Consider the following 139691-nt stretch of genomic DNA (forward strand, 5'->3'; position numbering starts at 1 on the left):
TTTATGTGTGTAAACTTACACTAATTCTCCATAATTTTCAGTCAATTCCATCGTAATTAAAATAAATATTGAGTATATACACACTTATAACCACACCAAATTCAGTTTTCCATACGAAAGCACATACGTTAAATCAATGTTCCTACTGTATTCATTTAATCAAATGATGCATCAAATATAATAATTAAATTATACCTCTAATTTATAACCTTTTGATTTCGTTTCATCTGCAGCTAAAACCGAAATTTAGACAGCCCCCAACATAATTCTATCAAATACCAAATAGCAACACCATGTAAAAGTCATATTGGTTTTATGTAGCAGTTCAGGGTATTCATCCACTTCTCTTACAGATCACTAATTGCGAATTGGTTTTGTAGTTTTTATGCGGAATATTTTTTGTTGTTGCTTAGTTGTTCTTTTGTTTGAGTAATATATGTGTATGTAAACATGCAGGTATCGTCTATTGCAACTTACTCATTTCATGTATACGATGGATCTCGTGTTGAAGTTGTGAATTTAGAGGAAAAGAGTTGCATATGCCGACAATTTGATCTTGACCAACTCCCTTGCTCACATGCTCGTGCTGCATGTAGACACCGACAACTTTCATGTTATCTTATGTGTTCTCATTATTATACTACAAACTCCTTGGTCATTGCCTATGTAGACATCGAAATTTCAGTAAAACAAATGTTCACCAATGCATTAAAGTTTTGACGTGTCAAGGCATACATGGCATACGCCACGTGTTGTACAAATTGTACACATGGCGTGTGACTCAACAAAATAGGAAGAAATACCATTGAAGGATTAAACAAGTTTTTCTTCTCATTTTGGGCAATGACAAGGCAAGTACATTTCAATCCATTGAGGATCAAAACAAGTTTTTCTTCTCATGTTGGGCAATGACAAGGCAAGCACACTTCAATCCATTACGGATCAAAGCAAGTTTTTCTCATTTGGGCAATGACAAAGCATACACATTTCAAGTTTAAAATGGTATTAAGTGGGAAATTAGGCCATAAGTTACACCACTTCAATTTCAATATTGCATTAAGTGGGAAAATTAGGCAATGGTGCTTGGAAAGGAAAAAAAATATTTTGTGGTGGTGATTCATTCTCAAAGCCTATAAATAGGCTTCTCCATCAAGGTATCAAGCATCAACCAATTCACAAATACATTTCTCTACTCCCAAATTGGAAGAGAATTCCCCAAATCCTTGAAGCTTTGAAACTCCAAAGCTTCCAACCATCCAAATTCCCAAGAAAAGCCAACACACACCAAAACCAATTCACAAATACATTTCTCTACACACCAAAACCTTGAAGCCTTAAAGTTCTAAAGCTCTCAAGAAAATCCCGAAGGATCAAGAAAGCACTCTTCGTTTCTTCGTCAAATCTTCCTTCAAGATCAAGCCCCAACGGCCCTTGAAGAACTTCCACCATTATTCAAGATCAAGCCCCGACGGCCCTTGAAGAAAGTGCTCATCGTTCATCCTAAGATCAAGCCCCAACGGCCCCTTGGATCAACAGCACAAACAAATCCACACATCCAATCGTTCTTCAAGATTAAGCCCAAAAAGCCCTTGAAGATCCGCTCATCCATCAACCTTCAAGATCAAGCCCAAAAGCCCTTGAAGAAATCCACACAATCATTATTCAAGATCAAGCCCCGACGGCCCTTGAAGAAAGTGTTCATCTTTCATCCTAAGATCAAGCCCCAACGGCCCCTTGGATCAACAGCACAAACAAATCCACACATCCAATCGTTCTTCAAGACTAAGCCCAAAAGCCCTTGAAGATCTGCTCATCCATCAACCTTCAAGATCAAGCCCAAAAGCCCCTTGAAGAAATCCATACATCAACCTTCAAGATCAAGCCCAAAAGCCCTTGAAGAAATCCATACACGCATTCTTCAAGATCAAGCCCAAAAGCCCCTTGAAGAAATCCATACACCCATTCTTCAAGATCAAGCCCAACGCCCCTTGAAGATCCGTTCATCAACTGTTCATCCTTAGATCAAGCCCCGACGGCCCTTTGGATCAACAACTCATCCACAAACCTACACCCTACGAAGATAGAATCAGAGGACCAAATTTGAGAGAGATCGTAACCCCAAAATCATAAACACAAAAATATTATTTTGTACACGTTATTCTGGTTTCTTGTTTCAAAGGAATCTTTCGTGTTCACAAATTTGGCACGCCCGGTGGGATATCTCTACCTCTCATCTTTATCCTCAAATCATCGAAAAACGCAAATGACATCAAGAAAGGATCAAGCTGTTCCTGCAATCAAAGCAAATAACAAGAACATCATCGCCGCAAGTGGTGATATTTCGGGCACCATAACCCGAAGTAAGGCAAGAGCTCTTTTTGCCGCGGCTTCTGCCCCTGCATTAACTCTGTCAAAGGAACAAGAGCACCTGAGGCACGAGCCTGTGATCACCCTAGCCTCGCTAAGGGCATCAAGAGGGGAAAGCCTGAGGAAATACTCAGAGTCCCTACTCTCCGACGCTGATTCGAGCGGCAGTACAACCATGCAAGTCATGACCACTGGAGTAACTTCAATCGAGGAGCAGCTAGCTCAGATGAATGAAGCAATCGCAAAGCTCACACGGACTGCAGAGGAGAAAAACTTGCAAACCGCCGGACTCATCAATCGTCTGGAGGCACAGCATGGCGTCAAAATGAAACCAAGCTCTCTTCCAACTAAGAAGACCGAAGAAGGCTTTAACCCAAATGCCTACGAACTCATGTCAAAGGCTAGGCATGACTTTGCTTCCTCTTCAAATCTTGGAAAGAAGGTTTCAAACACCGTCAACGACAAAGATCGTGACCTCACCGAGACTCAAAAGAAGTTGAAGGAGCATGATTACGGAGTTGACAACAACAAAGCTGGACTTGGCTTCACACCAAATGCACTCGTGAAGATTTCAAGCAAAACGAAAAACGCTAGCACTCAACACATCAGCGTGAGCATTGAACAAAATCAAGAGGAGCCTAAACCTCCTATTCGAGTGTCAGTCTTTGATAGGCTGAATCATTCAAAACCCAAAATTTCGGCACTTGATTGTATTGGTGGGCAAGACCGAACTTCCGTCTTCAAGAGGCTTAACGCGCCAACATCCCAAAGCTCTGTTTTTGAAAGGTTGTTAAAGCCTAAGAAACAAAGCAACACAGCTATCTCTCCTCTGCGACGATCAGCTTCAGAAAGATTTGAAGATAATGAGAAGCCTTTTGGAAAGAGGAAGACAACACCAAAGGAAGAAAAGCTCGATGGGTTAGCAGAAAAAGGCGACGTTCGAAGCTTGATTCCTTCAAGGATGAAGCGCCAAGCAATCCTAGAGGTCGACACAAAAGGACCATTGAAGGTAAAGAGGCGCATCATCGTCCACACTGGCAAATCTTCATGCCAACAAACCCAAGAGAACGGCACTGAAGATGAAATCCCTAAGAAATATGTCACTTCTGGCTCTTTCGACTCAAAGTCTTCACCTCGACCGTTGGGGGCATGCTCTAAGTCAAGTGAAATTGGAGGATGGACTCATGTCACTCCGAAGAAACTGCACGAGAAACATACGTCTTCTCCACAAGTGCACCAATCAGAAAGGGGGCAAAGCAGGTTTCGCCAACCTCCAAAGCAATGTGAAAATGTTGAAGATAAGAAAATTTCAACACAAAGATCGTTCATGCGCGATCTCTTCTTCCTCGAAGACTTATTCAATTCTTCGATCAAGGCTCCTTGCTATGAAGATTGTGAGGAATGCATTTCGAAGATCGCTTCGAAGAAATTGGACAAGCAGCAACCATCTTGTCCACAAGTTTATCAGTCGAAAAGGGGGCAAAACAGCTCTTGTCAACCTCTAGAACAATGTGAAAGTGTTGGAGATAATGAAATTTCGACACAAAGATCGTCCATCCCCATCACAATGTGCGACCTCTTCCTAGAAGACTTCTTCAATTACTCAGTCAAGGCTCCTTCCTATGAAGATTGCGAGGAACGCCTCTCCCAGATCACTTGACAAATCAACAACAACAACCAAAAGCTCCTCGTTCGCACGAGCCTAAAAGGCGATAACCAAAAGCTCCTCGTTCGCACGAGCCTAAAAGGTGACAACAAACGCTCCTTGCCTGCACGAGCTGAAACTGCAAACGGCATCAAACGTTCCTTGCCTGCACGAGCTGAAACTGCAAACGGCACCAAAACGCTCATTGCCTGCACGAGCTGAAACTGCAAACGGCACCAAACGCTCCTTGCCTGCACGAGCTGAAACTGCAAACGGCACCAAAACGCTCCTTGCCTGCACGAGCTGAAACTGCAAACGGCACCAAACGCTCCTTGCCTGCACGAAACTGCAAACGGCACCAAACGCTCATTGCCTGCACGAGCTAAAACTGCAAACGGCACCAAAACGCTCATTGCCTGCACGAGCTGAAACTGCAAACGGCACCAAACGCTCCTTGCCTGCACGAGCTGAAACTCCAAACGGCACCAAAACGCTCCTTGCCTGCACGAGCTGAAACTGCAAACGGCACCAAACGCTCCTTGCCTGCACGAGCTGAAACTGCAAACGGCACCAAAACGCTCATTGCCTGCACGAGCTGAAACTACAAACGGCACCAAAACGCTCATTGCCTGCACGAGCTGAAACTGCAAACGGCACCAAACGCTCCTTGCCTACACGAGCTGAAACTGCAAACGGCACCAAAACGTTCCTTGCCTGCACGAGCTGAAACTGCAAACGGCACCAAACGCTCATTGCCTGCACGAGCTAAAACTGCAAACGGCACCAAAACGCTCATTGCCTGCACGAGCTGAAACTGCAAACGGCACCAAACGCTCCTTGCCTGCACGAGCTGAAACTGCAAACGGCACCAAAACGCTCCTTACCTGCACGAGCTGAAACTGCGAACGGCACCAAACGCTCCTTGCCTGCACGAGCTGAAACTGCAAACAGCACCAAACACTACTTGCCTGACAAGGAGGTGTTCTACATCGACAACTTCCCAACATGGACGATGTTCTTCGACGGATTCACACGAGCAGACGGAGCGGGGGCAGAAGTAGTATTCATGTCGCCACAAAGGCAAATACTACCTTACTCCTTCCAACTGAATGAGCTATGCTCCAACAATGTTGCTGAGTACCAAGCATTGATCATCGGGCTCCAAATGGCGATCAACATGGAAATCACAGCTCTTGAGGTATATGGCGATTCCAAGCTCATAATCAATCAACTCTTAACTGAATATGAGGTGAGGAAAGATGATCTCGTCCCATACTTCCGGCTAGCGACCCAACTGCTACAAAAGTTCGAAGCTGTGACACTAGAACATGTGCCAAGAAAGGAAAATCAAATGGCAGACGCTCTCGCCAATCTAGCCTCGAGTATGACACTAGGAAAAGATGAAGTTGCAGACGTGCCAGTTTGCCAAAGATGGGTGATTCCGCTCGTTAATGAAATGTCACTAGATGATACAAATGTCATCTCAGTACTTCCAGTCGATGCTGAAGAGTGGAAATAGCCGCTGATCGACTACTTAGAGCACGGAAAGCTTCCAGATGATCTCAGACACCGTTCCGAAATACGTCGACGAGCACCTCGCTTCCTTTACTACAAAGGAACACTCTATCGACGCTCTCTTGAAGGAGTGCTCCTGAGATGCCTAGGTGAGGAAGAAATTAATCTAGCCATGGAAGAAGCACATTCAGGTGTGTGTGGGGCACATGAGTCTGGACCAAAGCTACATTTCCGGCTTAAAAGAATGGGTTACTACTGGCCGAGCATGGTGAAGGACTGCCTGGAACACGCCAAAAGGTGCCAAGCCTGCCAATTCCACGCCAACTTCATACATCAACCGCCTGAACCATTACACCCTACAGTTGCTTCATGGCCGTTCGACGCATGGGGATTGGACGTTGTAGGACCAATTACGCCAAAGTCATCTGCAGGGGAAGCTTACATCCTAGCTGCAACAGATTACTTCTCCAAGTGGGCTGAAGCCATCCCTTTAAGAAAAATTAAAAAAAAGGAAACTGTTGTTCGTTTCATCAAGGAGCATATCATCCACCGATATGGGGTGCCTCGCTACATTATCACTGACAACGGAAAGCAGTTCTCCAACCGACTCGTGGATGAGCTTTGCGACAAATACAAATTCAAGCAGCACAAGTCTTCCATGTATCATGCTCCGGCCAACGGCCTCGCGGAAGCATTCAACAAGACGTTGTGCAACCTCCTGAAAAAGGTAATCGGCCGAACAAAGAGAGATTGGCATGAAAGAATAAGTGAAGCACTTTGGGCATATAGGACTACACATAGGACTCCTACCCAAGCTACACCTTATTCTCTCGTATATGGCGTAGAAGCTATTCTACCGCTCGAAAGTCAAATTCCCTCACTAAGGATGGCTATACAAGAAGGCTTGACTGATGAAGAAAATGCAAAGTTGCGCCTTCAGGAGTTGGAAGCGCTGGATGAGAGAAGGCTCGAAGCTCAACAACACTTGGAATGCTACCAAGCACGGTTATCCAAGGCATTCAACAAGAAAGTCCGCCCAAGGTCTTTCCAAGCCGGAGATCTCGTGCTAGCATTGCGTAGGCCTATCATTACAACTCATAAGACAAAAAGCAAGTTCACATCAAAGTGGGATGGACCCTACGTAATACAAGAGATCTACACCAATGGCGCCTACTTAATCATGGCAGAAGACGGGTTGAAGATCGGCCCCATCAACGGCAGATTTTTGAAGCGCTACTACCCCTAAAGCAAACGCACCATGCTCCAGGCCCGCAAGAGCATAAACTGTGTATGGCAAAATCATCATCAAAACCATCACTCATTTGAAATACGTTATGACTTGATCCCTTCTTTGGAAGAGTACGTAGGCAACTTGAAACTTCAAAACTTCAAGTACAGTCACATCAAAATAAATAAATAAATGTTTCATTAAAGAAAGTCAATTTTATTACATCATCAAAAAAAAAAAAAAAAAAAAAAAAAAAAGGGTGGAGCTTTCACAATGGTTGTTCACGTGAAGCCCCACTACGTGGCAAAACTCTTGGAGCGGGAGGCATCAGAGCGGGAGGCATCGAAGTAGGAGGCATCGAAGATAGATCATTCGAGGCCTCAATACTTGGTGGAACGCTGGATGACCCAGGAAAAAGGTGCCTCTCGAGATAAGCCGCAAGCCTTTGACGGTCACTTTGAATCCGACCTTCAGATTCTTGCAGCTCATCAAGCTTCCTCTTCATGCCCGTCGAATAGTTATTTGCAAGCACGTGCAAACTTCTCTTCTCGTGCTTAAGCTGTTTGATTTCTTGCTTGAGATTTTCCACCTCTGCCATTAACGATTCAACTTGACGGGAGCGAGCAAGTAGGCGTTGGCCCATGTTGGACACAGAGCCCGCACACTGAACGCTGAGAGCTAGGGACTCTTGAACGGCCAACTCATCGGACAGTCCTGAAAGCAGCCTACTATCTTTAGGAGTAAGGAGGTTCCTAGCTACTATCGTAGCTGTTGTTGCATCCGTCATCATGGAGTCTTCACCTGTAAGAGGACCATTAGAAGATAAGAAAGACGGGCACCATACCTTACCCTGACGCGGCGCACTGCTGAGACTCAAATCTAAGCAAATGTTAGATGGGTTGGCCATTTTTCAAAGGTGTTAAAAGAGAAGGGTCGGATGAAAAAAAATCTCAAGGGGCTGTTAAAACAAAATACACCGGAGATGATTTTCAGGAATGAGCAACCTTCAAGATGTGGATGTTGGAGGTAATCGATACCTCTATAAAGAGGAGAGGCGACACGACCACCGATTCAAAAATGGAAGAGACACCACTCTTCAAAATCTCAAAAGCCAGATAAAAGGCGTAAGTTAGGCGACGCTTTCTCGGCTTTTCAGAAAACGCGTTCAATTTTGTCAAAAGATCTCTGACAAAGCCGCATCCGCACTACTGTTTGCCATTCAGAAATCAAAGAGGCGCTTGCTCAAAAATCGAATAAGCATTTGTTCAGAAATCGAAGAGACGCTTACTCAAAAATCGAAGAAGCGTTTGTTCAGAAATCAAAAAGGTAACACCCTCCGAACCTCAAAAGCTGGGCCGCTTATTCAAGGATCGAAGAGTCATCACTCTCTGAATTTCAAAAGCTGGGCTCTTCCAGATTTGTCATCACCCTTCATATGCAACCCCAGCTTTGCAGAAATCACGGGCAACTTTGTCAAAGATTTCTGACAAAGTTGAGAATGCGTGAATCTTACTGTTCAATTACCCAACAGTTGTCGACAATGGTAAAGGAACAGTACCACCACTTGCTATTGGGAAATCCCTATATATGTCAACCTTCATCTTTTATGGCAAGGCAGACCTGCAAAAAAAAAAAATGCCCAACTCTTCCTCACCTCTGAGGGCGCACTCCCAGCAAAGCCTCTCGAAATACTCAATTTTTTCTTCTTCCCCAAAGAAAATACCAGATGCCTGGAGTACAGATGAGGCAGGAGGAAACGGTAAATCGAAGCATGTGGAGACAAGCACAACAAATATATGTGCTGATTCATTCGCTGCTTCTTCAAAAGCAAAAGTATCTCATATCATGAAGGGCGAAAGCAAAGGTATCTCATATCATGCTTTTTCCCTGTCTTTTCCTTTGCCCTTGTTCTCACCTGCCAAGATAAGGACAGAGAAAGCAATATGTCGGAACCTCCACTCAAACTTGCGCTGCCACCAAGAAGTGAGGGTCCATTCAAATGCAAGGTTTGCATTCAACTCCTGCATCAGAGGACAAATACTACAAGAGAAGATGCTAAACCTGCATAAGGAAATACCACTTCTGCAAAGGGGAGCAAGTAAGGCAAGTGAAAATGATACATTAAAGCCTGTGGAAAATCAACGATTGGAGGAAACCAGAAAATCTTCCAGTCAAACTCAAGATCAAGCCTCAATGGCCCTTGAAGAAATTTCCAACCCAGTTCAAGACTAAGCCTGTGGAAAATCAACGATTGGAGGAAACCAGAAAATCTTCCAGTCGAACTCAAGATCAAGCCTCAATGGCCCTTGAAGAAATTTCCAGCCCAATTCAAGATCAAGCCTCGACGGCCCTTGGGTTGACATCTACATTAAGGGACTTCAAAACGCATCTTCTACACATGACAAGCACATGTCTATGACGCGCCTTGAAGTGGGGGCATTTGTAGACATCGAAATTTCAGTAAAACAAATGTTCACCAATGCATTAAAGTTTTGACGTGTCAAGGCATACATGGCATACGCCACGTGTTGTACAAATTGTACACATGGCGTGTGACTCAACAAAATAGGAAGAAATACCCTTGAAGGATTAAACAAGTTTTTCTTCTCATTTTGGGCAATGACAAGGTAAGTACATTTCAATCCATTGAGGATCAAAACAAGTTTTTCTTCTCATGTTGGGCAATGACAAGGCAAGCACACTTCAATCCATTACGGATCAAAGCAAGTTTTTCTCATTTGGGCAATGACAAAGCATACACATTTCAAGTTTAAAATGGTATTAAGTGGGAAATTAGGCCATAAGTTACACCACTTCAATTTCAATATTGCATTAAGTGGGAAAATTAGGCAATGGTGCTTGGAAAGGAAAAAAAATATTTTGTGGTGGTGATTCATTCTCAAAGCCTATAAATAGGCTTCTCCATCAAGGTATCAAGCATCAACCAATTCACAAATACATTTCTCTACTCCCAAATTGGAAGAGAATTCCCCAAATCCTTGAAGCTTTGAAACTCCAAAGCTTCCAACCATCCAAATTCCCAAGAAAAGCCAACACACACCAAAACCAATTCACAAATACATTTCTCTACACACCAAAACCTTGAAGCCTTAAAGTTCTAAAGCTCTCAAGAAAATCCCGAAGGATCAAGAAAGCACTCTTCGTTTCTTCGTCAAATCTTCCTTCAAGATCAAGCCCCAACGGCCCTTGAAGAACTTCCACCATTATTCAAGATCAAGCCCCGACGGCCCTTGAAGAAAGTGCTCATCGTTCATCCTAAGATCAAGCCCCAACGGCCCCTTGGATCAACAGCACAAACAAATCCACACATCCAATCGTTCTTCAAGATTAAGCCCAAAAAGCCCTTGAAGATCCGCTCATCCATCAACCTTCAAGATCAAGCCCAAAAGTCCTTGAAGAAATCCACACAACCATTATTCAAGATCAAGCCCCGACGGCCCTTGAAGAAAGTGTTCATCGTTCATCCTAAGATCAAGCCCCAACGGCCCCTTGGATCAACAGCACAAACAAATCCACACATCCAATCGTTCTTCAAGACTAAGCCCAAAAGCCCTTGAAGATCTGCTCATCCATCAACCTTCAAGATCAAGCCCAAAAGCCCCTTGAAGAAATCCATACATCAACCTTCAAGATCAAGCCCAAAAGCCCTTGAAGAAATCCATACACGCATTCTTCAAGATCAAGCCCAAAAGCCCCTTGAAGAAATCCATACACCCATTCTTCAAGATCAAGCCCAACGCCCCTTGAAGATCCGTTCATCAACTGTTCATCCTTAGATCAAGCCCCGACGGCCCTTTGGATCAACAACTCATCCACAAACCTACACCCTACGAAGATAGAATCAGAGGACCAAATTTGAGAGAGATCGTAACCCCAAAATCATAAACACAAAAATATTATTTTGTACACGTTATTCTGGTTTCTTGTTTCAAAGGAATCTTTCGTGTTCACAGCCTATGCAAAAGCTATATGGTCAGTTGGTGATCAAACCGATTGGATAGTAACTGATGATGTGCGTGAAAGAATTGTCTTACCATCAATTACATGAAGAAGATATGGTAGGCGCAAAGAAAAGAGGATCCCATCACGTGGAGAAGAAAAATCAACTCGAAAGTGTTCAAAATGTGGTTCAAATGGCCATTATAAACAAGCTTGTAGGAATCCAGTTCAACTTCATCCTACTTTGTAGAACCCTTTTAAATTGGAGTTTTATGAATAAAATTTTATTTCCATCATTTTACTGTTTGGGCCAAGAAATTGGTGTGTAACGAATAAATATTTTCTTCTGATCATTTTATTGTTTATTTCTCAACAATTAAAAGATAATTACTTTTATTTATTTACTCTGATAGTTCACTTTTATAACATACTAAAGTGTTTTCTGTGAACCATGTGAGAAATAAAGGTTTCCTTGATTATTTATTAAAATAAAATTGAGAGAAAACTTTTGCTCTTCGTTTGGAAAAGAAAAGAAAAAAAACAAGGAGAAAGTTTTAGTTAGAGATTATAGCACAACAAGTTTTAAGTTTAACAATTAGTTATTCATATAAATTGAGGGTAGTTATATTTATTGAAGTGAGATTTTAAATATATATGAAAGTTTTTATAAAAACTGACAGTTTTGAAATTAAGGATTCATTTTTTGCTATATTTGATAAATTCCCACTATGTAATGAGAATTCAAAGATCATTTTACAAAAATAATCCCATCTTCTTCCTCTCGCCACTTTCTGCTACTCTTGCAGCAAGTTAAGGTTGAACTAGTGGCCTGAATTGGTATCTAACATTGAGCAAAACCCCTAATTTAACAAATTGAGCAAACCAAAATCCCAAAATTGATCCGCCATAAAATTGAGCAAACCAAACCCTAATTCATAAATTATCAATCCAACAATCAAGATTACCAATGATCAAGTCACAACCGTTACATTAAATTACCAATGGGCCGTTTTGGGGCCCCTGATTATATATTTATGGACCCGTCACGTCCTGTTTCAACTCTACCAAATTTGGACCCACCTTGAACCACCATTACCCTCTCCTTCCCGCTGGTTTAGGTTCCGTTTTGCCCACTCCTAATTTGAATTAGAAACTTAGTTGGTTAAAAGAGAATGCTGTAATGAGGCAAACAATCGAAGAATTGAACCTAACCAAATTTTAGATTGTGTTGAGTTGGGTTGAGTATTACCCCTCCTTCATCAATTCATCAACAAGATTTATAACTCATGTCCTAACATATTAAATTTACAGAAGATGTTAGGGAAATCTTGGTTTTAGATCATATTTTGTAGGCCACGAATGTGGCAGTTGATGGTTGGATACTATTTTTTAATAATTTAAACAAGGAATCGAATCATTAATCGTCACATCATGTGATTTACAAAATACGATTCAAGTGTACGATCTCTCTAGCATCACCCTAAATTTACGTACATGCATATTGTGCACATGTCCAATTCATCATCTCCATAGAGAAAAGGGAAATGATAATTATGGGACATTTATTTTTAGGATGTTTGCAACATGGCCTACAAGTTGCGAGATACGTATCCAGATCCAGGTCCATATTACTCTCTAGTTTTCAGATTTTGAGAAACCTACAGGTAAGGAGATATCTTCTTAAATTTGGAGTTACATTAACTCCTACAACCCTTTGCCTTACAAGGTAGGCTACCGCTTAGGCGACAAGTCTACTGTTTTATGTTTATCACCGAATTACTAAGGACTTGATTGTCGAAAATTTCTTGGCAGATCCACACCGTTGCATCCACTGGCAAAGCTACAGAGGAGCATGGAGGGTCCGCTCATCAGAAATCATGTTGGACTTCAATTACCAACGAAAAGAAACTTCATAAATAAAATCCCTAAGAAGCAGGTTTTGAAATTTCTTCGATAAGATTGATATTTCAGTGAATATCAAAAAAATCAAAGAAAGATACGAAAAAAAAAGGGGCCCCCCGCGCAAGCGGCCGGGGGTGGGGGGATGGTGAGGAATCTAAACTTCACCCTATAATTTTGTCGATATTTTCTTCATATCGATTAATATCACCATTTGACATTTGCTAAAGTTTCATTTTAAATTTTCACGTTTTTTAACAAATTTTCATCAAATACCACTGATATCGATACATCCATCGTTATTTCCACAAATTGCACATCGATATTTCCATTGTTGCCGATATTATAAACAATGATAGTTACAAGTATTGCGTTCCCCAACTCCCCAAGGAGAAATTCAGAATTCGTTAAACAATGCAAGAGAAATTGTCAAATGAACCCTTCATACAAGAAGCAAAGGACACGGTGAAACACTAATCGTGGAGGAATAACACACTGTTTCTTTTTCTTCTATATGGAGGCTCATCAATATGATTAAATTATGAATTCTTACAACCCAAACTTTGGGAAAATTGGTGGAAACTCTACACATTAAATTTCTTTCACCTACACAGATTACTACACCCTTGTATGCTCCAATCTTATTGTCTTCGACAGTAACGCCCCAAAAAAACGAAGAAATCGGCTTTTCGTTCAGGCTATCTGTCACGTACGAGCAAAGTAACACAGCTCGCTCTAAGCCAAATAAATTTCTCTGGATAGGAAAACCGGCTTTTGCTTTCCTCTAATGCGACTTCTAAGATATATTACAAAGGGTAGGTCTGGAAAAATAAACCATCTTACACTGTACAAAGGGTTAGATGCAGATGCAGCATGGTCAGCTCATTGTTTTTATTGAATGAAGCTCCCATTACCCTTGCGGATCAATGATTTGTGATTCTGGCATGTCGACTCATTGCTTTATAGAACGCAGTTCCCAGTTACCCTCACCATCAATTAACCGTAATTCCAGGGAATGGAACGGTATTAGAGCAGGCCGCTGAGGACACGTGAAGGCAAAAAACAATTAGTTTTGTAACTCAAGACTTACCTATGGAATCAAACTTTGAACTAACTCGCACTAATATTCGGCATAGGGGATTTCCAACAATAAAACTCGATAATATAAATATGTTAGACAAGGGGTTCTCATTTTAACCAGATGGAAGTCCTAGAAAGTTCATCTCATGTACACCAAAATGCAGAACAGTATACATCTACATGTTATAGCAGTCCTTACTTGTGATGAGGTAACAACTGTGATATTCATGTCTTTTGCAAGCCGGTAAAGTTGTTCTTCAACATCAACGCTCGTAGCACTGCCATTAGTTAAAGAAAAAGAAAAAGGGAAATAAAGAGAAAATATTAGATAACTGACAGACGTGTCTTTAGAGTGAAAACAAGAGGATGGGGAGCTAAGTCACATACTTGGTGCATTCATCAAGGATGGCAAATTTAGGCTTGTGGAAAAATAAGCGTGCCTTGAAAACATAAAGTATCGGGTCAGACATCAAAGAAATTCTTGATAGAAAATAAAAAGATTGCTGCTCAAGGAGTTGAGTTTTTATATTGTCATACCATGCCCAATCTCTGCTGTTCGCCAAGAGAGAGAGTGTCCTCCCAATTCAGATTCGCATCCCAACCACCTTCCTCCCTTTCCAAAAGATAACTCAATCGAACATTCTCCAGAATAGTTCTCAAACGCATGTCTAGAATATTGGTGTTGTCAGAGATTTCTTCACCTGAATTAGAACAATTAAAATCTTCAAAACCTGATTGTGGTGATATAATTTTTCCTAGGTAAATGTTAGAGCACTTCAATCTCATAAACTTCAATCTTATAATCCTAAATGAAATATATGATCAATATTAAACCACATTTATATAAGAGAGAACGGAAATTAATAGGCATGACAAATGCTACTAATACAAAAGAATTTACCTTCTCGATACAACTTCAATGCCCTTAACTCAGCCTCATCACAAGAAAGAGGATATATAATTTGATCCCTCAGTGTTCCCAAACATGTATATGGTCGCTGAGGAACATAAAACACTCCACAACCAGAGCCAATGTCTTCCGTAACATGTTGTGACGGTTGAGTGATTCTTCCACTCGTGATGGGCCAAAGACCTCTAAGGACTCTAAAGACAGAACTTTTTCCACTCCCATTTGGACCTTTTAAGAATTGCGTGCTTCTCAGTCACAGATTTCCACAGCAAATTTAAGAAATAGTAATATGTGAGAAAAGAAGACAGCATTAAACACTAACCAGTAACAAGCAAGCTTTTCCCAGGTACTATATCACATGTTAACTTCCTGGCCAATATTTTCTGTGATGGGGTGATAATATTGACTTCAGAAAAGGTAATGGCATCTTCAGAATGAAAATCTCTCCCCTTGGATGGTGACAGAGTAACAGTTTTGGAAGCCCCAGAATAGCCAACAACTATGTTTGCATGAATGAAGAAATGTCAGAAAATTCAATATAAAAATAGCTAAATCAGGTTTATTCTAATATATTTATACAATAATACAAGAATACAAGAATATTCATTCTGCAATTTAAATACACAAAAAGCATATATTAACTAATAGACAAAAGGCTTGACATGTTACAAATTGCAACCGGGAAAAAACAAATTAAACAAAGGTACTGATGCACAATTCATCTATGCCAATGTATGATCTTTATACTTTCTTAAAAAATATCATTTCGGTCATTTGTCCATATGTTTCAGTCACGGAAGCCACCATCACCCAAGGCACTAAGTTGTAAGTAGCATATCTTGCTTGATCAGTATACTTTTCTAGTAATTGAAAGTTTTTTCTCAGCTCTAATGCACCAATAAGATAAGTTCTCTCTATCCCTACAAAATGCTGACTATATGTCAATGCCCTGATACAGTTGTTTTATCTGCAAGACTGTCATTTTACAATATGCTTTGTCCCATAGAAGCCAGCCAGCATCACATAACAGGTAACTAATTGGAATGTCAAAATTGAAAGAAAAAAAAGTATACACTGAGGCACAATGGGAGGGGTGGGGGTAGCAGTAGCACTGCGCCCTCTTTTTTGTTGGCACACAGATTAAACCAATGCATCTGCCATATCTGTCGAATTACATTGTGGGTCAAACTATGTAGGTCTAATTATCATTAGGATCCATAATTCCATGGGGCTTGCAGGCTTAGGAGTTTCTCCATTACGATCTGGATCATAGGTTCTAAATGGAAACAAACCTCTCACTAAGCAGGATTAAGGATGCCCACATATGAACCTTCCCAGACCCCAAAATGTTGGGAGACACAAGCAGCAGATCACCTTTTTTTTATCCATGGTATTCAAATCTACAGAGAGACGCATGAAATGGATCTTAACTGCTACCCTCAACAAACGGTTACCATCTGACTAAGTAACAAAGCCTTAAGATAACCTCTCTCAATGACAGAAAAAAAAAAAAAAAAAAAAAAAAAAGGCTATACCATTGGTAATTTGAATTCATAAATGTGGTTGTCAATGAGTGAGGAAGATGAAAATCAATAGGGAAATTATGCAACTGTGACATGATTGTCCAGGAACGTAGAAAATGTACCAGATTGTGCAACATCTAGGAGCTCTTCAAGCTCAAAAATTCTGTTGATGCCGCCAGACAGTTCAACGAACTTTCTATGCAATTCCAGAATGTCACCAAAAGCTAAAAAGCTTTGAGATACAACAGATGCTAAGAAACGCAATGCATGTGCCAGTTCACCTGAAAGTGTTATAACATGTGAGAGAGAGAGAGAGAGAGAGAGAGAGAGAGAAATTATAGTAATTGCATCTCTCCAATAATCATAAATAAACCCACCTTGAGTGGATATTAATGCTCGATCTCCCTTGTGTTCCATGGCATATAACAAGCTCAACCCCCATGTCACATTATGTGGGAGCTGTTTTGTGGTAAAATCATCAAGAACACCAAACAACCACTTCTTCTTCAAAAGAGAGGAGGAGTGATCAAGAAGCTCCTTGAACTTAGATTCAACCATCTGTTGAGTAATATAAATGCGAATCCATTAGATTAAATTAATATACATAAAACATAAGTGAGCACTCAAAACACAGACGTTGCACTATTATGTTCAAATTTATTTCTGAACTTGCATTAATTTCAGATTTTGGTAATCAATATAATTGAAGCAGAGATGAAACAATTCCTACATATTGTCATTTGAAAGAAAATAGGCATTTGATTCATTTTTCTTTCCTTCATTTTTTTTCCTTTCGACTCAGATAAAGGAAAAGTATATACAATAATGAAGGATACCAAAGCACACATTATGAAGATAGTATGGCTTGCACCATTTCACTTTAAATATGATTTGGACCAAGAAAGAGGATTTCAGAAGGCTTACAGCTTTTTCTCTAGAACCACCTCCAAAGAAAGCAACAGACTCGGCATGAGCACGCAATCTTTCATGCATAAACCTAATTCATGAAAGATATCATATTTGAGATTTGTATTTACAACAATGACTCAGCATCAGCAATACGGGAATCACTCAGAAACTAAAGTTACCTAAATGTTCCTTCAAGCTGTTGTTCTTGACTCACCAAATCACCAAATTCAGGGGTAACAGCCCTCAAAAAACCTAGACCTAGTAACATATAAGCATATAATATAGCTACTCCCCTCCGCCCCGTCAAAAGCTTCATTCTCCAGGTGAACCTTATAATACCAGCAGCACACAAGGGTAAGAACCAATGATAGAAGAAGCTAATCCAACTTTCAGAAACTTCAATAAAGGATAATATAAGAAACTGAGCCTTGTACAATTTTTAACATGGCTTAAAGAGCTCAGAGCTCACCAGAGAATGTCCACAGATGGCTTTACCATTCCTGTAACCAGTCCCGACAAGTCAGAGGTTAACTTTTCTAGGTCCTGAGTAATTCTCTGATCTGCATCTATCTTCTTGCTTGACATGTGGAAGACCTACAGTACATGTATTGACAGGAATTGAATACCATTCTCATATTGTTGGCTAAACAGCTTTAAAATACATAAAAATTACTGCCAACTGAACAAAATAATATGACCATGTTAAAAAATTTAAGGCTGCTAGACAACTTCAACCAACAGTTTGACAAAATTCCCAAACAATAAAACAAAAGAAAACAATAGAAGAACTAAATGAACATAAAAAATAAAAAAAATAGAAAAAAGACCTCCAAGAAAATTAAAAACCTGATCAAATACTTTTGGTAAGGCTACCTTGTAAAATGCATTATTTCTCAAGTAGTTCTTGAGTAAATGTTGAGTTAAACGGATCCTCCACCCAAGAGCCAGCCTGGCTGTCAAGTGCCTATGCAACAAAAACACAATTCGCAGTACCATAAGACCATTGTCATTTAGTTCCTTCATTAAAAAAGATTTAAACATGCACATACAAAAAACATCTGCTAAGAGAACCCTCAGGTTGTGGCATACATGAAGTCTTGTAATTAGACCCCCTTCAAGGATCATCCCTACAAATGATAAGCCAGATCGGATTGGTGAGTCCAATATGGCTGACCATGTGAAGGGGTGCTAATAACCTAGATGACTACATACAAAATGGGCCCAACAATGTTTTCCTTCCTTTCCTAGATGGAGGTTCCCTCTCTAGAAATTTTTTCTACAGAAATATGAACACAAAAGAAAAAAATATTGTTCGGCTTCAACATCTACACTAAAGTAATACAAAAAGTGAAGAACTTAATCCAATAAGCTCAAAAACTATAAATAACTTAACACAAATTTATGTTCAGATAAGCTGAAAACATCAGAACACAAGAAACAAAAATTCAGACAAATCTATGTGGTTAAGAAAGTTTTACATTCTATTGAGTACTAAAATTACCTTAAAGAAGGTGCAATGAAGGACGACGCAGCACTCTGAAGCACACTAACGCCAATTAGACGAATAAAGGCTGCCTTATCCTGCTCTAAAACAAATTTCACAGTGGTTCCTGCATAGAATAGCCACACACATTGGCCATGGAACAGAGAAGTTACAGGATAGAGTTCGGGTTTGGTGCTCACTTGGGGCTTCTGTTTTGTTTTGTTTTAGCATTATCTAGCATTTGTATAACTGCTCTGATATTAATTACTATGTGGTAGCCATGCTTGCAATTTGTGTTTCAGCAGTAGTAAATTAAGCAGATAAATATCATGTTTACTCAAATAAATAACTTAAAATTAAATTAGCCACAAGTTACTCAAATATTTGTGTTCTTACTGAGGGAAGAAAAATACCATTTAATGAAGCAATACGATCTGAAATCCATGTTCTCGATACCACGAGAAGAGCAACTGCAAGCAGTTGTGCTCCTTGTTTATCAAGGACTGTGGGGATCTGGACAACAAATGGTGCAGAGTTCAATAAATAAATAGAGCTTCAGGATCTTAAAGCATGGTCAGGAAATAGCATCATATAAGTAAGATATGATGGACAAAGGAAAAAGCAGTGTCCGCATCAAGAATGTATCGGTAAAAAGTGATACCTAACAAACAACCATCAAAGATACAATAAAACAGGACAAAATACTTTTAAAAGTTATGATTCCAGATCTGATGTCCCCTCAGTGTCCCCTATTTTGATTTCATGCCACATGTCCACCTATTTAACTATAACTTGTTAACCTTCCATAAATTTAGAAAAATAAAAACTACAAAAGAGAGAAAATAACCTAGCAGCTACCACCACAATCGCCCACCAACCCCCCAACATCCACCCGCTGCAATCACCCACACCACCGGAGGCAACTCCCTCCTCTACCTGCTGCCAGCCAATGTGAGGGCCCCAACAGGGGGAACCAAAAAGGGAGGGTACAAAGGATACTTGCATATAGTTAAAGAAGTACAAGAGACAGAAACTATGTAAAGTCCTATACCCTAAGAGAACAAATTGACAATTTTCATTTCACAATCCTTATATGAAGATATATAGAATTTTAATATGATTGAGAGGATTTAAAGGTCACTTTATTGGCCAACAGAAGAACTTTCACATAACAGCCATCTGTAACATGATTAAAAGTAACAGGTATAAAAACTCACCAGTACTTTGAACATGGCTGCTACTCTCACCGGCAAAGCTCGAGGTGCCCCTTGGAGCTGTGGAACAAATGGAAGTATACCAAACTGATCCTCAGGAGGAGACACTGCTATCACCTCACCAATATAAGAATTTGAGATTGTGGAATCCTGGAATTGAATTAAGAAACAGAATTGTTAAACAGCTGGGTAAATAAAAGGCACTATATCTAAAACTAACATAAAATTAATAAAAGTCAAATAATAAAAAAGAAAAATAAATAAATATATAAAAAACTCAGACCTTTTTAGGTGTGGTGAATGCACGTTGAACTGTCATTGCATCACTCTGCCTGTTTGACTCAGACAACATCATATTTCTCCCACCTTCATTAAGGAGAGGAGAATCCTCCCTGAAATAGTACGGGGAAATTTTAGTAAACAATTATCTAATATTTTCAAAATTAGCAGACAAAAATAATGCAAAATAACAAAACTTGCAGTCCAACCTTTTGACCTGAACACTCCAACCACCTTCACCATCCAAGGACAACACCACATCATGAAATGCAACAAGTGCTGGACGGTGGGAGATAGTAATGCATGATGTTCCCATTGCTCGAACTTTAGCACAAAAACGTTCCTCCATGTCAGTTGTGACAGCACTAGTGCACTCATCAAGAATTGCAAATTTAGGCTTGTGATAGAAAAGTCTAGCCATCCCCAATCTTTGTTGCTCCCCAAGAGATAATTCATCACCCCAATTTATCTCTTTCTCAGGTGGATACCGGTCTAATAAATACTCAAGGTCAACCTTCAAAACAGAACACACAAATTCCTTCCAATAATTATGACAACGTATAAAGTTTCAATAAAACCACCAGCATATATAATGAAATGACGAGGAAAAATAAAACCATCAGCATATTAACAGCACACAGATATACATAATGAAATGATGAGGAAAAGGATAAAACGGGAAAATCACATTTCTCAATAACTCCACCATTCCACTGCGTGTGAGTGGTTCAACCTCTTGATCCGAAGTAAGAGGATAAATCAACTGATCCCGTAGTGTTCCAACAGCTGTGTATGGTCTTTGTGGTACATAGAAAATTTCTTTATTGAGATCAGTTCCAACACCAGGTTTCACAATATGGCCAGATACCAAAGGCCACAGCCCTCCTAGAACTCGGAAAAGTGAGCTCTTCCCACTACCGTTTGGACCTTCAAGAAGATTTCGATATAAGTTCAACGTATTTCCAACACACACAAAATAATAAGTTCAACATGCCAAAATCAGCAGATACTTTGATGGGCACACACACACTCACCCATCCATCTTAAGTAGAGCATGTAAGAATCAGCAGATACTATTTTTTTAGTCGAAGAATCAGCAAATACTTTGACACACGTGCACAATAGGTCTTGAAGTACTATTTCTGCACTCCCCCTTGACCAAAATCCACACAAATTAGGATTACTCGTTAATGGTTGATCTAATTTACTCGTTAATGGTTGATCACGATGCATGTTTGACATATTCACTTTCTACAAAAAGAAGATATGGTCCTAGAGAGGAACTTCAAGAGGGGATATGCACTTTATGCATACCTAATCGAGTAACTGTAGAAGGATGTGAACAAGCTCAAAATGAGGGACATGGAAAATGGTGCCTTAACTAGCGCCTACTTGTGGAAGGAGACCAAATTTGAACTCAAACCAATTTTCTAATCCAGTAATCTGTAATTACTTACTGTTAGCTCTCTTAATTGAAGGGAGACACTTATATCCCCACAAACAGAGACATTAGCATTGGACTCAAAGACTCCTAATTATATTTTTCATAACTATAGAACCAAACATACTGATATATTGGCAGCAATTTGAGTACTGAAGTTCCACCTGAGGTCCGTTATCCCAATCGTAGTTTTATTACAAGCCCCACCCCACACTCAGTTAAACAATACAATTTAGCTCAAAGATACTCTTCAAAACAACCTACTAGACAAGACCCATCATACCTATTATAGTAAAAATCAATGTTTCAAAGTGGAGAGGCTGCCAAACTCTATACAAAAACAATATCATGTAAAACTGATATTTTATTTTCCACTTAATGATGGTAGCAAGAAACACAAAAGATACAAATGAAATGACAGCAAAGAGACACAGGAGACAAGTACAAATAGAACGAAGTTGCACCACATGAAAATAACTTTGAGGGACAGTGCTTACCTGTAATCAAAAGATTAGATCCTGATTCGACCCTAAGTGACAAATTATCCACCAAAACATTACCCGTGGGTGTAACAACCTGGACAACACATTCAATATCAAACCATATAATGCCCAAAAATGGTACAACCAATGTAGAAAACTCAGGAAGTTGTACACACCTTGACACCAGAAAATTCAATGTAATCAGCTTCACTAAAGCAATTTCTGGTCCCGGAAGATTTACTATTAGCCACACTGAGCTCTTTTGATATGGCCAATAATTCATGAATGCGATCGGCGTAACCACTGTACAACAAGGAAAAAGGAGTCAAATTTGAAACAGTTGGGCACAGGACATGCTTTGTGACCATATATACCATAGAAGACCCCGTTGAGTGAAATCTCAGATTTATAAGAAAATAAAATGCAATATATCCTATAAATAGAAAGAGTTCCATTATGGATTTCCAATAGTTACCAGAGACAATTTCCTATTTCCAATATACCCAATTACCTGAGCCGATTTAGCTTCCTTGAACTTATCGAAAGAGTTCCCAGAGACTGAAATAGTGAAATTATGACACTAGTATGGTATCTTAAATTGCTTAACATCTCTGCGCGACCTAAAGTTGAAGTGTCAGGCCTCAGATGTCCCGAAAAGAAAGGCTCAATAATCAGTATAACAGCAACTGTAGCACCAAGATACTTCAATAGAAAGTCTTGAATCATGCCAAACCACCAATGGTCATGAAGGACAACACGCATATGCCTAATCAGTGTCTCAAACTTCTTCTTAATATGAGATTCTTCTCTATTCTCCCCACCATAAAATGCCACGCTTTCTGCATGGGTCCTTAATCGAGAATGAAGCTGCCGGTACTCCCCTTCCAATTGTTGTTCTTTGGACATTAGTTTCCCAAAAGCAGGAGAAAAATTTCTTATCATGGCCCCTGCCCCTAATACATATGCCTGAAAGGTAGCACAACAGGTTCAGCTGGCAAACTATAAAAGTACTATTTACTATATTAAATTGCAAGTTATGAGAAGGTGATCAGATTGTATCAAGATTCAAGACATCTAATATAAATACCCCTTGAATCAGTGCAATAGATAATTACCAATATCCAGAATACATATTTAGGACTGGCATAAGAGCACAACCGCCAAGTATAAAGTACACCATCAGTAACAGCTGTCAAATCATCCTGGACGATTTCACTCAACTCTGAACAGAACTTTGGCACATCACTTGCAATTCGCTGTTCAGGATTTGTTATTCGACCATCGACATGAGACATTTTGTAGTATGCGATATTCTGTGATTCAAACAAAAATTAAAACACAACAAAAGAAATCACAATACAAGGAGAACGCCAAAAAAAATATAATGCATATAAAGAAAGGTTGATATTCTTGGTCAGCTTAGGGTGAGCGACATACAAATTAAAGCAAATTTGCATATTTTTTTATGAAACATGAATGCCATATCTGTTTTGGCTACAACTAAAGATTGTTGACCATTTTATTCCAAATGAAGATCAAAAGTAACAGCAAACAAACTCGCATGAAAAATTAATATAAGACCATTACAAAAAAAAAATGGCACCAGTAAAATAAAATATACCAACGTTAAAAGAAACTATATTCACTAATAAGATTCACGTTGCTTGGGTGCCTCAATCTTGATAACTTCTTTACATTTCTTCTGTTTCTCAATGTATCCACACCAGTATAACAAAATACAACCAATGTTACTCATAATCTTATTCAATCAGACATGAAAATGATATGGTTACCATATTCATCGAGTATAAGGATGTGAAGCTATTTGAAAGGAAATATAGAGAAGCAGCTCAAGGTGAAAGGAAGATTAACCCGCAATATATTATCAAGTAATAAAAATTATATTAACAAGAAAAAACATATTCCAATATCATTCAATAGTAAAAATAAATACCTCAAAATAATGGGAATGGATAAGGTTTGTCAATATTTTTCTGAATCGCAGACTTAAGGTTCCAGTGATGTACTTTGAAGTAGAATGCATCGTTGATACAAGGAAACATAATAAAATATTTTCAGAAATCAACCGGAAAAATAATGGCGTGCGTCGAAGGAAAGCTGCACGGAATAGAAATCCTTGGACTTTTGCTAGTCTGTTGCTCAAAGCAGTTCGCAACACCTGCAAGCAATACGAGTGGTGAGATAATCACAGAAAATCCAAATTGATAAGACTGACCCAATCCATGCTCCAAACTGAAGGTATTTCATAAAAGGAAATCGAAATTTAGCTTACACTGCATTAAAGATCTCATTTATTGACATCTCGTCTAAGATTCACAAATATATTAAACCTTTCTTTTAAATTTCTAATGATCGTCCTCCAACTACACTTGCTTTTAATGGTGATAACACAGTAAAATTCTTCAAGGTGAGACTCCTAGAAGCCTTAGTGTGATTCTAAAGATTCTTTATATTCTTCAACATTTTTCTACTGCGACAACACCCAACCCAACTACAAAGCCAATTCAACATAACTATCCTATTTTACAAATATTAACACAACCACCATTAATTTTCTTTTCATAGATCACAACAACTTTATTTAAGAAAGAAAAAGTTACAAAAAACTGGGAAGGAGAAGTACATAAAAAGAAGCAGAACAATCAAGGTAAATAAAATTACAAACTAGAAAAGATTCCCTTAATAACTTTTATACCCTATTCTCATTGATTCTTATATTACTTTCAAACTAAGCCATCCCAAAGGATTCCAAAACGGTGCAACACCACACCGCAACAGCGTTGTTCTCCATGCCAAACAAAAAAGCTTTCATTGAGTGGAGACTAGAGTTAGCATCTTATAAGAGTCACCCAATCCAAACCAACAATTACAATTAACCAATTCCAAATTTAAGGCACGGAAGAGCAATCCAAGAAAAGAGGTCAGAATATTTGCCCACGGCAGTTTACAAAAAAGGTTGCTCGGCAACCCCAACTTGAACTTTCAGGAGCCTCAGGTAAGACACTTTGGGCTGTCACCAACAAGGATATCAAAAGGGTCGTACAAGAAAGCACCTCAGATCCCTGAACACCCAAACTCTCATGTCCCCATGAGAGGGAAGCAAAGAGATATTACTAATAGTCTAATACAAACAATAGGTAAAAAAAATTCATCCAACTCCCTAGCATTAAGATTTCTCCTAAATATTAGATTTCAAGAAACAAAAGCTTGAAGGGAGAATCAACGAAGAAATGTGGCATTATAGTTCAAACAGGATCTGTTGATGTTTAGATACAGTTGATTAGATGATTCACCTAACCAACTGTTCTCTCGAAAGCAAAACTTAGTTTAGTTACTCCTCATCCCTTGCTCCTCAAAAATTTATTATACCCGTCTCAACCCATGCCACCCAAAGATTGCTAACACATCATATCTCCCTACATACCCCCTTTTTTTCACCAAATAACTTATCGTTTAGAAGCATTGTCTTTATTTTATACCCACACAAAGAAGGCAGTCTCCTATGAACCATATAAGTATTCACCCTCCCGTGAGATATAGTCCAGAGCTCAAGTGTAAGATGGCCTTGATGCACACTGGCATCAAATGCTCAAGAGGAGTGTGGCATCAAATACTCAGGTGTTTACCCGTAATTGGTGCTATTCAGAGGCCATCTAAGTGAGGGTGCATCAAATACTCAAGTGTTTACCCGAAACAGCACCAATTTGATAACTAACAATGTAATCTATCAAAGGTTCAAATGCCAATAGTAAGTTAAAAACTTAAAAGTTTGTTGGAGCCACAGTACAAATAAAAACTGTCGACTAGGTAACACACTCGTTAATAGAATAAGTGAAGTAAAAATGTGGAAATGGGGTTGACTTATGAACTTTTTATGAACAGAAACTCAATCGGTGCTTTTCTTCTGTCCACACAGAATTTCCTTCCCGGAGGGGGGTATATGAAGCTCGTCGAAGGTTTTTGTATAGTCATAATTTAGACTAATGGACATTAACTCACAACCAAAAACAGAAAACAGTAACAGTAAATCAAAAGTATACGACAAAGTAAATCAAGCTTTTTACATATGACGTGTACAGACCAAACGCTTACCACTATGGAGAGTAAAGATAAAAGATCCCTCACACCCATTTGACCCATATCGGATAAGAGAATTGCAGCAAGGACTTGAAGCGACTTCAATCCCCCTTTCTTACATGGAGGTTTCTTTAACTTGTGATCACTCAACATGGCCCTCTCCGTTGTCTCTTCACTATCATCAAGCCCATTGTATTGACCATGAAAACCATGCTTGTTATGGTTTAATCGCGATTGAACATATGCAGCCGTTCCACCAGCAACTACGATACCAGTGGCAAGTAGTAAAGTTTTCCTGCGCACAATAGCATTGGCACAATGCCATATCACCTTTAGCATATTTTTCTCTAATTATCTAACATTAATGCTAAAATATATTTATGCCAATAGGAACCAGAAAACGAAGAACAATAACAAGAGTTGCAAGAATAAATGAGAATATTCAAAACTTCTAATCCGGTACTGAATTCGAGCAAGAAATCAACGTCTAAAACATCAAATTAAGACAGAAATCTCCCAACAAATCCGATCTATCAACACCCAGATACCAATTAATCAAAGGATCAAAAACCAATTAAAATTAACGCAGAAATGAACACTGCCCAAATCATTAAATAGTAACAAGCTGATGAAATTGTGAAAATCCAGTGAGAATGTTAACCAAGACTCGGTTAACACTGAAAAGCTTCAACACAGATTGATTGATTGATTGATTAAATAATACCTCCTCGACGCCATGAAATTGCGGCCATGCTCAGTCAATTGCAGCAGCTGAAGCGACGGCATAGCTGAACCAGTGAAGAATTATTGAATTGGAAGCAATAGCAACAACTGGGCCGGCGGGCGGGCGGGCGGGCGGGCGTTCAGCTTCTTCTTCCTGTTATTCTGCTCTGCTTCGACCTCTTCGACTCCCAAGCTCCATCCAAATCCAAATGGACCGACACGTGAAAATCGAACAATTGGTAAAAATTGGGAAATTGACCCGCACCGTGTGATGTCAGAAACTCTTTTCAACCGTATTGTTAAGTGAGAAATGCTGAGAAAAAATGGCTCTGGAAACTCTCTATAAATTCTACGATATTTAATGTTTTTAGCACAATTTTCTGTGTCTGAGACATAAATTATTGTAAAAAATAATAATAATAAGACGTTTATAAAGGATCTTACTTTAAAAAAACTTCCTTGTTATTTTTCTCGTAACCATGACTTATGATGATGATGGATGATTCATGAACCCTAGGAAAAGGATATAGGGAGATGAGTAAAATGTACCGTGAACTGTGCAAGTGGCACCTTCCGTGGCTAATTGGCTATTACCTTTCTTTGCGTGACAGTTTTGAGTTTTGACAACACATTTTCCAAGTATTGATGGAAACATGAGACCCACTTTATGTGCATTATTGTGAATTTTACAATAGCAAACTACCAAAATTCTCTCTATTCACATTGTACTTAATGGTTAGGTTACCTTAATCTGTTGCCATTTTTGTGTGTGCTGCTTAGACATTTTCATAAAAGATGTTAAAAATGTTCAAAAGACAAATTTTGTTATTGTTTTTTGTTTTAAAGAAGAATTATGAGGTGAAGCTAGTGAATAATCTCGGATTCACGAAGTAAGAGGAAGTGGGTTTTGTGGGCCATGATTTCTAAGGTCGGAATACAAATACCTCAAAAGCCCGGTTATGGACTCATCAGCTTTTATCCCGGAGCTGCACAGACGAATCAATAATGTCACCATCATCCTATTTCGGAACAGTAGCGCGAAGTTTGTCAACTTCGTTAAGATTGACCATACTTGCTCCGTAGTATATGGAAACTTGATTCACTAAGATTGATCATGCTTGTGTGTGTCTTTGAGTCAAGCCCAAACAATTATTAATTAGGCACGAGACTTAAATTAATAAAATATCAACGTAGACGAGCTTACTTGGCTCACTTGCTTAACGAGTCCAATTAATAGGCCATCAATATGAAATTCTACAATCTGCAACACTAACAACCCATTGTTGTCTTGATAAACAAGTAATGGGTTCCCAAGAGTGCAAAATTTACCATTTTGCGTCTCATTGTACTTCTGATTTACTTCTCGTAAATTTTTCATTCTACGTTTGATTTACATCTCGTTTACGCTCACGTGTTCATAAGGACACATACTGCCTGAAAGATGTGCAAAGGGACAAAGAGTGACAAGGACTCGAATGTCCACGAAGGATTTTCACTTAGGCCGTTAGGAGAATTTTCGAAATTTCTCAATGTTAGGGAATAAAATACAATCAAATTCAGGACGGATGTCACATTTTTATTCGTCATCTTCATTGGAAATGCTCTTAGTAATTAGTAATATTCACTCTCTGAACCTGTAAACTATTGTCAACTTTAAACCTCAACTTATATTTCAACTAATTACTCATATTTTAGACTGCATAAAAAATGTAAAGTAATGCACATAATGTAAGTACACAACTAAATAGGACAACCCTCCTACCAAACAACTAGCTTAGAGCAAGATAAAGCAAACATGGTAAGACCATACCCCATAATCTTGAACTAATTAAACGTCTATTCATGCAATTTGTGAATATATCACAGTATGCTTTGAGGATCGTTGTTTCCTTTTTAGGTTGGTTGGGTAGCTACATCACGATCCAAAACCAACTTTCAAATATCCAAAAGTCCTTCTACCCTTCACGGCCACCACATTTGATTCTAACCTCTCAAATATTGTCATTATCTCGCTCAATCAAAACCAAACTGATCCACAAAATAGGATAAAAGTGGGTAAAGTTATTTTTTTTCCATTCATTTTTAAATGACGGTGTGACATTATTTTATTATACAATCGTTAGAATAAAAAATAAAAAAAATAAAAAGTCTGTTATTGTTACCATCACCATTTTAAAGTCATTTTTAATAAATAATTCATTCCAGTTGAAATTCATTTATTCAAATTGGCTCTAAATTACTGCAGCCATTCACCCCACAGGTTTATCTCATACAAGATGATATTCATGATGTTTTGTGAATCATGTAGAATAGATATGTTACAAACTTAATTGGGGAAAATTCGTTTGAGCTCGTGCTAAGATGCTAATATTTTACACTCATTTTTCTGTTTTGTTCCTTGATTGTTTGTTAATTTATTAAGTTAAACGGTTAAACAGAAAAAAAAGAAAAGAAAGTACGAAATATCTAACTTTCTATAATTATTTGAAACTGATCTGAAAAATAAATAATGAAAATTGACCGTACAACAAATTAAAATTGTTTAAATAGTTGGACCAAATCATTTCTCTTATTTTTATTTATTTTTTGTATAAACAATACCAAACAAATAAAGGAGGAAATACAATCGTTAAGAAAAGCAACAGGAACATAAATAAAAGGCTGAAAAAAAAAATCGTAAAAAGGTTGAAAAAACACAGACCTCAATAAAAAATAAGAATAAAATTGAAGCAGATGAGGACAACGTAAAGAAAAGAGAAGACGAGAGGAAAAGCAAACGTACATGTGATTTCCTGCTATGATACGTTTCATGTTCCGTCGTCAAGATTAACAGATACATCAGCTGCCATTTCCAAACACCGCAGAGAAAACCCACTTCCTCAAACTCTCGGATTTTGCTTTCTGGGGGAAAGTTTGGTAAGCAATTCAATTTCATTGTGCTTTGTTCTTAATTTTTCTTGCATTTTTTGAACATTTAATTTCTGGGTTTTCGTTTTTACTTCCAAGGATTATGCTTTTTTTCTTGAAGGTTTCTGTTTGCCTGAAAACTTTAATTGCAATTATGTTTTGTTTAATTTTGAGTATTTCTGTTATTGTTACTTTTTGAATTATGATTAACTTTTGATGTTGATGTGAATTGCAGATTTCTTGTTAATTTCTGTATGCTTAATTCTGAGAGTTGAAGAGTTTGAAAAGGTAGGAAAAATGAAATCCTTTTATTTTTTTTTAACCTTTCTACTGTTATTATTTTCACAATGCCAGAATCCAGAATCCGCTTCCATTTTCCTTCTATTTGTTTTTACTTTTTATGTTTTATTTTTGTCTGGCATGGATGATCACTTTATTTAAACAAATTTGATTTCTCCGTTTCAGATTCCGGTGTATTACATTCGCGGTTTTCTGTTGAAGTGGAGGTCTTGAATTCACTTTGGTTGGGATTATCAGTTTCATACAGGTTTTTGGATTTACTAAGATTAAGCTGATGGGAACTTTCGAGGCAGTTGTTCAAGTTTTTTGCGGTGCTGTACCGCGCTTTTGTAGTACCGATTCATGTTTTAGCAAATGCAGTCCTGCCATTTCTTCCAAGTACCACGGAAAATGTACAAAGAGAAGAGTCTCAAGAGATATGCAAATGCAACTACTCAGTTCCGGTATGCAACAAATTCGTACAGGAAATTATCGACTTAATGGGATAAGGAGTGGTTTGTTTGGAAAGATGACAGTAGGTGATTCTTGGATTCTGAGTTGCAAGTGCGAAAAAGCTGAAAGTATAAGCGGGGCAACTACAAAAGATGAGAACGGAACATGGTTTGTGGATAGTACAAAGAAATTTAACACAATCAACAATGTGGTGAATTCGCCAAATGGTTTGGGGTTTCAAGATATTCAAGAGTTGAAACAGGAAAAGGAGGGCTTGCCACCTAATGGAACAAACGGAACAGTTAGAGATGCCTTTCACAAGACTAGCATTGATTCCCTTGAGGATGAAGCGTGGGATTTACTACGTGAATCTATGGTTTATTATTGTGGCAGTCCTGTTGGAACCATCGCTGCAAAGGATCCTACCAGTTCCAACACGTTAAATTACGATCAAGTCTTTATTCGTGATTTCATACCTTCTGGCATAGCTTTCCTATTGAAGGGGGAGTATGATATTGTTCGGAACTTTATCCTTCATACACTTCAGTTGCAGGTAATATAGTAGTCTGGTAATAAAGACCATTCTGTTGTGACTAGAAACACTATGTGGTTGAACTTTTGTGGTAGTAGTAATTACCAGTTCTAATCCCCAGTTGTATTTGGTGCAAGTATGTATATGAAGTTTGTTTTAGTTTCTGGAGTCAAGTTTATGGGAAACTATGTTAGAGCTCACCCTGCAATGTTGTCTAGTGGGTGGAATCGTCTATTGTTTTGTACCCCTTAAGGTTCCTCCTTGTTAAAAGTTAGCCATGTTTGAAGACATAGCCATTTGCCTATCATTGCAATTATTTTAGTGTTTACTGGAAACACTATTCCCAATTAGATTTGTGAGTGGTTTCTATCTGGCTTTTTCTTTCTAGGACGATCCTTTAAGGAACATAAAACATAGACGGTCCGGACTACTGAATGGCTTTGCGGGATGGGGCTCACGTTGTGTGTCAGTGTGAACAGCATTCCTGTATGAGGATGTTTAATTAGACATCTTATCAAATCTTGTACTTTTTCATTCTTTCTTCCACTTGTTTGTTACCACCATAAGTCATGTGTAAGTTTGTTGTCTGTACTTGTTATCGTAAAAGCAAGTGTGACTTCTTACATTTCAGAGCTGGGAGAAAACAATGGATTGTCATAGTCCTGGTCAGGGTTTGATGCCTGCTAGTTTTAAAGTTCGTACTGTTCCTTTGGATGGTGATGAATCTACAACTGAAGAGGTGCTGGATCCAGACTTTGGAGAGGCAGCAATTGGTCGTGTTGCCCCAGTAGATTCTGGTAATTTATTTACGAGGTCAAATGATTAAAGCTAAAAAGTTATGTTTGCTTTACCACTTCTTACATTGGTGAAGTCTTCTTCGTACTTTATGTAATTTTCAGGGTTATGGTGGATTATCTTGTTACGTGCTTATGGAAAATGCTCGGGTGATCTCTCAGTTCAGGAGAGAGTTGATGTGCAGACCGGGATTAAGATGATTCTAAGGTTATGTCTAGCTGATGGTTTTGATATGTTCCCTACATTATTGGTGACCGATGGTTCTTGTATGATAGATCGACGTATGGGAATTCATGGTCACCCTCTTGAAATTCAGGTATCATATTCTTTTATAGTTATTTATTGCAGTATCATTGAAATATGAAAATGAAGGGGGAAAAAACTAGTCAATCAGTCTTGTTGACAGTTGATCTCTTTGAGGCACTCTTTTTCTGAGTCAGTTTGTTCTAACTTCTATATTGGAGGTTGAAAATGACTATTGTCATATTGGGAATTTGATTGGGATTAGATAATTTTGCTGTGTCTAAAAAGCAAAGTAGAGTTTGTAGTAATGGGAAATGATGGGCGAGAATTGAAAAAAACAATCAAGATTGCAGAAAAAGATAATTAATCTTCTGGATATAGTGATTTTCATAATTCAGCGACTCACATAATCGAAATAACAAATAATAACTTTCCACATACCCCAGGGAGAACAACCTGGACCGATGTGTGTTTTCTTCTCAGGAAGGCATTGAATTCTACAAATCAAAGCTATTCAAATAGTGCATATTTATGGAGAAATGGAATAGTTACAGAAGGACAAATATGAAAATGACCAACTGATCAGAAGGCAAAAAGTAAGACCAAATGTTACTAATATTCTTGGTTTAAACTGGGTGTTGAAGTTAAGGAAACTAGAGAAAAGAAAAGTTACAGCACTGTGTAGCTTCGGGGAAAAAAGAAAAGGAAGCAGTAGAAATAAACCTCTCGTATCTGTCATATCATATCAGAGAGAAATGTTCTTGCTATTGACATATCTCCGCAATGAGGGAAAATGTATAGTCAGAGACACGGGAGGATGGCATTAACATCCAATAATACTATGTTGGAAGTGTGTAATAATCTTGTGGAGGTTTATTCATTAAAGAAGTTGTTGCGGTGTCAGGTCTTGCAAACATTTGTAGCATGTCATTCTTTTCCCACTTAGTCCTCTCTCCTCCTTGCGTGATCACAGGGATGAATCTGAGTTTATTTGTTGGTCCATGCAGGCGCTTTTCTACTCAGCATTACTTTGTGCACGAGAGATGCTTGCTCCAGAGGATGGATCAGCCGATCTTATTCGAGCACTCAACAATCGTCTGGTAGCTCTGTCATTTCATATCAGAGAGTATTATTGGGTTGATTTGAGAAAATTGAATGAAATCTACCGATACAAGACTGAAGAGTACTCATATGATGCAGTGAATAAGTTCAACATTTACCCAGATCAAATTTCTTCTTGGCTGGTGGAATGGATGCCCAATAAAGGAGGCTATCTAATCGGAAATTTGCAACCAGCTCATATGGATTTTCGATTCTTTTCTTTGGGGAACTTGTGGTCTGTAGTGAGCAGTGTTGCGACAACAGATCAGTCACATGCTATATTGGATTTGATTGAAGCCAAATGGGGAGATTTGGTGGCAGACATGCCATTTAAGATTTGTTATCCTGCTCTTGATAGTCAGGAATGGCAGATTATCACAGGGAGTGATCCTAAGAACACGTAATATGGTCTGACTTGGTAACAACAAACTTTTATTCGACTTTTGGTTTTTTCTCTCACATTTTTTTTGCATATGCAGGCCGTGGTCCTACCATAATGGAGGTTCCTGGCCGACTTTGTTATGGCAGGTTAGTTATTGTTGTGTTGGGTATTTCAAACAGATAGATGAACCAAGAGCCAATATATCGACTATTGAGTTGAAATACCCATTCGTGGGGCTATATAGTATATAAGGCTGTTGCTTTGACCTGATCGGACCATAACCTCCTCAGTTGCACATTGAACTTTTGCTATATCACTTCAATTGTTTATCAAATTCCCATTGAATCTGAATTTCATCCAATTATTGTTACATAGATATATATACTTACAATGACGTGACATTATAAATGCATTTCACAGCTCACTGTCGCTTGCATAAAGATGGATAGACCTGAGATTGCTGCAAAAGCTGTTGAGATTGCTGAGAAACGGATCTCGCGAGACAAGTGGCCAGAATATTATGATACGAAAAAAGGTAGGTTCGTTGGAAAACAAGCACGCCTGTTCCAGACCTGGTCAATTGCAGGATACCTTGTGGCAAAGCTCTTGCTCGCTGATCCTAGCAAAGCCAAGATTTTGATAACTGAAGAGGATTCTGAACTCGTGAATGCCTTCTCCTGCATGATTAGTGCTAACCCAAGAAGAAAGCGTGATCGAAAGAATTTGAAGCAGACCTACATTGTATGACTTTTGGTACAACAATTTGTTACGATTCAGCACCAAGCCGATACTTCCAGTTGTCTGCATATCGGCAAACTATTATTCTGATTTCACCAAATTATGTCGGTGATTATTTGGGAATTGGCAAAGTGGTAAGATAGCGCTTTTGCTTGTTCCATTTATATTTCAGTTTGGGTAAGCTGATATATTTTCATAAGCTTATTCATCTGCTACTAATATTTTGTTGTAAAAATTATTTACTCCCAAGTCTCGGACTCATATTTACAGTTACTCACTTGAACCATCTTGTTACGTTGTGGAATCCACCGATGGTTATTTGTAAGTATTTGTATACATCGATGTAACAAAACGGAATGATGTTCAAGAGAGTTCATTGTTTTTAGCAGATCGTTGGAAATGGCCGGAGTGGATGCTCTGGTATTCGTCCGTCGTCTTTTCTATTTCTGAACCTCTTCCAGTCTTGTTTTTAGGTTGCCGGTACGCAACGTTCTCTCCGAGTAGTCTTCTTCTCTGTATTTTCTGGGCTTGCCCGTTTGTCTTCTCTGCCAATTACTTGTACATTTCTGCAATTTCTGCAGTTTTTCATGCTAGAAGGTAGAAAGCAAAGCATATATTGACTATTTGAGGTAGATTATCACTATACTAGAGAGCTAATCGCTCACTAGGCTTGATATTCATACCAAATCTCTTCTTATTTCTTTAAGTACAAGCTATCAATTAGGTCCCTCCTTTCAACTTCCAAGCTTGCTATTTTTGATCAAATTGAAAAATAAAAAATACTTTTGGGGTCTTCGAACCCCCTCGACTCCCTAATCTAACATCTAGTCTAACAAATCTATCGTTTGACAAAAAAAAAAAAAAAAAAAAATTACATGCAAAATGGTTTAGTTAAAAGCAATTTGAGAGTTCATTTCTTATTTTCAAGATTATTATATTGACACTATGACCTGTTCTAATAAAAAAACCAAATTGAATCACGTCTATAGATTATTTAGTCAAATTTTACAATAGACGTCAATATTGTCCTAATTTGACACATTTTTAAAAGTTTAGGAGCCGAGTCTAATTTTAGATACGGACAGCGGTGACACGTAAAACTAAGCACCAGCTTGATCGAATTCCGCCATGACATGACTCTTGGTTGAGGGGATGACCATTATATCCATCCCATAACAAACAAAAAATATGCTACCGTTGCAACATGCAACATTTTTGTAACAGTGGCTGCGCTTTGCCTGGATTGCTACGACGGTGCATCAGCGACGGTGGTGGTGGTTCCTCATCACTCAAGTAACGGCCATGAATCCGAAACCGCAGCATCACGGCAGAGTAGGATCAGTGTCATTGCATCAAAGGCATGTTTGCTCATCATTCTCGGCGCACCTAAAACTTATCAGTCCCAGCGTCACGACGGATGAACATTCAAAACCGGAGCAGTAAAAGGAACGAAAAGAAGGCTTCAACAAACTGACTCTCTTCCATTTATTTATACAGGAAATCATACAACAAGTTCAAAGAGAAACATTGTGTGTTTACGAACACGTAAAAGTTTAACGAGGACTTAATCGTCTATCACGTTGAAGTTCACCGACGAAACACATATTAAACGACATTGAATAGGCAAAACACTAAGCTAAGCAGCAGCCACAGTTTCTGCGGGCTTTGCTTCGGGTTCTGCTGATGCTTCTGCTTCCCAATAAGCAGTCTTCTTGCCAGTTTTGGAAACAGTTTGCAGCACTGTCTCGGGTGGTAAATTGCTTTTCACTGTCACCTTCTGAGCGTCGAAATCAATGTCATATGATTCTACACCTGAGGATGACAAGAATTAACTTCTCCCATCATTACCAAAATAAACAAAATCCACAAAGCATGGACTCTAAAATTTTGTTAAAAGTTAGAACAATGATTACTAGCACGATTCATGATCAAACATACTCACTCCAAATCCACCTCTATACCTTGATTTTTAAATGGATTAACACGTGGGAATCGGGATAATACGCAACGCAAAAGACCACCTAGGGAAACAGGGACGATTTTCATGGCCTCTAAACCAAAGGTGAAGAAGTATACACCCAGCCCTAAGACATAAGAACCACAACCTATTTCTTCCTTTTTCTTTTGAAGGACACCGAAGTACCAGTGTACAGAGCTTCAGTGTCAACGTACACGACACAGATATATCGGACCTTAACAAGATATAAGCATCCCAACACTTAACTCCACATTCGTGCGCATACTCACATGATTACATAGTTTGCCTATTGTTATAACTTATATACTCAATTGAAATATAATAGGTATTAAAGAAGATTCAAATGATATTCTTATGGTAGATTAAAAACGACGTGAGCACGGTACTGAAGAGTAGGCAGATGAACACAATTGAACCAGATAAACACAGGAGCTATAAACAAACCTTCAAGTTTGCCAAGAACCCGTTTGACGGCCCCAACACAGCCTTGGCACGACATACCAACCTTGAGGACTGTAGTGGTCTGCATCGAAAAACAACCAAAGATTGAATTAACAATACTGAAAAAACCAAAGAACAAACATATACCGAAATTCACAGGACCAATAATACGCTAACATATCGGCATTTTAACAATAATTTCAAATTCTCCATCAATCTTCAAGATATTCTCTTCACCTCAAAGACATAATCAGTTTCTTTTGTTCCTCCCTATTTATGTAATTCATTTGAAAACCACATACCAAATCACAACAAAACGAATTGAGTAGCAAGAGACTACTCAATCAATTGAATTTCTTTTCCTTAATTGCTTTTGATCAGAATAAATTCTTAGCTCTCAGAAGCAATAAGCAAAGCTGAATAACTTGAAAAACTGTTTTTATCTGGATAACAAGTTTAAGTAAATCAAAATTTCCCCTACCAACTAACCTAATCAAAAATTAAAATTTCTGAAAAAAAAAGAACAAGTAAAAGCATAATTTGCTACATAAGATATTATTGTAAAACAAAACGTAAAATTTAAATCAAACCCAACATTGGTTCAACAAATTTATGTGCAATCGCACCCAAATTTGACTTAGAAGGACCTTAACTTAACATCCAGCACCAAAACCACAATCCAATCCATTAAATTTGAATCAAAATCCCAGATACAAAATTGAAATGAAAGGAAGAGGAGGAGAGGTAACCTGAGACGCCATATTAGGGTATTTGGGATTTCTAGAAAGCTGAGGAAGAATTGAGAAATTTTGTTATGAATTTGATTGGATGCTGTTGTGCATCTGGTCAAACCCAAATGGTCCTTTTATAACAGAGAATAAAAAATAAAAAGCAGAAAAGGAGAAGAAGACGATATGTTTCTGGCGGTGGAATCAACCTCGCACCGGAAAAGCTTGACCCGGAAAACGTAGTAACGTAACGTGAAAGCAACACCTATTCAATGAATATAAAGAAGGAAAAAAAAAAAAAAACTTTTATATTCCATTTTTCTCTTAAATGAAAATAAAAAAGTTGTTTAATATTCCGATTTAGTGGTGGATAATAATATTCACACATTTACTTTCATCTCTCACATATATTTGTTAATTTTTGCAAATAATATTCTTCAATTCATTTAATCTGATAGCTGAAAATTAAGATGAGTGTGTGGTAAGTAAAATTAGGTATAGATAACACTACCTGTAATGATAATCTTCTCCATTTGTAAATGTTGTATTTGCAATTTCCTTTTTGGTTCAGAATAATATGAATGCATCCATTTGAGAAGAGTTATTCTGATTCATGAGGAGGAAGTTTAAAATCGAAACGCAATGTATTGAAAACAAAAGCCATACTTGTCGAGACATTTCACCGCTTGCAAATGAATTTTTATACTGAATTAAAGTAAATATATGGCATTCTGTATTTAGTTAATAAGCTATTATTCAATTACATTATGCGGGATTATCGATCTCAGAGAAAGTATATGGTTGTTGAAGCTACTGAACAACTTCTCTAGAAGCAGCTGGTGTTTCAAATGTAGTGAGTGCCGTCGGTTTAGGTTTAGACATGTCAACTAACTGACGCCACAAACAGTAGAAGCTTGCATGGATAATGGATGTGGCGATGGTACTTCAAGACGTTGCAGTACACAGTACAAAGCATCCTAACTAGCTTTCCACAAAATTGTACTACCTAGCTTTTACCTTTCAACCCTAACAAAAATCGTTTTGTTTATGGTCCAATAAAATTTGTCGTATTTTTTCAAACACTTCGATATTTATACTACGTGATGAGGAAATTGAGCTGAGCCACACAACGAACCAGTTGTAATACATCGGAGGCTTGGAATTGTAGGTTTGTAGCAGTGTTTTTTGTCTTCAGCTTAGGCTTTATTCTATACAAGAAGATGATGTTGGTCCATGGTCTTTGTTTTTGGCTTTATCAGAGTTATTTTATTCATGCATGTTAACAAACATGCACCACCTCAAACCTTCACGGTGCACCATTAAACACCAATACATGTATTTTTAGGCTTTAATAATGCATGGTTGTTGACATTAAACATCGTTAAATTGAAACTTTTTTTATAATCTCTCATACCACCCTAAAAGCATTACTTACTACTTGATAGTGTTTTTTTTTATTTTTTTTATTTTTAAAAAAGGCGTCACGCGCTTAGGCGGCTTTGGAGTAGGTGAAAACTCCCTAGAAGTGGTCGAGGCGCGCCTTAGGGCGTTCTAGGCATTTTGGGTGTTTTTTTTTATTCTTATAAAACTTCTCCTCAATCTTCTTCATTCTACACGAGTCCTTAATAGTCTTGCGCTCTTCTTCTTCTTCTATGTGAAACACTGAAACCCTCCCTTCTCTTTTTTGCGTGACACCGCCAACAGAGCAGCACCACCACCACCACCCAGCGAAGAGGGAAAGTGAGAGTGAGGGAGAGTGTCTTGAGGGAAAGAGAGTGAGCAGGGAGTGTATGTGGACCATATTAGTGTTGTAAGATGAGTGGATATTAACGAGAGAGAGAGAGAGAGAGAGAGAGAGAGAGAGAGAGAGAGAGAGAGAGAGAGAGAGAGAGAGAGAGAGAGAGAGTGTGTGTGTGTGTGTGTGCGCGCGCGCGCGCCGAGGGAAAGAAAGTAGGTGGGGATGTATGTAGATTATATTAATGTTGTAAAATGAGTCGATATTAACGAGAAGATGAAAAGTGAGAGTGAGGGAGAGTGTACCAAGGAAAAGAGAGTGGGTCGTATTAATGTTGTAAAATGAGTGGGTTGTTTTTTAATATATCATACTAGTAACCAGACAGAGAAAACGGCAAATTCATCCAAATAAAATTGGTTGCCAAATGCCTCAAGAAAAATTTTCCAAAGAAGAATATACAATTAGAGGATTTTTTTTTTTTTTTTTTAACAAACAATCAGAGGATCTTAGTCATTCGCAATTTGAGTAATTAAAATGAAGGGTTTTTATCACAAATGGTCATTCAAATTGACCATCACCATCAAGATGGTCTCTGAAATTAAAAATCAATTAATGTAGTTCCAGAAAATAGGTGTCGCAAATTAATGTGGTTTTTCCGTCAAAATTTTGTTAAAAATTCCGTTAAGTACTAATGTGGCACATAAATGAGCCCCACAAGATTTACGGATCTTTACCACAAATGGTCTCTGAAATTGACTCACACCATCAAGATGGTCTCTGAAATTGACTCACACCATCAAAATGGTCATTGAAATTGAAAATCAATCGATGTAGTCCTTGAAAATAGGTGTCGCAAATCAATATGATTTTTCTGCCATAATTCTGTAAAAAAAATTTGTTATGTGCTAATACGGGTTTAATAATTAATTAAAAAAAATGTCTAAATACCTTTTTCCACAATGGAAGATATTTTTTTTTTATAGTAGGGCATACTCCGAAGAGAGCTACCTTTCATAAATTCTCAAAGGCACAAGGCTTAACCAAGGCATAAGAGGGGGTGTGGAAATTTCAACCAACAATGGATAAACCTCGGTTATGACCTCATTATCTCAAGGTAGACCTAGTTGTTCTTTGCATCACCAGACCACCAAGGAAGCGATCGAACAAGCTTTCCAAGATTAAGGTTGTGAGGATGTTGATCGCCTAAATGTTAATGGTATGTCCCAGAAGTCGTTGCCAATGAGCCAATCCGTTACCAAAGGTTATTTCGATCCAGGTTCAATTCGGTGAAGTGTGTAAAGATGGGTGTACTGAGATTTTTTTTTTAGAGAATAGAGAGCGAAAGGGGTATAGAAATGTGGACTGGGATCAGAGGTGATTGGAGGACTGGGTTTTTGGGTTGACAATTATTTTATTAACTATTAAATTATTAAGCCTATTTGTAATTTTTTTTTAAAATTTAATTAGACTTGTGTGACCCATTTATGTGTCACATTAGCGCATAGCAAAATTTTTGACAAAATTGTGACGGAATAACTACATTGATTTGAGACACTTACTTGAGGGACTACATTGATCAATTTTCAATTTTAGTCACTATTTGATGTTGCATGTCAATTTTAGCGACTATTTTGATGTCATTGGTCAATTTCAAGGATCATTTGTGAGAAGAAAAAAAAAGACTTATGGGGCCCATTTATGTGTCACATCATCACTTAACAGATTTTTTAACAAAATTATGACGGAATGACCACATTGATTTGCGACACCTATTTTCAGGGACTATATTGATTGATTTTCAATTTCAGGAATCATCTTGATGGTAAAAGTCAATTTCAAGATCATTCGTGATAAAAACCTTAAAATGAATGGAATTGCTAAATGCGTCCATGTGTAACAAAAGACAAAGTTTCCAAAACCATATAACTGCTGATGCACCATGGAAAGTTGTTTTTCATCCTAATCTACTTATGTCTTGATGCCAAAACTTAATTAGATAAATCCAGTCCAAATATTAGATTTAAAAAAAAAAAAAATGGGAACAACTTATGGCAAGTCACGGTTATCGACTCCTAGAGAGGTTATAGAGAATTTCACCTTGCTCGTGGCCACATTCAAGCATACTAGTCAACTCAGAACATCGAATCCGAAATCTCTCATATGTTTTTATTTATTGGAGAGCCGTAATTCACGCCTTTACCACTAGATCACTTGTTGTGATTCAATTCAAGTATTAACTTGAACTGACCAATTTTCTATCTGCTTTAGAAATGTGGTCAAAATCCGGAGCCTGTGGAATTATAGGGCTTATCATCGATGTAAACGATATGAGCACATATTTTTTTACTGTTGATGGGCCAAAAACTTTGACATTATCACTAGGTAGTGAATACCAAGGTCAAATTTACCACAAGGCCGAATGGCCCAAGGCTCAATATTATTCTAGGTGAGCTTCTACTTTACACAAAAAGATCAAAAATAAAATAATAATAACGTTATTGACGTATTGGTGACATATAACGTCCATTAAATATGGACATTTCTCCCAACTTCGTTGGCGCTTTTGTGACTTCTGGCCCCTTTGGCACTTTCTAGTAAAAGCAGAAGCAGTGATCAAGTTGTTGTACTGCTCCAACTGTGCTAGAGTGCTAGATGTACAAAGTCTCATCCTTCGGTGGGCTCTCTCCTCCTCTCTCTCTCTCTCTCTCTCTCTCTCTCTCTCTCTCTCTCTCTCTAAGTTCTTCTAATGAGTAATGTCAACCCGATTAAGAGTGAAAATATTCGGTATACAGAAATTTAGCGCTGTAATAGTAATCAACTTAATCATACTAAAAGTTTTAACACTATAATTTTTTGTATATGAATTTTGGTATGGTAAGTTCTCGTAAAATGGACAAATTATCTTTTTTCTTGCGAAACTTTGTATGTTGTTGTGGTCGAACTAAGTCGCTACTTCACTTATTTATTAAGTTTTTTAATTAAAAAGTAAGTAACAAGAGAATTTGACCAAAAAACCCTTCTTTTTTATTCCACATGAATGCAACATAAGCTGTTTTTATGCCACGTTACTAAATTTGACATCTATTTAACATATTAGACAAAATCCTTTCAGAGTGAAGCGAATATTGAGTTTCAAAGTATAAAATAATGAATTTTGAGTTATAGGAACAAAAGGAGATAAAAATGAATTTATGAGAAAGTGGCTAAAAAGAAGCCTAAAAAAATCAATAAAAAGTAGAAAGAACATATTCAATTCCTTGTCATCCATCTAACAAGTGGCATATAAACAAACTATTACTTTAATGAGAATATTGTTCTCCTATGGATTCTTACAAAGTGCTTGTATCACGAATAATGATTATGGTTGTCAGTTGATCAACGAGAATATCGTAATCGGATTGAAATGGCATAACTGTGCACATCCAATAGCTGGTAGTTTAATTTCATTGGCCAATTTGTGTTACGTATTAGTAATGCATGGCATCAGGACCTTCCAATTTGACCAGCAAGTTGAGTCACCATACATGATTTGGTATTTTGGAAAGATAATTACTCCTGAAGAACCCCTTCAAAGTTGGCTAATTTAACACTTAGGTATGATTCACTTGTGCCGAAAGCTATTTGTTCCCTTCAAAATAATCCGTATATAGATATGCGTAAATCCACTTTGGCATTTCCTTTGAAAATAATATACACATATATAAAACCAAGCATACAGATTTGATTTCCTTGATGATAAAGCAAAGATATATATATATATATATATATATATATATATATATGAATGTATGTATTTGAAAAAAGAAAAGAAAAAAGAATAACTGCAGAATATATGACGCATGACGCATAGATCCAATTGAAGTTGTGGATGCTTTCTTTTCATATAAAACGGTCTGCATGTTCTGCTTATTCACCAAGAGTTGATCAAAGAAAACATCAAGCAAGCTAGCTAGTGAAGTTATTTAGAGGAAGAGACATGTCAAGGTCATCAAGTGTCATAACTCTGCAAGAAGCCGCACCACCGCGCCTTGTGCGCACGGAGCGGAGGCCTACTTTTGGAAAAAGATTGGAGACTATCGACGAAGAGAGTGAGAACGGAGGTCGCGGCGAGAAGCAGCAGTTACCTGGATTTGGATCGGCAAGTAACAAGGCTGAATTTTCCAAACAAAATCATGCTGTGGTTGCTCGTTGATCAAGTTATGAATAAGCATGACCAAGTATCTAAGTATCTTAACCTAAAAAGTGGCAAGTGTACGTATGTTATTTGCAAAGCTAAAGTTGTTGCCTTTGGAGCAGTAATACATACGTATATGCTAAAGTTGTTTCAATACTACTCTCTCGAAATAATGAAAAAGGGGTGGAATAACAAAACAAATGAACATAATAACATTCGTGACATTTTTGAACAATAATCTTGTAGCCTAGTTGAGAAGCACGACACCATCTTCAAGTTTCATAGATGTTAGTGTTGAATTTGAATTTGATTTTTTACGCAACACAATCTCATTTTATGCACACCAATAAAAAAGATTCAACGCCAACGTCTATGAAACTTGAAAACACTAGAGGAAAATTCTTTTGTAAATAGATTTTAAATTGTGATCGATCTTTGGAACCCCTTAAAATCTTATTGTACTACTGCGCGAAGATTTCAAATGGTGACAAATAATGTCATATTATCATGTCAATTCGTACAGAAATTCTTTGTCTGGTTGCAGTTTTAGGGGCAGCTCTGATTGTTGATATAACTACGTACTTGCGCATAACCAAATCACGAATACAACTGATGAAGAGAAGATTTCAAAGAGGAATAAACAGCATGCCAGCCATTCTGCGAGGGGTGCACCGTGTCCCAAAAGAAAGACCGTTCGGGATGACTGCATATGCTGTACTTCTTTTCTCCAGTACTCTCGTCCACACTACCGCATGAGTACTCGCTGCTCACCCCCACACAGCATGGTTTTAATGGTTCATCAATCTGGAACGTCGTGTTTCCTGATATACCAAGAAAGCATATGCTCAATCAACTACTTGAATTCTCAAAAACAAGCATGTCACAGAACGCATAGATTATGCAGCAACTAAGATAGTAACCAATATTCACTTCAGTTACAAGATATCAAAAAATATAAATCATACGATGACATGTAGATGAGACGTTGCCTAGTGCGCGTCGTCCAGTACCACGCAACAATTACTTGATCTAAAGTAGAGGAGGAACTGAAGAGATCGATGGTCAGCTACTTGGTGGTTCATATATCATGCATTGTTAAAAATGTCATACGTACTGCATTCCTTTCTATACAAATTTTCCCTCTTGTTTTTCGCATGATGACTTTTGTGGAGTGGAGTGTCAATAACAGCTCCCATTAAATGCAGTTACGTACATACCTTGACGGTCTTTTTGGGGATTAATTGCAGACGAAAATGCGTCATAGAGATCCAAGATTACAATTGCAGAATTGTTTGACTCCTTATTCAACTGTTCCACGTTTTGGCGCAAAACTTGGTTGTGGAACACTGAAGCCAAGTTGAGCGATTCACTGCAGTTCTGATAGGAAAGAAAGGAAGTTAAGCGCGGAATACATCCCATGGGCTCTACTGCAGTAACCGCTATTTTTGGCACTCCCAAATCACGTATACGCCTCAAATCCACAGCAATCTGCTTAACAACCGATTTGGTGAACTCTGCCAAATCCTGTCATTTGGAGGAATATCAGTGCTGGAGTTAGCAGCAAGCCTCACAATCCAATATATAATTGTAGCCATGCCAAGAGCCCTAAAATAGTTGTATACTTGATTAAAAAAATGTTCAATTTTTTTTAAAGCCATTAATAATCTTTGTATCACTTGTTTGAAGGAAAATCTCATTAATTAATCATAAACATGCAAGGCATTTCACTGTGGTTTAGGTGAGTGTGATGTTTATATATATAAATCAACCATTGTGAGTTTGATTCGTATTATTTTATTGTTATAGTGGTGTGAGTTTGATAGGGGTGAGTTTATATATTTAATGCGGGGCATGTCTACTTCTGTATTTTATGATTGATTACCTCTTTTTTACCCTCTCTTGTCATATATATATATATATATATATATATGTGGTCACGCTTATAAGTTCAATATATTGAAATTAAAAATAAGATTCACTCTCATAACACTCGGATTTTCCGACTAACGGTAGAAAATTGATTTCTATATTATTAGTATCACACTCAATTTTCCGACTAAGTAACTAAATAGTATCACAAAAACACGTCTTTAAAACATTGTAGCATGTATCACCAAAATTTAAAACCACACACACACATTATATAGAGTTAGGTTAACCACCACTCACCTCACTGCCATTGCCTGTTTTAACCATATGAGTTGCGTAGTCGTTCCCCGCAACTGACACGAGAGCTATGGACGATTTAATTAGGTCGCGTTTGGCATACAGTTTTTCTTGTTCAACTAGCTGTTGGAAAAAGTCGATTTGGGTGGTCAAGTTTGGTTCAGTCACCAACGTATCGAAAACTCCCGTACCTCCGTATGCAAAGTTCATTCCCTTCTCCACTTCCGATATGTTCGCAGATTTTCTCAATGCGTAAGGAACTGGAGGTCTTAGACCCAAGTATTCAGCTGCACATATACATAAATATTAATTTCAACATATCATTAATTAGAAACTTAATTATTGATCTTTTAGTTTCATTTTACTTCTTGAAATTGGATTCGTCTCACTTTGTTCTTGAAAGTGCCAAAATCAAGCATTTCACCCATTTCTGTCAATTCTGTCTCATGAAAGTTAAATGAAAAGATAGATAAGACATTTCATATCATGTTGCCAGAGATGAGCCATTGTTGTTGGCAAGGTATATTTTTAGACTCTATAAACCTCTAAAATTGCCAAATCTCTCCTAATGTGGGCGTAAATAAGGTGAAATAGCTTGATTTTGATAAGAGAATAAACTGAGACAAATTCAATTTCAAAAGAAAAGTGAGACTAAATGACAGTATCACAAAGCAATTCCATTAATAAGCCTTAATTAGAAGCAAAACTGAAATTTATACTACCATATGCTAGGATGCTCATTCATACATTATTCTATTTTCGATACAACGATACATCTACACTTAAAAAATAGAGGGAAAAAAAAAGAAAAACTAAGCGAAAGGATTTCAAAACTTTGAATCAAAAGTCATATAATAACTTTAGGTAACGACTAAAGAAAGAAAAGGAAAAGAAAAAACTCAACCAAATCCTGGTGCAAGGCGCACGCCAACCTGTGTTGAGTTTTAAAAATAGTTAGTGTTCAATTCAATAAATAGTGATATTATCAGTGTACAGTTTAAGAAATAGTGATACTATTCGTGTTCAGTTTAAGAAATAGTGATAGTAACCGTGCTTAGTTTTCATAAATAATCAGTATTCAGTTTAAGAAATAATGTAATACCGTGTTTAGTTTCAGAAATAGCCGGTTTAAGAAATATGAGGGATAGGAGAGAGAGTATGTCTCTGTGGTTTTCTATTATAATTATTATTATTTTTACTTTATTTTTTATTATATTAAACTTTTTTCATTTCACTTTAAAAATATCATTATACATTCTTTAGAAGTGTATTTTTCTACTTAAATATAGAAAATTTAAAGTGTAAAATGAAAATTTGAAATGCTAATAATAATTCTCTTCACGAAATTCAAACTTAAAAAGCTCGTACACAAGTAAAGATAATATTAGTAGACCGTAATAATTCTATTTAAATCTAAAGAAAAAGAGTATTGAGTTGAGAGAGTAGGAAATCGAACCTAAATAATCAGTGAGCACACGACCATCGGAAAACCGGCCGGCTGGCTTTCCAGGAAAAGTGATCCCATAAGGTTCCTTCCATGAAGGAGACACAGATTTTCTGATATTCCCAGTATCAACATACGAGTCCCCGAGTACAAAAAATTTCACAGAACCATCATTTCTGAGGCGGTGATGGTGGTGGCGGTGGTGGTGTGCCTCAAGAACTTCTGCTACTACATGTACAAAGCATTTAAAAAAAAAAAAAAACATAGTAAATATCCAAATTAATGAAAATATAATTCTTGTAATTGTGAAAATTCAATAATAATTAAGTTATTTGACTAACCAGCAAAAGCGGCGACACATAAAAGAAGGAGACAACATGAAGAGGCGACGGTGGTTTTCTTCTCCATTTCAAACCAGATTTTGGTGGAAAGGAAAGACGCTGCGATGATATATATATATATATATATATATATATATATATATATATTACACACACACACACACACACACACACACACATATACATATAAATGTACTTTACTGAAGAGTCAAGAACATTAGGTTTTACAGGTTAGAAAACGGAAAATTTGAAAAAAAAAAAAAATGAAAATTCATATGATACAGTTCCAGATGCTCCATTCAAAATTAATTGACCTTCTAATTAACCTTATTAGTACAATTTCATTTAAGAAATTTTCCATTCTGCAAAGATGGCAAACATTTTGGACTTGTATGTAATTAATCCTGCAGTTACATAACATTTTCGACTTTATATAACCATTGCAAGCGGTGGATTGCTTTTTTTAGTGATTAAAGCCTATTACTATTTTTTTTTTAAATTAGAGTAGTAATACCAGTATATTTGTAAGTGCTTTTAAAATAATTGAAAATACTTTTAGACCACCAAGAGCGCTTTTGATCACGTTTGCTAAGACGAGTTAAAAATGCTCCGAAGGTTGAAAATAACACTTCCAAGTGCTTTTTGAAAGAAACAACTGTTGTATGCTTCTTTTGTAATCCCAAACGCTGTTCATACTAAAGTTATAAAGCTACCTAATATTATGGACTTAAAGAGTAAATTTTTGTGAAGACAAGTTGGATTCTAATTGATTTGAGTGATAATCCAAATAAACCATCCTTAACCGCTTTTACTCAACAATCCATTTCAGTTTTTTTGACCCGCAGAGAAAGATGTAAGCAGCTTCATGTTTTCCTGATCCTGCCATCTCTCCCTATTCAAAGATGGAGAGTTAGAGAAGTGGGATGGGAAGAGAATTAGACGAGAAAGATGAACCTGCGTGCCTTTCCCTGCGTGTCAAAATACAAATGGATAGTTCGATACGCCTTAACATAAGTAACATTAAGAACTCAATGTAATCCCTATAATAAGTCAATCTATTTCTTTTGAAAAGTAAAATTGTTACTATCAAGTACCAAAGGTTAAAGGAATTCACTGTCGTACAGAATAATTCATTTCTCGGCGGCAAATCTCTCTATAACTTCCTCTCTCTTTCATCTGGTTGCTGCTGGTCTGGTCTGGCCCCTGCTACTGTATCTTGGAGGGCTAGTCTTGGCAACGTCAACGACTATCATCCAGCCATTTATGATCTGCAGGCAACATTAACACAAAACAGGCTAAGCTTTTATCTTTCTCGAGGGTTACAAGACTAGGCCTGTGTGTTTGATTTACTGAGATCGGATTTATACAAAACGAAAACCATGTTGAAACTTGCCTTGCCATTCATCTCTTTGAGAGCTACACTAGCAGCTTCCTCCGTGGTGTATTCTATGAATGCATAACCTTTGGACCTTTTAGAAATTTTGTCCATTATTATTTTAACTGTTGAGAAAAGCAGTTCATCAGCACGAGCATACCAATTCCAGGAAATCAGAAACCCCGGTTTAAGCTATAAAAAAAGGGTAGTACCTTCAACAAGCTCTCCATACCCTTCAAATGCAGCACGGAGGGTTTTCTCAGATGTATAAAACGATAGGCCTGTTCAGAAAGCAAGATCCTTATAAGGGAATATGTAATGAGGTAAAAAACAGCTACAAAAAGTTATGAATATCAAGATCTTATGAATAATTACAACAACCAGGGTGCAAGGGAATCCTATTCAAATAAATGAATGTTTAAGACCAGAATTGAATTTGCAACATACCAGTCACAAACAGTTTCTTTGTCTTTGTGGGGGTTGTTTCACTTGCCACTCCAGAAGTTGAGAGATTGGTAGAATTCTGTAAATTATTACCTGAGAAACGCATCGCTAACTCATATAAATGTTTACAGTGGAAGATACTGTTCAATGATAGCATTGATGCCATCAAATAGAAACAGACCTAACCTAACAAATATTAAATAAAACTATAAAAAATTGGTTTCTTGAAAAGAAAAGCAAAGTAAATAGTCATGACAGTCTATAAATTTGTCCTTAATAATATTAATGTCAGTTTGTTTATAACCATTCATATTTTCTTCAGGAATCGAAAACTTCGTATTCAAAACATCGTATTCCACAGATGAAACAGAAGTACTTAATGTGACAAAGAGTCATATTCAAAATATCAAGAAACATGGATTTTCTACCACTTGGTAAACGTGGTATAACTGCTGCCATCATTTAGTGGAAGAAAAATCAGGAATGAACTTCATAACTTAGAAGATAACCACTGTCCAACGAAGGGTCAAGCTCCATCAAATAATCCACCAAGCCTCTCCAAATACTTAACATTGGTAAAAAATGAGCAACCAAAATAATTTGAAGAACACCAGGAAGACATGACCTGTTAAACATGAAGCTTTTTTTCACAGGATGGTCAGATAGCCTAAAATTTGTCGGTAGTAATATTTTCCTTCGGCTTTCTCCATGTGTTTCATCTCATTTACACCATTTTCTACCCATGCCAAAATTCAAACCCTTTATTTCCAGGACAAAAATAGTATGTGACTTCTATATTTTACACTCCCAAGTCATACATCTTAAGAACTTCTGTGAAAAATTGCTTATCCAGTCATCAAAGTCCCCAAGTCCCATTAATCTACATAACCTTTTAATTCCAGTCTCTTGGATAACATTACACTGACAGACTTAAATTGTCTAAAAGTATTAAGCAGTCACAAAACAAGTGCGCTATCATATTTTCTACATGGATATAAGTCACAAGAAGAAGCAGATCTTAGGTTCAAAAGGCATTCAAAATCTCAAATCAAAAAGCAAAGTTCTTACTTAACAATGAGTTAGAAGATCTTATATCTAATTCTAAAATGACAACTACAAAAGATATTGTTCGTGAAAGATCATATCCAAGTTAGAAAAGTAAAAACCTCCATAATCTTTATTCTCCGACTCCCAATTCTTGTCAGGCTCAACAGATAAAACGCCAGGAACACCTGCAGCGTATAGGATCATGAGCCATCAAGAGGACAGGTGTATTAACACAAATGTGGCACAGAGAAATTAAGCGCATACACTAACCAGCAACTTCCTGTGCACACTCTTCATCAAGTTCACAACAGAACCCAAAGTTAGATTGCCAGGAAACATGATAAATACACATTTGTGCATCCTTCTCGCTACCGAAAAAATGAAGCACAAATTAGAAAAACATAGTATAAGAAAGGCAACACCGTTGATGCTCATAATCCAATACTCACTTCCCCAGGACCTTTGTTAGTATTTGAGCATAATAATCCACCATTTGTGCCTTTGTAACAACCCCAATGCTGGGTTTATCCATTCGAACAAGCCACCTTTTTGTATTCAAAAGAGGAAACAACAAAGCACTTCCACTTTGAGAGGACGACATATTACTTGACCTAACATTTGGGGGACTATAATCCTTCTTTTGAGAAACATAATCCGGGTCAGGCTTAACCAACAAAACCCCCGGTAAACCTACAATAATTTCATCAAATGAATTTAGTCATTCAACACTGACTTATTGAGAACAACGAATGATCGAACCTCAAAAAAACTCATTATCTGATTAAACATATTATATCTGAAGTAGTCACTCATTTCATCAAAACCACAACATATATAAAACACTAACATCTACTCTGCAGAAAAACCAATTCAATAACACATAAAGTAAAAAAGAATCGAACATACGTGCGAGCTTGCAGGAAGTTTCTTCGTCAATATCACAACAAAACCCGAAATGGGTATCCCAAGACGCATCATATATACACATTTGAGCATCCTTCTCACTGAAAAAATCAACATCAAACCACAACTCAGGCTAAACTCTAAGCAGTACAAAAATAAAGGAAATAAGTTACGGCATACCCACTTGCCCAAAACGGTTCGAAGGGTTTCGACGTAGTATTCAATAACTTGCTGTCTGGAAATCGCCGCCCCTTGCGGAGGAGCCTCCATGAGCACCACCCAATGGCGGTTGTCGCTGGAAGCGGAAGACGAAGGAAGAGAAGTGGAAGCCGATGCTGTCGCTGAAGTTGAAGCAGCGCATGATGTTTGAACGGAGAAACAAGTGTAAGAAGTGAAGGAAAATGAAGGGAAATTGAAAGGGTTGTTGTGGGTTGGTGAGAAGGGGAATCGGAGGTTGGGAGTCGGGGCCTGAGACTGGGTTTTGGGAGGTTTGAATGACAATCTTGTGGATGCGATAACTCCTGCGGGGGGACAGAGAGACTCCATAGCCGCCTAGCTGCCTGCTATGGAAGGTGTGTGATAGATATTATGGCAAGGGAATTGAATTAGCGTTCTAAAAATTTTATCATGCGCTCGTTTATAAAAAGTTTATGCGAATAACACTTTTCTTATAAAAAGTTTAAATTATAAAATAAAATTTTTGAAATGTCAATAATAAATCCCAAAAAAATTTGGTTAGTAGTTATTTTTCTCTAAGTGCAGTAGCACATCTCATAAAAATATGGGAGGTCACAGGTTTGATATTCTGAGCTGATGAGTCTGTTTAACTGTGATCATGAGCATGATGAGATTTCTCATAATCGCTCCGAACTCGAAATGGGTGAATACCAGTTACCCATTTAAAAAAAAAAAAAAAAAAGGACTGGGAAATCCCTACAGTTTTTACGCTAAGAAATCTGATAGTAAATTTTTCTGTTGCAAACCAGTTCATCATTCAATCATGTTCTTCCAAAATAACATTTTTTATCTCATATTTTATCAACCCTAATAGCATGAACATTCAACACAATGCATAATCCAACTTTACGTTTACGAATTTTAAATACTACATAAATTTTGTATGCATTATATTTATAATTGTTAGATTATGTGAATTGATATTGTATCATTAATTATCAGATTGAATTAAAATTGAAAAAGAAATTAAAAATTAGAATTTAGATTTTTTTTTTTTAATTTCGAAACCCAGCTAGCTGCAGCCTTTGAACCGCAACACCACGCGAGTCCCGAGTCCCGAGTCCCGAGTCGCGGTGCACTGGAGCACATCCCGCTCCACCTGAGAACCCAAGAAAACGATGCCGTTTGGCGTCATCCCCAACCCAGAAAACTCCGGCCTCACTTGAAGCCGAGACCACGATTTTGCCGTCCCCGTTTTCTGGAAATCATGACCTACAGTCGTGCTCTTTTGGGTTTTGCACCATTGTCTCCGACGATGTTTCTTGTATTTTCGTTGAAATTCATCGAATTCGAGGATTCCCCATTTTGAATCCTCTCGGTTCTACCCTCTCCTGACGTCGTCATGTCGATGATCCTCCTCCGTCATTAAGACTGGTTCTTCAACGAACCAGCATGCAGCCATGATGCAAAAGAAAGTTACCACGCTGTTGAACTTTTGATTTATGTTATGTTCATATCTCGGAGGCAAGACATGACAGATGAACATGAACAGATATCCGGTGACGTGACGTGTCGATCTTCGATGTATCCTGGGATCTGGGCGTGACAAACCAAGGAGGAGAGCTTGAGATTTCACAGTGAGAAGTTGTCGGTGGCCGAACGCCTTCGTTTATGAGGGCAACTGTCTTCAGGGAACCCAACAAAGCTCTCACCTTCGAGGAATTTCACATCCCTCGCCCCAAATCCGGTGAACTTCTCATAAAAAACAAGGGTGGGGAAGAGGATGCCCTTATGAATGTAGTGTTAGGAGAGCAGGGGAGGTCGGAGACGGAGAGGGGGAAGTCGGGGAGGAGTGAAGGAATAGGATAACAGAGGATTGGGGGTGGGCCCACAAAATTATTTATTTTTAATTGTTAAATAAAAATAAACAATTTATTAATTAATTGATTTTTTTGTTTCAGTCGGCAAATGAATGGGTCCCACTCATACCATGTCATTATTTAACATTAAAAATTTAACAAAGTTTAAAATTGCATTCATAATTTAAAATATAACATTACAATATTTAAAATATGTGATATGAAATTATGATGCGATTCAAAATTAAAATAACCTTGTGTAATATATCAAAATATGACACCAACAGTGCAACAACCTTTTTTCTTATTAATAAAAAGAAATTAAAAAAAAAAGCCAAAGGGAACCAAAAGAGACACGTGTCACGCGAGAAAGAAAATTCACCCACTCGCAGAAACACACAGAATCCATCGTCAAACCCTATCTCTCCCTTGCTCTGCAATTCTATTCGTTCTCTCTCTCTCCGCTCTCTCTCTCTCTTTCCCTTTCTCGTTCCGCAACCCTAGATTAACCCCCAATCTGACATGAAATCCAAACCCCAAAATCTCATTGGGGTTTCAGTGTCAGCCTCAGAGGACACACACGTCCTTTGATGAATTGTTCACCTCCCTTCCTCAAACCCTAGCCTCGATTTTCTTTCCCCTTTCTCCTTTCGATTGCGCGTACTTGACTTACCCAGCGAGAGAGAGAGAGAGAGAGCGAAATAGGGAGCGATCGATAGCCATGGAGGGCTCAGTGGCGGAGGATCTCGGAGCCCCGGAGTCATGGGAGGTCGCCGGTTTGGACGAGGCCATGAACCGCCTGATGCTTTCCTCCAACAAGGATTCCAAGCCCCCGCAAACTCTCAACGACCTCCCGCCTCTGGTTTCCTCTTCTTCCGATGCTTCTGATAAGTTTTCTGAGGATGCCGTCAATCAGGTCGACCAGTTCCTTCGCGAGGCCTTGCAAAACCCTCGAGAGCGCCTATCAAGTAAGCCATTCGTACATCCGCTGACTCAAGTTCATGTTTTTGCTTCTCAAGAAGACTCGAGACGAAATTGAATTTGAATGTGGATTGTATTTGGGATCATTCGTTATAGTTTTTGTTCCATGATCTTATGTGGGTTGTATGCGACTTGTTGCCAGTTCTACATGCCTTAAAGGTTCCCTTTTGAAATGTATAACCTTTGTGGGGTGAATAAATCATGTCTGAATAACAGGAATGAATGTATATGAAAACGTAATGAGGTGCTGGCTGAACACTTCCATTCATAATTTGAGCTGATATAGTTTTGCGCTTGTGTACTTTCTCGGAAAGCTATAGAGATGAAGATTACTTGCTATGATATGCCTTCTAACTCATGAAATGGTGCTCCTTTTTATTTTATCTTTTAGTGCACATTCACATCAAAACAGCCTCAAATTTCATTCATTTAGTTAGTGTTAGTTTCTAAAACGGTTTAGTAGATCTTGAAGGTGAAAGAGTGATTACTAGTTCTGCCTTATCAAACCTTGCTGATCCCGAACCTAATCAAATTGGAATGTTTGACATGAATTTGTGTGCAATTATGGGAGAATTTGGTAGGTCGTAAGGGTTGAAGGAGTAGAAGGATGGTTTTTTGCTGTAATAGAAAAAGTGAGTCAGTTCTGGTAAAACTGAAAAAGGGAAATTTTCTCAATTTCCTATACAAAATTCTCAATGAGTGTGGTGAATGAACTGGAAGTAAACCTTAGTTTTCTTGCAACATTTTATCGTCCTCATGGCCATTTTATCATAATTATTATCCATCAGGATGTGCTGTCTTGTTTGGATTAACTACAGTAAACCCTATTCATAGATATCTTCTTGTGCAGTTTTACGAATGGAGCAAGATGTGGAGAAGTTTATCCGTGATCCTATTCAGCAGCAACTAGAGTTTCAGCAGTTGCCCACTTCTTATTTACGCCTGGCTGCACATCGTGTGGCTCAACATTATTCGCTTCAGTCAATGGTTTTATTAGATAATAATTTACCTGATGGCTCTGGTTCCAGAATTATTGTCCGTAAAACTCCTGAGTGTCGACTCCCTCTGATTCGCCTTGCAGACATCCCTGTTAATTTACCATCAGAAGACGGCGGTGTTACTAAGGTTGCAATAAAACAGAGGCCACAAAAACGGTCACAGGGTGGAAACAGTGCAAACTCAAACTCGTTAAAGGCAAACAGTGCTAAAAGTGTGGAAGAACGGAAAGAGGAGTATAACAGGGCTCGTGCACGAATATTTAACTCTAGTATTAGTATGAGTGGCAGTCCAAGTGGGAAATCAGAAAGTGAACCAAAACAGCAGGATACCCCACAACATGTACCCTTGGTAATGCCAAAGGTGGAAGATAAATCAAGTGTTTCTGATTTGCACTCTGGTAGGGGTTTAATTGAGTCTTCAACAAGTAGCAGTAGAACAGCTAGAAGTAGGCCAGAGAAGGAGCCGGTTGGGAGGTACAAACCAAATAATAGGGTAGCTATATTTAGGGATCGTGAGATTGACTGTAAGGACCCTGATTATGACAGGAGCTATGACAGGTATGGTTTACAGTTTCTGTAGTGACCATTTATTCTTCTGTCTATTTTTTTTTAAAGAAAATATCATGACAGGAAAGCTTCTTTTTTTTTTTTTTTTTTTTTTTTTTTTTTTTTTTTAATTCTTTTCTCCATTTGGTAATGGGATAATGTTTGTTTACTCTAAGAAAAGTGTTTGGAGATGAAATCCTATCTCATAATTGTTTTCATGGCATCCAGTTTTACTATGTGGGCAAGCTACCACGTCTGTTTTCTACTGACATGATTTTATTCATTTGGTATGCAATTGTTCCTCCAAAGTTGTTACTGTTTTTGAAGTCTGTCCTTTCATCCATTAGGGGACCATGATCTTTTTGTGTTTGGAGGCGAAATCTTGTCTCGTAATTGTTTTTATGGTCTTTTTCTATTTGCTCTGTTTGCTTAAGCTACCCATCCATTTCTTTTCTTTTTAGAAAAAACAAAACAAAAGAAAATATGATCTTTCTATCCATTCATAGTATGGTTCCTTATCAGCATTGCTATTGTTGTCAGTATTGAAGCCTGTCCTTTATGGTGACCGTGATCTTTTTGGATGAACTGGTCATTACATTGCTCAAACTCTTAAGCATCTAGCTTCTGATTCTTTACCTCCTATGTTCATTTTTTAATCCAATTTTATCCTTAATGAATGCTACAAGTTGATAGAATCCAACAAAGTTAGAACTTAAAGGTGTAATATTTTGTAGTCCCCCTAGTTTCCATGTAACCCTTACCAGAAAATTGTTCTTGAGCTTAGCTCCAAGTTTATTTGGTCTTTTCTATTTTATAGGTAACCAAAGTTTATGATTAAATATTTTGCAGGTACATGCAAAGATTTGATCCTCGGTATGGATTCAGTGGTGGCCCATACACCATCCAGCCTATGTATACACCTGCATTGAACTACAACACCGAATTTCCTCAACTTGGTTCTGCTCACAGGCCTCAGATTTCTACTGAGCATCAGCCTCGTCCTCTTCCACAGCATCTACCTGGGCCTTGGGTTCCACCATCGCCTCCTGCAGGAATTGGGTATGCCCATCCGGAGACCATAATCACACCATTCAATCCAAATCATGTTGGTGCACGATCTACATCTGGCATTTATCTACATTCATCCCAGTATCATGGTCAGCGCCCTGGAATGCCCTATGTCCATCCTCATGAACATGTTCACCAACCTTTTTCTCAGGTACGTCAATTCAACAGCTATCTTCTCTATAGTCAATTAATTAGTCTTATCAATTTGTTGTCGAAGAGGTACTTTTAAAAGAAAAAAAAATCCAGCTTTTTATTTCCCCACTTTCCAAACATGATTTGAGGTACTTCCAATTTGCTACTGCATTAGCACATTTCTGATTTGAGGGTGCTGGACAGATTCCTTTTATTTTTAATTTTTATTACAAAATATTTTGGTTGGCTGTTTCGCATCCTGTATTTGTAACTCTCCACCTGATCTACCTATCTACTTCATTGTAATTGCACAAGTGTGTAAAAAAATCATCGTTATATCATCTAATGCATATCATAAGTATGCATAAATTGTAATTTTAGTGCAGTTGTGCATTTTCAGTTGATGAAATGAAAAAAAAAAATTGTGGTGTTTTTGCTTAAATTCACTCAAGGTTTCTCAAGTAATAGGTTTCACTTGTTTTGACTGCTTGGAATATGGTGCTTATGTTTATATATTTATGTATTTATTTATTTTTTTACAGTCTCATCAACAGCAACCTGATGCAAGTTTTGGGTTAGCCCGGCCCCGGTGAGGGCAGGGGCTGTGCCTGCACCCTGCCTGCTTCATGTCGAGCATGAATTATAATGGGCTGCGAAAGCCGCACATGTTTCAGATGGCAGGAGTGCAGGCATAGGGAACCAAGGTGTGGTTGAGTGGATGGGATCATTTCTATGGATACAGACATCATCTGTTCCCCCCATTCCTTGGTTCCAATGGAAGCTTCTTCCATCAGTGATGGATGATGAAGAAGCTCCATGGGTTTGGAAATATATCTAAATAAGCTCTCTTTAGAGCTTTGCGACCCTATGATGACGAAGACAATTTAGAAGAATTCAAACAGAGCTGAGAAAGTATGTCTCTGCTTGGATGAAGGTATGCTCTCCAGCTACTATTAAGATTCACACATTTGTGCACGTGTACACACATGCCCAGAGTGATGTTTTTTGGACAATCCAACTTGTGCACTTGCATCACAGCCCGCAATTTAGATATAAGATGTTGAGGTGCACAGTTAGCAATTAATTTTCCAGTTTTCAACTAGTTCTCCTTGGATCACCTCACCTCACTTGCATATATATATATATATATATATATATATAGATAGATTAGATTAAAGCTTAACCAAATCGTTTTGGGTTTTAGTATGCAGGCTTTGGTTACTTAAAGAGTAAGCAGCATTGATACGCCTCTTTGTTGTCTTAAAGCACGAATAAGAGCCAGAGGGAGTCTGAATTGGAGGATACTCTGAAACTATGCTTTTGGGAAGTTTCATCTACATCCAGGTTGTTCTGACAAAAGATCTCATAGTTTAACTTTAATGCTTTACTTGAACAATCTGCAGGAAAATAAAAAAAGGAATTCTGCATCATGTATCATACGACACTTTGCTCTGTAGTTATTTCTTTTAATACAGTTTTTATTAAATTCATAAATATGTTGTAGCATTTTTAATACCCTTGAGGGACTGCTGTTGTGAAATTGTTTGCTATCTAGGCATGGTATTGTGAAGGCTACCATTTGTTAGAAACACTGTCCTAGTCGTTTTCTGAGTTCCATTGCAGTGCCATTCTATGTATCATATGAATTTACAAGTATGTTGGTTGTGGCTACCTAAATGTTTGCATTAGTTACGAGTCGAGGCAGTGTTGGGTACACTAGAGGCTTATTTTGACGATGTGTACATGTTTGTTTTTGTTTTGTATGCCTTTACAATTATTTCAGTGGAAACATCAGTCCAGAGAAAGTTGCTGAATTTCTGACGGGGGTAGTAAGAATTAGGTTTCATTCTTCCCAGTTTATATGTTGTCTGCGCACTCGTACGAGAAGTATCTACAAATCAATCGCCCACCGCTTACGGTTTCAGCAAACCTTGTGCATGCTTGCACCGCTCTCTTCTCCCAGCTTCGTGTGCAACAATTTCTAGTTCAAATAAGCAGTTGTAGGAACCACATTTGTGGATTTGGTTACACCAGATTGCGTGTCGTGGAGTTTTATTTCCGAAAATTAATCATGGTGGATGAAACGGTAGCTAATTTCGAAGAACGGTTTGAATTACTATTACCCAAATTTATGAGGCAACATAAAAATTTACCTGTAAAGTGAAGCACTTTCTTGAGTGGATGAATTCATTCTCGGGCATTAGGAGAATACCGATTCAGTTTTAGAACCGAAACAAAACAAGAACCAACCGGTCTGGTTTGGTTTGAACTCGGTTTCGGTTTTAGCTTTTGGTTTGCTGTTCAATATGCCCAGTTCATTCCTCTCCGCCTCACATGCAAAAGCATGGTGTTCTAAGTTCCTAACTCTCCTTTTGCTGCTGGCGGAATCTCTCACGTTTTCTTTCCTCCTTCCTTGTCCCTCAAGCAACTCTTGAAGTTGCTAAAACTACTACACAAGTCACCCTCACGTGCATTGCTCACCTCTTCTACGTGCATTTCACTAACTTTATACAAGCCTTTCTTTCTCCTTCTCTCTCTCTCTCTCTCTCTCTCTCACGCACGCAGGCAGACACCGGAGGGAAGATCAGTTAAAGTACGTTAAAATCAAGTTCATATACACGAAAAAGGCAGACAAAGGGGAGCTTTGCAGATGGGTGTTGCTTCTTGGCAAGTTATTCGCATGGGTTTGGGGTGCTTGTTTTGTCCCTGTACAAAAAACTACAGTATTTATACTCGAATACAAATTAGAATCCACATCTCTTCCCTCTTTTGATTTCTGCATTAAAAGAAAACAAGGTTCGTTTTGCATCACTCTGTTTCCGACAACTTTATTTCTTCTGCTCCCTGCCGAGATCATCTTTATTCTCTATTTGTGATGACAAACCGAAAAGTATAGCATCATTTGTATACCATATATACTCGACATTACTAATCTGTTTCATTATTTCAGGGACAATAGGCGCAAATCGGTATGGAGAAGCTCAACTCGCAGATATATGTGCAAAACTGTCACATAATCCAACAAAATCAAATGCTAAGGAAGAAAGCTCAAGTGCTCAACCAGGAGAATCAGGCTTTGTTATCGGAGCTCAAGCAAAAACTCTCTAGAGGCAACTCAAAACCAAGCCCGAATTCTGACATTCATGTTACTTCTGCTTCCTCAGATTCCACCAGTTGCAATAAGGGTTAGCCGGGCGCACATATTTGCCTAGCAGAAATAATCCCCCATCCTGTGCGAACTGTTGCAGTTCTTGTTACCTTTCCCTAAACAAAAAAAGTCTCGTTACTCGGCCCATCTTGAACAAATTTTCATTTTGGATTGAAAATTATGTGATGAAAAAAATATTCTTGAATAGAGAATAGAATAATAAAATCAACAGAGTTACAAAATGCGACTTACGAATCTACATCCAGCTCCTTGTCTATACTTGAGAAAGTTTGGTAGAACGCCTTGAAGTACTTGTACGCAATATCTATGTCTTCCTTCCCACAAATCTCTCTCACACTGCAGTTAAAGATGAAAATAAAGAAAACAACAGTGATACTTGGTGATAAGTCCTGTCACATTATATCTCAACGTATAAAAGAGCGCTAATACCCAGACGTACAATATTAGCCTATCTTTTATTGTTAAGATAGCAAATGAACAATATTATTTCACTTTACTAGTTTAGTAGCTGCATTTCTTTCGTTACACGGTGAGAGAGAGGCTCACTGTTGAAATAAAATGTGATGCAAGACTACTAGTACTTGCACCAATGGTAGTATCTTACTAATTAAGAAACATAATCCAACTAACTGTAGGCTATTTAAATTCCCCAGGTAAATACTCTCTGTAAAGGTTTTAAGGAACTTCTCCAAAAGTCTGTTTTTCTAAAGAAAAAAGTAGTCACTCCCCACCCAGTGGTATTCAGTTATCTACCCATTAACAAATATAATCCAATATACCAGTGGGATATTCTCAATCCTATAATCTACTATTTGTAAAGGTTTTAACAAACATCTTTCAGCTAAATTGTTGTGATTAATAATACTCGAGTTGTCAAGAGATATGCCACGACATGAAAATATGAAATAAATGAAGCTCGGAGTGAGATCAATAATGAAAATACAGGGTCAGATAAACTTCATAATTAAATATATCAGTCGGCATCAAAATTTTGAGATCACATTACTCTCTTTTGATACCTGTGCATAGAAAGCTGAGGAATGCCACAATCAACAGTACGAATGCCAGCCCCCGAAGCTAGTATGGGACCTATGGTAGATCCACATCCCATATCGTTTCTCACCACAAAGTCCTAAAGGGAAAAAAATTAAGTAAAACGCTATGAGCTAAATTATTGTTATCTGAGTTTATGAGGTAAAGAATGTCAAAGATAACCAATGAGATAAAACCACATTCTTTATTTACAATAATGTGTCAATGAAATCATTTTTATCTCATGACAATATGCTATAAATTGAATTCCAAAAAAGGACTTGTCTTTAGAGTGATGTACCTGATCTATTATGCTATCTTAGAAAGGAGACTAAATTAAAGAGGGATGAGTGTAAGGAGGCAGCTTTACATTTAGAAAAGGAAATCCTTATTTTTTCAACATGGAATTACTAGTTATCTTCGGAGTTTGTTTGTGGCGTGGATTTCAGTTTTTTACTGTAATAGGTCAGCAATATGTAAATATACTTCCAGAAAGTAATCTTCTGTTGGTTATTCAATAAAGGAAAATTAATAATTTTCTCTCCATGAGGATGTTAGTATAGTACATGAATAGCACAAAACATAAGGTCAGTTTCCAAAGAAAAGGGCAACTACTCTACTCAACTTATTTAATGCAGTCCAGCAGTAAATACCTGGGTTGGAAGGTTATGGATTTTGCCAATTTCTTTGAAAATGAAAGATGTGACTCCACTAGTAGCATAGCGCTGGTTTGCATTATGCTTGATAACTAGACCTTTTTGCATTTGTGGCCGATGGTGTTCTTCATGCTTGTCGATGAAATTTGGGTGTACTCCATGAGCCATGTCTGCAGACACTATTAAGAAAGAATACCAAATATACACTTAGAAATCCTGTTGACACATTAAGAACAAAAAAATTGAACAAAAGAAGCTAGATACTGGTCACAAAAGAAGAAGATTAGCTTTGTAACAGTGTGACTCAAAAAACCTTTGTAGTGTGTTACATCTAACTGCACTGCTGCCAGGCAACACTAATGTCTTTACCTGCTCATGTTTTTATAGGTTTGTATAAGCAGTGGCCCTTAAACTTTAGGCTTTCATCAAAGCGGTAACTCAACTTTCAATCAGATCAATTAGATCAACAATAATGTGGTGAGGTGAAAAAATCTTTTACAAATGCCATGAAAATTAGTGCATGTTACAACCTTTGTCAAACACACACCCAGAACATCAAAACCACAATCCTACCTACCTTTTGCAATTCCCTTTACAGTGCGTTTTCTTCAGAGTGGGTTGCTTAGGAATGCAACTCCCTAGCCGTCCATTTTGGGCAAAGAGAATAAAAAGGCTACCATTCACGTGTTTGGTAACAGTGGGAAATGGTAACCACGAAGTACCTCTTAATTCCATTCCAATGTTTAGTTTGTCTCTCCCACACACACAAACACACAAAAAGGTTACATAACAATTTACAGATTCCTGAGAATGTGCTTACAAGATATAGGAAAAGAATCTCAAACCCATTCTGTGTTTTGAATCCGCAAACCAAACTGTAAAGCTAAATGAAAAGAAAAGTTCAAGATAAATTTTGAGAGAGAGAGAGAGAGTTATGAAATTCCAGTGGGAAAAAATCTCATAAAGGTGTGACTCAATCATACCAAGAAATGATTGGCGAATTGCGCGGTCAAAAACACCTTCGCCAACATACTTGTCAGCTAAGCAACTAATTATACGTCTCATAGCCTGAAACATGGTTGGTGCACCAGCCCCCTGAATTGAACCTGAACCAACCTAAACAAGAAGAGATGAAGATACAATCTGTGAACTGGCCGTAACGGCAAGAGAAAATGCACAGTAAGATTACCATCATCTATAAATACAACATGAGTAATCCTTGTAGAAATACGAACTATCAGAATGATACTAACAGACATCTGACAAGCAGTGATACCTGGTGTTATTACTATAACATGCTGCTTACAAGCTGGCCAGTCCACAACACCACATTCTAAATAAGTAACAAGATAAAGTGAAGATAGAATATTCAATTGTGAAACTTTACAGAAGAAAGTAAACACTCTTTTTCCATAGAGTGTGGTATGTGTGGTCATGCCACACAAGCATTTTAATTTTGTGGAGGTCATGAGCGTTGTAGACCATCGCAAGTTGTTGAAAACGTCAACCACACTGTGAAGTTAATGTGACCAATGACATTGAGGGGCATCACAAGAAACATACTCTACATGGACAAATTATACATACTATATAGAGGGAGATTCAATTGAGGGATCCCTCAAATAAGCTTATTTGAGGGATACCTTTGCAGGGTACACTCTGCATTTATAACAATATATGTTTATACTTCGTAGTCATTCAAGAAATTTTACATTGTCACAATGGCTGATAATGACAAACTAGTTTCGCATAAGAAGGAGAAGATGTGAGGCACAGAAACTATCCTTAGAGGCATATGAATACAGAACATAAATTTACCAGGATCAGGATAAAGGAAAATTCATGCTGTGAGAACTTCTGATGAAGGAAATACCTCTTCATTGTCAAATAAGGCAACCATTCGTACAGCATGTTCACTTGCTAAATCACCAGGTGACTCACATGAATCAATGAGAGCCCTTAATGAACAATAACTTGAGGCAAGATTATCTAATCTTCCTGAAAAAATAAATTCATTGTTTCCACCTCCAAGGCAGCTTGGTTGGGTATCACAAATATTCAATTCCAAACTCACTATGTCGTCGATTTTACAATGGACCTCATCTGATAAAACCTGAAAATCACAGCTGTGTTATAAAAATGTGTCTTGCACCCAAAACAAGTGCACCATTACCTCAACAATGACCACAGAAATGGATAAATTCAAAAGTTACAATGTTACATAGAAACATAAGAGTTCACTTGTGCACAAGATGCGACCAATAATTCATATAATACATCGATATATATCTGTGATTCTGTGATATAAGTAAAAAACGAAAACTGGATCATTCTGGTCATTTGATATCGAAATTCCCAAAATACCACATCAAACGTCATAATTTTACATCATCTAATTCTTTATAGATAAATACCACTACTATTTAGTCTCATGGTTTTAGCACATCTACTCTCCAGAGATTAGACAGTGATGTAGACTAAATGTCTTATCCTAAAATGACCGGAAAGTCTTTTTACCTCTAACAGTTGCATTAAAACGATACATAAAAGATGCATTCCCATGTCCAAAACCAGTGACATTGTTATGAATATAGTAATTTCCTGCAATGTCCTGTTGCAAAGATACCTTTGTATTCTACCAATCGTGTCCAAAAAAAGATGGAGATCACTGCAGAAGCACTGATGATGTACAACTCCGATAAGCATTGCAGTACTGCTTGCTTTTTCCAATTCAAATGATATCTTTTAATTATTATATTGAATAAACACTTGAAAATTGCGAAACAATATGCTTTTAGTCTTTTAGATTAACATAAATAAGCTTTTCTCATTTTCCAATTATAGTCACATTACAGAAGATACATGGAAATTGCAAGCTTACATATTACCCAAGCTGCAAACACTAACGGATCGAATATCCCAGCCTATACTTTTCAAAGATACCTTTGAGGCTTTAACAACTAATCGTGGAAAACCAAACAAATACCTGCATGAGCAATGGATGATGATCAGCTTTCGAAGATGTTGTGGCACTTTTCTCTTTTGTCTCCAGAGATGCTTCTTCTAGTTTGGATGCCAGTAAAGGAATAAGTTGGGTCTCTACATTCGGTTTAAATCCATCCTTGTTTACTGTGCTAAACAAGCAAACGGAAAACAGTAAGATGATCTGCATGACAAATAGCTCTGCTAGAAAGCCTTAAGACTAGTCACACACTACTTCTAAAGTTATAAATCACGATCTCGCTTCCACTATAACTACTTAAAGCTAAGTTATTGAACTGTCTTCCAATTGACAAATAGCAAAAGTTTGTCACAACTCAAAAACTTAGAACCAATAAATTTTTTTGGTTCAAATGTATATAAATATAGTATTCTTTAAAGTTGAACCCATAACTCAAGGCCAGTCCTAAGATTTTTGGGGCCCACGTGAACAACATAAAAAGAGGTCTCCATAAGCACAATCCAAAAAAAAAAAAAAAACCAAACTGAAAAGTACTACGCATTGCAGAAGCATTTTCTAACCTGTCAAGGTGAATGGCCAGTGTCGGTATTCGTAACAGAGGTCGCTTCACTTTGACAAGCTTATGCAAAAAGGAGCCTGTGCTGCCTCTCAATATCACCCTGCCTGCCACACTTAGGTCTCTATCAAACCAAGTATGCCAGAGACCACCTCCATATGTCTGCACATTGATCATTTGATAGCCAGACTTGGATGATGCAGATCTTGGCTTTAATTTTAGACACGGACTGTCTGTGTGTGCAGCAATCACATGGAAACCATTACCAACACTATACCTGAAAAGCTAAGAATAACTTTTGATTAATCAAGTGCCAATCATGTAGAACTACAAAACTAAACCTAGCCACGAAAAATGAAAAGAAAGGAGTGACTTGAGCTGTATACGAAGCAATAAACAAAATTACAGGCATTGGGCAGAGATTATATTATTATTATAAAAACAATTCGATGAGAGAAGTGATGGACAATCAATGTCAAAAGAAAATGATGGGCACACAAAAATCCAGAAGTCAACAACAATTGTTACACAATTAGTAAACCTGCGTCACCCAACTGTGACTAGTCAGATACTCAATGAAGTTAGGAGCAATGTATAGTTGCTGATGATTTTTAATCCATTATCCTATTTTTCAACTTGTAGTGCTGTTTCACTCACTTCTCTCCAACAGCAAATGCAACCAAACAAGACATATTCCGTGTAAAGAAGTAGCGTCCACCAGGCTTCAGGTCCCACTCATCATTCTCACTCAGCAATTGAAAACCAGTAGCAATTAGCTGTCTTTTCGCTTCAGCTGCAAAGAAGACCAAATCCTATCAGTTCCTCTTTCTTCAAAATATAAGCAATCATCAGCCTCGTAATTCAATTAATGCTAATACTTGACAGTTAAGTCATATATAAACCCTTAGGGTTAGCCCAAGTGGCGATGGTGGGTGGGGATACGGGTTAGGATTGAGCTAAAAAACTAATTTAATCTAATGGAGCGGCACTTTCAAGTTTCAATAATCTATTTAAGACTCAAAATTGATGAACTTGATTTGCTTTTGAGCACATTGCGATTGTTTGAATTCAAAAGTAAATATTATCAATTAAACTTGGAATCTCGAAAACATATCTAAAGACCAGTTTTTCTTATTATCCATATCCTAGCAGATGCACATGAAAATGCCACGGAGTTTATATTGTTCTTTTATGTTCCCTTCCTTCCCCTAATTTTCCCAGTAACCAAACAGATTCTTACGAGTAAATTTGTCATAAAATACACAAAATAACATAAAATGATAGAGTAGCTAGTACCGGTAGCATGAAAGTGAGTCCAAGACTCGTTGAGATAATCGAGCAGATCCCCAACGATTGAGGCATTCGCTCCCGCTGCAGAAACCGAGCTCTGACCCACACCACACACAAGACAAAATCAAATACGTACAGTTGCATATCATCAATTGTGAAGAGAGAGAGAGAGAGAGAGAGAGAGAGAGAGAGAGAGAGAGAGGAGACCTGAGGGAGATGAGGGGAGTTGGAGGAGCAGAGGATAGGAGCGGTGGAGAAAGTGCGGGGGCATGAGCGGCGGAGTTGGTTGGGGTAGGGCTTGGGGAAGAGTACGGAAGGCTTGAGGGTGAGAGGACAGTGGAGGAATTGCATTTGCTGCAGTCGAGTTATCGCTGCCATTTCTCAAATTTCTTCTGGATTGTGGACTCTCAGCGCCAGAGTGGGTGTGCCTTCCTAATCTCTCTCGTTTTTTCTTTTTTATTTAAACTGTTACGATTACGTCATTTAAAATCCTAAAAATCCCAATACGTGTTACCATGCTGTGCATTTGACCATTGATCCTGTGTTTATTGAGCTTTCGCTCAAGCTATTATTGTTGAGTGTCATTCACAGAGACTAACTTTGCTTTGAGTAGGTGATCGAGAGACTAACGTCGTACGTTGAGAAGGAGCTCGTCATCAAATCATTAAGAAGCTTAATTTCTTAGATGTAGCAATTCTGCGCAGAGCTAGCAATTCTTTCATTTTCTTTCCAAAATACCAAATTTCAGTTTTTTATTTAAATATTTTTATTCAATTCTTACTAATAAAAAAGCTGAATTAAACTGAGAAATAAAAAAACCGAACCAAATTCAAAACTAAATAATTTCAGTTTAATTTTCGATGTTGGCAAAAAATAAAAAGGGTGCGAATCAAACCAAAACAATTCCGAGTTCTCAAGCCTCTCCCTCCGTGAATGGAAGAATAAGATTCTCTTTTTCTTATTCTCATTTCTCTTTTTCTTCTCCTTTCACACTTTGTTTTTATTTTTTTGTTTTTTTTGTTCTTATAAAAAAAATTAATATAAAATATTAACGTGATTTAATCGTAACCGTTTAAATAATAAAGAAAGAAATAAGTGAGACTCTGAGGAGACAGAATCCTCCTACCTCAATGGGGGCACTAAACTTCTTCTGTGCGTCGCCCGTGTTTTTCATTCTAATACCAAAAAGAACATAAGGATACCCTTTTTGACTTGTGCGGTTATTCCCATGGCGGGAACCATCCAAGCCCTAATTCTCACACCCCCACCCGCCCAAACGCTGCCGTTTGCTCACCGGCTTCCTCATTTTCCGTCCAAACATGCCGCGTTCCGCTTCAATCATCGACTTAGCCGCTGCATTTCGAACCCCGTCAAGGCCTGCCAACACCCCGATCAGGTTCTCGTGTTTGAGCTCTGTTTGGTAACTCAAAACTAAGAATTCTAATTTTTGCTTCGTCTTGATGTTTCGTTGTGTAACTGGACTTGATAATTTGGTGCCTGAACTGAAATGTTGCCTAACTCTCAGTCAATTTAAAGAATTATGAATGCTGTTTCAGAAAGATGGTAATGGAAACAAAGCTCACCGGCATTCGGGTTCGGTGAAGAGCTTGAATTGGGCTAAACGCTTGTCGAATTTTATGGCGAATAATTTTCTTCCCTTAGGTGTTTCCTAACTCTATGTTTGGTTGAAGATTTTGTGTTTTTTTAGCACACATTTCATGAGTTGTGATGTATTATCTACTGATATATGTTTGTTGTGTAATACTGTGTGCAGCTCTTGTTGGTGGAGTAGCTTTAGGGATTGCAAATCCTAGTTTAGGTTGTCTAGCTGATACGTATTCTTTGTCAAAATTCAGCACATTTGGGATTTTTATCATCTCAGGTTTACAATTCTGCCTTTCTCTTGTTACTGTATGTTTGATGCTTGTTTAGTTTATGCCGCTAATTATGGACTAATTTGTTTGATGTGATTGCGTAGGGTTGACCTTGCACACTGGAGAAATTGTTGCAGCTGCAGAAGCATGGCCTGTCGGAATATTTGGGCTAGTATGTTAACCCTAAATTGATTAGATTCAGATTATGAAAGATTGACTTAGTACATTTCTTATACAGCATCCATTTCATGGTATTGTGTCTATAGAAGTCTGTATTTTATGTAGTTTATATGTTACTTTGGAAACTTCTTTCTCGATCAAGTATGATTCAATAGAATATGTAGTACAAACATGGTTTTGTTCCTCTAGATCTTGGGAAGCAATAGAGGAACGCATGACAGCGTTATTAAAACATTCTTGCATGTTGTGGTCTAAAATCATACCATGCTATTTCATTATGTAAGTACGTAGTACACATACCTCATGTGGATAGCATACTTCTGATTTTCACTGATATCAGTTGATTCATACTCTTACAACAAGTTACGTAGTCTTATATGTACGCATATCAATGTAGACTGTTGAAAAGTTGTTGGGGCGAGATCTCATAAAAGAGAGCTCATTTATTTTCTTTTGTTTCTTTAAGTTGTGGGATTTAGTTTTTCTTTTTCTTTTGCTAGCTGATATGTGATCATTCTTAAACTGTGATTTTTGGATACTACTTGCATTTACCTTTTATTGATGCATTGATGCCGACCTAACCAATATTTATCATATTATTAATCCTTGATCATTTGTAAACTGAGAATTATGAATATCACTTCAATTAGCCAATCTGTGATCTTATTGGTAATAGTTTCCATGGTTCAGGTCTCCATTCTATTATTTACTCCATATTTTTCGAGGGTAATATTGCAACTGCAGCTCCAACCTCAAGAGTTTGTTAGAGGTATGCCATTTGAATTTGTGTCTCAGATCAGTTATAGTATCCGTTAAGAGGGCAGATGTTATCTAAGTATTGTTGCTTAAAATGCTTAAGAAATGCTGAATCAAATTGCTAATAAGTTTTGTATCTTTTATGTATAAAGTTCATAATGGAATTTGCTTTCTTTAAAAAAAAAATAATAATAAAATAGACATGACACTGTATACCTCCATAATAATAAATAAAACAAAACTAAAAAAGCCAATGAAAAGTTCCTAAAAATTGGCACTCCAATCAACTAAGGTAGCCCAATCAGTAGTGTTAAATTAGATAAACCAATTGATCTAAGTTAGCCCAATATTTGAACAGATATTTGAGATTCTGTAGGGAAAACCTAGCGAAACCCACCAAAATTTCAAGTGCTGGCTTTGGTTCAAGCTACAGAACTGTCCCTCAAAATTTCCTAGCAAACAAGATAGAATTGCATTATGAGTTTTACTCAGGCTCCATATTACGAATCCTTTAGGTGATTGATTTTAGGGTTTAGGGTTACTTACTCCTACTAAAGCTTAAACTCAAAATATTATGTGACCCTGTTTCTGGTTGCTTGATTTGAAAATGCTTGTTTTGTTGTGTGAGTTAGCTTGGGATTTACATAATGGTGAATCATTCCTCTTTTATCTCTGAAGCTTAATTTATAAACCATATAGTAGTTTCTCTACTGTTGCAGGGCTTGCACTATTTTGCTGTATGCCAACCACATTATCAAGTGGAGTGGCGCTTACTCAGGTATGCTAATTCCTTTGTCTTTGATCTTATTTGAACATTTTCCATTGTTTTGCTAAGCTTTTTGCATCATGTACTAGCTTTGGGGCTTAGCTAAAGGTTTGTGTTATTTGAATGCAGCTTGCCAGAGCCAATTCTTCTCTTGCTCTTGCAATGACTGTGATTTCTAACCTGTTAGGAATTTTAATTGTGAGTTTGAGAGTCCCCTGTACTCTCACTTTTATCGTTTCATTTACATATATATTTGGTACCAGATTGTGAACAGAATTTTTCTCTGTATGTCTTGCAGCAATAATTTTAGTGCTCTACGTGATCTCGTTAAGCATATGCTAATATATATTCTTCTAGGTCCCATTTTCTATATCAAAGTTCGTAGCTGATGGAGTTGGTGTATCTGTTCCGACTAAGCAGCTGTTTAAAAGTCTCGTTCTCACATTGTTGATCCCTCTAATCTTGGGGAAGGTAATCAATTTTTTTCTTCTTCTGATACTGTCAAGAAAATGCCTGTCATTCAGTGTTTCAAACAAAACCGACCTTTGAATTGGTAAACATACCTTCAATAAGCATACATTTGTGTTATATTCATTTTTCTTATGGCAGTGTGTGAAAGTAATTTTAATACATTTCCGATAGTTGTTAATCATGAATATGGTCTTTTTGATTTTGATGTCAACACTTCTATTCTATCCTCTGGTGTTTTATTGCTTTCATACTTACTTCTTGTTCCTTTCCTTAAACAGATTTGTCGAGAATCCTTCAGAGGTGAGTATTCCATATTGGCTTCTCTCTGTTTCAGTTTTTTTTTTGTACTGTATGGAATCTTTTTTAGTAAGTAAAAATATGAAGCTTGGGAGGTAAATGGCATTTATCACAGAAGTAGCTGGTTTATGAGTACTAAAATTGAGGCACAATATGGATGAATGGATCAGTCTCATTCTAATTAACTTGCTTATTTATGTACAGACATACATAATCAAACACATACATTATGTACAGGCATACATACACGAATATATACACTGAGTACACTGTATTCATATAAAAAAAAAGTATCCAAACTGTGACCCAGCACCCTAGTATTAATTATATGCTTAGCATACTATACTAGAATGGAGATTCCACACTTAAGTCTCTGAGTTTTTAGATGGGCAATAATTTTGATAACTTAATTTCTGGAACTTAAGAGTCTACGAAAGTCATTTACGAATTAAAACTACTCAAAACTTACCTGTCCTACTTAGTGACTAACTACATAGTTCTTAAAATTTTCAAAATCTTCACTTGATTGTATAAAAAGTCTTCCAAACATTCTACTCTTAAAAAGAGGCTAAGAATCAGTAAGATTCTTAACATTTTACATTGTCAAGCCAAAGGCCTGCTCCCACCGGCGAAGAGGACTGGAATTTTCAGCATTGAATTTAGAGATATCCGTCTACATGCATTGGAAATTTCTAAGGGCTATCTCTCACTTTCAAACCTTAGCCTCGGAGTCTATGACATACCAGACACACTCAGTTGATATAGGGATCCTTCTGATTGAAATAGCCACAAATCTAGCCTGCATTTGGATATAACAAGCAGTTTGGGATGGTTAACCTCTTATTTAAACAAGCAGGATGATTTCTGAGATTCACACGTGCTCACTCTTTTTGTCATTTCTAAGTGTAAGCATTGTATCTTTTGTTAGTCCTCATTAAATGTGTATTGCAGGTGTTGCAGACTTTGTGGATGAAAACCGGAAGCTTTTTTCTAAGCTCAGTGCAATCTTCCTCAGTCTAGTAAGGACAATGCCCTGGTTTATATAGTTTTTATTTTCTCAAATAATTATAGTACAGATCCATGCTGAAGCTTTAATTCAAAATTTTGGGAATGTGTCTGGTCTTCAATTGTACTTGTAAGACATCTTAGCTTCTTTTAGTTCAAACCCTTTAGCGTACGGATCATTGCTGAAGCTTTACTTCAAAAATTTTGGGAAATGTGTCTGATCGTCATTGGTTCTTGTAGGACGTATTTGTCTCCCTTCATTTTTAAAGTACAATTGTTGTATACTTCTAACAGCATGTTGGTTATTCAGGTGCCATGGATACAAGTTAGCAGGTCCAGGTCACTGCTGTTGATGGTTAAGCCTCCAGTTTTTCTTGTGGCTATTGGAATGGGAATGTATGAAATTCACCCTATGTCGTCGTATTTTTCTGTTATCACTAGATTAATGCTTTAATATAATAGTAGAAGTGCCAATTTGTGCTCCTTTAGTTTGTTTTTATTAAGTTTCTTTTGGAATTAACAATTACCATGCATCCAATTCTTGGACTTTATATTTACCATGCATCCAAATTGTGGAATTGATATCATAGACAGATTGTAGAATTGATAAAAAAAAAAAAAATAATGATGTGTAATTTTTATATGTTCTTAGAATGTACTCCTTGTCGAACGATGTATAATTTTGTATGTTCTTAAAGCGTACTCATTGTCCAATGATGTGTAATTTTTGTTAGCATAAATAAAAGGTTTGTCTCTTCTAAACAATAATGAATCCAAAAAATGTTACTCTCTGATCTTCTGATTTCCTTTGTATGCAATATCTTTAAATCCCACTGTGTGTTTGAACTGAGTAGATTTGTTGGACATTCTTTGTCTGAAGATGTTCTAAAGAGCCAGACTATTATGGGTGAGAAAAGCAAAATATGTGATGAATTTGAATTTCGCATTCTCTAGATAGGCGTCTTAATAACTTGATGGGCTGAATGCATTGACATATGTTGAAAAAATGCATGTACTTGCAGACTTCTGCACATCGGCTTGTTCGTCTTTAATGCTCTTGCGGTAAAGGGCGTTTCAGCTCTCTCTGGTGGCAGTCGATCAGTGTTTTCCAAGAAAGAAAATGCCACTGCAGTTCTCCTTGTTGCAAGCCAGGTGAGAGACGTGTGTACATCTATCCTCTCAAGCCCTTGCGCATTTCTTTTTCCTTCTAAACTTTTTTACTTTCTCTGACCACTACGAAATATGTTTGTCCTCCAACTGTTGAACTCCCCATCCTTGGTGAAGATGTGACTTGATCTGGGATCTCTTGTAGGCCAAATTGACATTTAATTTAGGATAGTTATCAACTTTTGTCTTTGTAAGAAGCAATGAACTAGGAATATTTGTGTACGGCTTTTCTTTAATGCTATTGACAAGGCTGGCATACTTCTGTCAGAAAACTCTGCCCGTAATGGTGGCTGTTGTTGAGCAACTTGGTGGTGCGCTGGGAGAATCCGGTTTACTTGTTCTTCCTTGTGTTGCAGCGCACTTAAATCAGGTTGTCCTGACATCCCTTCCATTCGTGTGCATCTTGTTTTGTTATTTTTTTCTTTCTTTCAACTGACAGATAATTTTCTTGATGCAGATCATTATGGACTCGTTTCTTGTAAACTTCTGGCTGCGGAAGGACCTCTCAACCAACAGTACAAAGGTATCGTGAGTCTCGGATTGCACTGCTTAGTATGCTTTCTCTATGTTACGGTTACAAGTTGATTATTCTTGTCTAATGTCTATGTACCCATAGAGACAATAGATTTTGTTCTGAGATCCCGTGTTTTCAAATGTATCTTGTGAATGTGATCACTTCTAACAACTCTATATGTTCAAAATTGTGTCTTAATCGCAAACACAAAGAAAAAGCCCTAACTAATTCATCGTTGTTTCTGGCCATGTTTCTGATGTGACATGATCTAACCGTACTTGATTGAGAATCCCTCTGTCCGTGAGATTTTTTCTATCAATTTTCCATCTAAGTGGAGATGCAGCGATGCCACACTTTCGAATGAACAATAGACAATTTATTCATTATTGTGTCAAAGACAATGGGTACAAAGACCATAATCGGATTAAAACAGCAAAAAATAAGTTACAAATGCAGGAAACAAGCAACAGAAACTGGCAAACTGCGAGCAACTCGGATAATCATTTTAAGCCAATTCTTCGGTTCAGCCTAAAAGCATTATCCATACAGCCATTTGAATAGGCCTGCGGAGGAATGGTGTTGTGAAACAAAAGTGAGAAACCTTCCGAGCTTACTTCGGCAATCCAGTTTCAGGGTTGAGAAGATGACTTTCGTCTGACAGCACAACTGGACCTCTCCCGGGTCTTGTGCAAATAAAGTAACTGACATCTCCTCGGAATTTCTGGGACGGGTCCTTGATTTCTGGAGGTGCGGGTAAAGTTTCAATATCCTCCGGGCTCTCAACCCCGGCATCTTTTAGAATTGACTTATCGCCAAGAACGAAACTGGGAAATAAAATAAGAAAATAATTATTAAAAGAAGAAAGAACAGGGCTGGCACCAGAAAATCATTGATGCGGAAACTCCCGGAAACAAGAATCTCTTAAACTTGAGGATCATATGAAAGCGTGATAGCATCGAAACTCCAATTACCTGCTCAAATCTGCATCAGAATTTGGTGGAAAGCAGAATAGCAACTTCTGAATCAAAAGGGCAGCTGTTTTTCTGTTACGTGCAATTAGAACTGCATTCGGCCCCGCATCAAATGTATAAGCCACCTGTCGATTATTACAATATTGTCAACTACTCGAAGAATGATATAAACAGCATGCAACACATATAAATAAGCTTTATAGAGTTGAAGCCTAAAATCATTTTCCAACTAATCATATACTAATATGCGATAAACTTATAAAAAGTAAGATCAGTGCCAGAGGGGAAGAAGCAGGTCCAGATTAGGGTCTCTGAAGCACTTAGGAGTCGCAACCTAAATTTAGTACTTCTAACGACATTTTATAGTCTTGTCATTCAGGAAAGGTACATCTCATGGAGACTTACAACCGTGCTTTGAGCTAGGTTTTATCACAAGAAAAAAGTCTGATCAAAATTCATTGTAAAGCTGAAGTCAAAAAGTGTTTCCTTTCCACATAAAAAATTGACGTCGTTACAGCTTGTATTTGTTTCATGTATCTGTGCAATTTGTGTCAGTTGAGGCATTATATTAAGAAAACATGTGCAGTGCAGCTCCATCTAGGTGAATCTCTTTATGATAAAGCCATAACGACTTCTACTGAAAATATAATCACTTTTGGTCTAATACTGAAAAATTCAAGATAGTCGGAGCACTGGTAATTTTAGGATCATTATCATGCTAGAAAGACAAACAATCAGTATTTTATACTCATTCAACATCATTTAGTTTCTTCCTGAAAATTCAAACCTGAGGTGTTCCTTCTGCTTTGTTCCACTTTTCAACAAGGCTTATTATCCTGAAACATAGGTACATCGTCAATATTAATTTTCAAGTGTATAGCGTCACCTCAATGAACAAAAAAAAAAAAAAAAAAAAAAAAATTTTACTCTACTTGCTAAGCTTGTCAAGTGACACAAATGTGACGGGGCTTGCCTGTGGGATGTATCATTCATGTAGAATATGGGTGGACATGTGTCCAGGCAGACAGCATGAAACTGGTTACTGTCAGTACAGGTCAGTTGTGCAAAAGAAGCAAAATCACGATTTTTTATGGCTTCTTCCATTTTTAATATGCGTTTTGGTACTACTTCCTGTAACAGTGTCAAAAGAGACAGAGGGAAAACAAATTAGATCAGAGTTTAAATGATTCCAAAACAATAACAAAAAATAAGAAGCGATTTTTTTCCTGGCTGAGGCAGTTTAAAGGTTCCAAGGAATTTAAAAATGACAGAAATTAAATCCAAAATCTATATAATCTCTTGAGTAGTTAACCTATTGAGCATAATTCGATATAATACTGAATTTGTGGTTTCTTTTTAAAATGCATCAAACGCAAAACCATCGAGCCCAGTCACTCAACCATCTACTACTGAAGACAAATCCTATTATTTAAGCTGAACAGTGAAAGGGAAAGTGGAGAACGTACCTTTGCTCTATGTTGTAAGAGCAAACTTGTTTCAACAGTATCACGCATTCCTGTAGTGCTACTTGTTTCCTTCTGTCGTGAACTTACCTGGAATAAACAAAATCAAGAAGGTAAATAACAGGATCTTTACAGTTGTAGCATCTTAACATTGCAGAAGAAGTGGAGCCATTATAAGCATCCGCAATATAATTTTTTTTGGACTTAAGTGACAATGTAAGTTATCTGACTTAACTCCATTTATAAAAACGTCTTCTTTATAACAGCGACAACTTACCTGTCTGTCAAATTATTAACTCTATTAGATGAAAATTTTCACTCTTTTTCTATTTAATTTATGCTGGACTTTGACTTAATATCTTCCCAACTCTTTGCATGAAAGGGTACCTTCACATATATCATATATTTGATTTCAAAAATGTAGTTCCCACTTTCCTCGAATATTCATGCAAATACTACAGGTGAAGAGAATGGTGGCATCAACAAGCATACAATAGAAAATATGACTAAGCAAACTAGATAAGTTCATAGGCAGTGTTTGCAAAACTGAAAGGTATCATCGCCAAAAATATATCGCCCAAGGATACACACATTAAGATGACAGAATTTATACTACCAAACCAGAAAGACATGCAGACACAAACAGATGTAAAGTACTGTATAAGCATCAATATACAAATGTATGGCAGAGATGGAAAGAAGAAAATTCAAAAGACCCCAGAGAAAACCTTTGAAGAACCGAACACAAAATGCCAAGATAAAAAGTACTGTCCACAGGCCAAAATTTACCAACACAATCATTTACTAGAATGAGAAATGAAAAGACAATACATACCACAGCGATAACAATAACAAGCTCGTCCCAGTGCTTCTCATCTGCAAGTTGGACTGCAAGACTGTCGGTTCCCTTCTCTTCCTGAATAGATCATGATACCAAGAATCAGATTTAAAAGCTCGATAGGAAAACTTGCTTCTCAACAGAGGGCATAATGACAACAATAAAAAAAAATTACAAATATAAACTAAGCTTACTTTTCCCATGATCCACTTGACAAATCCCCCATACAAGCTGCGGCAAGCACTACCAGAACCTTGCCTGTATGAGCAAACAAATTCAAGGAATTATCCCCACGAACTACAACCAGCATACTAGCATCTCTATCATGTGAATAAAGAACAAAGATTTTTATAACACACAACCTATAAGATGAACTAAAAATAAAGCAACAGCGTAAATTCATCTTCAGTGAGGCCTATATAGTGGCTGATATTTATGTAACGTAAAATTTCATCAACAACCACAACAATGACAGATGAAACTGAAGTGCAAGGCGCTCCCAATTTAATCATTATAGCTGAAACAAGATACAGGCACCCAGGAAATGAGATATCTTATTAACTCTCAACTACCTTGCAATAGCAGAAAGCTGGCTGTGATCTTCTTTCACGTTCATTAGCTTTCCGAGAGCAAAAACTGCAAAGTATAAACAGACATTTAGCTACCATATACTCATTGTTAATTATTATGTGTTGATAAAAAAAAAAAGAGTAATCTACAACCCGAAAGGGAAAAAAAGTATTCCAAAATATTAAGAAAAGATAACAAGCGAAGTTAAATTCTAATTACCTAGACAAGCAAAACCAGCTGCTGAGGAAGCCAATCCAGCAGCAGTAGGAAAATTGTTATATGAAGAAATATGTACATGCAACTTTTCCCAGTCCTTCTTAGTAATATTGATTCCCTTTTCCTTATCATCAATATCGGTAGCTCGACTGCGAATTTCTCTTAAACAGCTTTGGAATCTGCCTCCGGAAATGGAAATCTCCTACACTAACCCGAAAAAACATAAAGAGCCTTGAATCAGCGAAAAAAATAACAGTGCAGGTTGTAAAATCTAGTTACCACTGTATTCCAAGTTTCCAACACATAAAAAGCCAACTCAACCAAGCCAAAAAAATGAAACCTGCTCTTGTTTTATGAGGACAGATCTAAAGATACATACATTATTCAAAGTTTCAAACTTCAGTCTCTTCATTTCATCGCCTACTTTCACTCAACACTCATTTGGCCAAGAACATTCTCCCTGACACCCGGGGCACCGAGTTCGAATCCCCCAGACTGTTCCTCAATCTCTTCCAAATTTACAATCAGTCACTTTCAGCATTTGAAATTCCAAATTTACACATTTTACTGGCAACAAAATTTTAAAACCCACAAAATTTACAAAATTATGGCTCCCAATGGAGGCCCACCGAGTTGTTTATATCAAAGCTAAGAGCTTCTCTGAGCCTCTGATCCCAAACAAAGAAAGTACTCCTGTTTGTTTGCGGGCATTTTCCCGGGAACCAAACAGAAAGAAAGAAACTTGTAAGAGAAAGAGAAGAGGCGACTAAAAGGTATACCTCGCCATTGAGCCACATCCGATCTTGGTCAAAGGTGGGACTGACGGAGACAGTGGTGGTGGTGCAAAGGTGCGCAGGATCAAGCGTCACGCTGATGCTGTCATTGACTGGCAAGATGAGCTTCTCGTCCCTCTTCCCCCAGTACTTGATCACGGCGATGTTGGTGGGCGTCTGAGCCGTCACCATCAGCACCCATTTCTGCGACTCGTCGGCCATTGAATGCTGCAAAAACCAAGATTTTCCGGGAAAAAGAAGAGCGAGAGAAGAGATCTAATTAACGAGGAGTGTGAATCTGAGAGCAAATTGGAAGTTGGTGTTGGAGTTTTATATAGTGGAGGGCGGAGGAAGAAGCCAAATGGTGGGATTTGTAGTTCATAGTTGAAATTGTAGGAGAGAGGGGCCTCTCGCTGGTGGGCACCCACCCTGTTGGGACGCCATTCTTGGACTTGGACTTCGATTCTTAATTTTCTTCGCCAAAAAGAAAAATAAAATAAAATAAAAATGTTCACCAAATTTTAACTCAATTTCAGTCCAACGAAATGATTATAAAGTTTTTACAGAAAAAATAAAATATAAATGCCAATTAGAGTTGGTTGAGTTAGTAAGGATCGTTCTCTTTAGTAAATCACAGCCTAAATTTTAGTCCCGCTACTGCCAATTCAATTTGGTGGACCATTTGTGAAAACAAAAAAATGGCTAAGAGCAACTCCAATGGAGTTATCAAAAGATAAATGTTAAATGTTAATTTGATAATGTGGCAATGTCAGATTTTTATGTTCCTCCAATTCATATGTTTTTTTTTGTTATAAATAATATTCGTATGACCTATTTTTAAAAAGAAATTAATTAAAATAAATTTTCAATGTCTATAATTGATGCATTAATGAGATCCATACATTAAAATAATTTTATTTTTTTCGAGATATCACATTTTTCTCATATATCAAATTTAACATATAAAAATTCATATGTCAATCCACATAGAATTGACATATATGTTGGAGCTCATTCCTAGCTTTAAATTAGATTATATGACATTCTACTTAAGATTTGACATCTGCTTTAGAGGTGGTCTAAGTCCTTATTTGTAAGTCCTTAAAGAAAGTACCCAACAAATAACCGACACATCATGTTCTCTACAAAATATGATTTAAAAATATAATTAGCATTTTCTATAAAAAAAATTAAAAAAAAATCAAAATTCTAAATAAAAAGCCAAACCAAACCAGGTAAACAGGGGGAATGTTTTGCTAACGTCTATCTAGGGTTGGCAATGTGCCGGTTTCGTGCCGTGCTGAGGCAAGCTTACTCCACAATTACATAAAACGCAACCGCAAACTGAGCTAATTTATTTAACGTGTTGAAACACAAAATCCAAATTCAACTTGTTTATTAAACGGCTTACTTGTCACAACCCAACAAGTTGAGTTTGAGTTTATTAAGACCTAATAATGAAGAGATTAATGTCGTATTAATCTACAATTAAAGAGTGATTAAGTTGTTTTGAGTTGGAGTTGTTGCTCCAACCCTTATGAAGGCTCAAACTCGTTTTGTAATGTTTTTCACATTTGAATATATTGTGACTTCAAATAATTTACTCATTTTATTGCTAGCGATATTACTATTCTAAGCTACGCTAAGGTCTTAAATAGATAGGAAAATGAATTAACTCGGAGAACATAAGTTCAAGAAGAACGTTCTATCCACCAAGTCAATCCACCAACTTGCAAACGAATTACCCCTAAAAAAATACGATAATGCAATAAGCTTGACTAAAACAAATCGAAACACTCAAGCAATCCTCATCCGCTAGCAATTCTATTTTTCTTTTAAATTACATGGGTTTTTTTGGCACTTGTGCTTGTACAAATAGTACAATCTTTGACATTATTTCTCCTTTTCTTTTTTATGAAAACAATGTCTGTTACCAAGTGTATGTGAATATGGAAGAATTCAAGGTTGGTAGGTTGCTAAAAATAAAAAAATTGACCAAACTTAGTAAATATATATATAGTCTGAGAACAATACAGTCACACATCCACATGTATATACCAACTCCAAAAGTAGAAGACTTGGAAGGGTTTAGTAATATATTGCTCCCAACCATGTGTGATTTGTATGAGTATTTGAAGGTCCTACCCAAGAAATTCAACTAAAGCAAGCTGCAGGTTTCACCACATGCATATTTGTCCATTAACTTTTAATAATATTTTTCAGGTGCTCCTAAGTTTTTTTTTTTTTTTTTTTGGTTCAACAAGTACTACTCCAGACTCCAGTACAGACACACTTAAAAAAAAGTAAGAAAAAAAATTGAACTAAGAAAACTTATTTCTGCATTTTAAATAGGCTTATTTTTAGCTTTGCCCCTTAGAAGTTGGAACTCAATTTTAATCTTATTTTGCTGCTATAACTCGAATATCACAATTTTACCCTTTGAAACTCAAAATTCATTTTACTTTGATTGTAACTCTCCCTTCACCTTGGAACTCCAAATCAAACCAACATAACAAAATTAAGGCAATATAGAGCGAATTTTGAGTTTTATATAGTAAAATGACGACTTTTGAGTTTTAGAGGGCAAAATGGGTTCAAAAATCGAGTTCCAGAGGGTAAAGTGGAGTGAATTCGAGTTTCAAGGGAGTACAATGAAGACTTTTGAGTTACAGGGTGCAAAGTGAGATTAAAATCGAGTTCCAAGTGGGGTAGCTAAAAATAAGTCTTTAAAAATGTTTTTTTTTTTCTATAGTACATACCACAGAGTAAATCAACAATTAAATTTTTATATATGTAAATTTAATGACAGTATGATCTTGTGTAAAACTCGTACCATTCAGTTATACCGTACTATAGTAACTGGACCATAAAAGAGGAGTGCTCATAAGTGCAATTATGCATGGTAGGTACCTAGTTATACACATTCCAGTTCATTGTCAACCAAGTAATCACATTGAAAAATGTCAACCAAGGCCTCTTTTTCTGATGAGCCCAAATTTTTGTGCATCTTGCATGATTGAAGAGTTTCAGACTTGGGGACTTCTTTCAACTTGCTCATAAATTAAGAATTGATATACATTTACACTTGTTAATTTGAGACAAAGTTGGTGAGAGCCAAAAATTAATCTTTACTTTGTGGGGAGGTCCATTAGCTCATTAGCTGAACTAAGATGGAATTAAGAAAGCTGGTAGTATGTTTAAGATCTAAGGGGCTATTAATCGTCATTTAGTATTACGATTAGATAGTATTTTTGTTCACTTGTAAGGGGAAGATTTTAAGTCCAACTTCTATTAATAAACATTTCGATTACAATTTTTGAGTTTCATTTTTTAGTGTAAACTCTTTTTATGCGATGATGTTCTAGTTTAAGAGAAAAAGAGAGAAGAATTGCACCAAGTCACACGATGCGCAAATAACTAAGTATCATTATCAGCATAAATAATCATTGTTATTCATATGAATCAAACTTGAATCTGTTAGATATTAATCAAGTGCTCAACAAGGTGACTGCATGGAATGTGTCTCATATCACCAAGGTTATAAAATATGCTAGGCACTAGTCGGACGGCGGGTTGGGGTCTAGCGCCTAGGCGGTTAGGCGGGATCTAGGTGGATTTAATTAAATTTCGTGTAAATAAGTGTCTATTTATACTTAAAATATATATAATTTTATCATAAACTACAAAATAAAATGACATATATATTATGAGCTATTGGAACATAATGAAAACATGAGAAACAAACATATAATGTGTGTTTTCATTTAAGTATTCAACAAAAATAAAATAAAATACAAAATGGAAGTTATCTATTTTTTGTCTAAGTGAGTCGCAACCCAGGCAGGTCTTAGCGAGCTAGGTGGGTGTCTAAGCGGTCTAGACGGGCCCCTCAACACGTCTAGGTGGTCTTTCTTAATTTTCAAATGAATAGGCATTAATTAAAATGATGATTATCCATCTAGCACTTAAGCAAGACTTAAATTGAGATTTTTAGAACAGTGCATATCACTAAGCAGCAAGTGCACATTCCAAATCTGCACACAAGGGAACCCAGTTTCCGGAAAAAAAAAAAAAATCTGCACGAGTGAAATGAAATAAATGGGTTTTCTGAGTCAAAATACAACAGCGTAGCCCTCCATTGTTGGCTTTCTTCTAATTTGTAGTAACAACGACTTCATTGACATGGGATAGCCGCTGTCCGTCCCCACTTTCCAATATATAATTATAAATTAGGACGGCTCTCACCAACTTCTGTTTATTTATTTATTTATCTATCTATCTTCCATCTCACCGACTTATATGTGTATATTTATATTTAATTATACCGAATATTGACAGTATATGCTCCTCAACTCAGTCCACTTCATACTAAAGTTCTCTCATATTGGAAAATATATGAAAAAAGAGAAATGCTAAAAAAATTCTCTTAAAATGAAATATAAATTTTGCCACCTCATAATTTTTGCATAATGTTTTGTAATATTGTTATAGAAATGAACGTTAAACTATGAGATAAGTTCAAGTTCATAAAAGTCTAACTTTTGAGAGAATCTCCTTTGCATTTCTCATATTTATAAAAATTTTGGACGTAATCAGAATATATTTTTTCTCTCCATCTAATTCCACGATATAATCCGTTTTTCGTGTCAAAATATTAGTTAAATTGTCGTCAAGAGTTACGAGCAAAAAGGCGAAGAAGCAATTTACTGAGTAATTTTAGTAGTTGCAATTGAATAAGAACTAAGAAGAGAACAACATAATGGCAAGGGATATCATTATCCTGTAGGGAAACTTGCACGTAGTTTGGCTGTTTGAGTTTGCACGTTCAAAGTTGCACGGCGCACAGACCTAACTTGGTTGCTAAACGCTATACACTAAACACTAAACAGGTTGACTTTTGATGAAACTGGTCTTGACAATAAGTATAATTTCAGCGTATTAGATAGGTTCGTCGGTCCTTTAAAAAGTTGACTGTTAACGAAAGTTTAATTTCTTAACGAGGGAGTGAATGTTTTGGATGCGATAGACGACATCATCTCAACTCAACTGTCAGGAAAGAAGATATGCGGCTTCACGACATTCCAACTCAAGTTCATCCTCTGACACTGACATGCATGAAGAAGAATTTGATACTTGAAATCAAATTAAGGATCCATATTCGTATGTGCTCCTTCCTTCCTTCCTTCAAGTCTTCTTCAGATAGCCATCTCACCAATTGCATCTGCCATGGGATCTCTTTTCGCTTTCTTTTTTGGACGCGAGTCACAAGTTGAAGCTGCGACGCACGTTAGGATTCAGTTTATTTCTTCAGCGCAACAACATGCAGAAAGTAAACAACAAGGAGAGGGAAAACAGCACAAGAGGATTAGAGGAATGATATATAACTCGAGAAACAAAGGTATTAACTAAAAAAAATTATTTAGCAACAGGCACAGAGAGAAAGTAAACATCTAATTCTAATCGGTTTGTGTAAACCAACCAACAAGTGCAATACAGAATTGACTATATACAACCACAACCGCATGCAAGGAGAGAACATGTGGTCGAGTTCCTACAGCACGTCATTATATAGTCTATTTATTATGTCAGTTATATACAAATCTTACAGAGATATGGAGTTTCATTCACGTTATATATATTCATGAAAAAAGGCAGCTCAGTTTTGAACCTGTCTCGGTTCTACGTGGTGGCGATGGTTTCAATTGTGGCTTCAATGTATTAGATGGTGATAGTGATGGAGTTCTGGGGACGATAAACGTCAGAGCTGAATGTGTATGAGCATGAACTGTAATGCATCTCGAACAAAGTTGAAAGTTATCTTCTGTTGTGCATTCTTCTTCCTTGAATATTAGTAGCTAGCTGTATCTTACTTTCAAAACAAGATGGGGCAGGTACCCATTTTGGACAACACTTGTTAGTCAAGCTCCCCCCTACATTTTCAGGCACGGGGCCTGGCACCGAGTTGGACTGAGGAGGTGATCAAGAGCTTACGTCCTCAACTTTCTTTTGCTTCTACAATGTGTAACCTCAGGCTGATATTGTCTTGAGTTATAAATCACTTCTGCCTTTAGCTATCAAGGAGCTCAACGCTCTAATTTCTTTCTAATATTCACGGTGTGTTCCTTTTCTGTTTTCAGGCTAGACACGAAACAAACACATATAGCATTACCATACAAGTAAGTAGATATTATAGTCAACATTCGGTACAAGACATTTCAAAGGTCACTAGTTAGCCTAGTATATATAATCTTAAAAACAACAGCAGCGAGCATCATAGGCAGACCAAGTACAAAGTCTATTGACAAAAAACCGCCATTCTTTTACATATGCAGATGCTTCTTTTGCAGAACTGACATGGAATCCACGAAGCACGTCGTCTTTTACCACCATTCATGTCCCTGTATGTAAATCATAATCATTAGAGAAAATCTGAATGCACGGCAACTGCCTGCACTTTCTTACTCAAACTCATTTTGGCGAGTGTGAATTACAAAAAGACCATATCATAGTAAATTTGATTCTTCATCACTTCATAATTTCTCTCTCTTTTTAATATGTCGGAGCTTGTAGTAGAAGGATTTACAATTGGAATATTTCAATTCAAATTACTCTTTTGCAACATATATTGAAACCAAAACCTCCTCCCAAACTATAAAAAGTGAAAGATATAAACGGATTATAAGGCACGTCCTTGAAGCATGTAATTAATAGCAAATAGCAAGTCTAGAAGCTAAGTGTAACCAACAGAAGATGTTAAGCAGCAGTGCTTTAAACATCGATTAAACAATTGCACAACCAGAAATTAAGTTAGCAGGGGAGGGGCTGTCAAGAGAGGGTGAGGGCAGATTATTCTTCTTTTCCTGAGATGGAGAATGTTGCTAATTGGCTATGTCTAAGACCTATTTTACATACACAAGTTCAAACCACAGTAACCGAATCCACTATGTCTTGTCAGCATCAGGAAGAGATTTCAGTAAACAGAATTCTTCTGGGTTACCATTCAGTAATATGAGTACAGCCTTAACAACTTGCGATTTACTGAGGTTTGGTGTCGTTGAAACCACTCACCAATCGCATGTGACAATGGATCTATTTTCGCTTTCTTTTTAGGATGCAAGTCACAAGTTGAAGTTGAGGGATGCATATGTGCATGCGAGTTAGGACTGAAATTGCCATCATTTTCTTCAACTTCCATTATTTCTTCTGCACAGGCATACAGAGAAAGTAAACATCACTTAGAGAAAACAGCACAAGAGATACAAGTGTCTTCATGGTGCGAAGATAACTAAATATCACATGCATAAGCTGTGGTGGAGTTTATATTTCATCATCACATATAAAAGCAGCCCAGTTTTGTCATCTAGGGTATATACAGAGATATGGGAATACTAAAAAAAAATTCACAGATAATGGTGACGCTAACTGTTGAAGATAGAAAGTTCATCAGATAATGGTGATGCCAACTGTTGCAATCACACCTCGTGGAAATGTGATCCACACTATCTCTTTATTTGACTATGGTATTCTTTGTCAACGGTAAAAGAATATATACACGATATGTGGAGAACTTATCTTCTAAATATCTCAACTTACCATGAAATCAATACACACAACTCGAAGGCTATAGTAAATTACTAGGCACATAAGTGGACTCCATGTTTCATTGCGGGTTGCTAACTATAAGTTTATAACTACTATGCAACCAGTCAAAACCAACCTGACGGTAGGGACGATTGCTTCCTTTACTGACCAGACAGTGTATTCCGATAGTGTCACGACCCTCTCGTTCCTCTATTTTTATTTTATTAGCACAAGATGCCACTGTGACGTGTACTCGTGTCATATAAATTATTCTCTTGAATAACATAGTAATTTGAGGGGTTAAATTTAAGAATCGTTGAATCACTCTCAATGTATTAAACTAAAAATTCATTTTAAGTTACAACCGGGTCAAAGAAAACCCTAAGACTCGAGTCTCTCCCTCCATCTTTTCTCCCCCTCCTCTTTCTAGAACCTTTGTTTCGTAGCCACTCTGTTGAAACACATACGGTTTAATTGCAATATTTTAATCAGATAAGAAATGACTAAATCATCATGTAATTAAACAAACTTAATTCATACGAACAATAACAAAAAATGTTAAATGCACATGAGAATTGGGTTAGAAAAACCTAAACTGGGTCGATGCAAATATCGTCTTTGTCATGATAGCATTCCAAATCACAAGGCTCAAATGGATTCAATGAGGTACTATCTAATATTAGTGCACTAGGCTCGTTTGATGTCTATGATTGACTTGGATTGGACTGTCCATTAGATTCAATGAATTAGAAATATAGATGTCAACTTAACATATTTTATTCAAAATGAAGGTAGAAAGATGGAGAAGCTATGAAAAAAATTATCCCTCCTAATCGTGCCATTTTTTGTGGGGATTTGGAAGGATCAGCTGTCTTCATGATTTCTCCACCATGCAAGTTAGTATCTATATTTTCATTCAACATTCATTAAATTTATTGAGTTTGACCAAAGCCAAGCTAACCCTAAACATCAAACGAGTCTATGGTTATGTGAATATTGAAAGTGATTTATGACTACAAGGGACTCTAGGTTATAAATAGGCAAAATTTAAAGAGATAATCTTTGCTAGAGATAGGAGCGAAGTGGGTGCAGTGTATCATACTGTTTATTTTCGTAACTATAACACAAAAATGATTGCATGTAAAGAAGGGAAGGAAATGATATTAATATTAATGTTTTCACTTCTTTTCTGTTCTGTTGTGTGTTGTGATTATACATGGAATGCTCCTTATATAGAGTCATATATGTAAAGAATCATAAAAGTGAAATGAGTGCATTTTGAAAAACATCATATAACAACAACAATACTACTATTCTTAAGTTTTACTCACTTTTCATCTTTAGCTAAAACATGTGAGCATTCATTTCCACAACTTTTACAACACTTCACTATTTATTGAAGTTGAGATGTCTTTTTGAAAAACATGTGACTATTCATGAAAAACCAAAAAATACAACTGCTCATTTGAATTTCAAGTTTAACACACAAATCTTTCCCACCAAAAGACAGCTTCTAATATTATAATACTAATATTAAAATTAAGCAGGCTGGTTCTAGCTCCCATGAAAGTGCAAGGATGAACGCCACTTATACGAGTTGTGTGAGTACAAGCTTGTCATGGAGAGGATGCACCACACCATATGCAGAAGAATCGTTAGGAAGACGGACCAAAAAGAAGGGGCAGCTCATTCCGCTCGTGATTGATGATTTGTTGTTAATTGTTCAGTATTGTGTCTGGGGTGCTAATGTTTCAATGAATGTGCTAGCAGAGTTGGAAGGTGGAGGAAAAGAAGGGGTTTTGCAAGGTTAAGGTTCTACAACAATTGGGTAGCATTGTTAGTGTAGCGTCAATATTTGTTAAATATTATTAATATGACGTGGATATTTAGTAAATATTGTTGATATGGTGTTTATATTTGGTGCAACGATCCGTAATTTTCTGCAAAGTAACTGGTCTGATGATCTCTTTAACCTTTATTAACTTTTGAAAAACAATACCAGTGATGTGCATGGCCGACACATCGTCCTCCAGTTACGGGTACCTAATTCCCTACTTTTTATCCCTTGTTTCGACCTTTTTCCACCATCTTCACAATTAGAATAGCTTGCGTGGCACTAGTACAGTACCACATTAATGTTTCATATGACATAATATAAGCAATATATCCTCTTGTAATGTCATATGTCAATAATATAAGGATACGTAGAGGAAAACGAACACATACTATTGTTGATATAGAACGTCTCCGTAACAGTGTATTTGGGTCATACAAATCATATTCAACAAGAAAGAAAAGAAACATTAATTAATGGGATTAAGAAGAAGAACATTGCAATTGCAATTCCACGCATATGGATAATTGGATATGGTCCCATCACACCGCAAGTCATGCCTTTGATACTATAATTCTCATCATATACAATCATCAAGGCCCCTGCATGCAGCTTACAAAATGCTTATTTTCTTTGCTGGGGAGACTAATTCAATCTTCCCCTAGCTTTGGAATTCGGAAATCAATGAGCAAACCAAAGCTTCAACTCCTCTTCTTGTTCAGCATCTTCATTGTCTTTCTATGCTTCTTTCAGGGGAAGTCATCACCTCTTGAGCTAGAAGATGACTCTTGGCTTGATGAAGAAGAGGATGCTGTGAACATGGTTGAGAGCCACCAAAGTTCAAGGAGGAGATGTGAGCTTTCCGCCGGAAAATGGGTTTACGATCAATCGTACCCTCTCTATGACTCGACTTGTCCGTATCTTAGCACTGCAGTGACTTGTCAAAAGAATGGAAGGCCGGATTCGGACTACGAAAAATGGAGGTGGAAGCCAAACAGCTGCTCCATTCCAAGGTACAACTCTAAACCAAAACTTAACTAAATAATCTATTTTGGGCTTAGCCAAATTTGTTAGAGCAGTGCGCTCTCTTCTCTGCATCTAAGTTTGAATTTCCCTTCTAGTAATTTAAAATAATTTAGTGTAATGTATTTCTTGTTTTGATAGTTATTTCTTTGTTTTCTTGTTTCAATGAAGGTTTGATGCATTGAAATTTCTTGGAAAAATGAGAAGGAAAAGAATAATGCTGGTTGGTGATTCTATAATGAGGAATCAGTGGGAGTCTCTAGTGTGCTTAGTACAAGGAGTTGTTCCAACTGGAAGAAAGAGAGTGACCTACAATGGCCCCTCTATGGCATTCCATGCAATGGTACAATTATTTTTATTAAAATTGTAGGGGTCGTTTGATTACTATTTCATTTTCAGTTTTTAGCTTTCATTTGTTCTGAAAACTAAAAACTTGTCTGGTAACTAAAATCGAACAAAGAAATTTGCTTTACATTGTATTGAGGGAAAGCCTCAAGATTTGATCCTTGTTCTTAAATCTTACATTAACATAAATAGTAAATTTAATTCACACACAGGATTTTGAGACATCAGTTGAGTTTTCATGGGCTCCACTCCTAGTAGAGTTGAACCAAGGAGCTGACAAAAAGAGAATTTTACATTTGGACTTGATAGAAGAGAATGCAAAGTACTGGAGAGGAGTTGATGTTCTTGTGTTTGATTCTGCTCACTGGTGGACTCACTCTGACAAATCGAGTTCGTAAGAGAAAATTCGCATTCATCGAGTCACCTTTCCTCATTTCTTTTGCTTTAGAAGTGGTAGCATTGTGGATGTTCGTAATTATGATCTTAATTGAAGAGTTCTTCTAATCTATTGCAGGTGGGATTACTACATGGAAGGACAGTCTCTGTACACAAACATGAATCCAATGGTTGCATACCAAAAAGGACTTACTACATGGGCTAAATGGATTGATTTAAACCTAGATCCTCGAAAAACCCGAGTGATTTTTCGAAGCATGTCACCTAGGCACAACAGGTACGTAATATGAGATCTGATGGAGTTATGATGCAAATATAATTCACAGAATTCTTCAGTATATACATGAATGTGTTCTATTCGCTTTTCGGCAGACAAAATGGTTGGAGATGCTATAATCAGAAGCAGCCTCTGGCTTATTTCAGTCACCAACATGTTCCTGAGCCATTGATAGTGCTGCAAACTGTATTGAGAAATATGAGATTTCCAGTATATCTTCAGGACATAACTACAATGTCAGCATTTCGAAGAGACGGGCACCCTTCTGTGTACAGAAGGGCCATGGGGCAAGAAGAGAGGCAGCACCCAAGAGGCTTATCCTCTGACTGCAGCCATTGGTGCCTTCCTGGGGTGCCTGATAGTTGGAATGAGATGTTGAGTGCCTTGCTTTAAGTATGAGTTAATTAACTGTGTTAATTAAAATTTTACGTCAAGTGTGAGAGTAAACTCTTCTTTTCTGCAGATTAAAGTTTGTAATGCGAATTATGATGTTGCGGTGAGGTGGTTGTATGTGAGAAGGTGATCACTCATCATATTATGCTTGGTAGCAAAGTCTCTTTGCACTCATATCTATGTTTCTTCCTTATTTTATTCAAGCAATATTCAAATATAATCTAAGCTACAGGGAGAAGGGAACAAACTTGGGTTGAGAGAGTACTTGTTGATCTGGCCAACTTAGCTACGCTCATGTCTACATCTATATTTTTAGTAGTCTAGATATTTAGTTATACATTACTAATGAAATAACATGCTTAGCTATAAAGATTTCTTTAGTTTCAGCAATCAAAATGTGACTCTTAGTGGAAGAGGTTGAAGAACCAAAGTTTTCAATTCAAAAAGCAAGAGATGTGATCTTCACTTTTGTAGCCATGTCCTTCTAGTAATAATGATGTCATGTAATAATTGACATTCATCTCAATTGCTTTTGCAGTAGAAACAGTCTCTAGTGGCAAACAACTTTGATAAAGTATTTCTCTACATAGGACTTAAACATAGCCTCTCTTTTTTTTTTTTTTTTAAATGACATTCTAAATTATTGTAATTTATGAAAATAGTCAAACTCAGGTGTAAGGGGCCATCGCACTGTCCTTGCCAACTGACCTACTGATTGAGCTATAATATTAATATCCATTTTTTTTCAAATTTTTCAGTGAGTATTTCATATCAAAACAAACCCATCTTTTTCTCTATGAATAAGAAAAAATGGCTAAAAAACTTAGTTCCTAACCACATTTTGATTACGGATTTTTTCTTCCTTGGCAGGCAGAGGCAATTTCTGCAGTTTATTGGCTAATGAAATTTTATCCCCCAAAAATATACCTTTTATATATATATATATTTCAGCAATATTCTAACTTGCTCATAAAATATGCTGCATGCAGTCATATACATACAAATTAATAAATTCAAGCAAAAGAAGAAACTGCAGTACTCCTCTAGCTAGCTCAATCAATGTGAACCAAGCTTCTTTTTCAACTTTGAAATCTCCTTAGAACTCAATCCAAAAGCTTTTTCCAAGAGTTTATCTTTGATACCGGATCCGAAAATTGCAGCGGGGATTTTCTGGGTTCCAGGGTTTTGGCTGTCAAAACTGCCCAATATAGTTGCCGGAGTATCACCAACATTCATTTGAAAGTGCACTAGACTCCTTGGAAACACCATTACCTCACCTTTTTCACTTTGGCCAAAATCCCGTTAGTCGTATCAACAAACCCCGAATAGATCTTTCCTTCGAGCATAAATGCAATCTCTGTTGCCCTCGGGTGAAAATGTGGCACATTTACTCCACCAACTTCAAAATCAGCTTGGACAAACGACATGCCAAGCGTGTTGAGTCCTGGAAAGACGTTTGAGTTCACAGAAACGCCAGAAAGCCCGCTTGGACCAAACTTTCCAGGAACCCTATATAGAGAAATAGATAGTAGCAGACAGAGAAGAGTAGGGAGAAGCAGTTTGTATTACTAATGAATTCCTTAATCTGCTTAACATATTGATACAAGATATATACAAGCCTATAGTTGACTTTGTGCAACATAAAAGGTAACTAATAACTCTTGATTATTTACATAAACAATATGGAGAGAATGATGGGATCACGTTTTGACAGCAGATGTGGTGGAGAGATTTGTGGTGGATTCAATAATCTCGTCATTCACCCTCAAGCGAAACGGAACAAAGTGTAGATTGAGCTTGGAACCAAGAAAAGAGAATCAATCACGAGAAGGTCCTTTAGTGAAGATATCAGCGATTTGATGATGAGAGGAGATGTGTCAGGTTTGAAGGACACCGTGGGCAAGAAGTTTGCGAACAAAGTGGTAATCAATCTCTATGTGACAAGTACGCGCATGAAAAACAGGATTGGCTGCCATGTGAAGGGCAGAGACATTGTCGACGAAAATGCGAGGTGGAGTACGAAGCGGAATGCCTAGTTCACGGAAGAGATAACAAAACCAACGAATTTCAACAGCTGTGGTGGCAAAAGCACGATATTTTGCTTCGAAACTCGAACGAGACACGATGGATTGCTTTTTGGCGGTCCATGTAAGAAGGTTAGGACCAAGAAAAATGCAAGCACCACTTGTTGAGCGACGATCATCAATGGAACCGGCCCAGTCAGCATCAGAAAAGCCTCGAATAGTGAAGTTTGGAGATGAACGAAATAAAAGACCGTATTCAACAGTCCCTTTGATGTAGCGGTAGATACGTTTGACGGCCTGAAGATGAGTTGATTTAGGGTTGTGCATGTACTGACAAACTTGATTAACGACAAAGGAAATGTCGGGATGGGTGAGAGTCAGATACTGAAGTCCGCCAACCATGCTTTGATAAACATCAGGATCCGAGATAGGATCACCATCATAAGCTGACAAACGCAAGGATGAGAGGAATGGGGTAGGGCTGGGCTTGCACTGGTCCATCTTAAATTTCTGTAGTAAATCAGATGCATAACGGCTTTGAGCGAGAGATAGTTGGCTGCCTCGGCGAGTAACTTCCATTCCAAGAAAAAATGGAGGTCACCTAGCTTGCGGCTAGCAAAGGTGGTACATAGTTTATCAAGGAACCTGTGAATAACATCATTGTTTGAACCTGTGACAATGAGATCATCAACGTATACCAGAACATAGAGTGAGTATGTAGAGGAATGGTAAATAAACAGGGATGCATCCGATTTGCTATGGGAAAAGCCTTGATTACACAAGAAGGAGGCTAAATGCTGGAACCAAGCACGAGGTGCTTGTTTGAGGTCATAAAGAGCTTTGTGAAGGCGACAAACATACTGGGAGTGGTTGGAGTCAACAAAGCCAGGTGGTTGTTTCATATAAACTTCCTCCTGAAGAATACCATTCAGGAAAGCATTCCGAACGTCAAGTTGCTGCAATGACCAATTTTGTGAGACTGCTAAGGCAAGAATGGTACAAATAGTACCTGGTTTAACAACAGGACTAAAGGTCTCGTTGTAGTCAACCCCAACTTGTTGCTTGAACCCCTTGGCGACAAGACGAGCCTTGTGGCGGTCAATGGAGCCGTCGGCCTTTCGTTTAACACGAAATACCCATTTGCATCCCACAATATTCATATAAGGAGTAACATGAACAAGAGACCAAGTGTGATTCTGAAGAAGTGCATCATGTTCCTCTTTCATCGCTTGCTGCCAATGCGGGAATTTAGATGCTTGAGTATAGCTAGTGGGCTCAATGGACATAGGATCTTCAAGGGCTGCAGTTAAACCGTGAGGAAGTGGATGTCGGGGCGAGTCGTAAGTGAGGGCATTGATGCTCCCAAATTTGCGTGGAGGAGTAGAGTCTGGAGAAGTGACAGGTTGCGGTGAGGAAGCAAGGGTGGTTGCAGATGACGGAAAATGTGCGGCAGTTGAAGTGGGTGTAGGTGCTACAATAGCCGTGGATGGAGAGTGGGACGTAGGAGGATCAGATGCAATTGTTGGAATGTTGCTGGGAGACACAGGTGCTGCTGCATGCGTCAGTGATTGTAGTTCTTGTTTCAGGGATGTTGCTGCTGCGTGCTGAAGTGGGGCGGTGGGCCGAGATACGGGGCAAGAAAGAATAGGTGATGCGGCATGTGTTAGTTTGTGAGAAAGGATGATACCATATAGAGAAATAGATAGTAGCAGACAGAGAAGAGTAGGGAGAAGCAGTTTGTATTACTAATGAATTCCTTAATCTGCTTAACATATTGATACAAGATATATACAAGCCTATAGTTGACTTTGTGCAACATAAAAGGTAACTAATAACTCTTGATTATTTACATAAACAATATGGAGAGAATGGTGGGATCACGTTTTGACAGCAGATGTGGTGGAGAGATTTGTGGTGGATTCAATACTCTCGTCACCCTAATGCCCGAAAATACAAAATCTTCTACTGTTGCTAGGGATGAGTTCTTGCATTGGTTGGCATGACTCGCAGGCTCTGTGTTGGCTATGCAGAAGTCTTGAATAGGATCCGGATCTGAAGCGAAAGTGACATAGCTCTTGTTGAAGAGGAGGACGACAAAAAGGGCTACCATTTTGTAGACCATTTTTGGTATAAAAAGCAAGAATGCAGGACGAGGAGAAATGTTGCTTTCAAGTTGCAAACATTCAACCACTTTGATCTGGAAAATTATGGCATCAAAGAACAAATGTTGAAGGCAAATACTAATAATACTAGCTAGATAAGGAAACAAACCATTAAAAATGTAGTTATTGTTGATGCTGCACTTTACATGGAATTAGTTGTATATACTAATTTTCCTTAGGAATAAAGTGAGAATTGAGGATTAATTAGTTAGCCAGGGAATGACTGCATCCACCAACATGTAGTTTGCTTTTTCTTCTGTTTTTGGTGGAGAATTAGAATTGTAGTGGGGGGTTGAGTTGTGCTTATGGCTCTCATTATTACAAAAAAGCTTGATCTTATTAGCTTAGCACAAACAACAATCCTAGCTGTCCGAAAATTCTACTATGCTCTGGTTAGATCTTGCTCATTGGATCTTTGACTAAAGATTTAACGACTGGACACTGAAAATAAATTTGGAGCATTTCTAACCGAGATGTTAAAATCCAACCATGGACAAAAAACAACTGTTTTGTACAAAAACATGGTTCCAAAGGATGAGCCAAATGATGACATGGATTGAAGGAGGAGAGTCTAGCGTCACAAATGGTAGCAACCAAGCTTGATGGCAATTCCTTCTACAAAATGGCATCAACCAAATTATTTATTGGATTCTTGGTTAAGGATCTAACGACAAAAAATTATGGTGTATAAGATACACCGAAACAAATTAGAAAATCCCCCACTCAACAACCCCTCACTCAGCATAGTAGAAAATCTCTTATTCCTCCGTCTTGACTTGCTACTCTTGAAGTATATGCATTTTTAGTGCCTTGAAGTTGAAGGTACTTTCACTTTCATGACATAAGAAAAAAATAGAAAGTGAAAACTTTCTTGGCCTGGAAGAAGAGAAAAGTTGTCAACAATTTTTAGGCGCTATGGGGTGGCCTATAACATGATTGGAAGCTAATTTGTGTTTTATTTCACATTTTGTGTAGAAGCGATATTAAAAATTAGAAGATTCGAACAAGACCACGGAAGACACTAATTGTGTTTTTTATTCTTCGCGAAAATAAGATTTGCACGTTTTGAATTTTGATTTGAAAGACGAAGTTCGGATTTGTAGGACATTTTAATAAAAATCTTATTGGAAGCTTTAATATGAAATTAATAACATTAACCGTTTCCTTGCTGCATAGACACGTTCGAAAGCAAGGTGAATACATCAGTTAAAACGAGAAGTTCATTTTTGAACTATTTTAGCACCACTAAACAACGGCATCGGGCGGAAGACAAATGCAAAAGCAAGCAGCCAAGTCAATGGTATAGGAGAGTGGACCGGCCTTGCGTGTATGGAAGATTATCTCGAAAACTAACGCATCAACAAGTCACTTTGAGCTGACTGGTACAGTATACTTTACAAACAAATGTAGCTTATCCAGGTATTAGTGACTATCTATATCGGTTTCTGGCCTCCGGATGTAGTAACGCAGCAAGTTCACCAGCACCTGAAAATTCAAAAAAAAAAAAAAAAAAAAAAAAAAAAGAAAAAGAAAAAGAAAAAAAAGTCGGGTTCGCATGTAAGAACCTTCTGCACCATCTGTTTTTTGGTTGTAACATTATCAACATTTGTAAACCCTAAAACATGAAAGTCAGCAATAGCTGTGGCCTAAAAGTATTGGTTATTGAAAGGTCACATAATTTGAATTGGCAATACAGAACCAAATCAATTACCTGAGACCAGGAACTGTTTAACGCAGCCCCTCTGTTGCTGACATGAAATTTATCTTTGGCTACCAACCCCTATAAGACGAGAGAAGAAAGTTAACCACAGATAAATGGGAGGAAAGGTGGAGAGAAAGCAATTAGGGGAGGGGAGGGCATACTTCTGTATCGATCTCAGCTGATTCCACATCAATATTATGATAAACGCAAAGAGAAGAAAATATGTAGTGCGATGACTACAAGTCCAACAGCTAATACAGCAATTCCAAACGAAATCACATAATACAATCAGAACACTGCCCCCAAAAAAAAAGCTGAAAATTTAATCCACTTTAAAGTGTGAGAGAGAGAGAAAGATCAAAACTCAGCCTAGACTGACTGTTATTTACTTTATTTCTTGGCTTTGCCTACCACCCAAAAAACAAACCAAAAACAAAACACTTTTTTGGCAACGGGACCTTAAACATATTTTATTAAGATTCATCTTGACAAATAAATAGAATAAAAAAACAATCTACTTCTTTTCAGCTTTAAAGAATCAAAAGTGGATACTAGAGACACCAATTTGGCTTCAATATGTTTTTGTTTTTTGATTTTGTAGCTTAAATTTTGTGGTTCGCAGAACTAGTAATGAAACTGCCTTAGTATTGCAGCACAACTTAACTAGGGCCCCTCTGCAAGGTCAGAAGATACTAGAGACACCAGTCGGTGTGATCACCCTGATGTACAAATTTAGCCGCAAGAACAACGGTAATAACCTTATTTTATACTTAAATTTGGTCAAAAGATACGCGTGGCGCAATCCTGAAATTAGTCTGGTAGATACCTTATGTGGTCTGTTAGGATGACCGACACTTGATGGCTAGCTCTGATACCAAATTGAAGCAATTCAACTTACACTGGGGGGGTTCTAATTGCAAGGATTTGAATTCCAAATTTCCTGCCCTGACACTAAGTTAAAGTATATTGGATTACCACTATTCTAAAAAGCTTTAACTATTAAGTGAAAAATGAAACTGGTATACAATGCTATACTGAGCACCTAGACCTAAAATGTATGAGAATCTCCACTAGCACCACAAAACTGGTTCGAACTTTCTTTTAAAACTACGTATGGGATCAACTCAAAATACACATAAGTAATATGTGCTACACGATGAAGAACAAAAAGAAATAAGTCCTCACAATCGCCTTAAATAAAACTTCCTTTTTTTGACTGGTCCCTCAGTGATGACAGTTCCCTTAGCCGCATCCAGTCCCAAATCTTTCAATGCATTCATCTGTCCTCATTTAAACAAAGGTAACTGTTGGAAGTTAATCTGATCCAGCCTCTTTAGTATTCTATTTTTAATTTAGGCAACTTAGTTGTAAAAGCTAACGGCTAGTTTTTTTATTTTTTTATTTTTAAATATCCTTGTTTGTTGTGTAAAGCTATCTCACATTGGACACATGTATGTCTCATATTAGAAGTGAGGTGTATGACTTAGATGAACAATAGCACAACTGTAATTTGAAGGACAATGTACCTGAGGTTGTAGCTAGATAAGGATGAATGTAAGGGAATGAATCAATCAATGAAATCACCTAGAGGAGCAGCTATGATTTGCTTACTCTAAAATTCTCTGAAATTCTTTTTGTTCTTTACCTTTTTCTTTCATAAGTTTTTACCAAAAATCCATCATGGCCTTAGAGCCTGGTTTCGATCTATGAACTAGGAGTCTATAAAGCTGTGAACTAAAGGAATTTCCAACGAGAAAAACCTTAGAAATCGATTTTTTCCTTGGGAGCAATGGCTAGAACAGCTAGCAATGACTTGAAAGCTCCAATCTTTCAAGGTGAAAACTATGACTTTTGGAGAATAAGGATGATAACCATTCTCAAGTCTCATGATCTTTGAGGTTTGGTGGACAAGGGGTATGTAACTCCAGCTGTGAAAGAAACTCTCACGAAGGATGCTAAAGCTCTTGGCTTTATTTAGGGTGCAGTTTTCGACATCATATTTCCGAGGATTGTGAATGAAGAAACAGACAAATAAGCATGAGAGATTCTTCAAGAGGAATACAGGGGTGATAAAAAGGCTAGAAGAATGAAACTTACCTCTCTTAGACATGAATTTGAGTACATTAGGACGAGGGAAATTGAACCACTTAAGGATTATCTTGTTAGACTGTTTGATATTGTGAATCAAATGAAGAACTATGGTAAACTCACAAATCAAAGATTAGTGCAAAAGCTACTCATTAGTCTAACAAAGTCTTATGATAACATTGTGTCACTTATTGAAGAAACTAAGGATACAGATGTAATCAATGTTCAAGAAGTGACTGCATCACTAAGAGTAGTTGAGCAAAGGCTAGAAATGCATGCAGTAGATGATATGGCCACTAATAGGACCTTTCAATCACTTAATATTGGTGAGAAGAACTATAACCATAGTGGACAGTCAAGTAACAGTCAAAAGAAGAAGAAACCATGGAAAGGGAAAACCAAGAAATGGGAGAACAAGGGTGGCAGTCCTGCAAAACTAAATACCATTGAGGGGACACAAAAAATAGCTTGCAAGATATGTGATAAATTGCATTATGGTGCTTACTGGATCAAGGGGAAACCTAACTGTCACAAATGTGAAAGGTTTGGTCATCTGGCTAAAGATTGCAACAGTGGTAGAAAAACCAACAGGTGCAATATGCAAACCAAGTTGATGAGGAAGAGGCTAATGTGTTCTTTGCATGTAAAGCTGCAACAATAGAAGGAAAGGAGAGTGTGGTATATAGACAGTGGTTGCAGCAACCACATGACAGCACACATGTCTCTTCTCATTGTGTAATACCCTGAAAAATTTAAATATATAAATTAATTATTTATGTTTATGAATATGTGAAGGAAATAGGAAAATAAATCAATAAATGGTTAAGGAAATTTCAGTGGGAAAAATGTGAAAATCCGTTCCTGGATTTGAATATTAAAATAAGTATTTTGTAGTTGTATTCGTAATTACGGCGGATATTTGTATCGATAAGTTAAAAAGACTAAAATGCCCTAGTTGGCTTAACATAATTATACGAGGACGTATTTTATCCTTATATATTTTATCATATTTCTTGATATATTTGGATAGAACTCGACCTCACGAGCGTGTAGGCGCAAACTGTTCATGAAACGGAATTATAACGAAAGAGTTATTAACATTTGAAGTTAGGGATATTTTTGTAAATTTAATCTTCACTTTAGAAGGCACCAGAAAATTTGGAGCAATGGGTTGTGCCACATGTGTGGCTAAGATGAAAGGAAAGGAAGAGAGATGAGAGAGATGAACGGCTGAGATGAAAAACAGAGAAGAGAAATGACAGAAAAAGAGGGGGAACTGCCCAATTAAAAGGGGGAAAACAGGGGAAATGAGAGAGGGAGAAAAAGGGAAACGAGCTGACCCGTATACCCCATTGGACCTGGTTTCGATCTGGTATATTTCTCGGTGAAATTCGTCAATTTTTCGATGGATTGACATGATTTACCACCACCAATCATTATATCATTGCTCCCTCTTCAATTTTCCACCTAAAGTCGACCTAATTTGGTCATGTTTCACGACGAGGTGGTGTCTTGGGTGTCCGAAGCCACGGCGTCGATTCCGCCGTTTCTGAAACAAATTCCGTCAACGACCACCACCAATAAACTCCCCTCAACCCTAAGAACGAAGCCCAAGCACTGGTTAGGGTGTCAGAACTGTTTTGGAGTCGAATCAAGAACACCCAATTTAAGGGTTTCTGGCGTGTTTGAGTAAAATTAGGGCTTTTCCTGGTCGAATTGGACCTCGGTCCAAGTATGAAAAATGTTCCTCTCCTTAAGTTGTACATTCCTGAAAATTTTGGTAATTTTTTGTTATAGTTGAAATTTTCAGCGAGTAGGGGCGGCCGTCTGCCACCCGTGGCATCGCGTGTGGCGGCACATGGCCAATGAGTCGACATTGCATTTTTATGCGAATTTCGTTATTCCAATTATGTTTTGGTATCTATTTGACGTGTAGCAATTATTAATACGAATGTTGGATTTTTTTTATTTTTTATTAATTGAATATTTTCGGAATTGGTTTGAAATTGAAATGTGAACTATGGAAGGCTTGATCCCTTTCAAGGGTACGTAGGCAGTCTAACAGGGTTATATGCAGCCTTAATAATCGAGAATTAATTCTTTAGTTGGAAAATTTGATCTAAGAGAATAAAATGGTGATAATTTGAAAATAAAATCATATGTGTGGATAAAAGAATTATGGTTATAAATCATGTGTGGGATTAAGGAATTTAATTAAAGAATCAAAATCAATGGTAGTTAAATAAACAAGAATTTAGTTTGGGTCTATCACTGTTAATATTTTTTTTGAAATAAATATTTTGGGGTGGGGCGTTGCATATTGATTTGGATATAACCTTTACTGGCAGAGTTAAAATGGGGAATGGATACATAGTGGATGTTGTTGGTACATGAATCCTGATTAGAGACACTGAGAAAGGGAAAAGATACATCAGAGAAGTGATGTTGGTACCTGATGCGAGATTTATACGCGCACAAATTAAACCCTCTTTTTGTCAAGTTGTAGTATAAGTATAAGTAGGGATCGTTCTTAACCGGGCATTAGGAGGGATTGCAAAATCACTTGAAAACTGACTCAAAAACGTAAAATAAAGTTTAAAACACTAAACTAGACTCAAAGAATACGAAACTAAACACTTAAAACATTAAAACAAACCAAAAGACTCAAACATCACCCAAAACACTCAAAACTGCCTTAAAATCACTTTCTGGGCAGTTTTGAGCACTTTGGTGAATTTGGACGAATTTATGTAACAAATTGAATCACAACACTTATAAACACAAACTAAAACACTTTCTAACTAAATTGGACATTAAAGTAAAGGGGGAATTAGGTTTTGACGAAATTAAATAAAATGAACAGATTGTAAGTAAAAACAGAAAGTAAAGATGAATGTGATGGAATTGAATGGATGGGAACCTAGCTAAGGGGTTCATCTCCATACATGTTACACTTGCATAATAAAATGATTTCCAATTGCATTTCAATAAACCATGATGCTCAACACCCCAAGTTAACCGTGATGCACTAATTAACCTTCAAATCTTCCTAACGTTATTGAATTGGATGATGCATGCGACAATTCAAAACATTCCCCACAAGTCCTCAACATGAATGCATAGAAGAGGTACAAGCAAAAATCATTACGCTCTATGAAAATTATAAGTGTTGACGAGGCATTCGTTACTATGGATTGCATGAAACTTATGCCAAGAATTCGTTTAACGCGATTGTTTATAAGCAACCTCCATTACTTGTGAATATAAGTTCGTAACTATTAGGTGAAACTCACTTATATTCTAGCGTCATATTCATGCATGAAAATTAAGCGTGCACTCTCAATAAACATACATAAATAAGTTATCAATCAAACAGTTAAACAAATTGAATCCACAACTTATGAAACGCAATTAGAAGTAATCAAATTAAAATGCAAGCATAAACATATATTTCGAATCACCCCCTAACCAAGGGGGGTTTAGTTCCTCATAACTTTGAAATCAAAGAAACACCTAAACATTCCAACAACTCAAACTTGAATTGTATGAACGTTTAGGCACTCTTCTCTTCCATTCCTCATACGTACAAAACAAAGAGAATTGAATTTAAACATTGAAATCAAAGAAACACCTAAACATTCCAACAACTCAAACTTGAATTGTATGAACGTTTAGGCCCTCTTCTCTTCCTCTTCGTTGTAGCACAAGGTCTAAGGATAGTTTGATGGTGTGAATGGTTTGGGGAGTGATGGAAATGGAAGAGGAGTGGTGTTTGGATTATAAGGGAGAAACTCACGGCAATGGGGGAAGTGTTTGTGGTATGTACAATGGATGAATTTCTGAAATGGAAGTGTGTGTGAGAATGAAATGTGTATGAATGAGTCTGTATTTATGAATGAGAATGCAAGGGTTTTTATAGGAGGAATGGAGGTGTATATGGCTGTTTGTTTAAGCATGCATGTGGATGGTTAATGATGAAAAACAGCTAGGAAAGCATGTGAAAGCTGGAATTGCATGTGTGTGCATGTGAAATCTGCCAAGATGGGGGAAAATATGGAAAATGGAAGTGTATGAATGTGCACGGCTAGGTGGAGTGTGCAAGGGAATATGTGGTGGATGATTAAAGTGCATGTGTTGGCTGAATTGTTTGTAGATGCATGTGCAATGATGGAGAGTTTGCATATGGAATAATGATCAAATAGTGAGGGGATCTCACGGCAAGGATGTGGATTTTCTGCAAATGCAAGGCATGGCTGGAATGATTGTGTTTGTTTGAATGTGTATGTGATTAAATTAAAGGATGCAAAGTAAATGAATAATGAATGCATGTGTTGATTTATGAAGATGCATGTGCAATGAAGTGGAATGACAATCTGAAATGGGATAGGAACCCACGGCAAGGATGAAGAAATGATTATGGATGCATGTGTTGAATGATTTCTTGGTGAGGGATGTGGAAGATTGCATGTGGATTAAAGGGGTGTGAATGATTATGGGATGCTGGAAATCTGGAGGAGGAGCCACGGCAATGATGATTTCTGGTGGTGTTTGGGTGTATGTTTGAATGATTAAAGGGACATGTGGGGGTGGAAATGATGAATGAAATGCATGTGAATGACAGTTAGATATGTTGATGAATGCATGTGACTTGTTTGTGGTGAGTGAATGCATGTGCAAAGCTGGAAATGCAATGGGAACTCACGGCATGGATGTGTTTTGGGTGCATGTGTGTGTTGAATGGTGTCCTTTAATTATGCATGGGTTAGGGCTGTTAAGGGGAGAGAAATGGGAGTGAATGTGGCTTAATGATGAAGGGGGAAAGGTGGATGAATGATTAGGGTCTTGTAAGGGTGGAAATGCATGTGGAGTGCATGGTTGAATGATTATGTGTGAGGTGTGGCTGAGATGAAGGAGTGAAGTCACGGCACAAAGGTGAATGGGTGATGTGTGAATGTGTTGATGGTTTATGGAGATGCATGTGCAATGGATAAAGGGAAGGTTTAAATGTCCTAGAACTAAAGGGAACAAGGTTCCAACACTTTGGTCTTCGATTAGGTCTTCAATTTCGTCCAACACTTTGGCTCCAAGCATAGGCTATCCATCCTTAGCCCAAAAGTGCTCCGAAAGTCTCCAAAATGCATCTTTTTGCTCCTTTAGCCCTTTGGACCTACAAACACACGAAAATAGCTTAAAGTACTAAAATAACTAAAGAAACATAACGTAAATGCACGAGAACAAGCCATTTAAGTCGCATGAATATGCTCCTATCAGTACCTCGCTTGGAAGAAAACCTACTCAATGTAGGACAGATGATGGAACATGGGTATTTCTTGCTTTTTGGTGATGATGTGGCTGAAATCTATGATGACAAGACCCTGTAGAATCTTGTCTCCAAGGTTGAAATGAAGAAAACAAAAGCTTTCCCTTATTGATGAGATTTCTTGAGAATCTTGCAATGAAGGCAATAGTGAATGAGTCTTCTATGGCACAAGAGACTAGGCCACCTTAACTTTCAAATTTTGAAAACTCTGCAGAACCAACAAATGGTTCTTAGCCTACCTGAAATCAAAGAAACTAGTGAATTGTGTGAAGGATGTACCTTTGGAAAACAACACATAAGCTCATTTCCAACTGGTCAAGCATGGAAAGCATCAGTGCCCTTGGAACTGATCCACAGTGACGTTTATGGTCCAATGAAGACTGCTACACTTGGTGGCAACAAATATTTTTTGATTTTGTAGATAACCATTCCAGGATGTGCTCAGTTTATATGTTGAGATAGAAATTGGAAGTATTCAGTGTTTAAAAAGTTTCAAATGCTTGTGGAAAGACAAACTGGAATGAAGATTAAAAGGTTGAGAAGTGATAGGGGATGAGAGTACACATCCTTGGAATTTGACAAGTTTTGTGAGAATATTAGACTAGAGAAGCAGTTGACGGTTGGGTATACTCCACAACAAAATGGAGTAGCTGAGAGGAAGAACATGATAGTTGTGGAAATGGCTAAATCAATGTTGCATGATAAGATGATATCATACCATTTTTTGGGAGAAGCAGTTTGCACTACAGTCTATATACTCAACAGGTGTCCCACAAAAGCTGTTGACAACTAAACACATTTTGAAGCTTATAGTGGAAGCAAGCCATATGTGAAGCATTTAAAAGTGTTTGGTTCAATCTATTATGCTCATGTCCTTACTCAATTGAGACCTAAATTGGAGGAATATAGCAACAAGTGTCTTTGTGGGATATGGAAAATGTGAAAAGGGTTATAAGCTTTTCAATTTCAAAACAAAGAAAGTGATACTATCTAGGGATGTAGTATTCAAAGAAAGTGCTAATTGGGATTGGGATAAACAAGTTGAATCAAATGTATACATCCCACTATCACTTGAAGATCAAGAGACAAATGCTGAGTTTGAAGGGGAGCACTTTAGTGAAAATGGCCCTGTAACACCAATGCAATCTCCATCTGTGCAACATTCACAATCTCAGTCTTTTCAATCATCTCAATCTTCACATTCTTCACAAGAGAGTGGAAATGTACAGGTCTCAAGTTCTCAAGAATCCACCCCAAGTTTAACTCCTATAAACATGAGAAATCTGAATGAGATATATGCAACTTGTTTTTTTCTGTCAATTGGAACCAGAAGATTTCAATGAAGCTGTGAAGGAGGTTGCTTGGAAGAAAGCAATGCAGGATGAAATCACTGTCATTAAGCAGAATGCCACTTGGGAACTAACTAAGAGACCAAGTGAGAAACCTGTTATAAGGGTAAAGTGGATTTACAAAACAAAATTGAACTTGGATGAATTTGTGCAAAAGAACAAGGCTAGGTTGATTGCAAAAGGCTACTCACAGCAACCTAGGGTAGATTTCAATAAGACATTTGCCCCAATTGCTAGATTAAACACCATTAGGACCCTTATTGCTCTTGCATCACAAAAAGGGTGGAAATTACACCAATTGGTTGTCAAATCAGCTTTCCTAAATTGGATATTGAAGGAGGAAGTCTAACTAGAATAATTGGATGGCTTTATTGTCAAAGGTGCAAAAGATAAGGTCTACAAGTTGAACCAAGCCTTATATGGCTTGAAACAAGCTCCTATGGCTTGAAACAGAGCTTGGTATGAAGAGATTGATTCTTACTTCACTAAGAACAATTTTTCTGGAAAGTCTCAGTGATGCTACATTGTACACCAAGAAACAAGAAAACACAGGAACACTCATAGTATCTATCTATGTTGATGATGTTGTGTTCACTGGAGACAATGATCAAATGATTGAAGACTTTAAGCAATATATGATGAAACAATGTGAAATGACCGGTTTTGGGTTGCTGCATCATTTTCTTGGAATTGGATTTGTTCAAATTGAAACTGGTATATTCATTCACCAGGGAAAATATGCAAAAACTTTGCTGGAAAAGTTTGGACTTAAGGATTATAAGCCTGTGAGTACACCTCTTGACTCAAATGCCAAATTGTGTAAGGATGATGGTACTGAACCAGTAAACTCAAATCATTATAGAAGTATTGTGGGAAGTCTACTTTATCTAACAACAACCAAACCTGATATTATGTTTATTGCTAGCCTCTTGTCAAGATTTATGCACTGTCCAACAAAGACTCATCTGGGAACACTAAAAAAGGTACTCAGTTATGTGCAAGGAACCATTGATTATGGTGTTTTCTATGAAAAAGGAAAATCAATAATCCTAATTGGATTTTGTGATAGTGACTGGGGTGGCAATGAGGATGATATGAAGAGCACATTGGGCTATGCCTTCACTTTTGGCTCAAGTGCATTCTTTTGGGCATTTATGAAGCAACAAAGTGTTGCTCTATCCACAGCTGAAGCTAAGTATGTTAGTGCAGCTGAAGCAATATCTCAGGCAACCTGGTTAAGGTTCATACTCAAGGATTTTGGTGAAATGCAAGTAGATTCAACACCAATTATGTGTGAGAACATGTCTGTTATTAATAATGACCAAAAATCATGTGTTCCATCACATTGGACACATTTATGTCTCAGATTAGAAGTGAGGTGTATGGCTTAGATGAATAATAAGACTAGAAGTGAGGTGTATGGCTTAGATGAATAATAGCATATCTGTAATTTGAAGGTCAATAATTTTGGATTAATTATCAGATTAATGGACTGCTGGTTACTTTAATTAATTCAATGTATTGTAACCATTCAGGTTTCATTGTAGAAGCAAAAATAATAACAACATTCGAGTTAAAATGATAGATAATGTCAAAAATAGCAATGGATTCGAAAAACTATCGTTCAAGCTTGGGGGGCTAGGTTGCCGTGTGCAAGGCAAGGCCCTAAAAAAGCTTAGTGGGTCTCGGGTATCATGGCTGCAGGCCACGGGTCGTATATAGGAAGGAACCCAGCAGCCCAAGCTGCTGGTTTTTAGGCCAAAATAACGTAGAGGGTCACGAGCCCAACCGAGGCTGGCCTGAGGTGTGCGCACAAAGCCCAGCCCGGGCTGGCTTAGGTTTTGGGCTTGGGTGCGAGAAGCCCAACCAAAAGGTTGGCTTTGGATCGCGAGCCGATGTATGGTGACCCAGCAAGCAAGTAGGTTCCATGTGAGTCGAGGCTAGGACAAAGCCCAGCAAGCACAAAGACTTGCTGCTAGGTTGGGCCAAGCTGCAAAGGACGACCCAGCAAGGCTGCAGGCCTGTTGGTGGGCTCGGGGCTTTAGGCCCGTGGAAAACTCAACACAGGCCAATGCTTGGTTGTTTGTGCCAGAGTAGTAAGCCCACGAGGCTACTACATGGTGGTCCATGGCGTCGAAACGATGCCGTCCTAGTGATGGAGTGGCTGCAGGCCAACCATGTTAGCTCGGCGGCGCGGCGTGGAGCCACGTTAAATCCTAATTTTTTTTTTTTTTAAATTGTAGGGTTAAAAACCCTAGTTACTTCTAAATTAATTTCGATGCTTTGACTCAAAAATTCCACATAGCATAATTCGTATTCCATGAACAGATATATTTGGGTAAATTACATTTTACCCCCTCAGATTTGGGGCTGATTTCAATTCCTTACAATATCTTTAAAACATTTCAATTTCATGTATTTACTCATCATTTTATTTCAATTTCATACATCTGTTAAAAAATCTGTTAAATTAATCATTAAGTGATGACGTGGCAAATAAGGGGTCCCTATTTGTACTGATGTGGCTGCCACATTTGTGCCACGTGGCTAAACACTTAATAAAATATTTTTAATATTAAATTAATTAATTAAAGAAAAGTATATAAAAAATTAAAATTAAAAAATTAAAAAAAAAAAAACCCGAAACAAGATCATCTTCCCCACCCCCAAATCACATTCCCTCTCTTTCTCTCTAATCCCTAAACCTTCCCGACCCCCAAATCACACTCCCTTTCTCTCTAATCCCTCAACCCAGAAACCATTATCCAGGACCTCTCTCTCTAATCTCTAATCCCACATTCGAGTTATCCAGGACCTCGAGAGCAGTGACGATCGGCGGCAACCCCTCCTTGAGCCTAACATCAACGACGACTCCGATCACCTGACAGACCTTGCTGACGACGCCCTTTCTGGTGAAATTATTTGTGATTTTTCCACTCACCGACGTCGTAGTAGGTGTGGGAGGTGCAGTGGCTACTGTGGCCGATGACGTCGAGTAGTGGGCAGCGCGCGAGAGAATGTCATGAGGGGGGATTTGGGGGTGAGCTTGGGTGGGGAGAAGAGGGTGTCTTTGAATTTGGGAAGATTAAATGGTTTTTGGGTTTAAGGATTAGAGAGAGGAATGTGGTTTGGGGGTGGGCTTGGGTGGGGAGAAGGGGGTGGGGAAGACTATCTAGTTTTGGGTTTTATTATTATTTTTAAACTTTTTTTAAAATTAATTATTTAAATATTTTAAATATTTTATTAAGTGTTTAGCCATGTGGCACAAATGTAGCGGTCACATCAGCACAAATGGGGACCTCTTATTCACCACGTCATCACTTAATGGTTAACTTAACAAATTTTTTAACGGATGTATGAAATTGAAATAAAATGATAAGTAAATGTATGAAATTCAAATGTTTTAAAGATGTTGGAAGGAATTAAAATCGACCTTAAACCTAAGGGGGTAAAATGTAATTTACCCAATATATTTATAAACAAAATATATGAACACATATGCAATATATATAATTGAAAGGAAAATATAGATATAGAGGGTTCATACATCATCGGGAATGTTTTTATGCTTCAAGGTCGTTTCAAATATCTTAATTTATGTTAAAAGAGCCTGATTGGCAGAAAATAATTGAAAGCCTTTGATTTTGTAGAAGAAAGCCTCATCCACGATCTTTCGTTTCCTTAGCTTCTGGTAATAGCGCGCTGATAATGTGTTGTGGACCTAATTGACTAAACTGTATTTAGGAATAGAGAGGGAGAGAACCGTCGGCAAAAGAGAGATGTAATTATGAGGTATGCGTTGTATCATCCCATTGTGTCTTTATTTATAGTAATAAGAAAGGTTAAATCCTTACTCTAATAGGATTATTAACTACAAAAGAAATATTCTAAGATATCCCTAAATGCATTACGATCTGCACAATGACATCTATAATCTAATAGAACTACAACTTTTTATTAAAACTTAATATTTTCAAAACCTTTTAGTTAGTATTTCTTAAATTTAATCCCCTCTCTCTCCCTTGCTGGCTGCTGGACTCAGCAGTCAAAAAGTCAGCCGCTAAATTGGAGTGGGACCCACAGCCATTCCTCTTTCTATCAGAGAACCTCCACGACTACAGCACCAAGCCTTCAACGCCCAAACCACCCCCCACCCCCAAAATCCCTAGAATTCACGGGTACTTTGTCACCCTACAATTCGATCTCTTCATCCTCGATCGCTCAATGCTGGTACGTCTCTCTTGCGTTTCGTTTTGCGTCTAGCTTCTCTTTCCCCGAATTTTGTATTTGCGAGGGAAATTCAGGGTCAATTTGGTGCAATTTCCGAAAACCCTAATTTTTAGTAGCTTAATTCCAGGGTTTGCATTGTAATATTGGGTATCTTTCTTAATTTGGTATATGTCCAGTTTCCCGAATTATTTTGAAGTAAAGCTGTTTATGTGCTTTACAGAGTGGTAAATGGTTGATTTAATTGTAAAAGAAAAAAAGAGCAATTTATGAATAATTGTAGTTGCTGAGTTGTTTTGTTGGTTGGTTAGAAGAATTTAGGGAAATTAGTGGATGTATAATTTGGAATCTTGAGTATCTTTTCCAGTTGTATGGGACACTTGGTAAAGGTAGCTTTTTGGTCAACTCTGTTTTGAATTATCTGAACTCAATTCTGCTTTTGGAAAGTGAACTTACACTAAGTTTAACATCGGAACCGGTTGGTGTGCCATTGTGGGGTGGAAGAATGTCAATTGGTGACTTGTACACGGCACTGTATTATTTCTGACAATGATTCTTGTTATCTTTGACTTTAATGTGTAGATTTTTTTCTGTGTATATGTAGAGAACAGAGTTTTTATTTGGTTTTGTACTAATTTAAGCTGAATGGGTATTGTAGATGTGGTCAGATAAATTCAGAATGGCCATTTATTTATGGATATGATTTGTCCAGTACTTGTAGATCACTGCATTTGAAATTGTTTCTTGAGAACTAGTTTTATAGGAAGAAAGTACTTGTTGATATGAGCCTGCTCCCTTGGGCCTGAGTAATGGCGGGAGGTGCGAGATTTGAGATGAGTTCAGCCAGTCCAGAGGACTTGGCCTTTGCTGGGGGCCATCCAAATCGGCTGAGGGGAAATTACCCTGGTTCTAGTTTCGATAGGTCTGGAAGCTTCCGTGAGGGTGGTGAGAGTCGGATGCTTAGTTCTGGTGCTAGTACTCCAAGGGGCAATGGTACTTCGGCAGGAAATTTGCCTCCACTACCTCAGTGTTTACTGTTAGATCCTATTACAATGGGGGATCAGAAGTTTACTCCCTTAGGTGAGCTAAGGAGGGTTCTGGGAATACCTTTTGGGGGCAGTGCAGAAGACAATCCATGTGGAGCAGCTAATTTGAAGCCCCACACTCCTGTGGCTACAGAGGACCTAAAATGGTTCAAAGCCGGTGTGCTAGAGGCCTCAAACCAGGCCAGGTAATTTAAATAACTTTGAAGTTTCCATTTATCCTTGAATCTGTTTATTTGTGGCTCGAGATCCTCTCTAGTGTTGATGTCCTTTTTATGAAGTTAAAAAGTTAATCTTTATCTCTCTAATAAATATAGTTGAACGTTGCACCTCTAATTCAAGGTTATGTAGTATCGACCTTGTTGAAAGTGGGTAAGCCTTGGGATGTCTCAAGAAGTATTCTCTCTGCTGATGTTAAGACAATTTTTGGTCAGGGTTAGAGCGAAAAGGTTGGATGAATCCATAGACAAATTGAACAGGTATTGTGAAGCTTTAAACTTAAAGAAGCAACAAAGGAGTGAGTTTATAACAAATGAAAGATCAGGTGGATCAAACTTGCTGAAGGTGGGAGCTTCGAGAAACTCTTCAGATCCTATGAATCAAAGGCTGGAGGACAGGAATAAGTCGGTTGTGATGAATAGGCGAGTTCGCTCATCAGTCACAGAAATAAGGGTATGTATTCAGAGAGTTTACCTTGGGGTTTGAAGTTAATTGCTATATATTAACATCTAATGCTATAAACAGTGGCAAACATACATTAGTGGAATTAGTCTTCCAGTTTTCACTTTCTTAAATTGTTAAGAAATGTAAGGTTTACAGAAAATAAAGGAAGATACAGCCTGGGAAGAGAAAATCAAATTAAAGAAAAGGCTTGAACCCATGACATAGGCATGGGAATTTGAAACAACAAAAGGTCACTAGAAATGAAGAATGTAAAAACATTTAACTGGTGTTGAAATAGTACTAATTGTTTCTGATAGAAAGTAGTACCACCCTTTCAGGTTTAACATTATCCTGAGCTGGAAGTCTGAATACATTGACTATAAATTTTTCAGGTTTCAGCTTGAAAGTCTTTATCCTTCCCGCAAATCTCTAACTTGTTTGAGATTCTTAGGGTTTCATGGCTATTTACATTTGTTACTTAATTTTGAATCTTGTTTTCATAACATGTACATTTGGGTTAACTTTATCTTTTTAGGCTGAAAGCAGAAATAATGTGCTGACAAGGCAGCCTGTGGTCATGGGAAAAGATAGGGATATGCTTAGAGGTGAAGGCTCTGATCTCATTGAGGAAAAGATTCGCAGACTACCTGCTGGAGGGGAAGTATGGGATAAGAAAATGAAAAGGAAGCGTTCTGTAGGCACAGTATTTAGCAGGTCCATGGATGGTGATGCAGAGCTAAAGCGAACCTTGCATCATAAACCTAATGAGGAGCCTAGTCCCCAAGCCTGTGATGCCCAAAGTTTCAGGTGACTTTATATGTTAACAAACATCCACCACCACTTTAGAGAACCAAGAAATTATATACTCACAATGTTTGTATTAGAGGTATATTTATCATATATACTGGCAGCATAGTTGGGTGTTGTGATGACATGCTGTAGTTGTATCATATTTGAATGATTTGATGCTACACAACTTATTAGATGTTCTTGTTGTTCTTTAAAATCCCTTTTTTTACATGTAAAGTGTAAAATCGAATAGAAAAAAAGTAGCCACCACTTGAATTGCCATTTTTTTAATTTTGTCATATTCTGGACATTCCCTTCAACGTGTAAAGTCCCAAGGGTTGAGTGAAATAATGTGTTGTGTTTGTTATTCTAACAAACCTATAGTGTATGAATTGTTTTTGAAACATTTTATTCTCTTCTTAGGGAAGTAGAGGTTTGATCATTCAGTATTCAGGGTTGTATAGTTGTGGTTTTCTTTTGAAATTGTCTTGTTGCATGCAGTAATCCTTGTACTGGTTTTGCTTCCTTATTAGGCTTGTTTGCTATTAGCTATTAAATAAAACGAGAAATTTCTCCACTCTTGCAGATCAGGGTCATTTACTGGTGGTAATGGCATTAATAAGTTAGATTCTAATTCCTTGCCTTCCAGTGCAAATGGTCGTATTATGCTCAAGAATGAGTCGGACAAGGTCTCGCTTTCAAGGGATTTAACGTCTGGGTTGACTAAGGAGCGACTTGTACTAAAGGGAAACAATAAGTATGTGCTCATACTATGCTTGTGAAAGAGTTTCTTGTTGCTGCATTGAAGGTTTCTTTAACTGGTTATTACTAAATATTTTTATGTCTGATCTGGTGACCACTCTGTTCAGATTAAACGTTCGCGATGATAGTCAAACACTCAATCCTGATTCAGTGACAAAAGGAAAGGCTTCAAGGGCGCCAAGAAATGGCCCTGTAACTGCATGCACCTCATCTCCTAGTCTTCCTCGCACATCTGGAACGCCTGAGGGATGGGAACAACCTCCAAGTGTACCAAAAAATCATTCAGTGAGTGGGGCTACCAATCGCAAACGTCCTATGCCCACAGGATCAACCTCTTCCCCCATGGCTCAATGGGTTGGTCAGAGACCACAGAAAATGTCTCGAACCAGAAGATCAAATCTAGTGTCGCCTGTGTCAAACCATGATGAAGTGCAGATGCCCTCAGAAAGCTGTTCCCCTTCTGATGTGGGTGGTAGATTAAATTCTTTTGGGACCAATGGGATGCTTCAGAAGAGTGTTGCGATTGGCGCCAAGCAAATTAAAATTAAACAGGAAATAGTTTCATCTCCTGCCAGATTATCTGAAAGTGAAGAATCTGGTGCTGGTGAAAATCGTGAAAGTAGATTGAAAGAGAAAGGACCAGGTTGCAGTGAAGTAGATGAGAAAGCTGTGAATGATGTTCAGAATACTGGTTCTTCAATAATGCCTACAAAGAAGAATAAATTGCTCAATAAAGAGGAAACTGGAGTTGGTGTTCGGAGACAGGGAAGGAGTGGAAGGGGATCATTAGTTTGTAGGGCTACAACTGTAACTACAAGGGAAAAATTGGAGACTCCAGCCTCGGCAAAGCCATTCAAAAGTATGAGGCCTGGTTCCGATAAGAATGGAAGGTGATAACTAATTTATTTATTCATTAATATTTTCTTTCAGAATCATATGATCTATATTTTCTCACTTTAGCATTTTCCTGTTAAAGCAAACCTTGACAGTATTATGTTTAAGCTTTGTATTTTTTTCTTATTTCAGTAAGTCAGGGCGTCCTCCTCTGAAGAAATTGTCAGATAGGAAGGCATTTGCTTTTCCGGGCCATATATCTACCAACGGTTCCCCTGATTGTGCAGGTAGAGTACCAGCATTTTATTTATTGGTATATTTTGACTAGGCCACTTTACTATTTCTTGTTGTACCAGTACCAAAAGGTTATTAATAGATAAATGATTCTTTTAATTTTCTCAGGGATCAAACATTATTAGGGTTTGGATACTTGGCTAATTACATTTCTGTATAGGGAATTTTTAGTAGCACTAAAAAGTCATTCTGCACTCCTCCATCCCTTATTTATATCACCAGGGAGGAGTGCAGGATGATCTTTTTTTAGTGCCAATAGCAGCTTCCTTCTGTATATTGTGCCATCTGTCGAAGTTTTACTTTCATTTGGATTGCGTGTCCGTACACTCCATGAATGAGAAGAATCATCTTTATCATTATATGATTTCGAACTTCTTTAGAGAGCTATACTATTTTCTTTGGATTTTTTCCAACACAAAAATAAATTATAATATATGTACTGCACATAGTGCTTTGGCTCTTTGAAACTTAAGGGCTGCAATGATATGCGGTTGCTTATGATGTTTCAGGTGAGCCAGATGATGACCATGAAGAACTTCTGAAAGCTGCAAATTTTGCCTGTAATGCCAACGGTATGTTTCTGAGACTAATCTATAATTATGTGTGTACATTTATTATACATTTAAATGTGCATTATAACTATGTTTTTTTCCTATACATTTTCATAATGGTATTGCTTAGTTGTTTTTGCAGATTTGGCCTGTTCTAGTTCATTTTGGAAGAAAATGGAACCAATTTTCGGTCCTGTCAGTTTAGAGGTGGTATCCTACTTCAAGGAGCAGGTAGAAGCTAGAATTTATCACTACATCTCTCTCAAGAAAATTTCTTTTATTAGGTTGCTTTGGTCCCTGACTAATACTTTCCCTGTTTTTATGTTTGCTCAATTCAGCTCATATCTGTGGAGGAGAATGATGAATGCATGTCTCTGATGTTAGGCAATGCCAATAATGTTTCGGTAATGTCTAGCATATACTTTCATTGACAGAGGCTTTTGATATCTGATTTCTATCTCTGCCATCTTTCTTTATATTAAATCTTGGTTATTTTCCATCCAGTGTCATAGTTTATGTGATTGGTAAACTTTTTTGTAAAAGTGCTTTTGAAAAAAAAAAAAAAAGCAGTATTATAGTGTTTGGTAAACTTTTATGTAAAACAGAAGTGAAAAAAAGCCGGTTTTTCAAAGCTGGGTTTTGCAGCTTCCTGTTTTTGGCTTTTTTTTCACCCAAAACTGTGAAAAAAAGCTGAAACTGAATGTTTACCAAACACAAAAACAGCACCCAGCTTTTTTTGATACCAAGCTTTTTTCAGAATCACCTCAGTACCAAACCAGGCTTGAGACTTGTATTTTGTATCTCATCCTAAAGTGTGCCACCTCAGACATCTATTTAAGCTTCAGTTTTTAGGCATTCATTAGGATTTTCAAATGTTCAGCAACGCATTTTCCTTCTATGCTTGTGCAAACTCTGCAAACACTGTCCTTTTAAGTTAATGTTACAAAAAGGGTGGTTGCGCAAGTGGTTTAATTTTTGAAATTGATGATTTTCTTGCGAAGGACACACACCAATAAAGGGCAAGAATGAAAAAGAAGACATTATGAACGGGGTTATTCTGTGTATGATGTTAAATTATTCTATCCAGCTTCGCTTAGTTTCTACTTTACTATTACTTGTTTCAGAGGAGGACAAATATCCTGCTGAGTAGGATACAAACTGTGATGTTAATTATGAAGTTATGTTGTTTCCCAGGGTGATATTGTGCATGAAGAGAACTTTGTGTCCAAGACTCTTATTTCTGGACCATACGAGTGCAACATGCAAGACCAAATTCAAAAAGGAGATGTATCTTGTGGACAATTAGACTCAGAAGGAATGAAGAAAGTGCCTCCACTGTACCAAAGAGTATTATCGGCTCTAATCATGGAAGATGAAATAGAAGAATTTGAAAAAGACATTCACTGGAGAACTATGTCTTTACAATATAATGGGGACAATTCTCCTAGTGCTACATGTGCCTCTATTAATGTTGAGCCAAGGAACAGGATCGGGATCCAGTTTGCAAATAATACAGATTTGGGTTTGCACACTCTCAATCAATGTTCCATTGACAGTTACCCTTACAATGGGGATAGTGGCTTCATGAATGCCACAGGAATCTGTAATCAATTATACAGTAATGATTATTCAAAAGTAGATTTTGGAGTATTGCATTCAGAGAGTGGGATGTTCCCTGTGTTTTCCGAAAATGGTGCAGATGGGTTACTACATGTGGGTACAAACTCTCCAAGAATTTCTTCCTCTGATTGCCCGTATGAGCAGATGCCTCTGGAGGACAGACTCTTGTTGGAGCTACATAGTGTTGGCCTGTATCAAGAAACAGTGGTAAGGGCTTACCCTATGCAAGTGATGATGTATACGTTTTCAGCTCTATGACCGTAAAGTGTCTTTTCACATTACTGGGTTTATCAGGGTCAGTCCTTTTTCTGCCGGAAATTTGCATGTCATCCAGTGCTGAATTAGGATTGGGGAAATACTTCGAATTCTGTTGCCTTTTTCAATCCCTTTCCTACAATAATTTAGCTACTTACTGTTTGCCTTGTCTCAGCCTGATCTAGCAGATGGAGAGGATGAAGCAATTGATACAGATATTCTTGGACTACAGAAGCTACTTCACCAACAGGTTATGGCTCTTAGATATCACCTCTTATGAACGCAACCGCGTTTTCACATTTTTAAACCAAACTTTCTCCTCATTCATATGATTGCCCATTTTTGTCTTGCAATTGGTCCATTCCGAGTTATGTCTTCATTTTTCCTATGTTATCTCATAGTTTACTAACATAAATTTTATTCTGATTCTTCTGACTTTGTAGGTTGATGGGAAGAAGATACAGTTAAACAAATTTGTTGCAGCAATTGAAGAAGGCATGGACACCGAAAGACGGTGTGATATTTAATACTTTAGATGTTTTCTAGAAATTTGTAGTATAATATATTTTATTGTACGAAAATCAACACAAGAACTGATTCATTGATTCTGTAGAAGTTTTAATAATGTGGCTAAATTGCAGGCGCCGGGAGCAGGTTGCTATGGACAAGCTTGTTGAGTTGGCTTACAGAAAGCTTCTGGTACTTTTTTTTCAATTTGCTTATTGGGATGGGATTCAAACTTGCGTGTACCAACCATCAATTACTTACATCTTGATTAAAGTGCACAAATAATGATGTTCTTTAACTGTAGCATGTACCCACATTCTGCTGAATTATAGCTGTAGCATGTGAATTATGAAGTATTACTTTAGACCATAAAAAGGTCTCATTTCTTGTTTCTTAGGCCACTCGAGGAAGTATTGCTTCAAAATATCGGATTGCTAAGGTTTCAAAGCAAGTTGCCATTGCTTTTATGAAGAGGACTCTTGCTAGATGCCAAAAATATAAAGAAACCGGAAAAAGTTGTTTTAATGAGCCTGTACTTCGAGATGTCATTTTCGCTGCATCGCTTCCCGGTGGCAACGAAGAAACCATGAAATGCAACGGCTTAAGTTCACCACTTGAAAATCAAAACTCTCAACAAGAAACTGGGGTTTCAGGTTAGTTCTTTTAAGTATTTAAACGCTTTGCTTTTGAGGAGTATTTGTTGGTTTAGCATACTTTTTGTTATTTTTTATTTTTATTTTTTGGGTTTGTATATGTTTAGAAATTTATGTGCCACAGTTTGCATGTTTTGCAAGATATTGAAAGCAGTTGTATAGTTAGGGGCCATATATATCAGACAAAACCAATACACAATTTTATTTCTCTCCCATGATTTGGACTTTTGTCCAAACACCTCTGATTTACTTATGGGAGCTGTTGTCAGCACTCCAAAAAGGCCCTCCAAATTTATAAATGTACAAAGGAAATCTGTATGGGGAGGAGTGCACTATTTTGGAGTGCCAATAACAGCACCCTTTATTTATAGATATCTTTCTTGCAGAAACTTAATCTCAGGTGACCTGTTTTTTGTAAATGCCTTCACTCTTTTCTTTTTACAGGTTCTTCCAATTGGACGGATGATCATCATAATAAGTATGGCAGGGGTTATGGTATTTCTGGAAGTCTTACCCATCCCTCTGAGCAGGTTACTAAAACTGGACCAATATTGTACAGAGGAAAAAAGAAGGAAGTTCTGCTTGATGATGTTGGCAGCCCCTCCTTGAAAGCTGCATCAAATCTTGGTACTGTGTTGGCCCAAGCAAAGGGAAAAAGAAGTGAGAGAGAAAGGGACAAAGATACGTCAGCCAGGAATTCTGTCACCAAAGCTGGCCGTCAATCATTGGGTAACAATAAGGGTGACCGTAAAACCAAAACAAAGCCCAAACAGAAGACCGCTCAGCTATCAACTTCAGGAAATGGGTTGATTAATAATGCCCCTTCAGCTGGATTTGTTGAACTTGTTGGCAACAATAATAACAGTAAACGAGAGGTTGAGCCTGTACGTTATAATGACATTCCTCAGGGTCCTACAGAGACCAAGAAACAAATGGATTTTGCAAACTTGCATCTGAATGAATTAGACTCGATAGAACTAGGAGTAGCCAATGAACTTGGTGGCAACCAAGATCTGAGTACTTGGTTTAACTTTGATGATGACGGTTTGCAAGACCATGATGCGGAAGGGCTTGACATTCCTATGGACGACCTCTCAGATTTGAATATGCTTCTGTGAGGACGACAGTATACTGTATATTTCCTTGGATTACTTGACCTTTTAGACAAGATTGATGGTGCTATTGTCAGAGGGAAACCTGCCAATATAAGTTATGGCTCTGGCAAACAAGCACATGTAATTATGGCCATTTTTTTGTATACTCGTCTGAAGAAGTTTAAAATAGGAAAACAAAAACAAATCTCAACTGTTTATGTAATGCAGATAAATTCTCTTGTCATGACAAATAACAGTTTTCTTTTGAGCATAATTTGCCTCTGTTATTTTTCTTTTCTCCAGCATTGCTGACTTCTTTTCCATGGCAAATAAATTTAAGTGCTAACTCGAATCTGGGTGCCAGTGCTAACTGATAATTACTTTCCTTCCAATATACTATTTGTGGCTGTTATTCTGTATATGTGCACTAATGAGTATTAAATTGCATTTGATTACACTAAGAATTGTTAGTGGATTCATCACTATTATTGCTTTTCTTGGGAAATCAAGTGGAATCTTGTTAACAGGTACATTCTTATTTCGGGCATTAAGGACTTATCTGACTGAAAGAGATCATTTGCCTCGTTGCTCAGTTCAGGCACCAGGGTATGCCTTAAAATTTACTATGGACTCCTGATTATTTTTTTGGTCAATACAGGTCTCCACATAAATGAAGTGAATGCCTGGAAGATCTTAGTAGTATTTGGTATAGTAGGTAAATTTTTTACTCTTTCCTAAGACGACCTGTTTTGACCTAACAAAGAGATAGGCTCATTAAAAAATTTAATTCACTCTTAACCAAATAAATCTTTCTGGATTGTTTTGATGCTTTACCATGACAAGCCCACACATGTGTTCATTCTTTTTTTTTAATACCTTTTTATGTCCCTTTATCATTGAAGTTTGAGGCACGGAAACAGGATTTATTAAGGTAGGCTATTTTCTTTCATATCCTATGACAGCTACAATTACTTGAGATTTATCCTGAGTTCTACCAAAATCAGCTTTTGGGATCAACTATGACTTAACGTGATATCCTGAGTTCTAACATAATTTGGATTTTGTAATCAACTGTTATTTGGCATGATAATGTAGTGTGCTGTACCACCCAGCGCATAACCTTGTCCCCGCTACCCTCTTCTGGGTATGCCATTACCAATCGTAGGTAACCCCCTATTTATCATCTGGTTGGTGTTTGTACTCTGGTGACGCTTGTAACCTTGTTCTTGGATAGGCTACTCTGGTGACCCTTGTAACCTTGTTCTTGGATAGGCCCTATTTTGTTAACTAGAGTGGGACTGTGCCTACACATGATAGGGAGTATTGTGTTCTGTTGTCAAGTTGTTGAGGGGCTGATCTCCTAATAGCTTAGGCTTTTGGGATTTACAGTTGCTCTGATTTGTTTTGCTACTAGAAAACGAAGAGGTTTTCTGGTTTGTTTTCTGTTTCAGGAGCTTTTACAGCCCGACCTCTGCATATGTAGGTATGTTTCTGTTTCAGGAGCTATTACAGTCTCGGGACCTCTTCATTTGTAGGTAATGCGGTCCCAATGATATGATTTCGTGACTATTTCTTTCTGTTGAGAAACTTGATGGATCTGCAAACATCTGCTTCAAGTTGGTTGTATCTTTTCATGTATTTCATTGGATTGTGGTGGTTGCTTTACTTGAATTTCTCTTCTTGTACGTTGTTGCAGGTTGGATTCTGAGAGATGCATGTCCTGAATATAGCTTGTCCACTGTCCCAGCTTGTTATTTTTTACTGTAAGATGATTGTCATTGCCCTAGCATCTGGCTCTGTTGTTTTATCATTAGTTATCCTTGCCCTAAATCTTGTCCTATTTTGCATATATTTTTAGGGGATGGAGCCTCTGGCTCTGTTAATTAGTAGTCGTTGATGGTATTGATTGGTCATTTCTTGAGGAATGTTTCTCTTTACCTCCCTAATGGATTGTTAATTTATTTCAAATACTAATGGGTTTGAATGAGTTGATTCAGTTTGACATTTCCGCCGGAGTGGTGTACAAAAAATGGAGGCCAATGTAGTGTCTCCCTATCCTTCCCCGTTGCCCTTCTCTTTTCTTTGGTGGAATGAGGAAAGGAATGGGGTCACATGTCTAAGGTATGTTTTCTTGTCAATGTATTAATTATTAATTTGGATGAATGTGATACAATCAGGAAATTATAAATGTGGATCTGTTGGATTTAGAACAATGATGAAAGAGTATTAGCGATTTCAATTATCATTAGATAAACCATGTTCGTAACTTCGTATATAGGTTGAACAGTAATTAGATGACTAACTGGTTTGAATATTGTTAAAAAAAAAAAAGAATGGTTTAAATATTGCTGTTTTTTGGCAAAGGTGATCATAGACGGGATCCTGAAATGGACAGGCTGGATTGTTGGGCCATATTAATACATTACGGATGTTATATATGTTCGTTATCAGTTGACACTTAAAAAAGTGTTTTGATACTGTGTAACTTTTGGTAAGATTTCTTCTTTCTTAAATCCTAATGTTACAATGATCATCCAATTTTGATACTGTGTAACTTTTGGCTGTCATTCCAAGAATAAATTCTAAATCTAATAAAGTATAGATGGAATGGGTAAAGATATTAAGAACGATTAGGATATTATTAACAAGGTTTAGAAAGGAAAAAAAACAGTTTGTGTATGATTGAGCAGTACACAGGACTCTCTTTTGCTGAGGAATCAGTGGGTTACTATATATAGTTTTACCAGATCAATTGATAGTGTACCTTGTATAAGAGTGGTGTTCTGCTGATTCAACCGTTGAATTTAATTCTCTAATCATACCCAATGTTTACTTCATATACGCGGTACTAGAATTAGTATCCTTAAACTAGAAACGTAACCTTTATCATATGGTTTGTGTGGGTGTTAAAAAATTATGTGAATGGGTTGAGCAGTAAATTCAATATTGTTTGAGCATAGAACAAGCCCCACAAAAACTTAATAACTGGTGTAACACACTCTAGTTTCCAGCCCCAGTTGCTTTGTGTTATGTGGCTAAAGGTGAACAGTGTCATGATTGATGTACGAGAGCTCTGATATTCAGACAGAATTTAGGGTGCAACCGTGTAGGATTTACGTTTTAAGTAGTTTTAAGGATTATGCTTAACACACTCCAGAACGTTAAGACGCTGACCAATTAATATTTAAACAAGGCAGAAAAATATCCAGTTGGAAGGTTAAACTTGTATTTGTCATGAAGATCTCTTGTAAATGTTGTGTGTGTATTTTTATGCATGCAGTTGCTCGCAACTGGAAGTTTGTGGTGGCATGTGTTCAATCTCGGTAGTACATCAACAAAGGAGGTGTGATTTGCCTTTTGATCTTTTGCTGACAAAGTTCCGAGAATGCACGTCAAAGTATTACCTTGCTGAATCTCAATTTTGGACTTCAGGAAGTCCATGCTTTTTAGATGTCTTGCTGAATCTTAATTTTGGTGTGAAGTTTGCAAAACCAGCAATGAACGAATTAGAAACAAAGGAGCTGCATATTGAATGGCACATAGGAGCAGTTTTGTTTCATTGCTATGCTCTTCAATATTTATCATCTGTTTAATTATCATTTTGAGTTCTCTAATTGAAACTGTAGGAATGTCCAGCTGCTGAATGACAACAGAAAATAACGATGAACAAAGCCTGCAGTGTAATTTTGTTACCGCAATTGTCCTCGTGCCTGAACCTTGCTTCAATGGTATTATGCGCGGAAGAATTTTGGATTGAAGCTGTTGCCGATTTGCTTGAAAACAAGATTGGGTAGCCCATATCTCAGATCGTTGTCTAGGAGAACGGTCATGTTGTGGTGTTGTTTTCGGTAGCTCTGTGACGCCAAGATTGTTTCACGTTGCACTCAAAGACACTGCTTTTAGTAGTCGCCTATAAAATCAGTAGACTATCCATTTAATTTTGTTTTTCCTGTTGTGAAGTTTGGAGCCTCCAGCACAAGTGCTTCTATGTTTGGGGAGTTGAGCCAAAGAGCATAATATTAGGCTTTCGTTTGTATCCTTAATATTTTCCAGGTGAATATTTTTGTGTAGGGAAATAGTTTGAGCAAAAAGCTCTTCGCTTTCCCCAATTTCTAGTATTTGGAAGAAAAATGGCAGCAGACATACATTGCTGCTTGGCCAATTTGCTATTTTTCGTTGATGTGGATAGCAAAAAGTGAATGTGTAGTGAGATGCCACACCAGGCGGCACACCGAGGGCAATCATATCTTGGTCTGCAGGGCTTGGTTTAGAACCCAACCCCAATCTGAAAATCGACTTTTTATTAGCTACCTCCAACCATGGTAATTGGTAACCCAAGGGCTTAAGGGTGCACTTTGTGTGATTTCACCCAAGGTGAACAGACCAAGGCCGCCATAACCACCTCACCTGATTAGGCTTCGTGCAGGCAACCAATCACTTTAATGCCCTGATTAGTTACAAGCTCACGCTATTAGGCTAAGCAATATCATAGCATTGTGTAAATCTTTTTAAACATATTTAATATCTCATCTTCGTTCGATGTGAGACTTTAGCAATTATCTAGTAACTACTTTCCCACTTTCCAAGCAATGAAATTCAAAATCCAATACAAAGCGATCGATAGAAAGATCTTCTAATGTTAATTTCCAGGTGAGACGTAGTAGCCTACGAGATTTAAGTGTTCTCTCGTTGTAATACCGACTCCTACATATTTACTTCGAACAGAAGCCTTGCAACTCAAGGAACAGAAGTACCGATAAAGCAGTGATTTTGCTCTCTTCTGTAAATAGTGAGGAGAATGCTTTATCCTTCTCTTCATAGGTGGTTCAATGGTCCCTAGCTTTCTGTAAAACTGTAACGAGTTGCTCTACCGTTCTCGAGACAAATCCGGCATTTGGAAGATGAAGAGCTGTTTGATATTCCTCCTCGCCGAACTCTACCTGTTTTAATGTTCTCATGTAACTCTCAGTAGCTGATCTTGGATGACCCCTAGCAATGGAGACCTGCGATTTTACGGAAAACTGTTACATAAGGTGAAAACACGATTAATTGCCTCATGCCGTATAAACGCAATATGCAGCCTTAATGCCTCAAAGATGTTGGACTAGTTTAGGGCTAGGGAGAAAAAGAATCTGCAGGCGAACCAGATCTTATATCAGCTCTTTAGAAACACGAAAGACCCTAAGAGCGACTAATCCTAAGTTAGTCTTTCTCTTAACCTAAGCTGAATGACAGTAGTTTCAAGCAGATCTACCTTTAATCTTAATGTTTTCGAGTCTCTAAGTTCCCTCATTTTCTTGATACTTTTGTTACCACACATGTCCCTCCATATGGACGTTATCATTCAACACATAACGTCATGAAATATGGCAATCGATATGGATGTTAGTCATAGAAAACCAACAAAATAACTATGTAACCATGACAATCAAAATAACGCAGCGATATGTACCAAAAAGCCAGAGCTCGTTGAAAAGAAAAACAGAGAACTACCAAATGTCCCTTCCCCAGCTCGAGAAGCCAAAATCGCCATTCTCTCATAAGCTTCCCCTCAACGTGTACAGAAATATTTGTCCAGCAACTGTGATGAAATTCCACTTTGTCCAAACCATATGCCACTCCGCTCCCAATTGCTTTGACGTAAGCTTCTTTCAAACACCAATATCTACGCACAAGAAAAAGGAACTTGCAAATCATCAGCTGCTCAAATTTTTTAACCTCTCCGGGATGCTGTTTGTTTAAGAACTAAATTCTTATAAGACAGAAAAGTTTTCCATTTATGCTCCGATATATAAAAACTTCCATTCCAAACCAGAATGACTCACCTAAACATTCAACTAGAATTAAAAACTTGTATTGAAAGGTTTCTACTGTAACAGATCTAAATGGCTCAACGAATAGATGAAGATTAGGGGTACCTGTAAAACTCAGTCAGAATATCATCTGAGGTTCCAGCGTTGAGTATATTATCCCATTCAAAACTTGAAAAGCAAGAGGAGAAGTTTTTAACAAACTCTATAGGCGTCTCTTTCTGCGGAATGACTACCGAAACAATGTCCACCCCCACCAGGCACAAAGGTTCGGATGCTATAGCAACGTAGTCGCCATGATGCGATGCATTGAAGTTAAAATTGGGAAAATCCACGCAAGCGTGGCCACATTCCTGAAAACAAAAGGACATTGTGCATATTCATAGTACAATGAACAAAGATACTAATGCTAATCCGTGATGGTAATACATATTCGGATCTTCATCAAAACCAATTTCAGTCAGAAAAAACAAGAACTGATGAGTGTAGTCATACCAGATACGGTTTGCCTTCCAAGGTGCGGTTGATGATAATTTCATGAAACGGAATTGCCAACACTTGATGTGCAAGAGCATACTGAAGCAAGCGGCTCACAAGCGCCCGCTTCCGGTCTTCCATCTGTACAAATCTACCAATGTCAAAATATAATGTACCTTCGTTAACGGTCTCAAACGATTGTTGATAAATTGAAACCGTAACAAAGAGCTTCAATGCTTAATTTCAAAAAACAACAGTTCAACCCTCCTCTGTTCATCCATTCTATGTTCCTTATGAAAAGTGAAAACCAGAACTCAATACAACACGAGACCAAAAAGAAAGCATAGGGGAGAGAGAGAGAGAGAGAGAGAGAGAGAGAGAGAGGGAAAACCTGGTGACAGATGATTGCTCCGGTGGAGGGAGGAGAGAGAGAGCAGAGGAGAAATCATGGGGAGATGGGTCCCACTCTGATATGTCCACAACCCATCTCTGCACCCCTCTCTCCATGCGTACCAAACAGGCACACGCACGGTTGAAGAAGAAGATGCTTTGTTTCCTTGTTTCGGTTTCTTTCTTTCGTCTCCTGTGGACGGTTGCGCACAAATATTTTGGGTCAACTACGTTTTACCTCCTTCTGATTTGAGGCGTTATAAATGACTTATATTTTTGAAAAGTTTAACGAAATATTGTTTGTACTATTTATTTTTAACGTTAATGATATTTTTACTCTAAAAAAGTACTCTTAGTACTATTTAGTTACAACACATTTTTATCATTTTGGTTAAAACTCAAAATTTTCGAGATATTTTCATTAGTTTTAACATTTTTGGTACTGTTTATTTTTAACGTTAATGATATTTTTACTCTAAAAAATTACTCTTAATACTATTTAGTTACAACACATTTTTATCATTTTGGTTAAAACTCAAAATTTTCGAGATATTTTTATTAGTTTTCTTAATATTTTTCTAAGTAAAGGTTTAAAAAAAGAATTGGGACTATTGAATAGTATAAAAATAAAAGGTTAATTTTCATACACGTAGGCTTGAACGCAACAACAGAAAAACGCTTTTTTCTGTGCGAGCCACAGCCAAAGAAAAAGGAGGCAAACTCTCCTCACTCTCTTTCTGTCTCTCTGCCCTTCGCCGTTGGGTTTCCACATCTTCTGCAACAACGAAGCTCTCTCTTCCAAATCCAGGTTTTCATTCTCAATAGCTTTATCCTTCTTTCTCATTTTTTTTTATGGTAATTTTTACTTTGTTAGATTAAATTGGTGTCTGGAATTTAGGGGTTTAGTTTAGGGTTTTTGAATTCTCAAATTATATCATGATTAGGGTTTCTAATTTAGGGCTCTTAATGATCTGTATCAAGATTTTGTTATGAAAAAAATAATAGAAATTATCCAAATTGTTGTTAGGATTCATTTGGTTAAAAATGCAATGTAAGGTCTCCAATCTCAATTTTTGTTTGGGGAAAATAGTTAACATTGAACTGCTCTGTATATCCTTTGACCTTAAGTGAAATATTGAAGAAATTAACAAGTCTTGGTAAAATGAAGTATTGAAGAAATTCAAAGTGAAATACTGAAGAAATTAACAATTCTTGGTAAAGTGAAATATTGAAGAAATTAACTCCAACTTTGGAGCTGTGTTAGGAATTATGTTGCAAAACTAGCGACTTATATTAACGTATGTCTTGACTAAACTCTTTTTGTCTCTAGGAAGATATTGGCAATACAGAATCAAAATGTATCGATCCACAGCAAATCGGCTTCTCCGGCTCTTTGGCGCACCCTTGGTTAGCAGTAGCAATACCCATATGATTCACTTCCGTCCTCTTCAATCGCTTGTTGGTCGTTCTCACTTTTCCACCACTGTGAACTCTGAACCATTTGTTGAAAAACCCTCTAGTTTTGCAAATTCCACATCATCAACGGCCAATGAATTCCCTAATGTTTCGAATTCCACGTCATCAACAGCCGGTCACACAAGGAAGTCGAGAGTAGAATACCAAGATGAGCAAGCTCGCGTGCTCCAGGCCTCGCTTCCCCATGTGATAAGATTGGGATGGAGCGAAGCCGCGATGATTGCTGGTGCAAGGGATGTTGGTGTGTCTCCATCTATTGTCGGATCATTTCCAAGGAAAGAGGGCACTCTGGTGGAGTTTTTCATGGATGACTGTTTGCAGAGGCTTATTGATAGAATCGAGTCCAGTACAGATGAGCTGAAAAGTTTGATACTCAGTGACCGTATCGCCAAGCTTATCCGTATTCGCTTAGAAATGCAGGCACCCTACATATCGAAATGGCCTCAAGCTCTTAGCATCCAGGCACAACCAGTGAATGTTCCCACAAGTTTTAAGCAGAGGGCGATGCTTGTGGATGAGATTTGGCATGGTGCTGGTGATGACACCGCTGATTTTCAGTGGTATGTGAAGCGGACTGTCCTTGGAGGAATATACTCCACAACTGAGATTTACATGCTTGCCGACAATTCCCCAGATTTTCGTGATACATGGGCATTCTTGGATAATCGGGTGAAAGATGCTTTTGACTTGAAGAAAACCATTCAAGAGGCGACATACTTGGCAGAAGCTGTCGGTGCTGGGATGGGGACTTCTTTCCAAGGATTTGTGAAGAGAGTCTTTCAGGGCTAAGAAATTACGAAAGCGTTCTATTGCAAGCATCAGTCCTCCCTCTGGTCAGTATACTTGGATGAGATGCTGTGTTACTACTTTAGTAGTTTTTGGGGTGGTTCATAGTTTAAATTACTGTAAATGTTTTCTTTCTCGGCCGAAGCCTGAGTTACGTTGAGTAGTAGTCTATTGATAGATCCATTTGTTTGTCAACTAAAGTTCCAGTTAAGCTCTCAAGCCTGCTGTGTTTGGAGGTTTTGCAGTGGTACCTTCTCGAGTATGTTGAATGTATGTTGGACGGGTAATAAATATAAATATAGTCGAATTAAAGGAAAATGGAGGTCTAATTGAAAATTGTATGAGGTTATATGATGTATATAAAGAAAATGCTTAAATTTAAGGATCTTTAACCATTCAACCATGGATGCTTCGCTAAGTATAAATTCCGACCAAGGTGCTTCGCTAAAAGTGTCGCTCGCCTTCTTCCGAAGGCAAGTTGGTGTTCTTGGCTTTTTCATGTGTGGATTACATCTCGTAACAACTCAAGTTCGGCAGGAGCACGCTCGAACTCCGGATTGTTATCACGACCACCGTGACCTTCGAGTATCTCTGCCCGTTTAGTCTTATCCCCATTCGCAGAACCATAACGGTTGGGATCAAGACCGAGCCCGTTTTGTCTTTCCCAAAGACGTAGTTAGGTGACATAGGTCCTAGATTTACGGTTTGCACTCCATGTAGGTCTTGTAATCTTAGGGTAAACATAATTACATAGAGTAGTTTGTAGTCCTTCGCTGTAAGTTAGTTGGGAATTACAACACCATTTCCGTCCTGCCCTGAACACCAAACCTGAAAATTTCGTCAAACCTGTCACCATACCGATTTTTATCCTTCATACCCGACCGGTTAGACCGCTGAGACCCGAACCCACAGGCCCTACCCAAATTCAAATACCACCAACTAGATAGATAATAAACTGTAAAAATGACACGTTACGGTAGGAATTTTTTACACGTACATTTCAACGACAAGAATAAAAAGGCCTCTCGCTCTCTCTCTCTCTCCATTTCGTCGCTGGGTTACTTGTGTCTGCAACAAAGAAGTTGTCTTGGAGGTCAGTGCTTTCATTTTTTTCGTCCCCATCTGCCGTTTTCTTCCATTTTTTTGATGGCATTAAGTTATGCTATATGTGTAATTTGGGGGTTTTTGATTTCTTGTTCTCTGTAATTTGAAATCATAGTATTGATTGATTTTGATGAGGTTGTGGATTGTTGGTCGGTTCTGATTTGGAGATTCTTTTGTTTTTCCTTTTACTGATGATAGTGTTATGTTAAATGTGTTAGCTTTGCGTTTCATTTGGGCATCATTTACATTTTACTGAATGATCAGTGATGGCTGTTCCACAGCCGAGAGAATAAAAAAGATGGGATAAGTCTCAAGTACTAATAGGGCCTGTTTCGAACTTTTAAAATGACTAAACGCACTTAACAATAAGCGTTTCTGACAGTGTTTGGTAAAACACTTGAATATCTGGTTGTGCTTCTTACAAAAGCGTTTTCAAGAAAAAGCAGCCAAACGGACACATAATTTTCAGGCCCTAAAAGAAGGAAAGTGATTTCTGCACATCAAATTTTCACTTTCTGCACAACCTTCTAAATTGTGGCCATTGATTCTCCTTTGATTTGTTCAATCCAATGGCTTGAAAAAAGGGTGTGCAGGAGGTGAAAAAAGGTGTGCGGAAATCATTTCTCCAAAATGAAAACTTTAATATGAAATTTACTGGAAGTTAGTGGTAAATTTTACAAATATCCCCTCAGGGGTTCACATCTGAGTCTGACCCTGCATTTCTAATATTCACTGCTCCACTGTGTGAGGTTATATGGTTTTGTATACAGTACATTTTGCTTACGGCACTCTAAAATTTCACTATGCACTTTTTCCTTATTTTTCAATGTAATTTTTGAAATCTAGCCTCTCTTGTTATTGCCACTTCTAAAAAGCTATCCAAAAAAGCTATACTACACTCCATTATTTCGTACTCAACTATCTATCAAATCTTAGCCCCACAAGATACTAAAAGCTTACAAGGCTTAAACTTTATACCTCAGAGTGTTTGACTAAACAATATTTCCATACAGAAATGTTTATGTGAGTTTGTTGGATATGCTTGTGTTCCTTCATCCTCTCAAGATGCTTATTTTATCTTGGTCCGAGTTTGACCTCATGGTGACATAACATTTCAGCTCGAGTCGTCTCAAGTCCCATCTCAACTCATCACTTATAGTTCCAGCCAAGAACAGGCCGAACTTGGGCTTGCTCCAGGAGCTAACAGCATAGCCACTCATTCCAGAGATCTCTCTGGATCAAATTTGAAAACCCTAGTGAAGAAAAGAAAATGAAAAGAGAAAAATGCCTTCATTTTCAGTTTTCAGTTTAACCTGAAAAAGTTTTGAAACATTTTACCGTAAACAAAGGAAAGGTCTTTTCTTTATTTTCTTCTATATAAAGTATTTATAGTTGAAACAAATGGAAAGTGGTGGCAAAGGAAGAGAAGAGGAACCAGATGGCATGTCTGTACACTCTCCGTGCAACGCTCCCCCTTCCTCTGCTTCTTCTCTCCCCAAGGTCTTCATCTTTATAAAGACATGTACATACATATATGTTTTTCATGTTAATTTTATTGACTCTTTTTGTCTCGATTTTCTGGTTAATAGGACCAATCAGAGATTGAGTTGGAGCTTAGACTGCTAGAAGCTCTTGAATTTTATCCCCTGACGAAATTACAAGGTAAGTTTTACGAATCTAATTTCACATCTTTGTATTTTGTTTTTAATTACTCTATATGAGTAGTTGGGTGAACCTTGAATGGAAAATGTATCAGTTTGATTGTTGAAAAGGCGGTCAAGCAGCATCTGTGTCAAATCACATGCTTGAATCTTCATACTGAGAATTATACATATGTGATTGAAATTTTAACCTGCCAATTTTTGTACATTATTGTTCTGGATGATATAAGTGAATATTATCGCTCTTGCAATGAACCTTCACATGGGAAGAAAAGCTATGTCTAGGAGTTCATGCACATTGAGTAAATTGTAAAATAATTAGACTGATAATTGTTCATTTTGGTTCTCGCATTCAAATTTTTTTCCTTATATCATCGTGTTGTTCGTTAATAGATAAGAAATCGGTAACTTGTTTGTGCAGGCATACATCGTCACTTTGTCCTTTATGGTTTAATGGATTTTCTGCAGAGAAGGTTCCTTTCCACCTCACATTACTGCTCCCAAGTTTTCTAACACTTATTCCAGTGAGCCTCCATTTTCTGATTGATATCCTCACTCTTATTCTATATGATCATCACAGCTTTGACCGGTACTTCTCTTCTGATGAGGTTCTGCAATTGCTCGATCGGTTCTACAACTTGGAAATGCTGGTATATAACTAATTTAATTTAATTTGTCCGTATTTGCATATTTCAATTTTTGTTTGTGATGGACCGTCCTATACTCTCCCTTTTAAACGTTCGAATCTTCATATTGATCGATATTTATTTGTTTAGAGTAATCAGAAGGGCAAGTTCAGAGTATCTGTGCATACAACATAGAACTCTTGGCCAATAGTATAAAGCTCTGTGTTTTTTTTTTTTCTTTGATAAATTTAACGTTACTCAAATATGCCGTATGAAATATTGAAATGCTCCCATGGGATTTTAAGTATGTGTCCTCAGACCTATTGAGGTGTACATTTTATTCCGTTTTTACTCCTTGTCTTTCAGAAGCCAGACGATGACGAGATGGAAATCCTGAATCATGAGGAAGATTTTTGCTTGCCCCCTAGTTTCTTTGTTAAGGAAGAACCATAAGCATTGAGCGGCTGTTTTTGTATGCAGACAATGTTTAATTTGAACTGATCATATGTTCAATCTATGTTTTTGACCATTTTTTCTTCTACATATGATCAATGAACCGTGCTTTTGAGCGTTATTATCTTATATGTAGCAGAGTGAGATCATCAATCAGATCAATTGGTACATGATCGCATTGCATTAGATCTATCACTCACTTAAAATTGGTAGGCATGGAGAAGCGGCACAACGGGCAGAGTCTGCTCTTCTCCAACCGTTGAAAATTGCAACTGTCGCGGTCAAGATGCAAATGCGGCATATGAGTGGCTTCCAAATCAACCCCAATGCCCGCTATACAACAGCAAACCCCTGGTGATGACGAGGTTTGCACTCTCACCTTCTCCAATTTCTCAGTGGAAGTTCTAGTTGCTGGTACAAATGTGGTTGATCCCCACCACCAGAACCACCACTATCATCCAACTCCGCAACCACAACTTTGACGAATGCCTCCATATGCACAAGGCTTATGCCTGCATAGCACAATACTTCATCCGCCACCTGAGTATCCGTAGATCCCCCATTGCGGCCGTATATGCACGTAAATCAACATAAAGATTCAAGACTCGATTGATCAGTAGAACCCGGCGTAACAGCTTGTCATATTGGAATGGAAGGAAGCGAATGAAATTTTGATTGAAGCTTTGCCAGCTCAGCTGGGTGCCCTAGAGCAGCTAGGAGCAGAGGAGTCTTGCTTCTCAAGTCAGACACGAAGTTGTTCAACCCTGGTTTGAAATTGATTGACATACATCTACTTTGCATTTTTATTTTTATTTTTCTGACGTACCAAGACTGTGATTGACTTTGAATATCGCCACGGTAATCACATCAAAGCCCTCAATTGGAATCACTATGTATGGCCCAGCTAGCTTGTATATTAGGCGGACTGGTGGACAGGTGGATAAAAATCCTCAAATACAATTTTGTATGCACATGAATTAAAGTTTGGAAAAGACTTGTATACATCCCATGGAGGAGCTTACTTGGCAACTCATTTGTACTTACTCATAAATGTATTTTTATCGTATAAATCATAATCAAAATCGTTTATTCTTTTTAGCTTTTAAAGATCATTTTTGCTAAAAATCATTCAACCTAGAGATTGTTTAATTATCTATATACATTAAATAAATAAATAATTGCTCATAAGGATGCTAATTGTTTCCAAGTCAGTCGATTTGTTCGACAAGCGTGGGTGACTAAATGATAATGATAAAGCAAATGAAAAGTACTTCTAATTATACGTGTCACTTTTGCGATTAATTAAGTAGGTTCGCTACAAAATGAACACAAGTGGATGAATAAGTAGGTTACCGAGCGAGGAGGTAAACACAAGTATTATCCTTAAAATTGTTCCTCTCACAGTAGACGTAACCAACACGTCAAGCCGAAAACTCTCGAACTAATTAGTAACTTTCCATCTAATTGGGTGACCAAACAGAACCTAAAAAACTTGTTCTACAAAGTACAAAATTAAACTATTGAAAAAAGGATGAGATTACCACGACGGCAAACTAATGTAAGCCTTTCCTTAATTTATTGAAATGGTAAACAATTAAACAGCTAAATTATACTTTTTTTGGCAATATTTTGTTATCTCTAACGGAATTTGGATCCTCTCCGAATCTTACTGTCCAAAACCTAAGGATCAGAAAATCTAAGCCATTGGTTTGAGTGGACAAAAAAAAAGATCAAAGCCTTTTGTTTGTGTGAGATGGGCCAACCGTATAAGTTAACAAGGACGGACAAATTCAATTGGTCCGGATTGCCTGGTTCTTGAGCTTTGAAAAATGAGATTTGAAGAGGATATTAGTCCTCTCCAACGCGTCCAGCTAACATATAAATAAGCCCTCCATGCATGCATTAGTCCTTCAAGTGAAAAAACAAATAAGGCTCCTTTCGATCCATCGAATTAAAACTTTTGAAGATGATGATGAAGAAGTACGTGAAGCTTCACAAGTGCAAGCTCCAGCAGGACGAAGAGTTGTCTCGGGGACCCAAGTTAATGGAGGAGGACCACCATCACCACCACTGCCACCGCCATCACCATGACCAGAGCCACCGGGAAACCAATATAGATGTACTTACTGGTGATGCTAAAGAAGTTGTTGGGCCGCACACACCTAGGAGCACAAAACTCATGGATGCCATGCGTAAGCTCATTGTCCAAAGACAACCCTCCAGTTTTGCTCCCAAAACCAAAAACAATAATACTAATGTCATTGCTCCTAACGATCATCAATAACATGTATATGATCGTGTCATATGTGATGGCCGGAGCTACGTGCGGTGGCGGTCGTGGCCGGGGCTTATTCGAAGTGTGTTCCTTCTCACATTCCGTGAATAGCTGGGACATTAAGGAGTAGCCAGAAACGCATTAATTTAGGGAATCGGTCTGATTCTCTCTCTCTCTTTATTCCATTTGAAGGAAAGACGGATCATCCATATAATTTCTTTTAGTTGTTGAACATGGTTCATGCTTGTTCAATATAATTATATGAAAGAAAGGAAAAAGGAGATGAGGATGATTCTGTTCTTTTTCTCTTTGTAATTTCACCATTTAGCTTAGCTTATCAATTAATCAAATCTGAAAAGCTTTGAACACATGTATAATGTTACATGATATACGACACATTGGAAATCTGTTTGCAGGATGGTTAGTGTTACTGAAAAAATACAATCCAAAATTAGCATATATAAATTTCCGTCTAATGGCGGAGTAAGAAATTTACAAAGATGGTCCTGAAATAGAAGCTTCTAAAAATCGATCATACTTTCATTTACAAATAATTTGGTTACAAGGGCATAACTTCGATACAAACGCGTAAGAAATTGTTAGAATTCAAATAAGGAGAAGCCAAGCAAAGATAGAACATTTGACCCAAAAGAAAAGAAAAATTACATCTTTGAAGCCGAAGCCTAGGTGGCGAATGGCATCCTCACATCGTGAACAATGTCAGCATTGTAGTTGAGCAGAGTCAACTGATTCATTATTCAAACAAATTAATAAATAAAAAATTCAAATTTAACGCAAAGAGAGGAAGGAGGAAGAGGAGAGTACCAAAATCTATCGCTGCGAAGCACGGAGAGAGAAGCTTATGGGTAGAGCATCATGTAAAAGTTGCACTTCCCTTATTAAGGCGTGCTCCATTAAATTATAGCTTAACTATCCATTGGAAATGACAATTCTATCCATGTTTTGACTTATGCACTTTTAACCCTTTCCATTGAAAATGCTTTAAGCCAGTCAACCCGGAATTGGGTTGGTTTTCTCGGGCCAAACACAACCCTTCGGCGTATGGTGGGAGATAGTCTAACGTCTCCAATATTGGTTGTCTTTGTGTCATTTTCTTATTTACTTCGAAAATAGGGGCAAATAGGTCTTTCTAGGTAGTATATGCCAATTAGACCAAAATTCCTCCAAAATTGCTTATTTATCCCTCCAAAAAGGAATGGTCATTGGGCTAGTGGAAAGTGTGTAGAGTTGGAGCCCCCAATCCGAGGGAAAGGGAACCTCTTGGATTTATTTTGTGAGGATTTTAGAGATCTTTATATCCTAGTCGTTCATCGTATATCGTATGGTTAATTTTCGTCAGATGTTATTTGTGTTTAATTTTAAATAAAAAAATTAAATAATTTTTGACCGTACGATACACAATGATTGATTAAGATGTGGGAATCCCTAAGATCCCCACAAAGTGGATTGGGATGAGATCTGATTCCCAACTCGAGTGAGAACTCCCACAAATGTATGTTTGCAGTCATCGTTATGTTTTTGTGTACAATTTAATATGAGTGTCAAAAATATGTTATCACTTCATATGGTACTGGAGCTGAATAAAAAGAGATTATTTTGTCAATGTATAGTGGGATGCCTCTTATGTTCAAAACAAAACAAAGCATTATATTTAACTTCTTCATGGAAGTGTTATCTCACTAAATTTATTTCTCATGCCCTCCTTTTTTTTTTTTTTTTTCTCCTAACATTTGAATTAAATAAATCGAAAACAATTCAGACATATAGATAAACAGACAAGTTTAGGTGGAGAAAACTCAAAAAGATGATGTGTAGAAATCATTTCTCTTTCTTAATATACAAATATGAAAAATTAATTCCAAAAAAAAAAAAAAAAACATTCAAAGCTAAAGATTTTCTTTCTTTTTTACCTATTTTAATTTTTGGCTGCCTCAAACACTTCCATAATACAATACATCTGATCCGATACTTCTCTCAACAAATATCACATCTGATGATCTTGTTAATCTTGATCATATTTGTTTTGATTTTAAAATTCGATGACAATATTCGTAGAAGGATATTTTGTTATAGGTGCCTTAGATGTATAACCAAAATCAAATAAAAATGAGAAGAAAATATTTGACCAAAATCAGATCAAGATTCGAACAAATAAATAAAACACTCTCTCATAATCTACCAAAAAATAAAAATAAAAATTGTATAAAATATATAAAAAATGATGAATATTTGAACGTGGTTGAACAGGAGGAACCAAGAAACCCGGGGATTAATTAGTATCTGGACCGAACGCGTTTACTTCTGGGCCCTCAGACTCCCGCATTCACGTTCACACACAAGCCTGTCCGAATATAATAATATTTCTGCTCTCCAGTCGCAGCAGACACAGACAGAGGAAATATTATTATATTTAACATTCCATTTCTACTAGGCAGGCGGGCAGGCGGGCAGGCGGGCAGGCGGGCAGCCGCAGGCAGCTTGGTAAAACCAAAGGAAAAGGAAAAGGAAAAGGTCGATCCATTTTCTCTCACTCTCTCACCTGAAACTAGTCTACTAGGCAGGCGGGCAGGCGGGCAGCCGCAGGCAGCTTGGTAAAACCAAAGTAAAAGGAGAAGGAAAAGGTCGATCCATTTTCTCTCACTCTCTCACCTGAAACTTACTAGTTACTACCTGCCCATCTTTCATTTGTACCTCTTCTACTCAGTTCCTGTTTCCTTTTCTCAGTTGGGTTTTGCAGCATCATGCTTGAATTGTTCAAAGTTTAGAGCTTTTAATTGATTTGTTTATTCATCTCATCTGACTACTTCTTTTCCCTTTTGGCCTTATATTCCTTGGTTTATTCATCTCAAACTTGTCTTCTTTTTTGTAGTAACTGCAGATTTAGTGGCTGATCAAGCAAGGTTTTCACCATTTCTCTGTCTATCATTTGTGTTTTCTGCAATCGGACTTTGAGTTTATGATTTCTGGGTTTGCTCCATCAAACACAAGAGTTCATGTGCCAGAGTCTGATGCAATCTCAGAAAGTTGGTATGGATGATTTCTGAATGTTGACTTGGTAGAAATTTTGATACTTTACTTTTGGGGTTACAAATCCAAGCTTTTGATCTTTCATCTCTTGAGTATAAACTAGAGTCTAGAGAGAGAGAGGAGTTTGACTTGATCAGCTATAGTTGTCGGATTTCGAAATTAGATCTTATTTGTTGTGCTAAGAGACATTCAATAGAGGAGGTTGGATTTTGATGTTAAGCAAGTGTTAAGGAAGGAAGGAATCGAGTTTTGGTCAAAATGGGAAATACTTGTGTTGGACCAAGCATTTCCAAGAACGCTTTCTTCCAATCAGTTTCAGCTGTAATGTGGCCAAACCGGTCGCCCGATGACTCAGTTCACACAAACGGAGAAGCTGTCACTGAGACATCATCACCTAAGGAACCTGAGTCACCTATGCCAGTACTAGACAAACCACCAGAGCAAGTGACAATACCAAAACCAGAAACTGAGCCAAAACAATCTGCCAAACCCAAGAAGCTACCGCAGATGAAGAGGGTCCCTAGTGCAGGACTTGCCGGTTCAGTGTTACAAACAAAAACCGGAAAGTTAAAGGAGTTTTACAGTTTGGGGAGGAAACTAGGACAAGGGCAGTTTGGAATTACGTTTCTGTGTGTGGAGAAGGCGACAGGGAAAGAGTATGCGTGCAAATCGATTGCAAAAAGGAAGTTAATAACTGATGAGGATGTGGAGGATGTGAGGAGGGAAATTCAGATCATGCACCATTTGGCAGGGCACCCAAATGTTATATCTATTAAGGGAGCTTATGAGGATGCTGTAGCTGTTCATGTTGTAATGGAATTATGTGCAGGAGGTGAGCTCTTTGATAGGATTATCCAGCGTGGGCATTATACAGAAAGAAAGGCAGCTGAGCTAACTAGGACTATAGTTGGAGTTGTCGAAGCTTGCCATTCATTGGGAGTTATGCATCGAGACCTTAAGCCGGAGAATTTTCTTTTTGTCAGTCAGGATGAGGATGCACTTCTGAAAACTATTGATTTTGGATTATCTATTTTCTTGAAGCCAGGTAATTGTCATCGTGCAGTTTTCATATTATCAGTGCCATTTCATATTATTATTGTCATTTGAGTTGTGATGATCAAGATTATTAAGTCTACCTTAACCCTTCAAAACAAGGTGTGATCTAGTGCAATATTTTGCATGGACAACAGAATTTATTTTCCCTAAATATTTAATTGTCTGTTTGCTCCTTGAATAATACTTAACACCGTGTTCTTTCACTAACCAGTCTCACCAAACCCTTTGAATTTGACATTCAATCGTGTTTTAACTATTGCTTTGGCGTGAACATCTTTGTTCTGGACAATTGTGCTGTTGTAGCACTTGTCTCTAAAGGAACAATTTTTGAGAATGAATTTTAAGAACGAAGTTTGCTGAAGATGTGAGAACATGTATTATTACTCACAAAAAATTTTACTATAGCAGATTATTTTGGTTATATTTCACATTCAGGTTTATGAATTTTATGAGAAAATGGGACTTGAGATCAAACGTTAGAAATTTTTGTGGATTGAAATTCGAATCAATAGATTTTAGATGATAGGCATGATCTTTTGATCTTATTAGCAAAAAGCGAAAGTTAGGAACATAAAGAATGTGACCTAAGTTATTTCTATATTTGTCACCTCTTAAATAAGCATTACTCGTAATTTTTTAGAGCTGTAGCTTTATCATTGGCATTGCATTTTTTTGGTATAAACTTATTCCGTGCTCAATTTCATTCCATAGCCCATACACCTTGAGCTGTCACCTGGGTGGCAATTTTATGATAAAAATTTACAGTTCACCATGTCTTGTTATTCGCTGTTCAGCCATTAATTTTGCAATCGTACTCATTAAATATTTGAGACCTCAGACTATCTTCTTTATCCTTTTGTATCGTGGCCCGTTTGTCTGCACTGTTTCACTTTCACCCAGTGAACCACCCTCTTTTGCGGGTTCCCTATGTTCTTTTATCTACGAAACTGTACCTAACCTGGTACACTGTTGGATAAGCTTCGGTACCGAAAATGCCAACTTCAAATTTAAACTTTTTCTTGAGATTCAATTCTGGTCATTGTAGAAAACGAACTTTTACGGAATTTCATGACAAAAACTTGTTTCCAGAAAATATAATTTCTTTGTTAATAGTTTAAAACTGGATTTCATCAGTGGAAATTTCAATATAGTTATGGAACCAACAAGAGTTTCTAGGATGTGCTGGATAGGATTCAATAATAATACATATAACCCTACATTATTGCTCCTACTTCCACATATAACCACGTTGTGGATGTGCTTGCTTCCCAATAGTTACTTTTGGACAAGTTTGGTTCCTTTTGACTCATTGTTACTTTCTTCTGTTTATTTGACAACCACATAACTAGAGTTGAATATTAAACTATTCAGAATTTGATGATTAAATTGAAAGTTCAAATATTCGTGGTTTCGTCCATGCAGGAGTAAAATTTACTGATGTGGTTGGAAGTCCATATTATGTTGCACCCGAAGTGTTACGCAAGCGTTATGGTCCAGAAGCAGATGTCTGGAGTGCAGGAGTAATCCTTTACATTCTGTTAAGTGGGGTACCTCCATTTTGGGCTGGTGGGAACTTTTAACTTGCTATATATTTGATTCTTGATCTTATTTTCTTGTTTTAGTAAATCTGACCTTTACTTTTGTGTATTGTAATTGTTTTCCACATTGTTTTCTTCTTACTTTACTTCGCTACAATTCAACAGAAGGTGAGCAGGGAATATTTGAACAGGTCCTGCATGGTGACTTAGATTTTGAATCAGACCCTTGGCCTAGTATTTCTGATGGTGCCAAAGATTTAGTGAGGAGAATGCTTGTCCGAGACCCTAAAAGGCGGCTGACAGCACATGAAGTTTTGTGTGAGTCTCCTTCATTGTTTTTTGTTAATTATTTAGTTATTTTTCTTTTAGGATGTTAGTTGTAAAGTTTGAGGTTTTTTTTATTAATGGCAAGGGTTTTGCACTAATGAGAATCCTTTTTTCCTACTGAAATGCATGTTTGTAAATTCTTAGAAAGCACCGATAGGTTGCTCTATTTGGAGCTTGTGCAGGTCATAATATTATACCTTAACTACTCTCCTGAACTGTATATCAAATTTAATGCTGCTGCGCTGTCCAAAAAATATGGAAAAAAACATGGAAGTTGAACAAAAACAAGTGCATATCTGGCTGTAGAGTAATTGCCTCATTGATGCTCGCCTTTATGGGTTCTTCTGAGAGCTCTAATGTGCGTAACATCTACCTCATTTACGTAAAAGATAGACAAGATTTCATTCCACATCACTTGCGTATTATGTCTTGTCAGGGGCATTTTCATTTATTTTATTGTCCTTCAGACCGACAATAGCTACCTTAGATGTGATTGTTAAAATTAGAAAGAAATATGCATAAACTTTATTCAATTACTATGATATTAAAATCTGCTGTTGAAGTTAATTTTATAAATCTCTTAAAAATTCCCGAAATCATTTCTGCTGCTACACATAAAATTACAGTTC

At 37.5% G+C, this 139691-nt stretch overlaps 15 protein-coding genes and 1 pseudogene across 24 annotated transcripts in view; 8 read left to right on the forward strand and 8 right to left on the reverse strand.

Annotated features, from left to right (window-relative positions):
• Window positions 1-12855: 12855 nt before the first annotated feature.
• Window positions 12856-27119, reverse strand: LOC137747105 (ABC transporter D family member 1-like). The gene is made up of 25 exons (XM_068487117.1): window positions 26758-27119; window positions 26049-26328; window positions 23890-24114; window positions 23051-23248; window positions 22447-22901; window positions 22112-22238; window positions 21951-22029; window positions 20701-20939; window positions 20222-20526; window positions 20017-20125; window positions 19737-19883; window positions 18933-19032; window positions 18538-18646; window positions 17910-18000; window positions 17506-17630; window positions 17216-17365; window positions 17052-17124; window positions 16505-16685; window positions 16250-16408; window positions 14927-15103; window positions 14596-14832; window positions 14232-14395; window positions 14082-14134; window positions 13894-13972; window positions 12856-13653 (listed from the first exon to the last, which is right to left on the reverse strand). The coding sequence occupies exons 1-25, from the start codon at window positions 26817-26819 to the stop codon at window positions 13567-13569; spliced, it is 4011 nt and encodes a 1336-aa protein (XP_068343218.1). The 5' UTR covers window positions 26820-27119; the 3' UTR covers window positions 12856-13566.
• A 2331-nt stretch (window positions 27120-29450) lies between these two features.
• Window positions 29451-34571, forward strand: LOC137747266 (neutral/alkaline invertase 3, chloroplastic-like). Of its 2 annotated transcripts, XM_068487342.1 has the most exons (8): window positions 29451-29672; window positions 29899-29951; window positions 30129-30948; window positions 31559-31724; window positions 31827-32038; window positions 32973-33466; window positions 33546-33594; window positions 33869-34571. In XM_068487342.1, the coding sequence occupies exons 3-8, from the start codon at window positions 30238-30240 to the stop codon at window positions 34193-34195; spliced, it is 1959 nt and encodes a 652-aa protein (XP_068343443.1). In that variant the 5' UTR covers window positions 29451-29672; window positions 29899-29951; window positions 30129-30237; the 3' UTR covers window positions 34196-34571. The 2 variants fall into 2 exon arrangements, with proteins under 2 accessions (XP_068343443.1, XP_068343444.1); XM_068487343.1 differs by lacking the exon at window positions 29899-29951.
• A 1075-nt stretch (window positions 34572-35646) lies between these two features.
• Window positions 35647-37638, reverse strand: LOC137748166 (copper transport protein ATX1-like). The gene is made up of 3 exons (XM_068488264.1): window positions 37355-37638; window positions 36609-36687; window positions 35647-35998 (listed from the first exon to the last, which is right to left on the reverse strand). Exons 1-3 carry the CDS (start codon window positions 37364-37366, stop codon window positions 35823-35825), a joined length of 267 nt encoding a protein of 88 aa, XP_068344365.1. The 5' UTR covers window positions 37367-37638; the 3' UTR covers window positions 35647-35822.
• A 6043-nt stretch (window positions 37639-43681) lies between these two features.
• On the reverse strand, window positions 43682-47297 carry LOC137746418 (GDSL esterase/lipase At5g03610-like). The gene is made up of 5 exons (XM_068486437.1): window positions 47194-47297; window positions 46865-47080; window positions 45412-45695; window positions 44460-44766; window positions 43682-44063 (listed from the first exon to the last, which is right to left on the reverse strand). The coding sequence occupies exons 1-5, from the start codon at window positions 47258-47260 to the stop codon at window positions 43840-43842; spliced, it is 1098 nt and encodes a 365-aa protein (XP_068342538.1). The 5' UTR covers window positions 47261-47297; the 3' UTR covers window positions 43682-43839.
• Window positions 47298-47892: 595 nt separating this feature from the next.
• LOC137748286 (organelle RRM domain-containing protein 1, chloroplastic) lies at window positions 47893-51587 on the reverse strand. The gene is made up of 9 exons (XM_068488415.1): window positions 51147-51587; window positions 50966-51063; window positions 50509-50749; window positions 50330-50427; window positions 50179-50244; window positions 49016-49105; window positions 48781-48849; window positions 48587-48693; window positions 47893-48461 (listed from the first exon to the last, which is right to left on the reverse strand). Exons 1-9 carry the CDS (start codon window positions 51506-51508, stop codon window positions 48366-48368), a joined length of 1227 nt encoding a protein of 408 aa, XP_068344516.1. The 5' UTR covers window positions 51509-51587; the 3' UTR covers window positions 47893-48365.
• Window positions 51588-53425: 1838 nt separating this feature from the next.
• Window positions 53426-58456, forward strand: LOC137747088 (uncharacterized). 2 transcript variants are annotated; one of them, XM_068487098.1, is made up of 5 exons: window positions 53426-53966; window positions 54830-55535; window positions 56373-56742; window positions 57266-57657; window positions 57928-58456. In XM_068487098.1, exons 1-4 carry the CDS (start codon window positions 53720-53722, stop codon window positions 57314-57316), a joined length of 1374 nt encoding a protein of 457 aa, XP_068343199.1. In that variant the 5' UTR covers window positions 53426-53719; the 3' UTR covers window positions 57317-57657; window positions 57928-58456. The 2 variants fall into 2 exon arrangements, with proteins under 2 accessions (XP_068343199.1, XP_068343200.1); XM_068487099.1 differs by having other exon boundaries at window positions 57935-58456.
• A 1158-nt stretch (window positions 58457-59614) lies between these two features.
• LOC137747089 (probable aspartyl aminopeptidase) lies at window positions 59615-66822 on the reverse strand. 2 transcript variants are annotated; one of them, XM_068487101.1, is made up of 11 exons: window positions 66596-66822; window positions 66395-66485; window positions 65756-65891; window positions 65103-65375; window positions 64567-64714; window positions 63454-63693; window positions 62564-62696; window positions 61578-61759; window positions 60912-61024; window positions 60124-60228; window positions 59615-59981 (listed from the first exon to the last, which is right to left on the reverse strand). In XM_068487101.1, exons 1-11 carry the CDS (start codon window positions 66764-66766, stop codon window positions 59978-59980), a joined length of 1596 nt encoding a protein of 531 aa, XP_068343202.1. In that variant the 5' UTR covers window positions 66767-66822; the 3' UTR covers window positions 59615-59977. The 2 variants fall into 2 exon arrangements, with proteins under 2 accessions (XP_068343202.1, XP_068343201.1); XM_068487100.1 differs by having other exon boundaries at window positions 59615-60019.
• Window positions 66823-67515: 693 nt separating this feature from the next.
• On the forward strand, window positions 67516-73635 carry LOC137747092 (probable sodium/metabolite cotransporter BASS4, chloroplastic). The gene is made up of 14 exons (XM_068487103.1): window positions 67516-67784; window positions 67945-68050; window positions 68163-68270; window positions 68367-68434; window positions 69133-69211; window positions 69918-69976; window positions 70094-70162; window positions 70322-70435; window positions 70714-70735; window positions 71684-71751; window positions 72048-72133; window positions 72760-72889; window positions 73173-73274; window positions 73362-73635. The coding sequence occupies exons 1-14, from the start codon at window positions 67617-67619 to the stop codon at window positions 73434-73436; spliced, it is 1254 nt and encodes a 417-aa protein (XP_068343204.1). The 5' UTR covers window positions 67516-67616; the 3' UTR covers window positions 73437-73635.
• Window positions 73636-73779: 144 nt separating this feature from the next.
• Window positions 73780-78625, reverse strand: LOC137747090 (diphosphomevalonate decarboxylase 2-like). Its single transcript, XM_068487102.1, has 10 exons — window positions 78256-78625; window positions 77480-77678; window positions 77263-77326; window positions 76885-76948; window positions 76688-76768; window positions 75856-75942; window positions 75363-75520; window positions 75177-75225; window positions 74390-74514; window positions 73780-74242 (listed from the first exon to the last, which is right to left on the reverse strand). Exons 1-10 carry the CDS (start codon window positions 78469-78471, stop codon window positions 74029-74031), a joined length of 1257 nt encoding a protein of 418 aa, XP_068343203.1. The 5' UTR covers window positions 78472-78625; the 3' UTR covers window positions 73780-74028.
• Window positions 78626-88174: 9549 nt separating this feature from the next.
• Window positions 88175-90238, forward strand: LOC137748375 (protein trichome birefringence-like 36). The gene is made up of 5 exons (XM_068488522.1): window positions 88175-88677; window positions 88859-89030; window positions 89245-89426; window positions 89547-89705; window positions 89801-90238. Exons 1-5 carry the CDS (start codon window positions 88184-88186, stop codon window positions 90096-90098), a joined length of 1305 nt encoding a protein of 434 aa, XP_068344623.1. The 5' UTR covers window positions 88175-88183; the 3' UTR covers window positions 90099-90238.
• A 916-nt stretch (window positions 90239-91154) lies between these two features.
• Window positions 91155-94244, reverse strand: LOC137748376 (germin-like protein subfamily 3 member 2; annotated as a pseudogene).
• Window positions 94245-108807: 14563 nt separating this feature from the next.
• Window positions 108808-118309, forward strand: LOC137746797 (uncharacterized). Of its 4 annotated transcripts, none has more exons than XM_068486806.1 (16): window positions 108808-108973; window positions 109629-110201; window positions 110448-110685; window positions 111212-111483; window positions 112115-112222; window positions 112335-113117; window positions 113254-113348; window positions 113865-113927; window positions 114049-114137; window positions 114245-114310; window positions 115101-115733; window positions 115957-116031; window positions 116225-116295; window positions 116423-116480; window positions 116686-116941; window positions 117386-118309. In XM_068486806.1, the coding sequence occupies exons 2-16, from the start codon at window positions 109780-109782 to the stop codon at window positions 118057-118059; spliced, it is 3903 nt and encodes a 1300-aa protein (XP_068342907.1). In that variant the 5' UTR covers window positions 108808-108973; window positions 109629-109779; the 3' UTR covers window positions 118060-118309. The 4 variants fall into 4 exon arrangements, with proteins under 4 accessions (XP_068342907.1, XP_068342906.1, XP_068342904.1 ...); XM_068486805.1 differs by having other exon boundaries at window positions 108809-108973; window positions 110454-110685; window positions 112052-112222; XM_068486803.1 differs by having other exon boundaries at window positions 108811-108973; window positions 112052-112222.
• A 4182-nt stretch (window positions 118310-122491) lies between these two features.
• Window positions 122492-124944, reverse strand: LOC137746799 (uncharacterized). Of its 2 annotated transcripts, none has more exons than XM_068486807.1 (5): window positions 124714-124944; window positions 124341-124473; window positions 123954-124198; window positions 123529-123700; window positions 122492-123038 (listed from the first exon to the last, which is right to left on the reverse strand). In XM_068486807.1, the coding sequence occupies exons 1-5, from the start codon at window positions 124827-124829 to the stop codon at window positions 122862-122864; spliced, it is 843 nt and encodes a 280-aa protein (XP_068342908.1). In that variant the 5' UTR covers window positions 124830-124944; the 3' UTR covers window positions 122492-122861. The 2 variants fall into 2 exon arrangements, with proteins under 2 accessions (XP_068342908.1, XP_068342909.1); XM_068486808.1 differs by having other exon boundaries at window positions 122493-123038; window positions 124341-124463; window positions 124714-124848.
• Window positions 124945-125378: 434 nt separating this feature from the next.
• On the forward strand, window positions 125379-127292 carry LOC137748231 (uncharacterized). Of its 2 annotated transcripts, none has more exons than XM_068488346.1 (2): window positions 125379-125520; window positions 126043-127292. In XM_068488346.1, the coding sequence occupies exon 2, from the start codon at window positions 126069-126071 to the stop codon at window positions 126975-126977; it is 909 nt and encodes a 302-aa protein (XP_068344447.1). In that variant the 5' UTR covers window positions 125379-125520; window positions 126043-126068; the 3' UTR covers window positions 126978-127292. The 2 variants fall into 2 exon arrangements, with proteins under 2 accessions (XP_068344447.1, XP_068344448.1); XM_068488347.1 differs by having other exon boundaries at window positions 126047-127292.
• A 2039-nt stretch (window positions 127293-129331) lies between these two features.
• On the forward strand, window positions 129332-130988 carry LOC137748758 (uncharacterized). Of its 2 annotated transcripts, none has more exons than XM_068488938.1 (5): window positions 129332-129578; window positions 129668-129740; window positions 130161-130212; window positions 130320-130389; window positions 130732-130988. In XM_068488938.1, the coding sequence occupies exons 1-5, from the start codon at window positions 129480-129482 to the stop codon at window positions 130816-130818; spliced, it is 381 nt and encodes a 126-aa protein (XP_068345039.1). In that variant the 5' UTR covers window positions 129332-129479; the 3' UTR covers window positions 130819-130988. The 2 variants fall into 2 exon arrangements, with proteins under 2 accessions (XP_068345039.1, XP_068345040.1); XM_068488939.1 differs by having other exon boundaries at window positions 130735-130988.
• A 4744-nt stretch (window positions 130989-135732) lies between these two features.
• The window catches only part of LOC137746762 (calcium-dependent protein kinase 1-like), a 6914-nt gene continuing 2955 nt past the window's right edge, over window positions 135733-139691 (forward strand). Inside the window, exons 1-3 of the mRNA XM_068486768.1 lie at window positions 135733-137186; window positions 138620-138763; window positions 138901-139053. Coding sequence (XP_068342869.1) covers window positions 136400-137186; window positions 138620-138763; window positions 138901-139053 — 1084 coding nt within the window. The 5' untranslated portion in view covers window positions 135733-136399. The remainder of the gene's footprint in view (window positions 137187-138619; window positions 138764-138900; window positions 139054-139691) is intronic.

The sequence above is a fragment of the Pyrus communis genome, chromosome 10, assembly GCF_963583255.1.
Source record: "Pyrus communis chromosome 10, drPyrComm1.1, whole genome shotgun sequence".
NCBI lineage: Eukaryota > Viridiplantae > Streptophyta > Magnoliopsida > Rosales > Rosaceae > Pyrus > Pyrus communis.

Coding starts and splice junctions, on each gene's coding strand:
- LOC137747105 (XM_068487117.1), bottom strand. CDS start 26,819: ATGCCGTCGCTTCAGCTGCTGCAATTGACTGAGCATGGCCGCAATTTC. Junction 24,115..26,048: donor TATCTTTACTCTCCATAGTG/GTAAGCGTTTGG, acceptor TATTGCTTGCAG/GTGTTGCGAACTGCTTTGAG. Junction 22,902..23,050: donor AATATGTATTCTGGATATTG/GTAATTATCTAT, acceptor GCTACCTTTCAG/GCATATGTATTAGGGGCAGG.
- LOC137747266 (XM_068487342.1), top strand. CDS start 30,238: ATGGGAACTTTCGAGGCAGTTGTTCAAGTTTTTTGCGGTGCTGTACCG. Junction 32,039..32,972: donor GTCACCCTCTTGAAATTCAG/GTATCATATTCT, acceptor TGGTCCATGCAG/GCGCTTTTCTACTCAGCATT. Junction 33,595..33,868: donor GGCCGACTTTGTTATGGCAG/GTTAGTTATTGT, acceptor TGCATTTCACAG/CTCACTGTCGCTTGCATAAA.
- LOC137748166 (XM_068488264.1), bottom strand. Junction 35,999..36,608: donor GGTTCTTGGCAAACTTGAAG/GTTTGTTTATAG, acceptor TGTCATCCTCAG/GTGTAGAATCATATGACATT.
- LOC137746418 (XM_068486437.1), bottom strand. CDS start 47,260: ATGGAGAAGAAAACCACCGTCGCCTCTTCATGTTGTCTCCTTCTTTTA. Junction 44,767..45,411: donor AAACAGGCAATGGCAGTGAG/GTGAGTGGTGGT, acceptor TCCAAATGACAG/GATTTGGCAGAGTTCACCAA. Junction 44,064..44,459: donor TCCCCAAAAAGACCGTCAAG/GTATGTACGTAA, acceptor TTGGTATATCAG/GAAACACGACGTTCCAGATT.
- LOC137748286 (XM_068488415.1), bottom strand. CDS start 51,508: ATGGAGTCTCTCTGTCCCCCCGCAGGAGTTATCGCATCCACAAGATTG. Junction 50,750..50,965: donor AACTTCCTGCAAGCTCGCAC/GTATGTTCGATT, acceptor AAATTATTGTAG/GTTTACCGGGGGTTTTGTTG. Junction 50,245..50,329: donor GTGTGCACAGGAAGTTGCTG/GTTAGTGTATGC, acceptor TATACGCTGCAG/GTGTTCCTGGCGTTTTATCT.
- LOC137747088 (XM_068487098.1), top strand. CDS start 53,720: ATGGAGGGCTCAGTGGCGGAGGATCTCGGAGCCCCGGAGTCATGGGAG. Junction 53,967..54,829: donor CCCTCGAGAGCGCCTATCAA/GTAAGCCATTCG, acceptor CTTCTTGTGCAG/TTTTACGAATGGAGCAAGAT. Junction 55,536..56,372: donor TATGACAGGAGCTATGACAG/GTATGGTTTACA, acceptor AATATTTTGCAG/GTACATGCAAAGATTTGATC.
- LOC137747089 (XM_068487100.1), bottom strand. CDS start 66,766: ATGGCAGCGATAACTCGACTGCAGCAAATGCAATTCCTCCACTGTCCT. Junction 64,715..65,102: donor CTGGCCATTCACCTTGACAG/GTTAGAAAATGC, acceptor TTGCTTGTTTAG/CACAGTAAACAAGGATGGAT. Junction 61,760..62,563: donor AATTCGCCAATCATTTCTTG/GTATGATTGAGT, acceptor CTTTCTTAATAG/TGTCTGCAGACATGGCTCAT.
- LOC137747092 (XM_068487103.1), top strand. CDS start 67,617: ATGGCGGGAACCATCCAAGCCCTAATTCTCACACCCCCACCCGCCCAA. Junction 67,785..67,944: donor CCTGCCAACACCCCGATCAG/GTTCTCGTGTTT, acceptor ATGCTGTTTCAG/AAAGATGGTAATGGAAACAA. Junction 71,752..72,047: donor GTGCAATCTTCCTCAGTCTA/GTAAGGACAATG, acceptor TTGGTTATTCAG/GTGCCATGGATACAAGTTAG.
- LOC137747090 (XM_068487102.1), bottom strand. CDS start 78,471: ATGGCCGACGAGTCGCAGAAATGGGTGCTGATGGTGACGGCTCAGACG. Junction 77,327..77,479: donor AGCTGGTTTTGCTTGTCTAG/GTAATTAGAATT, acceptor TATACTTTGCAG/TTTTTGCTCTCGGAAAGCTA. Junction 74,243..74,389: donor TCTGATGCAGATTTGAGCAG/GTAATTGGAGTT, acceptor TTTATTTCCCAG/TTTCGTTCTTGGCGATAAGT.
- LOC137748375 (XM_068488522.1), top strand. CDS start 88,184: ATGGATAATTGGATATGGTCCCATCACACCGCAAGTCATGCCTTTGAT. Junction 89,031..89,244: donor CTATGGCATTCCATGCAATG/GTACAATTATTT, acceptor ATTCACACACAG/GATTTTGAGACATCAGTTGA. Junction 89,706..89,800: donor ATGTCACCTAGGCACAACAG/GTACGTAATATG, acceptor GCTTTTCGGCAG/ACAAAATGGTTGGAGATGCT.
- LOC137746797 (XM_068486803.1), top strand. CDS start 109,780: ATGGCGGGAGGTGCGAGATTTGAGATGAGTTCAGCCAGTCCAGAGGAC. Junction 112,223..112,334: donor GTACTAAAGGGAAACAATAA/GTATGTGCTCAT, acceptor CACTCTGTTCAG/ATTAAACGTTCGCGATGATA. Junction 113,928..114,048: donor TTTTGCCTGTAATGCCAACG/GTATGTTTCTGA, acceptor TTGTTTTTGCAG/ATTTGGCCTGTTCTAGTTCA.
- LOC137746799 (XM_068486807.1), bottom strand. CDS start 124,829: ATGGAGAGAGGGGTGCAGAGATGGGTTGTGGACATATCAGAGTGGGAC. Junction 123,701..123,953: donor ATTCTGACTGAGTTTTACAG/GTACCCCTAATC, acceptor TCTTGTGCGTAG/ATATTGGTGTTTGAAAGAAG. Junction 123,039..123,528: donor AGCTGGGGAAGGGACATTTG/GTAGTTCTCTGT, acceptor GTAAAATCGCAG/GTCTCCATTGCTAGGGGTCA.
- LOC137748231 (XM_068488346.1), top strand. CDS start 126,069: ATGTATCGATCCACAGCAAATCGGCTTCTCCGGCTCTTTGGCGCACCC.
- LOC137748758 (XM_068488938.1), top strand. CDS start 129,480: ATGGAAAGTGGTGGCAAAGGAAGAGAAGAGGAACCAGATGGCATGTCT. Junction 129,741..130,160: donor TCCCCTGACGAAATTACAAG/GTAAGTTTTACG, acceptor TTGTTTGTGCAG/GCATACATCGTCACTTTGTC. Junction 130,390..130,731: donor TCTACAACTTGGAAATGCTG/GTATATAACTAA, acceptor CTTGTCTTTCAG/AAGCCAGACGATGACGAGAT.